The 120,032-nt window shown below is 42.0% G+C and overlaps 9 protein-coding genes across 15 annotated transcripts; 6 read left to right on the top strand and 3 right to left on the bottom strand.

The window, feature by feature from the left end:
* Window positions 1–549: 549 nt before the first annotated feature.
* LOC134007216 (inhibin beta B chain-like) lies at window positions 550–6,837 on the bottom strand. Its single transcript, XM_062446481.1, has 2 exons — window positions 5,653–6,837; window positions 550–2,851 (listed from the first exon to the last, which is right to left on the bottom strand). Exons 1-2 carry the CDS (start codon window positions 6,035–6,037, stop codon window positions 2,073–2,075), a joined length of 1,164 nt encoding a protein of 387 aa, XP_062302465.1. The 5' UTR covers window positions 6,038–6,837; the 3' UTR covers window positions 550–2,072.
* Window positions 6,838–8,077: 1,240 nt separating this feature from the next.
* LOC134007217 (ras-related protein ralB-B-like) lies at window positions 8,078–11,148 on the top strand. The gene is made up of 5 exons (XM_062446482.1): window positions 8,078–8,234; window positions 8,928–9,068; window positions 9,287–9,495; window positions 9,721–9,895; window positions 10,091–11,148. Exons 2-5 carry the CDS (start codon window positions 8,955–8,957, stop codon window positions 10,196–10,198), a joined length of 606 nt encoding a protein of 201 aa, XP_062302466.1. The 5' UTR covers window positions 8,078–8,234; window positions 8,928–8,954; the 3' UTR covers window positions 10,199–11,148.
* Window positions 11,149–12,389: 1,241 nt separating this feature from the next.
* LOC134007158 (tyrosine-protein phosphatase non-receptor type 4-like) lies at window positions 12,390–32,429 on the bottom strand. 2 transcript variants are annotated; one of them, XM_062446360.1, is made up of 27 exons: window positions 31,940–32,429; window positions 29,444–29,598; window positions 27,345–27,449; window positions 26,999–27,041; window positions 26,818–26,896; window positions 26,684–26,728; window positions 26,536–26,588; window positions 25,365–25,485; window positions 24,692–24,779; window positions 24,020–24,108; window positions 23,623–23,686; window positions 22,986–23,158; window positions 22,212–22,280; window positions 21,612–21,746; window positions 21,356–21,493; window positions 18,824–18,983; window positions 18,551–18,634; window positions 18,388–18,444; window positions 18,112–18,268; window positions 17,708–17,874; window positions 17,146–17,236; window positions 16,931–16,992; window positions 16,662–16,808; window positions 16,222–16,350; window positions 15,947–16,095; window positions 15,634–15,769; window positions 12,390–15,427 (listed from the first exon to the last, which is right to left on the bottom strand). In XM_062446360.1, the coding sequence occupies exons 2-27, from the start codon at window positions 29,579–29,581 to the stop codon at window positions 15,317–15,319; spliced, it is 2,790 nt and encodes a 929-aa protein (XP_062302344.1). In that variant the 5' UTR covers window positions 29,582–29,598; window positions 31,940–32,429; the 3' UTR covers window positions 12,390–15,316. The 2 variants fall into 2 exon arrangements, with proteins under 2 accessions (XP_062302344.1, XP_062302343.1); XM_062446359.1 differs by having other exon boundaries at window positions 27,345–27,452; window positions 31,940–32,428.
* LOC134007159 (ras-related protein M-Ras-like) lies at window positions 32,289–37,986 on the top strand. 4 transcript variants are annotated; one of them, XM_062446364.1, is made up of 7 exons: window positions 32,289–33,016; window positions 33,529–33,707; window positions 35,265–35,471; window positions 35,617–35,770; window positions 35,974–36,073; window positions 36,175–36,254; window positions 36,400–37,985. In XM_062446364.1, exons 3-7 carry the CDS (start codon window positions 35,279–35,281, stop codon window positions 36,497–36,499), a joined length of 627 nt encoding a protein of 208 aa, XP_062302348.1. In that variant the 5' UTR covers window positions 32,289–33,016; window positions 33,529–33,707; window positions 35,265–35,278; the 3' UTR covers window positions 36,500–37,985. The 4 variants fall into 4 exon arrangements, with proteins under 4 accessions (XP_062302348.1, XP_062302347.1, XP_062302349.1 ...); XM_062446363.1 differs by lacking the exon at window positions 33,529–33,707; XM_062446365.1 differs by lacking the exons at window positions 33,529–33,707; window positions 35,265–35,471 and having other exon boundaries at window positions 36,400–37,986.
* A 4,293-nt stretch (window positions 37,987–42,279) lies between these two features.
* anos1a (anosmin 1a) lies at window positions 42,280–53,060 on the top strand. Its single transcript, XM_062447510.1, has 14 exons — window positions 42,280–42,549; window positions 43,969–44,016; window positions 47,485–47,550; window positions 47,880–48,102; window positions 48,231–48,415; window positions 48,582–48,711; window positions 49,081–49,286; window positions 49,763–49,895; window positions 50,088–50,213; window positions 50,675–50,763; window positions 50,893–51,064; window positions 51,191–51,414; window positions 51,523–51,664; window positions 51,793–53,060. The coding sequence occupies exons 1-14, from the start codon at window positions 42,358–42,360 to the stop codon at window positions 51,846–51,848; spliced, it is 1,992 nt and encodes a 663-aa protein (XP_062303494.1). The 5' UTR covers window positions 42,280–42,357; the 3' UTR covers window positions 51,849–53,060.
* Window positions 53,061–61,512: 8,452 nt separating this feature from the next.
* Window positions 61,513–67,014, top strand: sts (steroid sulfatase (microsomal), isozyme S). Of its 2 annotated transcripts, none has more exons than XM_062447058.1 (10): window positions 61,513–61,611; window positions 62,033–62,197; window positions 62,386–62,507; window positions 62,975–63,097; window positions 63,215–63,629; window positions 64,233–64,369; window positions 65,222–65,359; window positions 65,712–65,871; window positions 66,216–66,337; window positions 66,463–67,014. In XM_062447058.1, exons 1-10 carry the CDS (start codon window positions 61,541–61,543, stop codon window positions 66,855–66,857), a joined length of 1,848 nt encoding a protein of 615 aa, XP_062303042.1. In that variant the 5' UTR covers window positions 61,513–61,540; the 3' UTR covers window positions 66,858–67,014. The 2 variants fall into 2 exon arrangements, with proteins under 2 accessions (XP_062303042.1, XP_062303043.1); XM_062447059.1 differs by having other exon boundaries at window positions 61,570–61,643.
* Window positions 67,015–67,088: 74 nt separating this feature from the next.
* Window positions 67,089–69,524, top strand: LOC134007546 (uncharacterized). The gene is made up of 4 exons (XM_062447061.1): window positions 67,089–68,500; window positions 68,629–68,970; window positions 69,119–69,243; window positions 69,391–69,524. Exons 1-4 carry the CDS (start codon window positions 68,320–68,322, stop codon window positions 69,508–69,510), a joined length of 768 nt encoding a protein of 255 aa, XP_062303045.1. The 5' UTR covers window positions 67,089–68,319; the 3' UTR covers window positions 69,511–69,524.
* Window positions 69,525–69,565: 41 nt separating this feature from the next.
* On the bottom strand, window positions 69,566–71,891 carry pnpla4 (patatin-like phospholipase domain containing 4). Its single transcript, XM_062447060.1, has 7 exons — window positions 71,818–71,891; window positions 71,361–71,548; window positions 71,019–71,113; window positions 70,649–70,784; window positions 70,283–70,348; window positions 69,992–70,144; window positions 69,566–69,882 (listed from the first exon to the last, which is right to left on the bottom strand). The coding sequence occupies exons 2-7, from the start codon at window positions 71,538–71,540 to the stop codon at window positions 69,739–69,741; spliced, it is 774 nt and encodes a 257-aa protein (XP_062303044.1). The 5' UTR covers window positions 71,541–71,548; window positions 71,818–71,891; the 3' UTR covers window positions 69,566–69,738.
* Window positions 71,892–91,395: 19,504 nt separating this feature from the next.
* Window positions 91,396–100,897, top strand: pudp (pseudouridine 5'-phosphatase). Of its 2 annotated transcripts, none has more exons than XM_062447422.1 (4): window positions 91,396–91,580; window positions 91,913–92,131; window positions 92,271–92,500; window positions 93,446–93,672. In XM_062447422.1, the coding sequence occupies exons 1-4, from the start codon at window positions 91,511–91,513 to the stop codon at window positions 93,566–93,568; spliced, it is 642 nt and encodes a 213-aa protein (XP_062303406.1). In that variant the 5' UTR covers window positions 91,396–91,510; the 3' UTR covers window positions 93,569–93,672. The 2 variants fall into 2 exon arrangements, with proteins under 2 accessions (XP_062303406.1, XP_062303405.1); XM_062447421.1 differs by lacking the exon at window positions 93,446–93,672 and adding an exon at window positions 99,859–100,897 and having other exon boundaries at window positions 91,404–91,580.
* The last annotated feature ends 19,135 nt before the right edge of the window (window positions 100,898–120,032 follow it).

The raw sequence follows: 120,032 nt of genomic DNA, 5'->3' as shown, positions 1-120,032 counted from the left end.
CCTTGGCAGACACTAATGGATACATTTGAGGCAATTATACCAGTGATGAATGTTGGAGACATCTCCTGTATTTTGATGGCTAAGAGTTGTGTATCGTTATGTTCCTGGGCTGTGCTGTTCAGTCCTGCCTTGCCTGTGTGATGCGGGAGTTATTTTTTTCACACTCACGTTGACACTGAGTGATGTGGTCTTAAACAACACCACAGTTTCTAAACAAACAAGGCCTATAGAGAAACCTAATCTGATGTTATCTGCTAATGCTGCGCAGGCTGTAGATAATTGCTTCTGTTTCCCAATCACTGAGAGTGTGACCTGGGACATGCCACTTGACCCCTTAAGGCCTGCCCGGATTCACTCTGCCCTAATTAGCGCTGCTTAAGAGTCTGTGTGTCTGAATAATCACCTGTTTACCAGCTGAAGGAGAGCTGGAGAGCCTGTCGAATTATTGAGGTTCATTGGATTTTTTTTTTAATGTAGAATGTACTTTTCTAACTCATGAGTAGTACCTTTCCCAAAACAAAAACCAGGAGGGAAATTAGGTAATGGAGAATAAGAAATTTATTTCTCAACAGTTACAAAGAACAAAATATTTTAAAAGCATATTCATATCTTACATCAGCTGTACATAGAGTCATGTATTTGATTCTAAATGATTCTGGAACAAGAACTAGAAAACCTAGGTGTATTATAAGTTGATGAAAAAATATGAAATATTCCATTTGTCTATAGGTACAAAATAGAAAAGAGATTGATCTGAATATGGAATCCATAATATTGTACCCTGATACAGTGTTTAGGCCTCTTATATGGTCACAAGTAATTTACAAAATAATATGATGGCATTGCCATCTTACAATAGCTCAAAATCTTGGCCTCTTTGGTTCCTTGATTAGGTATAATACATTTGAACAGCACTCAATTTGCATCTATAAAAATAACTTTTCAATGGCAGTTTGTTTTTACTAATCACGCAACTTTTCAGTGCAAAAATGGTAACAATCTTTCGCTTTGAAGAATAAGCAGAAGATTACATTTCAAGTATTGGTAATAGTTTATAACTAGAACTAAAGTTCAGTTTGTCTGGTGTGGGTCAATACTATACATTGCATAGCTCATGCGGCACTTATTTTTTTTAAAGGATTGTGAGCAAGGGTAGGTGCACCACTCTTTAAAGGCATTTCAATCTGCAAGTGCTATCAAATGTGCATTAGGAAGTGCTAAGCTGCACCATAACTAAACTGAGCAATATGGCAACTCTTTACTTTGCTGACTGAAATGAGAAGAATTAACATACTATAGTGTTTGACCTGTAGAAGATATCAGAAGTGAAGCAAAAGATAACTAGATGTAGGATGTGGTGACATGTACGCTCAGGTTAGGGAGACTGACTCATGTTTTGGTGGCAGCTTCAGCAGATGCTGATGGAAATTTGTCCGAATCATTTTCTGATACGGAGACTAATTTTTCAAATGAATTCACCTGCAATGAAGTTTTCTATATTTCTGGAGGCTTAATTCTGAAACGGTATTTTGTTTGCAATAATGGACAGTTGCGTTGTTGCAGTCACCAAGGTGTATTCCTGGTTGGAAGTGCTGATGTTGTGGTGTTGTACTGGAGGTGAGGCATCAGTGCTTTCACTAGGGGTTTGTAGAGATAGGTTCATGAAATGTTTGGAATATAAGCTCTCCATTAAAACTTCTTTATCCACTTTCCTCAGAGTGGAGAACTTTCCATTTCCAGAATAGAAAACAGCAACCTTGGAACCATTTTGTTCAAATCCCTTTGAAACAGAAACCAAAATGACTTTGCAAACATGTTTTTACAAAATGGGATTGAATTGATTGGCAGAAATAATAAAGGCTTTCTACCAGAGAAAATTAACAAACATAAATATATATACAGGTGTTTGTGCAGACAAATGTGAGAGTGTGTAGATATGTGTGAATGAGGTTGTGTGTGCATGTGCGTATGCTTATAATAGTCCATAAATATTACTTTGTTTCTATAATTATTTTGTAATATTGTTTTTTTTTCTGTTTACAAAGGTCACTAAGTCCACTTAGAATAGAGGCTCAAGCACAGCCGCACTCCTCCACAATCATATTGGGCACATCTCTCTTGACGATGTTATACTCATCATCAAAGTAGAGCATAGACATGGTGCTGAGCTTGGTGGGAATGCAGCAGGAGTTCATGGACCCTGGACTCATCCCCCTCATGCGGTACTGGTTGACCACCGCTGTGTGGAAGGAAGAGGCTGACCCTGGGACCCCCGCCATGTAGGCTGGGCAGTTCCCCTCGCAGTAGTTCCCAAAGTAGCCCGACGGGGCGATGATCCAGTCGTTCCAGCCGATGAGGCGGAAGTCAATGTAGAACTGCTGTCTGCAGCACAGGCTGCTGCTGCCGTCGCACTCCAGGCCGCGCTTGCGGATGCGGTGCTTGTTGTCGGCCTGCCTGGCGTGGACCACCATGAAGGGCCGGTGGGACTCGTCGTTCTGGTTGAGCAGGATGGGCAACACGGCCAGGTCCTCGCAGCCCTCGCAGCGCACGTCCAAGTTCTGCCGCCGGTCGCCCTTCTCAAACACCATCTGGATGGCTTCCGTCAGGGGGAAGGTGTGCCAGCCGCTGCGCTTCAGCTCCACCCTCTTCTCCACCAGGTTCCACTTGCTGCCCAGGCCAGGCTCCTGGTAGTAGACCTTGATCGTCACCTTCCGCCTGGTGGGGCCCCGGTCCAAGGGAGGGGGCAGGAGCTTGAAATAGAGCCACAGGTTAGCCTGGGTCACCTGCAGGTGCTGGTTCCCCTCATTGGAGATCAGGAAGAAGAGGCTGGACTTTGATGACACCAGCTCATCTGAAGAAAACACAGACAAAAGAAGACTAAGTTAGGACAGTAGGAGAACAGTTGAATATGGTTGAACAGATATCTTGAAAGACAGAATGAGAGGAAGAACCATGCAGATGAATAACCCTCTTGATAAATACCAAGGCTAGCCTGGGGTCTGCCACCACCCAGTGTGCGCACAGGGTTGGACTGATAACTGATGAACAGAACTGGGAACATTTCAACATACTGGTTTCAAATTGAGACCGACAGTTACCATGGTAAGGGAGGTCAAAGTCGGTTTGGCTGTCACCCCCAGCAAACGGATGAGGCAGTGACGTGAACTGCTGCTTCAGAATGGCTCCAAAAAGGATTGAGAGAAAACCGTGTAAACTGGGGGACAGCTTTTAGGAAGCCACCCGGCCTTCACTTTGTCCCATCACGACTCCCAAAGAGACAACTCTGGGTTCAAGCCCACTTGGCCTTGATTCAGGCTGGATATGAGAAGGGGACTTATAAGAGCCAAGCACAAAGCTTCAAAGGCTTTGCTGTGAATGCTGCTGAAAACTACAGCTTACTGAGCCTAACTGGTTACACAATGTGTGCCCTGTGATGTAAAGTAACAACGCATGCTACCGCCAGACATTGAGAGCGCTGCTGTGGCATCACAGGAAAAGAATGATGAAGCAAAAAATACATTTACATGACACAGGCCCTCCCAACCATCACCCCAGAAACCCTGCTCAGCGGTGTAGAATGTGGCTTTAGTTACAACGATCAAACTCTAGTCTAGTCAATGTATGATTTTCATAGTTGTTGTTTTTTTTTTTATATAGGAACACAAAACATAATTAACACATTTATAATGAGTTCAACTGTCCCTGAAACATAAATAATAGTGGTAAGTCAACGGGAAGTTAAAAGTAAAGGAGTAAAGGGATTACTACAGGCTGTGTTCCCAAAACCTGATACCTGTCACCTGAAATTGAACATGCTGGCTGGTGTTGCAGAAAAAGCAGGCTCACACTCGAAATCCAACTGAGTGATCTGAACTACGGTTGTCAGGTGACTGAGGGGAAAACAGGGACTCCCACATGTAGGCAACGTTCCTTTGCAGGCCCATCCTCTGAAGCAACAATAACAGGAGCGAGTCTTCACCTGCCGTGCCTCACCAAGCACCACAGACATTCAGGTAAGCTCTGTGTTAACACTCAACAGCTTAGATGTAAGTGGACCACACACTGCCACACCAACACTGTCAAGAAAACCCTCAAAATATACATGTGCTGAGACATTCATCTGTGATATTAATGTTTGGAGGTGGGGGGTGCACCCTGTCTGCTTTGAACCTCATTAGAACGTTATTTTGGTTTGGTAGGCAAGAGATCTGGCTTTGAGACAACTAGAGCCATCTAATAGAGTGAACACCCGGCACGCTGATCCACACCGTCCTCGTGTTGATCATGTGGGCACAAAATTGATGCATTTCCTTTCAAGTCTTAAACAAAAAGGTGAACTGGATGCTGACTGATAAAAGTCTTGATTTGCTTTTTGTGCATCTGCCTTCCTTTCATTCTGTCTCCTTTCATCAGGGCCACGGTGCCGTATCTGTCACCTACACAGCTGAGACGAGGTCCAAGAATGGAGCCAAGGATCTGTGAAGGACCCTAGTCCCCCTGCATTACATGTGGGAGCGCATAACACATCCTGAATTCTAATAGGAAGAAGGGACAGGGAGTTCCCCATTTCAATCTACATTCAGCATGCATGGCTCTGACACAAAGCATTGACCTTATGCTGAAGAAACTCATTCATGGAGACCCATGTGATGTTCTTTACATACTGCTTTCTCATGCCCATGGCCATGTACCCCCTTCCCCTCCCCTCCCCCTCTCCCCTCCCAAAAGAGCAGAGGGACTGAGATGCATACAGAGGTTGATAATGCAGACCAGTAATATTCAACGGGTAGTTAAGTTTGGAAGATTGTCTGTCTTTGCAAAGCAAAGTTGTCTCAAGCATTTTTTTGTTTTCACAAGCAAATTCAGTCGCTTTCTCTAAAGATGTTGTTCTGTAAAACACATGGGTTACAGAGAAGCTTTGGTGCTTGGAAAGGCAACAGTTGAACACACGTGGGCAAAGCAGGTGGCACCATTGATCATTTTCCGGCTCCTTTAGAGGAGCTCTGAGTAACTTGTTCTTTGAGCTTGTCCCAATGCCATGCCCAGCTGGCAGCCACTATACCATGGCTTAAACTGCCAACTGGCAGGGAGATGGTGAGGTGCAGGGACTGCTACACGACCCACACAGCATGTAGCTGGCCAACCAAGGTTTGGATTAATCTTGAATGTAAAATTTCAATTTAATCTAAAACCTTTGCTTACATTATTAGAAAGTGATGGTATAGTAATATTATTCACATTATTTTTGTTTCATGTTGATATACACACCCACATTAATTTTGAGAGATATATTTTCAGGTTCCTTGTTAAGTAGCCTCCATATAGCATTTTTATGTAATTTCAAAATGTGTGTTAAGAGCAGATTAAAAAGGTGCTTGACCCAGATCCATGGTCATTTGGTAATTTAACACCAAAACTCATGTTATTAACAATGTTGTATAATTCAAGAGAGTCCTCCCAAAAAGAGAATGGAGACTTTAAATCAATAATTTGTTCCTCGAAAAACGACGAGCTGTTCAACGTGATGAGTTACGACAATAACTTTAACTTTACTATAACTTTACTCAACAGATACATCGATTTACGCGCTTTGTACAGTGTTTAGTCATGGCTGTTTTTTTTCGTGCAGTAAATGTTACATCAATTACACACCTGTCTCTGCAAAACTGATGATCTCAGAGGTCTCTTCCACGACCTCATTGTTGGTGGCATGTCCGTCAAGGTTCGGGATTTCCACTCTCCCGTCCTCGCGCACTTTCCCGGAGTGAAGTTTCCGAAGCGCAGTCACCATCGCCGCCTTCGGGATGGGATGGGTGATGTTGGGTCTATCCTTCATCTGTAACCTGCTCAGGATATGCCTCTTCACTGCCTCCAGAAAGTCGATGTCCACCCTCCCCGACTCTTCTGGCTGGCCGATGCCACACGACGTGCAAGTATCCTGGGACACAGTGTGCGTCTCAGTTCCAGGAGCTACCGTGCAGTTTATGGAGAGCGCGCAAGCCACAAACAATGCCACTTTAACTATACAGCTACTCATTTTCTTTACCACTATAATTTTGAAGCACGGCGCGGAATAATTATTTAAACTATCAAGGTAAGCTATATAGAGTCCTTTCAAAGTTGTTAACTTCGGTCCAGAATATTTTAACAATCGATATAAAAAAGACAGTTGTAATATCCAGTCAATTTGTAAATGTCACAGTTGCTTGCTTGTCCTCCATGCGTGTGATAATATATTTCAATTATAAAGGAATTAAATATTATAATTCCTTTCGCAGCAACTCGTATGAAGAATTCCGTTCATCTCGTCTTTGGTCATTCTCAATATCTGTCACTCCGATGACTTCAGAGGCGCATAAGGAGTCAATTCCGTTTTGCTTGTCTGAGTGCCAGAGTGACTGGCTGCACCAGTCTACACTTCAGGCTTTGAAGTATGCCTAACTCAGCTCAATCATTACGCTGTAAGATATACTCAAATGCTTTTTAGTTCAATACCTGGCACATCATGCCATGGTTTCATTGAACTGCAGTCTATATTTAACAACATTTAGAAGCAAAATGTTGAGGTCAAACTAAACGAATAGGAAAGCACCCATGGCTGATGAACAAAAGTCAGGATATTCCATATAAGGGAAAAAGCAGGATGTTTGATCGAATATTTAATATCGGAATTCGCAGCCTCCAGGTTGTCATTTAGTTCTATTTTGCCTTTATTTAGCCTGCGTCCTTTAGAGTTTGATATTGGCTCCTCTCAACGACTCAAGCGATCTTATTTCCAGTGTCAAAATGCCCCGTGCTTCAGCGCAAAGAGGTGTGATCATCAGACGGACCTGTACCATGTCATCTCGACTTGGAGCCCCTACACTGAGCCCCTACTAAACTTTTTATACAAGAAGTTGAAACCACGTGGGACGTCCCACCAACTAGACCTCTCGTATGCTTCGTATGAAGGAGATTATAGGCTACTTAGAAGTAAAGAATACCATCTCCCATCTGGGAAAATGAATAGGATGAAGAGCAAATAGGCAAAGTCTAAGACTACGTGTGGAAAAATATAGAAAGAGTCCTCAAGTCTACATTTTCTATGCATTTCAAGATGGCACGACATTTAGCATATCAAAATGTTTTTCGTTGAAAATTAGTCTTTGATTATTTTGAGGCAAAACATTACAATGATATAACGTTTTTCAAGCTAAAACCTTGCTGTAAATCAAGATGCCCTGGAGAACGTATAGGCTTTTCTGTCCATTCCAGCGTTGATTATTACCAAACAAACTTTATAAAGGCTATATATTGTCTACTTTAACAAAATAACTGGTTGGGTTTAGTATTTGCAGGCTTTCCAGCATCGATGACAGCATGCTATATTAAAACTGAAGTGTACTTAAAACAGCATTCACGGATAATGGAATGGAAAGTTATGAAATACTGCCACCCTTCTTCTAAACTTTGCAACTGCAAAGTTTTGACATTTATTTATTATTCCGTCGAATATGTACCCTAGTCTTTGCCTAGCTATTTGGTTCCGTACAGGCTAGCCCCCACAAAGTTAAATTTCTTTAAAGTCTCGGTCAAGTTTCATTTAACGAATTCAACTGCAGTCCATTTGATGAACTGCTTACTACGCAATAATGGCAAGAGAGGACATTTTTGTGCCTTGACAAAATTCCCAAATGGTAATGCAACCATTTTCATGCCACCCACCGAGCAAGCTTCCAACCTATTAAAGGATATTCAAAACTAAATATGCAATTTACATAAACCTATAGCCAATATAATTGAGTCAAATGACCTATGTGGGTAGAGCGAGAGTAACCTATGGAATTTTATTAATTAATATAATTTCATTAGACATTTTGTTAGTTCAGCGTGTTTAATAAGAAAATGATTTAGTGAAAGACGGTAATAGAACATTGAAAATAAAATTGAAAACAAATGAGAAGAATAACAAACATTCTCTATAATTTAAAATGTATGGTAGCGAGAAATTAATAGATAAAGGCTGCAAATGGGATCGATACGACCAATAAAAATCAATAGCCTACATCATATCCTGTTTTGTATCCGTTTTTTTCTCGACGTCCCATCCGGCCAAGCTGGGCTTTAGGACTTCGGAAAGCTCTATTCTTCGGTAGAAGGGTGGGTGAAGCAGTGAAAGTTAAAACCTCACTTGTTGAAACTTCAGCGTTTTATTTTATGTCAGATTTATCAACAGAAGGCAAACTCGTTACGAGGTGAGCTAATAGCTAGCATGAAGTGTTCCTGTACACAACGTTATCGCTAGTTTGTCGTGGGATATTTTGATCGTTACAATCTTTTTTATCTCCGTTAAACATACCGCTCATGAGTTCTTGATTGACAGTACAAAAGCCAACTACACTGTAGTTGTAGAGTTGTAATTTGCATAGACCCAATCAAAAGCCGATCTGCACGTTGACGTACAGAGGCGGGTCCAGAAAAAAGCAGGAAGAAAGTAAATTTTCTATAAAATCAATAAATCAATATTAGGTTTTAGCTTTGAGATTGTGGGATTTTGTAGCCTAGATGGCAAGCTAACCCCCAAGTTTACGTCACGATATAGATAGAGTTAAAAGAAAATATCGTTTCTTTAGTTTGAAACTTTGCCTGGCTTTCAGTGTTCCTCTTTTTGGGATCTCAGCATACAGCTTGAAATATTTTGACTCGTCCAAATCTAATGTGGCCTATATATTGTATAACTGCTACTGTATGACACCTTCGTGTTGTTACAACGGCCTCCCTGTAAGGCCGTCAGAATACGTCATTTATTTTGTACAGTACATTTGCTTACAGTGCAAGCTTACTGTGTCTTCAACACTGTGTTATTATACCCACATCGTTTTGTCCTCGGAGGGTAGCTAAAAGTACGCTAGCCTTTAACGTGTGGTTTTGCGCTGTGCGTTCTGCAGTCCTCTGGGTTGGTGTTGACTGAAGTGATGGCAGCCAACAAGAGTAAAAACCAGAGCTCCTTGGTTCTGCACAAGGTCATCATGGTTGGCAGTGGGGGAGTGGGCAAGTCTGCCCTCACGCTACAGTTCATGTATGATGAGGTGAGACGCAAACAAACCAACTGCTGAAGTTGAGTGTCAATATGTGCTAAGCCTCGTCTAAGTAGAAATGCAGCCTTTTTTTTTTTTACCCCGCTAGTTCTAATAACTTTGGACTATCAGGCTGTTTGAAGTTCTACTGTAATGCTATTGTGGTACATTATAGCATGTACCCGTGACATTCTGACTGTTGAGTGATTGTTTCCTCCTCCTACTACTAGTTTGTGGAGGACTATGAGCCCACCAAAGCAGACAGCTACAGGAAGAAGGTGGTTCTGGACGGGGAAGAGGTCCAGATTGATATTCTGGACACTGCGGGCCAGGAGGATTATGCTGCTATCAGAGATAACTACTTCCGCAGTGGAGAGGGCTTCCTGTTGGTCTTCTCCATCACAGAGCACGAGTCCTTCACTGCCACTTCCGAATTCAGGTCAGTGATTCAATTTCCATTCATGCAGGTTCTTACTCCACCATAGTCCTCTTCTCACCCCCTCACACACACCTCACACAAAGATGTTGCAATTTTAAATACTGTTGGAATGTCTAATGTTATACCTGACTGTTTTTTGTTACTGTTTATATGGTAAACAAATGGTTTATTTGAGTGGGATCCGCAATCTGGGGAGTGATTGTGTGTGTGTGTGTGCGTGTCCAGGGAGCAGATCCTCCGTGTGAAAGAGGAAGGCATGATTCCTCTAGTGGTGGTGGGGAACAAGTCGGACCTGGAGGATCGCAGGAAGGTGACCGTAGATGAGGCGACCACCAAGGCGCAGGAGTGGGGGGTCCCTTACGTGGAGACTTCTGCCAAGACGCGTGCCAACGTTGACAAGGTATGCTACACGGTCATTCGGGACCAGTTTAGGTTACAATCCACTAGTAGCCCCTAGTGTTCTTAATCATACAAGAATTCTAATGTTGATTACATGTCCTGATTAAGTATGTAGTGCAGCTGTAGCATTATTGATGAGGCTTCTACTGTAGTGGCCTAATGTGATTTTAAATTCAGCTCCTGTCTTCTGTTACAGGTTTTCTTTGATCTCATGCGTGAGGTACGGAAAAAGAAGATGTCAGAGAACAAGGACAAGAACGGACCGAGCGGCAGAAACAAGAAGCGAAAATGTGTCATCCTCTGATCTGATCTGATCCAGGCGTCACTGCCTCCATGCCAAACACCAGCCTGGGCTAAACGGACTGAGCCAAACCTACCGATACCGCGTACTGATTTTCCTTGCCTTCTCGTTAGCACCGATCTGTACAGAATCATACAGGCCTCTTATTCAGTGCCAACGTGTGACGGCACCACCAACTTCTTGTATGATGTGTTGTTTATGTCATTGGAGGGAACTGAGCCTGTTCCTTTTTTCTTTTTGTTTTATGGGTATTGTTCCTTCAGTACAGTATGTACAGTACACTAGCATTGATATGGATCCACGGGCTTCATCATCCACCTGTACACAGCTGTCCCTCACTATACCCTAGTCCTGTAGTTGTATGTGTCTACCGAGGATGCCATTTTCATAAAGCTCCCCCAGGAAGAGTGAAGGGATTTGGTTGGCAGAAACTAGCTCTGAATATGCATGGACTCTGACTAGCTGCCCTTGGTGGGCCTCATACATGGACTTTCTTGATTCAAACTCCACTGTACTGGGCAGCAGCGCCAACTTCTACCTGCTCAACCTTTCTTATAACATCACAAAGACAATCACTAAATACAGTAAACTGTGCGTTTTGGAAGTAAGACATTCAGTGTGTGTCCATTATCAGAAAGAAGTGTAATTACTTTGCTTTTGGGGTGGGCCCTTTATATTTGTAATCCTTTAGATTGTCTTCCACTACACATTTTTACTGCATTTTAAACAATCAAAGTGTGTACTATATTGTACGTGTAAGTGTGTACACATGATTCATAATCCTGGAAATGTAAGGAATCTATATTTATGTTCCTCTGTGATTTGCAATCCAGACCCTCTTTGTGTGAACCACCCTATCAGTGCACTTTCTCCACCACCAAAATATAAGATTCTCTGCTGCTTTCCTTATCACAAAACATGTATACGTTTGGTAATAAAGAACACAAACTTGCTGTGTGTGTACTGCTCTTCAAATTGATAATCCTATGGGCCTGACCGGTATATTATGATGATTTAAAGATGTAATATTTAATTTGAAAGTTCTTGTCAAAATATAGGCTAATCTATTCCATGTATCCCTGTAATCCATACCACAAGGTATGTGAGTAGCAGTGAAGGATATGACTAACTGTTTACCATCGCTTTTGCATTTCAAAGCTGGGGAACGCCCAAAGTTTAGAACAAAGTGTTGCAACCCCTGGTAATCTCGCATTAGAAGCAGATGGTTGTGCTGTTAGGACATGACATTGTACTGTACACACAACTTCTAACCTTCAATTATGTCCCCAACTGGAGGGACAGTCTCGTGCCTGATGATTACCCTATCCTCCTTAATCGTCTTTGGAACCTTCTGAGATGTCATCTGACGGGAGCTGCAGTTAGCCAAGGTGTTATTTGCTATTTATGGGAGGCGGGACGATCTGTCGGGGTTATGGCCTTGTCAGACGGGCTCCATGTTTGTGGCCTCTGCCTGGTTTGGCACCCGGCCTTTGATGTGGGAGTGAAGCAACACCAAAAGACTTTATGAGAGTCATAAATGGCCATTCCAGCCGTGTTCACCTTGACTTTGAATGGATGAGGCCTTCTCTGTCCCCAACAGTCTGTTAACACAAACGTGTCAAGCACTGAGGCAGGTTATCCAGCACAAAGATGGATGGTCTCACCAAGTGCAAACCTCTTACACATTTCATTACCTCACTACTTCTCGTCATGGCCTGGGGGGCCTTCAGCCTTCACAGAATTGCTTGGAGAGCCCTCTACTGGAACATATGAGGATGTTCAAAACATAGAAAGGTTGACAGACGTACAGACACTTAACACATCTAGGAATGGCATGTTCTACAATTCAACACTAGATGGAAGCAGAGATTTTTTTTTGTGGTATGTTTTTTTGTGTGGAGTCACCTTCTCGTCCAGGTGAGCAACACTGCCCTTTGAAGAACATGCATTAGTTCTGTTTTTAGTTGGAATTGCAGCACTAAATTGTATCAAGACTTACTGTACCGACCATCCAATACCAGCCCTTTTTCCTGGTCACCAACTGGCTACATACATCACCTTATTGGCCACGCCACTGTCAATAAACGTCCAACGAATAATTAATTGTGTCTGGACATAATTCGGGCACAGAATGTTTCTTCTTTACAATGTTAATAATAGAGGTGCTAGGGCTGTGTACAGTACCACATAGAAAGGGAAAAGACTTGTCAATTGTTACAGCAGAAATTAGACTTTATTAACAGAACATTGGCACTTTACTTAATATTTCTCCTATTTACAACATAAAACACGAGAGCACAGATAAAACGAGCCCATTGATTTAGTAACCAGGTGAATCTGTGACATTAACCTGCATTTACAAGTAGTATGAAAAATATTTTCCATCAAAAGCCAAAATTGTACATCCCATATAAGTTTTCCTAAAATCCTAAAATATCGATACATTCAATTTCTGTACAGCTTCACACCAATGACCATCTCCTGCCTTTTATCTTAAAAACAATTTTTACCACTAGTCACACATGAAGCTTATTTACATCACAGTTGTGCAGAATGTCTGATACTGTACCAAGAGGTGAGGAGGTGCAACTGCACTGTGCAATAAAAAACAAACAAACAAACAAACAAAAAAAGCCAGTCAGTGCCTCCATCAAATGTTTTTGATGACATGGATGAACACCCGGACAGTGGATTTCCCCTACATGTAGCATCAGCAGCTTCTGTAAACAGACTGATCTTGAGTAAATATCCATCCATACGCTCATCAAACGTATTCATAAAATGTAAACATTGTCAATATAATTGTATGAGGTCATTTCAGAGGTCTCTGCAAATAAGTTTGGACAAATACCAAGCTTGATGTCTAATGTTGAAAGCACAAGCAAATCTACGGTCACAAATTATATTTCATTGGCAAAAATGGCCCAGCTTTCATAATCAAACACATTTGTAAAATGCTCTGTATTCGTACAGGGCTTTAAGCTGCACGTCCCAACTTTTGTGGGTGTTTTGGAACTGAACAAGAGGACTATTTAATTGCATAAAACCACTGCAATGCTTCCAAAAATGTCAAACTCCATTCTTTTTAAATTATCAATGCTATTCACACTTTAGGGACTGAATGTCTGTAAAATTGAATCTTGAACATTTTGGTTCTTATAAAAAATAAGTCTTAATTTCACATATTTCTTTACTTTTCAATTGATAATTTTGCCCGTTAGTTGTTTGCCAAGTGCTGTCCATTTCAAAGAAGCAAGGTTGCATATTGTATAAAAATATTGAAAGCAAACATAGCTTACAGTTCGCCAACACTTGGCTAATTCTGAAGACATGTTGTTGCTGAACATTCACAAGGATGAACATACAGTATGAATCCTGAAAGCCCAATCCTCATCTGTATATCTACAGTTTGTTTTTCAGACAGATCTGAAACATGTTAGGCCTATACAATATTTTACAAGTGTGACTAAAAAAAGATGTGGCGCTGTCCAGTCAGAAATCAGCATGGTCAAACAAAAACGAACAGAAAGTTCCTTTCCATTTTAAACATGAACTTTCAAATCGTACAAAAGCAACTTTCGAGTCAATGTTTGCAAGACTTTCGAGCTGTAATATCTATCATAACTGGTGGGTTGATATGATATGAATAGATTCAATGCCTAATCCAGCCATATGCAACATGGTCAATCTAGAGATTTAGGTTTAATGGATCCTGGAGGTTTCTAATACCATAATGCAAGCATATTTAGGCATTTACTTACGTATCTACACCACTATGGAGTCATAATACACTGACCTTCATAACCAGTATTTGTCTCATATGAAAATCCAACCCTGCAAATTGATGCAAGGCATGGCATTAGAATAACTTTTCAATTTAATTTCAAACAATGATCTGTAATGTTTTCTTCCTATAGTCTTTCACTGTAATCTTTCACAGATCAAAATAAACAACCTCTAAACTAAATTATGACAACTTCTTCAGTACCAACAATATGCTGCTCTGTCAAATGCAAAATATTGTAGAATGCCTGCCGTCGACCTATGAATTCAGAAAGGGTTCATTTTCCTTATGACATCCAACTGTGATTCAGAGTAAAGGAGAAGTTGGTTTCATCTTCATTTCAATAGCACAAGACAAAATATATTAGAAGTCTTGGCTTAATTTCCCCCCCCCAAAAAAAGAGTGCAACTTTATTTATACTCTAAAAACGATACCTCTTGTGGTATAATACCTCTAGTCAAGGACTGTAGAACATCTTAGTGAGCCCAGTGTACCAGCGAACTCAGCAATCTGAACCATAGTTCAATAGCTGCCTAAAGAGCAACAATAACAACAACAGCTACAGCAGCTGCAGGGCCTACGAAGGGAGCTCCCCCTGATATGAAAGAGCTTCGAGTCCTGAACACCTTTGCACCACTGCACTTTATGTCCACTGATCAGCAGGAGCTGCATGTACCGTATGTATGACACTAAGGACCAATCCCACGGTGGGATTCATGCCTATAGCCGGGGTGACTCCGGGAGAGGGTGGATCAGAGTGGAACCATGGTGTACACCTCCTTCATGTCTCGTCTGTACATGTCAGAGTACACATCGAAGCCAATCTGAAGCACACGTCTCAACGCTCCTTAAAAATAGGCAACACAGAGAATCAGATATCATCTGTATTCTTAAAAAGAAATTCCCCAAATCTCTTTTTTTCCAAGAGAAAAAGGCTGTGGAGTTTATGAACAGAGAAGAAGCAACATCTCATCCTATAACTCTGACTCGGGGTGATGCATCAGCAGAATGGAAGTCCGTCGCCTCCACGTTCTCCTGAAGGCTCACCTGTGTTAGGGCACCACAGGGATGTCCAGACCTCCACCCTGGGCGCACCACATCCTTCCAAATTCTCTCTGATCGTGGACAACGACGTCTCTCGCTTTCGCTTGTCAACCTCCGAGTCATGTTTGTCAACATAAAGTGCAACAGCGCTTGGTTCCTCTTCCAGTTTGAACCCTACAGTAAGATCTCCTGCCTGTGCTGGAGGCTCCAGCCTGACGGTCAGGGAGACAGTCTGACTGGGGTCTGTGTCTCTGTGACCCTCCCTGCTGGCCCCAGGCTGCCTCCAGCTCTGCTCAGACTGCAGGGGTCTCGGGGGGGGTTACAGGGCTTGTGGGTGTCAGCGGTTTCACCAGCTCCTCCTCGTACACCTTCAGGATGGCCTCGCAAACGAAGCGATACTGGCTCTGGAAGACGGCGAAACACAAACTGTTAGGTTTCATTCCCTAAAACCCCAGGCAGAATATTTAATGCAAAATGTATTTAAACGCTAACGACATTCAGCTGTGTTGTGGGACCGTTTCCTGTATTCCAGCCTTTCCTGACAATTAGGCATCATCATCTCGTATCATTTGCATGCAATGTGGGGTCAGACAGAAGGCAACTGACTCACTGGGGTCTGGATCATCATTGCCCTCTGGTCTCTCATTGTCCTCACGATATCCAGGGGATACACTGGCTGGTTGCCCTCAATCAAACACATGGCAGTTTCCATGGTGATGAGAACCCCAGTCCGACCAATCCCGGCGCTGCGAGGCACGGAGGAGATGAGAGAGAGAGCGATGAGAGGAGAAGAGCTATGATTACGTTAAGAATTATTTTAAATGGAGTTCAGGGACAGCAGCGTTTTAAAATGCAGGTTCTATCCACCAATAGGAACAAAACATAAATAAATCTGAGGTCCGTGTTCTCTCGACAGAGCTTACCTGCAGTGGACCACCACTGGCTCCTCCCCCCCTGCTCTCCGTCTGCGCACCAGGCTCACCAATTCCAGGAAGTTAGTGGAGTCATCCGGCACACCATGGTCTGGCCAGGCCATGTACTGGATCTGGGTTAGCTGCCTGCTCTCCTGGCTCTGAAAAAACACACACACACACACACACACACAAATGCAAACACACAGACACATTGGCAGGTAAATTGTCAGACAGGACCACACATGGACATATACAATCCACACAAAAAGGTCTCTTTCTCTCACCTCCAGGTGAGTGAGGGTCATCTCTCTGACCAGGAAGGCTGCATCCCCCTCTTCAGACTCACAGGCCACCTGGAATCTCCCATAGGTGGTGCTGTTGTCCGGATTGGGCCAGTACTGGTGACACTTCACCTAGGAACACAGGACAAGATGGCCGTTCAGCAGAGTTGGAGCAGGATGACTGAGCTGACAGCCAGCTTTAGGATTCAGGGAGGTGTATCTACATGACAAGAGATCTCACATTTGTTTTATTGCTCGCAGAAATCAAAATAATGGGAATCAACACAGACTACACCACAGAGTTTGTCGTGTGAATGGCCGATACCACAACATGCTGTAGTTGTTAGTTGTTAGCTGGTCTCGACCCCAGATACACCCAAAATACCACAGTACATTAGCCAAAACGGTCCGGTGGAGAGGAAGCACACAGTGCTTGCTCGTACCCGTCCTCGCTCCACCTGGGTGGTGAGCATGACCACTATGGTGGAGCCCTGCTCCCAGGTCATCTGCCAGAAGTCTAGGCACGTCCCTGGCAAGGGCCCCTGGCATGCGATGTATCGGTTGGTTTGACCACTTCCCACGATCTCCATCTGATTGAGGGTTGAGAAGATCACACAGAAAGGGGGGGGTTGAGCCTACATGTGGACGTATTGTTTGATTCAGTGATTTCACTCATTCGATGGAGAGAAAGAACGAGGCAGGGTGTCTTTACGTTGATGTAGTTTGCGTTGATGTAGTCATTCTCGCCCTTCAGAATGACCCGTGTTGCATCGTCTGAGGTGAGAGAGACAGAGAGAGAGAGAGAGAAAGAGAGAGAAAAGGGAAAGAAAGAAAGAAAGAAAGAGAGGGAGGGAGTGGGAATGAGGTCAATGCATCATGACATAGAGAAGTTATCTGAGAGGAGGAGAGGTCTCTTCTAATACTCACATGGAGAAATGTCTCTATATCGATTTTTGGAAATGTTCTGAGATAATTTGGCATGGGACATCATTAGTCCAGGTCTTTTCCGGTGCAGTTGCTGTGAAATAACATTAACAATGGTTATTGTTTGTTGATTTGAGATAAGTATGATTCAGCTGAGTGATGATTTACAGAGTTGCTCAAATCCTCTCAATGATTACACAACATTGACACAAACAGGAAACGATTTAGCTCATATTTTACAATAACAGGAAGCAATATACTTTGAAAGCTTTACAATATTTTCCTGTCGCAGGTATTTTCCCCTCAGTTGAAACACTGGTCTGCCACTTGTGATTGGATTGTGAAATGCTGAACTTGTAAGAACCGTTGGACAATTACATTCTCTAGAATTCTTCATGAGAGTGTTCTTTAAAGCCTATGGGTAGAGTTCATACAGAGTTTTACATTTCTCCTCTGAGAAAATGTAACATTTCTCCTCTGAGATTGGTTAGGGTTAGATGTCAGCAATGAACAGATAAGAGTAGAAACAACATAAACAACAAGAGTGCTGTCTGTGCAGACTAACATCAAACTGTGACAGGACAGCCCCGGTGTTCAGGCCCTGCTTCAGCTGCAGCATGGAGTCCCTCCAGGCGTCGTGGTCCCACTGGGCAGGGTACTGGGGCGCCCTCTCTGCCAGGTACTGGAACTGCGGCTCCGCATCCAGATTCTCATCCACCACGTCGTAAATGGCTGAACAGGACAGGAGAGGAGGAAGAGGCGGAGGAATGAGGAGGAAGAAAGACTTTCAAGCATGCAAATAAAAAGAACGGAAAACATAGGCAAAGGCACACGCCGAAGCAATGACAAGCAAGTGAAACCAGGTCTCAAGTAGAGAAGCATCTGAGCAGGATGTTGACGGGCTACAGGGCTCTGACGGGCTCTCTCTCGCTTTTTCTCTCTCCTTCCTGTTCACTCTTTCTCTCTCACCGTTGGGCCGGACCAGCAGAACCAGCTCCCCGGAGCGCTCCTCGCAGCTGGCCTTGATGATCAGCACCACCTCATCGTGGGACAGGCTGGAGATGTCTCGGCCGTTGATCAGCACCACCTGGTCCCCCTCGTTGAGGCGGGGAACACACAGGTCCGCCTGAGGGGGGGGGGGGGGGGGGGGGGGGGGGGGGGGGACAACACAGCGTGAGCCGGGAGAGAAGGTGAAGGAGGATGCATGCAATTATTTGTCTCGATCAAAAGCTGTTGTCGGCGTACCGCTGTTCCTGGGGCTACTCGCGACACGATGACGGGCATCTTCTGGTCTAGTCCACCCTGAGGAGGAAGGGAGGGACAGAGGGGTTAGGAGGAGGAAGAGGTTGGTATCCCGCGTCTGTGGACTACTTTCACGGTATGTCATGATCGTCTGTCAAGCACATACCTTCACATTGAACCCAAATCGACCGTGTTCGTCAGGGCACATCTTAATCAACACTAGATTGTCATGGGGAACCTCTCCATTCAACTGAAGGGGTGAACAGAAGAATAAACCGTTTAGGATGCAAATCGTTCGCGTGAGAGGGATCGTATATTTTTCTTCAAATCAAAGTCCCAGTCCATTTCCTGAGGCGAAATTACAAACATCCAAAACCACGAGGCGTGCCGAGTCTGAACATCAGTCCGTGTGCTGTGGAGAGGCACTGATCTGGCTCACCACTGTCCTGTTTGCTGCCCCGGGGACGTTGTACAGCTCGTTGATGTGGTTGTCCAGCTCCAGCTGGGAGGCCGACTGGCTGGTCTGGCTGCACAGGGTCCTCCTGCTCTGCTTGGGGGGCAGGGCCGGGGGCTGGCCATCTATTGTGGTATCAGGTGACCTGGACACACGCACGCACCCAGACATGCACATGTATGCATCCACACACACACACACACACACACATACGACCAACAGACAAACAAACAGGGCACACATCAGCTCCCAAACCGTCAGCAGAAGCTCTCTGTGAACATGAATCTCAACGTGGAAACCAGGCGCTCAACGGGTGGACTCCTTTTCCACGTCCATAACCGCACGTCGGGGCCTCGCCCACCGTGCCTGCACACAGGGCTGCTTCACCACCGTGCCTGCACACAGGGCTGCTTCACCACTCGTTCAGGGGGGAATTTGGCATCAAAACACACGACTCGGTCTGACGACCTGAAAACGGCGGTGTGCGGGAGCAGAGACCTTGGAGAGGCGGTGTGCTGGCAGCACACATTATGCTCAGCCTGATGGGGTCATGCCCCCTCCCCAGTCACGGCACATACATGTTGTTTGGCCTCCCGTCGGCCTGAAAGCGCGGCGCAGCACCAGCCCTGTTTGAGGTCAACTGCCGGAGACAGCGCCCCCCCGCCCCCAACCCCCAACTCTGACTCTCTCTGGGGGGAGGGGGAGGGCGGAGGAGGAGGAGAGGAGGAGGAGGAGGAGGTGGAAAAAGAGGAGGAGGGCTAGGGGAGGAGTGAGGAGAGATTGAAGACGGGGTGGAGGTGGGGGTGGATTTACAGGGTCAGAGGAAGGATTGTGAGCGACAACATGATGAGAGAGAGAGAGAGAGAGAGAGAGAGAGAGAGAGAGAGAGAGAGAGAGAGAGAGAGAGAGAGAGAGAGAGAGAGAGAGAGAGAGAGAGAGAGAGATGGATGGATAGATAGATAGAGAGTGAAAGACAGAAAGAAGGAAACGAGATAGTGAGAGAAAGAGAGAAATCATGTGACCTAGAAAACGCCAGGAATCCATCTGGGACTCCAGTGACAGGAGGAGAGCCCCCCTGCCTACTGTCAGGATGCAACGATGTACCTCATGAACCATGACAAACAACACAACACTCCCATGCAAGGAAAACACACACTACCACCCCCCACCCCCACGCACAACACACAGTTGGCGTGGTGCTCGCTGCCTGTTTGGTTGGTCTGGCTGACGCAGAGATTTCACCAAAGCTGACAGCATTGAGTGCAGCCAAGAGAGTTGAGCTCCTTTTCAAGAGTTGTCCCAGTCCTGACTGACAGCCTTTCTGTGTCTCAGCATCCCTTTGAGATCGCAACCTCCACGGGCCAACCGAGCCAGGGACAGCTGTTAGGAAAATGCTGTCATACACACACTCGGGTAAACTGTGCCCACACACACACACACACACACACACACACACACACACACACACACACACACAAACCAACACACCCACGCTGACACACACACACACATACAAACACACTCAGCTGTTCTGTCCCATTGTGTCACAGGATTGATAGAACCAGATGGAGTTTTAAGGCCATGGAAAAAAGACATTGCGTTTGTACCAACAATAAGAAGAAAAAACTAAACAAGATTCTCTAACACAACAGCAACAAAGCCATTTACTGTACATCTATCTGTTGTCATAAAAGGGCAGGCAAAGGACAGTAAGAAACTCTGAGGGGTTGAGAAAAAGCCATAATGTCTTGCTGGTGTAGGACAACATTTGAATGGTAGATAGCCCACTATGGAATATTAGCATAACAAGCATTAACCAATGTGCCTCAAGCTTAAACTGTGACTTCTCCGCTCTGCCAAAATCAAATCTCATTACGGATGCCTAAATGACAGCCATGAACGCAGTCTATTTTCTGGTCTCCAGGCACGGCTTGGTGCTAACGCCCCGGGCTATTTACATAAATACAAACAACAATAAAAACAAAATGGTTCAGAAGAATAGAGAAGATATTGGGGTGGGAAAAGAGAGGCAGAGGAAATTCAGCCCAATAGACTCTTGATGAAAGAGGAAGCGGGACCTCCTATTGGTTGGGAAATAGGATGGCTTTGTGCTGTCGAACATAGATGCATCACATAACCTCTTGTTGTCCTACAGGATCAAAAGGGACTTCACAGCACATATGTCTGCCATGGTTATCTGGCACAGTGGCAGAACAACTTAACATCATGTGCTCAGCCCAGGGGGGAAAGGTGTTTGAGCATTCATTTCGCTCATGCTAGTTTGAGTTTCTGTTTACAGTGCAGTAATAATAAGTATTTTCAATACTAGCATTATTTCATTTGTGCTGAGAAAACGCATGTGCCTCCATAGAACCATGGACCAGCTAATATAGACTAGTCAAATGGATGGATCTTGCTAAATGTCTCGTGAATATACTGTAGGGATGCATGTGTATGTGAGTGTGGGTACAGTATTGATGTAGACTGTATACAGTGCATACAGGAGAGCATGCTTACAGGGTAGAGTCCAAACTGATGCTATTGGCCTGGGTTGAGGAGGCTGACTTGTGATTGGCGAACACCTGGCGGGGCGAGGTGTTGATCACGTGATCCAGCAGGTGTCCTACCGAGGACGGGCGAGGGCGGGACTCCGTACTGGGAGGGGACAGGAAACACATTACTGTGCTTCGGGCCCAAAAATCGAGACGGATCCAAATTCATTCATTTGTTCGTGTGTGTGCGTGTTAATGTGTGTGTGTGTGGTTCTACTCACTGGTTGGGTGTGCCAGGAGGGGAGCGTGTGGGCAGACTCTGCGTCTCCATGCGGTCCTCCTGCAGCGAGGTCCTGCTGTCGGACTCCCAGTCCATCCCGCTCATGAGCTTCCGTATCAGGGGCTTGCTGGGAGACCTGGGTGGTCGAGAGGACGACACGGGATAGGTCTTTAGCATGTCTAAACGCTGAGGTGGGTATCGAATAAATCGGAGACAAAGCCTACACTGCAGAGACCCTGCTCTCTGTGCTACCCCCGCTCTCTGCGCTATAACACCTGACCCGGTTTCTAGGCTGTGGTTTCGGCAGTGTCACTTCCTGTGCTCTACGAGGCCAAACCTCACTGAAGTGGTTGAGGATCCCTCTCGTGCAATAGCCTGTGTGTGGCTGCTTTACATAGTTGTCATACCACCAGTCAACTACCACATCGAAGATAATGACTGAAATGGTGAAAGTAAACGTCCTTTCTTATCTCCGTAACTTAATTGAATTGTGGTTCTACCGTGTGTTACGATGACTCGGTCAGCTAAGGTTTCTCTGTAAGATATTCTCATGTACGGGGGTTACAGAGAGCAGACAGGGGTTTTCAGAGCTGGGTCTTACCTGACAAACACTCTGTCCTTCACCGCCTTCTCCTTCCCGTACTGGACAGACTGGACCTCCGTCCTCCCACTGGGGAAACACAAACACATCATCCAGTACCACCTCCATCTTCCCCTCTCCGGGCTGTTGTGTGTGGAGCGAGGAGGACATGGGGAAATGTGGCAATCAGAGACAGGCACCAGAGAAGGAACCAGCCACATCAGACTCTTCTAAGAAATAATATCCCGGTGAGAGGAAACGGTTTTTCTCGATGGCTATTGTGCAACGTTCTATGGCCCCCAAAGATATTCCGTTCGACCGTTACGCAATCCTGCCCACACACTGGCTGTGATACAGCAGCTCTGCAGGTCAAGTGCATCCCATGGGCTGTGTACAAATTGCAAATAGGCTTCTAGACACAGTACATACGGTGTGTTATGCTGACAGCAATTAGGGAGATAGGGGGTGTGAATGGCTGTTTGTAGCTGACGCACTCAGCACTGACATTGAGAGGATGAGATGAGTTCATGTTTGGGTCATGGGCTCTCTTGTGAGGTTTAGACGGATGCATTTCAGTTATTTGAGAAGCGATGTTTGGGGTATACAAAACAGACGCCATCAATTCAACATAACTCAACATAATTTCTCAAATTATAATTATAACATGGAAATAATACATGAATACAGTATGTTTATGATTATGTTATGTTTACGATTATGTTCATGTTCCAACTGGACCCCTCAAATTTCCACAATAAAGAAACCTTGTGGTGCTAAAAGTCGCCTGTCACTTACCAGTAGCGGAACTTGGAGCCCAGTGTAAAGTAGTGAGTGAGGAAGTTCTTCTGTAGGGGCAGGGGTCTCTCCAGGCGGAAGAAAGTGTGGTGCTCCACACAGGCCTTCCACAGGTTCTTACAAGCCCGGTAGCTGGCCATGTTGAAGCACAGCAGAGCCTCAGGACTTTCAGGCTGGGGGAGAGAGAGAGAGAGAGAGAGAGAGAGAGAGAGAGAGAGAGAGAGAGAGAGAGAGAGAGAGAGAGAGAGAGAGAGAGGGAGGGGGGGTGTCAATGTTAAACTCTGCATACGCAGGACAGTGTGGGTCCTGGATTATCTCACTTGATTACCTCACATTTGACACGCGATGCTGCCTTATGGGACGCCATTGTGTCAGCCATAATAATCCCTTACCTTAAATGCCCTTTGGACTGGCTGAGTGAGTAGAGAAGTGAACTAAATTAAGGGGATAGAGCCCATGTCTGATAAAAGGAGCACATGTTTGACCAAAACGATGGTGTTTATTTTGCAGGGTGTCATTCCCCTCCATCATCATTACACCCATCCTCATCTTCATCCTAATCCTCATCACCATTGCAAAAAAAAAAAATTCACACACGCACAGAGAAGATGGAAGTCAATATCGTCCAAATACTTACTAAATCTTTCCGGAGTTGAATAAAAAATCGTCTACATTTGAATGAAATTTTCACTATATTCACCCTGAAAGACATAAAAAGAATAGCATGTTCAAAGACATGTAAATCTTTTGGTTGTAAATGACAATTCTTTTTTTGCCTGACCTATTTCACTCTTTCCTTTAAGCATGACTCAAAGACAGCCTAAATATAAAGTAGACAGTCCCAATCTGCCATAATTAGTCTATTACTCATTTTTTTTTTATGTCTCATTTTATAGATGGACTCATACAGTACCACATGCGTAACAAGGCTGATTTTCTTTTCTTTTTTAAACAATCTTACCCCACAAAAGGTTTATTTTAAAGTAAATAGAGGTTTGATACAACTGTGTACGTGAAACTGTGTTATTACTTACCATGGAAAAGTGTGGATTCGTAGCCTGTTCTTATGTATGACAATGCCTAGAGACATCACTCCCATGAATATCTCTGTGTTACTTGGATCCTACAGCAGAGGAAGAAAACACTGACAACAGAGCCTACTAGAATGGAGGAGGTTCTACTGTTGTAGGTAACGGGCCCTGATTAGACTAGCAGTGAATAGGAATATCCCTTTGAGGTATGAGATGCTACACTGAGGAAGCTGAGTTGGTTTTTATTAATCTCACACCTTTGGAACTAAATGAAATATACAGTGTATGGTTTTGCTTGGGTAGCAATCCAAAGGACTTCCTGATCTTCCAGAAAAGTCTTACATTTGATGTTTAAAAGTGTGGACCTCATTGGCAGTCAGTGTTTATTTGCTGTGTACACATCACATGCTATCTACACAAATATTGACTTCCTCTCTTGTTTATTTGGACAGCGCACAATTTCTATTGGACCAATGGTACCAGGTGGCCAAACTGAAGTCCACATAGGTTAAATGATGTGGTAAACATTGGCCACATTCATCTAATGCAACACCAGAAGTAATGATATAATCATGATAGTAATTCTGTTCAGTGTGAGAACTTCATGTTGATTTCGCGACTATGTTCTGGTCCACAGTGTCCCACTAGAAGTAAAGTGGTAGCTTTGATACTTACTCTGGCATAGTGCAGTTCTACTCCATAGAACTCCAGTGTATGTGCAGTGTTTAGATAGTTGAACTCCGACTGGGCAGGAGACAGTCCTCTGAAAGGATAAGGAAAGAGAGGGAGAGAGAGAGAGAGAGGCATATATATAGAGTAAGACAGATTGACAGAGAGTGAGAGAGAGCGAGAGAGAGAGAGAGAGAGAGAGAGAGAGAGAGAGAGAGAGAGAGAGAGAGAGAGAGAGAGAGAGAGAGAGAGAGAGAGAGAGAGAGAGAGAGAGAGAGAGAGAGAGAGAGAGAGAGAAGAGAAAAAGAGAAAAAGAGAAAGAGAGAGGTCTAAGTTGGCAGACTCTGGCTCCATCCATCCAGCCCATTGAGCAGAGAGAGGCCAGAGAGAGCCTAACAATGAGCTGGCTTGTTCTGACATGGGCCAGTTGGAGCAGCTTCAGCCAGAGCCTCAGCTGCCCTCCACTGACTGAGTGGCAGAGAGAGACAGTGTGTGTGTGCGTGTGTGTGTGTGTGTGCTTTGCTACTTAGAGATGAATGAACTGAATCATTGATTGGTTCGATTTTTTTTCCGTATCAAATTTACACCGAGCATTTCAGGGTTTCGAAAATAAACAGGAATAGCTTTTGACTCACACATCCTTCACCATGAGAATTCATTATTCCCAAAGCCTGCTTACGTGTGTTGCTGATGACATTTGGCGACCTCTTTCTCAAAGTCCTGTGGCGCGTTGGGGATGAAACAGTATTCTGAGAGGTAACCAGGCAAGTGTTCAGCGGGGTTGTAGTCTCCCAGCTCCGCTGCAACACAAAGCGGACAGTGTGTATGTGTGTGTGTGTGTGTGTGTGTGTGAGCACAGTGTGCAAATTGAGGAAAAGCACACCACCCATTCACTCATTTTCTGGTTAAACATCGCCTTTGTGCATCAAGAAAGAAGGGGGTCTTCTGCAGTTTAAATGATCCAAACATTTGCCTTTTGTTGAAAAGGAACTGAGGAAGATGGGTCCTACTCATCGATTCAACACTGTGGAGAATGTTTCCCACAGCGAAAGATAATAAACTCTGAGGTTGAAGATGGACTCCAAGGGTTCAAGACAGATTCAGCAATAAGAGAAGTGAATGGAATGGAATTAGCTTCTGAATGGAAATGCTTTAGCACCTTTTTTCTAAATAAAATTAAAAGACTGGAATGAAAAGGGGACAAGGCCATTCAGGGGCTGCAGTATTTATTTAAAATGAGGCAGTTGTTGCTGTTACAGCTCCCTTGATGCTTCTGCTCATTTTTGCTCTACACAATTTTCAACGCCACACTAGTAACAGGAGCAACGAGCCTATGTGAAAACAGTAGGAGGTGTTTATAGGGCAACATATTCTCTTCATAATCGTGACAGGTTGGAAAATGCGAGATGATCTACGTGGCAACAGTTATTCATGCAGTTCGGTACCATGACCACTTCCTGCGTGACCTATTTACCTCCTACACAGCATGTTGACAGCGTTGTGAGGGCGCAGCCTTCCTATTAGGTAAACAACCAATGAGCTGGGCTTTTGCTACCACCCTGCTTGTATGGTTATTGTATTCTCTCTCCCCCTTTCCAAGCGTATTGGGGTCAATCTGTAAACAAAGACTCTGTGCCAGACTAATGAAAGGGGTAAATACAGTACGGGGCTAAGGCAGTCGATGCTTCAGAAGGTACTAATCCTTTGGCACAGATTCACTAACATGCAATCATGGAAAACCTGGTATTTTCCAGTGCAGGAAAGCCTGCTAGACTGATCATGCCCTTGACTTAGTTGACACTGAGTGCAATAGCCTAATAGTGTTGGTCATTTAGAAGAATTAGACTTACATTGAACAGCATAGGATGCCAAGAGAGCTGCAGTGTTGTAGGGACAGGGCAGTCTGAGACAAGACAGAGAGGGATACAGTCACACTCCTGCTCAAACAAAGCTGAGGACTATTACGGTGAAGCGTTTCTTTCTAAACCTTCCACTCACCTTCCACTCAGGATGTCCTGCTTAATCTGAAGAAAGTACTGATACCTGAGGAAAGCCAAAAAGAGAGTAGGGTCACTAACAAGACCCTCACAAACTGAAATGAAGTTGCTTAGATCAACCCTTTGAGCGCTCACCTTGTGTACTCTTCCTGAAGTTTGTTTGGGTCGGTTACAAAGAATTTGACTCTGAAGTTCAAACAGTTCTGAGATCCCTCTAACAGAAAAGAATAGTAAACAATTGTATCCCATACAATACGTTACCACTTAAGTAACATCACAATTAAGTGTTTTCTGAAACTGAAGGTTAACAACATACTTTTCAACTGCTTCCGGATGGGTTTTAATGGATCAAGCCACCTCTGTAAAATGAGAAGAAATATTATGAGAAATAACCATATATTTAAAAATAAATAACAGCAAGAAACCCCCTCCCCCAACTTGTCTACAAACACCATAATAACAAACTAACAACACAACATCATTATTGCTCTGCAAACTTGCGAACCCTTACAAAAAAACATATCTAACAACCTACTAAATCCACTAATCTGCTTCAACTCTTTGTTTGCAGATCATAACTGGTCATTGCATCTACCTCTTTGTGTTGACAGGACATGAGCCCTGCTAGCTGTAAGGCTACAGGATGCTGGCTGAACTCTCACCTGACTGTCAGCCGGATCATCAGCCAGCTGCAGGCCAAAGTAATCTCTCTCAGTCAGCTCCAGGTGTTTGAACACTACATCCAGCAGGATCTGTCCTTGATCGAGCTTCTGAAGGGAGGAGAGATCAAGGGAGGCACATTATCCTTATGTCCTGGGAATGTTTAAGAATTACCGCCAAACTGTGCACCACGAAAACCACCTAAAGGATGAAGGTGAATGGTCAGAGCTCCAATGTTCTACAAAACAACAAACTACTGTCCAACTGTGAGTACTTCTGTAAGTCTCTGTACAACAACTTCCTACTTCCGGACTGTCAAAAGTGGGTTTCTGAATGGATGCCTTTTAGAGCAAGCAGCAAGTCGCAGCTTTCTGCAAGTGTCAGGGCAATGTGCAAACACTGGGTCTCTGGACCAGAGACAATGTATTATTCACAAGCTTCTGGGGGAATGAACACCTAGCCAAGGCCTGGAGAGACTACAGACTACAGTGACTATACTGTGTACTACTGTACATACTGAAAGGACCAATCCTCCTCTGCATTCTGTATTTGATTGGCCAACATGGTTGGACCTATGTCTGAGAGGGGCCTTGTGGACCGTACCTCTCAGCTCAGGCTCCTTAGTCATGCAGCCAATGACAACTCAGTGATGCAGCTGACTCAACCAGGTCAAGATAAAAGTGGAAACGGACTTGACTGAATCAGTCCCTAGCCAATTTGATAAAGTTAGCACATAACTGATGGTTAGTGAACAACATTGATTTGTTTGATTTTAAAGGCCCCTCGCTCTGACATCACCCTGCTCTGGAAAGGTCCTCCTCAGCGCCTATGTGTCACTGCCACAGGGTCGTCCATTATGCAGAGAACATGAAAAACAACTGAAGGCGTCGTGTCTGTATGAATAAGTAAACACCACCCAGTCTGTGTAGGACCAACTCCAGCAATGCTCTCGTCAACTTTTCCTTTGTCTTGTTCGTCTTTTTATAAAGAGAGTGGGCAGTCCACTGAGGCCAATGATGTAGGGTTTCACAATACTGCAATTAGTTATTGGCTCGCTGTTTTACAGTATCCAACCCGTGATCTTAAGAGGACTGAAAGACTGCACCTCCTCCAACAGAACTTCTGTCAGAAATGCATGTAAGCTGACCCGATTTTCAGCATCATGACGGATATTGAGAAGACATTCAGCCTGAAAAGATGTGTGTTTAGCCCATAATGCAGGGAGCAGCATTATAATGGTTGTTTCCCAGGGGATAGAACTGGACTCAGAGCCGACCAAGCGTATTGAACACTTATGCACAAATACAAAACTGCGTCAATACCATTTAACACTCCCTATAGATGTAAAGCAATCAATATAAATATCTGATCTGTAATTGTGACCTTACCATTGACCAACAAACATGTACCTAGTCTCACTGCCATTGTCCTGCCTTTACATGTGAAAAGACTTCTAATGGAGGTTCTTTGGTCTTTGGTAACAGATCTCCAAAACGAAGGGATTAGGGGATGAGCAGATTTAGCCCAGAAAAGGGGTAGTCGGGCCCAGTGTAGAGGTTTGGGGCCAGTTAGAGGTGCAGGGTGTGTTTGGTGTCTGCAGCGTGTGGAGTAATTAGGACAGTTCACAGAGGGGAACACACTAATGCCTGGGCCTGCTGCCCCCTCCCCCATCCCAACCGCAGATATTCCCCACCTGCCCACCCAAGCCCCTGGTCCAGCCATGAAATCCTCAACTGTACAATTCCCCGACACATCCCACTGACCAGGGTGGAGCAGGCAGCTGCTCCTGTGGACTGCAGGACCGCATGTGTGTTTCCCACAAATGTTGTCATGCAGTTTGCTGCTACTTCCACACAACAACACACACGTTTTAGCGTTACATCTGTATAACAATGTTTTCTTGTCACGTTTGACAGCATCTATGTCCTGTCAAAATGGAATTGAGCCTTCCTTTTGTTCCAAATAGGAGGCTCTTACATATTACAGCACATCCGTTCACAAGGCTACGCATTACTGGGAAATTAGCATCATCGATTGAATGCTATGATTGTAGCACCGATTGAATGCTATCGTAAAGAGATGCAGACTTCTTCATACTTACATCAACTTTGAAGGCTTGAACTGTGTTATCCAGCAGGAGTACACTGCAGACCACCTCTGTGTGCTGCCTGTCTTGTACCAGCTCCGACGCTCGGACATTGTAGTTTCTGCCAGCGGGCAACCGGAAGCGTGCGGTCATTACTGTCCACACAATGTCTGCAACAGAGAGACAGAGAGCCAAGGAAGAGAACATGAGAACATTAACCAACACAACACAGTGAGTATTAGTAACATAAGCCTATTGCATAGTTATGTCAAAATGGATTCGATAAATAACTAAACTCCACAATTACATGTCAAGTAAAATCCTAATTTACCTACAAGATATACAGTATCAGGGAATGCTTTTCACTTTTGACCTTTTTAATGCATGACATCATCCATACGAGAGAAGGGTCTGGAAATCAAACATCCCACACCAGCTGAGCTTTTGTGCGTGACAATGGCTTTCTGTGAATGTCACAGAAATGCACAATGCCACACTGAAGGGCTGTCATAATGGCCACCTCTCTAGAACTCCCACATGCTTTACATACTGTCATGGGTCTCTGTTGCTCACAGGCTACAAAGACACAAGCTATTCATCATCTCCTACTGTACATGTTAAGCACTGCTACTTTAATCAATACTAGGCTGGATGATTTCTAGTCATGTGGGACTGTTTACCAGCGGACAGCTCTTTCACTTTCCCCTGAGAGCTGAGGTCAATTTGAACTGATCATGATAAAAAGTGGACCATCTTTTTCAAAGATTGGAGGATATGCAAAAGCAAAGTAGTATGGTAAAAGGACAGTGTTCAATACTTTGGATCAAACAGCCCACATTGCATGTCTATAACTCCACAACTGGCCTTCTGTAGAATCACTCAACCAATGCTCCTGAAAAACATTCCCCTGTAGGGAACCACTTCTGATTGACCAGAGGCCTAGCCCCATGGGAGGGAGCTTAAAACAGATCAGTCAAGTAACATCAATTGCTCCAACAAGCAGAACGGATAAACAAACAAAGCTTTTTCTTTTCTTTTTTTGCTTTTGGGTAACGATACAGTGTTATTATCCTCACTATCATTGGTGGTCAACACGATGAGCAACAAGCCTAATCCTATAGTTCGAAATGGTTTGGGTCAGATCATGTTCTTCAATCAGCTATAATAGTTAAAACAGAGTTTAAACTGATGCTGCTGTTATAACATATAACCACACCTGCATTGTCTGAATGTGCCTACTGTACTCATATAATGATGATACAATAAAACTGTTTACCTTAGATGACACAGCAATCACTGTAGATAAGGGAGATATAATGATGTACTTACATTCATCTCAAAATGAAACCCAATGTTCTATTAGGACAATCTAGCAATTTATTTTGTCTAACCTAGGTTGCTGATACAGTATCTTTCCACTCGAACACTGGAAGAACATTGAGCGACATAAACGTCACTCAGCTTCTTGCGAACATTTTCTGTACCACAACAAACACACACACACACACACACTCATACCGAACTCCCTATCATTGCCACATGCCACCAAATTGATCAAATAAAGTGAACAATCAAAGACTGTTAATCATAACAGCACTTGCTTGATACTTTCATTCATCATGTGTTCCGTGTCAGATAAGGGTTAGGTATCAAGGTGATTTCATTCATGGTTTCACCACTGACTATCTCACAACCTCCAGCCATGGAGGAGGGGACTTGATCAGCTACGGCGATTCACAGCATTGTAGAGTTTGTTACTTAGGTTAGCCCACCACTTTTCCACCATCTACAGCAGGGATTGGCAGATAAAGCTGCATCACACAACCTCTTTACAGCTCTCATTCACGAGTGGGAAAAGTCTTGAGTACGGATTGGACTAACTGAGCCCAGTCGCTAAGAATGAAAAGGGGAGCTTAGTGAAGACAATCCTCCTCTTCATTCATTCCCAACCCTGCAGTTCCTATAAGAGAGATGGTAAAGATTATGTGATGGCAAATGGCTGCTCCACTTCCTCTTAGGAAGGAGGCAAAGTGGAATGCTATGAAATCAGTGGTGGTAGAGTTGGTGGTGGTAGGGGTAAGGGATGAGGTGATATGATAGGTTTGTTTAAGAAGGTGCTGACTACCAGTGTCAGGATATACAGGGGCTGGGGTATGTTCAAAAAACCTAGTCCAGCATAGTGGTTTTGTGTGGTTGGAAGACAATGTTCATCTTCTAATACTAAAGGGCCCACTTTGTTTTGTTTTACAGTTTGCTATATGACAACAAAACAACTGGTGAGAGCATCATCCCTTTCTTTTCAGGTGTTTAACAGTATCATCATTCAAATATTAATAAAAACAGATATATCAGACATGATGTAGGGTGTTGTAAGGCCTATGAATATAACTATTAATTGTATCCTGACTTAACTTGCTGGCCTCTGAGCTGTTAAAAACCAGGTTTACAGGGTTTCTTAAAATCCTATGGCCTAGGAAGAATATTAGCTGTAGTTCTGCTTCGAACGCTTACCTTCATAAACAGCTCCGAGTCCAGGTTTTGAAGGATGAATTGAATGAAGGAATCCAAATCAGCAGAAGAGGTGGTGCAGATCTATTCGCCGCTGCAGACCCACATACACCTCGTTATGGTGCTGGCCAGCATAGCTTGCCAGACGGCTTCTTTAACAGTCGATAGGCTACACTTGCTACGCGGCCCCACTGGTCTCTAGCAACAGCGATGGATGCGTTGGGTCCGTTGCAAACGTCATGAAGACATCCTTAAATGTTAGCAAGAGCAGGTAGGCTACCGTACAGAACCAGTAGGCTACGTTGAAGGAGCCTGTCTTGATCCCAACGCCTTCAGAGACAATCAGTGGCGACTTTGATCATTGTGACTTCACTGACTTTGCAGCAGAAGCGGAAAGACCGCAACGAAACAATGTTGCAAGCCAGTCCTGCTTATCTGCCGATATTCATGGCGCAAACTCTGCATTAGGCTAGAGCGGGGGTGGTGTCAAACTAGTTAGGAGGCGTGTCATTTTTCTCTGAAGATTTTTTATTTTTCATAAATATGTTTCCTCAAATGAAGAAGAATACGGATTTGTTTAGGCCAGAAGCACATTAACGCTACTGGAGGAAGAACGCTGTCAAATATTCAATATGACAGAATTTCAGGAGGACTGGATTTTTCCATTTTGTTGTGTGTGTATACAGCCATCTACTGGACAAAATCAACTACTGCGTCAACGTAATCAGATCAGTTTTGCAAGGCTGTGGTCAGTTTAAGAAACACATTTTCCGTTTGATAAGATACATTCCCGTGTGGCAAGAGCCATATGCAACTAGGTAATTCATACAATAAGCCTATTTGATACCCTACATCGGCAAAGCTATACACACATTATTAGCTTCTTAAATATTCGGTGGGTGGAGACATTGGGAAAATATCTGAGAAGATGGTTTACGCTCCTGAAAGGGGAGTACAATCGCTCTGGGATAGCAGCGTCTTCTAGCCTACAAGAGAACACATGAAGTCATGTCAGTATTGAATGGAATACTGTTCACTAACTGACATGTACACGTAACTTTTTAAGGAAGTTACATCTTGGTAAGTTTTTTAAAGGTACGCTTGTCTTTTGCATGGGACAGAATTGGTGCAAATAGAGTTGGGATTATTGTATGAGGAACGAAGTCGATATGAGAGTATTCAAATTACATGATTAGGCTATTACATTGCCTATAGAGAATTCGACAGATACGCCTATCGTTGATGAAGGTAGAAGTAAGAATCTATGAAATACAAACATTAACGTAATGTTTTGCATGAGTCCGTGATAAAGACTAGATAAAAACGGTACAGTGCAAAATAACTTAATTTTACATTTATTGGGGGTCATGGGCTTTTTGTATGTGAAGTGATTGTACGTTGTCTTCTCACCTTAGTATGCCTATACAAGTAAACCTATATTTGACAAAATATGGGATTATGAAACCCAATAATAATCAATGAATCCTATTAGAATTGAGAAAAGTAGATCTAATTCTGAAGATCAGTTTTTTTTCATGTGGCCCTGTTGCAACTAACTTGGAAGACCTATGTTTAAATGCTATTGCCTACAGGGAGGGCCTTTTCCACAGCTGTTGCCCGGATCCCCTCTTCTCCCTTTCCCCTTTTCGGGTCCAGGCCAATGACCGAGGCACAAGTTAGACTAGCAGAGGAAACACTCAACTTCCCACCATTGTTGATGGCAGGACATCCGTGTGACCCTATCAGCACCATTGTACAACCGGTTTTCAATGTAAATTCAGGGTTTTGTCATTTACAGTGTTACCATAAGCTACGTATCCAGTTGCAATTATATGTTGCCTATTTCATATACTTCAGTCTGGGAGTCAGGTGGCTGAGCGGTGAGGGAATAGGGCTAGTAATCCGAAGGTTGCCAGCTCGATTCCCGGTCATGCCAACTGATGTTGTGTCCTTGGGCAAGGCACTTCACCCTACTTGCCTCGGGGGAATGTCCCTGTACTTACTGTAAGTCGCTCTGGATAAGAGCGTCTGCTAAATGACTAAATGTAAATGTAAATACTTTGTGCTCATAATTTGAACAGTAGCCTACAACACAGAATCAAATGAATGGTTACTCTGCATTGACTGACGATGGAAACCAATATACATTACTTAATTTTGGTGACTGGCACCATATTTCCCGTTTGGAATTGTAAATATTTGTTACATTCTGACCTAACACTTTAGGGGCCATCAACAAAGTAAGAGAAGAATTCAGCCAAATAACAGCATGATCTCAAATGAGCGCAATACAACATGTGTTGATTGAATTGTTTGACAAAGGGGCACAGTTTAAAAACGTAGAATGAAATGTGCTACTTCAACTGCTTCCATATTGGAAACTGGCCAAATAAACAGTTTTTAATTCATAATATCTGTAATGTACAAATATGGTAACCTTTTTTTTGACACAGGTGCTTGACTAAAAAATAGTATGAAAGAGATCTACTCACAATTGTGCTGTATTGTTTGTTAAAGGCTGCATGTACATAGATAAATGATACAGTGCAGCAAAAGCACAAGTTGGCTTTTCTAAAACAATGTAGAAACATGAGAACCCTAGTGTAAAGAACAAAATGATAGATTCCAATAGCAGAGAATAGGATAACCTGTCCCTATGACTTTAGCACATCAGTAGTACAAAACAGTAGACATAGGGTGAGCTGTTTATTGTACTCCTACGGTGTTGTTCTGCAGAGGAGATACAGTATGATTTTGTTGACGAGGAGCGAGAATGTCTTGCCATTGATATCAGACTTTCTCCAATGCAACGGGGGAATGAGGGCCGTGTCTTGCTCTCCCTGTGAAAATGTTTGAGACTATCAGCTTAGTGTGTTTGACCGTTTCAGACCTTTTCAAAAATCTGAACATGGAGAAACAATAGCTTAATTACATTTACTGAACTCAAGAAGTCTTATTAAGCACATCAATAATAGTGAACGCATTTGTTTTTAATTGATTTTCTACTGGAAATGTGTACATCACTTTGTGTTCTTAAAAGAAGGACATAATAGACTGCACATTTGTACATGTTGACAGTAGGCTGTGTAATTATGCCATTTAGTTGTCTGGATAAGACATATAAACCTGTTTGTCTGTAAACGATTTTCCTAAACATTTAGTGTAGTTTGATGTGATCTCGTTTTTTTTTTCATGCTTTGCAAGTAGTAGGCCTATTAAACATTCAATTGCAAATATGAATGCCTAAGGAGGTGCCTAAGAATTACACTCCATGTCCTAATCCAAGTTGTACCAGGCTCACTGAAATCATCTTCTCGCTCTGCTCCAGGTATAACTGTCACTATGGCAACCAGTGCTGTTCCCAGTGACAATCTACCCACTTATAAGCTGGTTGTGGTGGGGGATGGGGGCGTAGGGAAGAGTGCTCTCACCATCCAGTTTTTTCAGAAGATCTTTGTCCCTGATTATGACCCTACCATCGAGGATTCTTATCTGAAACACACTGAGATTGATAGCCAGTGGGCTATCTTAGATGGTAAGCACACGCAAGTACATGCAAATTACTAAATAAATGACTATATGTTAATGTAAGTCAAATCATAAAGCTTCTGAAACATTTTAAAGTGTATCTTCAAAGTGTGTAAGTGTCAATGCGTGAGTCTATGTCTTTGTCTCTATAGTTCTGGACACTGCTGGCCAGGAGGAGTTTAGCGCCATGAGGGAACAATACATGAGGACAGGCGATGGCTTCCTCATAGTGTTCTCTGTTACAGACAAGGCCAGCTTTGAGCATGTGGATCGCTTCCACCAGCTCATCCTCAGGGTGAAAGACAGGTGAGGCTCCTGTCTGTCCCAACAGGGCCAGACCAGTGTACTAGGACACACTATCAGTTATAGTGCACCTCTCTGACAGGAAAGGTCCATTTGAATTAAAACCTCATACATGTTATAATTCAAATGTTTTGGACCTGAAGTGCTACTGAATGACCCTGACTTGGACGAAACTATACAGACTCTCACTTGTTCTTGTTTTGCAGGGAATCTTTCCCTATCGTTCTAGTGGCAAATAAAGTGGACTTGTTGCACTTACGGAAAATCTCCAGTGACCAGGGGAAGGAAATGGCTTCTAAACATGATGTGAGTGTAAAAGAATCCCTGTAAAGTTTTTATTGCTCCTACAATTCTTCTCATAATTCAGACTAGATTCTTCATAAAAATTTGATATTCCACCCTGACAGATAGCTTACATTGAAACAAGTGCCAAGGACCCTCCCATGAACATTGACAAGGCTTTTCACGAGCTTGTCAGAGTCATCAGGTAAGTTGAAACCACTTTGAATTGAAACTGGCCAATAAATGGTTGGTAAAAATAGAAATCCTCTGATTAGGAATATTTCAAATAACTTCCCTTTTTAACTCTGCACCTGTTACCTGCCACCTCCCGTCCTAACCTCTCCCCCAAGGCAGGAGATCCCAGACAGGACCCAGAAGAAGAAGAAGAAAACCAAGTGGCGCTCCGAGAGATCCACCGGACCTCACAGACACCACTGTGTCATCCTATGATTGCTCCGGGGCTCTCTGAGAAAGAGGGATGAGGTGAGAGTGTCGAGTGTTTACACTCTTCCAACTGCCAAGGTGCTCCCTGGCACAGGGGCCAGTGACTCAGACCCAGCAGGCGTGCCTTCAGGCAGCATGGGAATGGCCCTATATGGAGAAGGAGAGGCTCCATAGGAAGGAGATCAACCTGACCACCTGGACAGTACTCTACATCGAGGGAATTGGTCTTGCACTCATACTCCTCAACACAAACTGGTCACGAGCACACAAAGGCTATCTATATAGAAAAGGCCTGTGAATGTACTGTAATGTGGCCAATGTGTGATTTGTGTTTTATCGAGTAATTAAATGAAGATGCAAGCAATGGACGTCTGTAAGGGTAGTCCTTTCCGTATCCCACAGCTACTGCATTGTACGGAGCAGGGAGAGAGGGAGAGGATGTGTCTGTTTGTGTTGGGATCAGCAGGCCTGCCAGAGCAGCAGGGTGAAGGGGAAGTGAGGAAAGAGAAAAGCTGGCTGTCCCAATGTCTCCCAGCTGGCACAATGCAGCAGAGTCTGGGAGGCAGTCAAAGCTTTCACAGGGAGGGTTTCAAACAAACTAGTTGAAATGTAGTCACATAATGAAAAGCACTTTACTGTACAGTATGTCATAAGTACCTCGCTTTCCCATGGTGGTTGCCTAAATAGTAAAGATCAATGCACTGTATTAGTTTGACTTCTAACTGCATTGTTTGACTGCAGTTATTGGACTGCAGAGATTAACTCTTAGTAAACAATGTTGCCAAGATTGTTTGAACAGCAGTGTGTTTTATGTATGTGCCCTGTCATGCATTTATTTTTTGCGACAGAACTTTGCTTTGCCAATGTTATGTACTTCAGTAATTTATTGTTTTGTGTCAGCAATATATAAGGGGTTTGTTGTAGCTCTGAACACTGAAAAATGTAGTTTCAAATGTGTTACAATCAATAATACAAGTTACGGAACATGTAATTATGGACTATTTTCTTTCGTTTCTGGCTTTAAAGTTATATTATTTAGGTTCAACTAAAATTTCTGCGAATAACAACATATGTTAACTATTACATTTCTGGTGCTTTCATTTTAAAATGGTGCAATTAAAATAGCTGACATAAGTACCATATAGAAAGTACATTACTACCTAAATTACTAAATACGTAACAGTTTTTTAATGTAACTTATGCTCAATTAGGCTATTTGGCCTTGCAGTGCCTACCAGTGGTTTTATATGGAACTGTGAACATGAACACAAATCTATTTGAAATAGGTCTGTCAAACAGGCACTGTGCTAGTTTAAGTAAAGAACAAACAGCTCAAACCATATGTCAGATGACAAATTGTCATTTAGAATTTACATGCATTATTTTTCACAAAATAATGAATATGATGGTTTTCCATCATTAATTCAAATGACCAAATGTTTTATACTGACCAGATTAGAGACAGATTTATTTTAAAGATGATCTATACCCTATCTGTGGATTGTCTGAGCCACAGCCATTGATGTAACAATAAATAAAGTGCTAACAAACTGAATACATGTAACATCATATGCAAGTGACTAGACCACTTTACAAATCATAATTCAGTGTTCAATAAGATTGGGTCATCGTTGGGTTTAGATTCTGAGATTAAAACATGAAAGTTGAGTAAACACATAACGTCAGTGCCTGACCTCAGATCCAGTTGCAACATATTTCCGATAAATTGTAGTATTTGATTGTGACTTACCTACTCATTTTACCCATTATAAATTAACGTATTGTGTACACTGTTCTTGGCAATATTTGGTTTCTTTTGCATCTTGCTCAATCTATTGTGCAATACCGGAATTCCCCCGCAACTCGGACATGAACACAAACCTGAACATTCCATGACTCATTTTCTGATAACGTGTCAACAGTCACATGAAACATTATATATAGTTGAAAGACTGAGACTACAGAAAACATTTCACTCATCCAAGAAGAACACAGTCAGGTGAGATCCTGTCTATATCTTATCTAAAACTGGATAACCACTAACTTCATGGTACAAAGTTTTATTTATTTGTGAAAGAACAAAGACGTCTTCACAAATAAATACAATCAGGATATTGTGATTTTTAAAATTATGTTGTTTGCATGCCTTATGAGATCAGAACAAATATTATACATACTATGATTTAAATGACAGATCACATCAACAAATAATTCCATGACTTTGATCAGTGTGGTAAATAGTAAATTACTAATCAAAAGAAAATCCTCAGAGGCATTCAGCATTAGCAGCACCAAGACATTGAATTCATGAGCTGAACAAATACATACATGTGTTCATGAGCTATTTGGGTGTTGTCAAAAGATTTTGTGACTGGCCATTGTGAAACTAATAATACATGGTATCTTCTGTGTGGCAAGTCTTTCATGGCTTTCTCTATTTCTGGAATGACAGTCCTGAATAGCAAGTGAGATGAAAGCTGTATATTCGGCTCTCCTTCTCCTCCTCCTGGCAGTTAGCTATGGTAAGTCTACTCTAGAAGAGTTTCACTTTCCCCTGCTATTTCAGTTTGTTTATGATTAATATGATCTTCTGGAGGCTGCAAGTGACAAGGCTGGTTTCTTGTTTCTCCAGGAGACAGCTTGAAGTGCAATCGATGTGTCCCAGGTTCTCCAGGCTCACGCTGCACGAACACCATAGAGACCTGCCCATCTGGCTTTGACGTGTGTGGCTCGGTTATTTTCAAGCCTCCACTCCGTAAGTACAGTTATCTAACTCTGTCAACATAGTGTATAGTCCCAGCAGGCCCGTTTTAATTACTATTTGAAATAGTTCCAAATATTTCAGCATACAAAATGTATCTCATCAGTTGCAATAAAATAACAGACAAGACTCAGTTCACAGACACTTTGGTTGCATGCAAATACATTACAAGGAATGTAATTAACCAAGATGACAGTGATGTATTTGATTAATTTTGTTTTTATATCATAATAGTTTTGTAACTGTATTATCCATGAACAGCAGAATTGTCCTTGATATACAGTAGTAACCAGTCACAAATGATTAACTGGTAAACCAGTACTATTTAAAGTATAAAATGTCTCTGGGTTGTATTGTGTTTAAAACCTTTTGTGTTTCTTCTTCCTCCTCAGCTATCTCATATTTCAAGAGATGCATGAAGAAATCAAATTGTACAATTCTGGGACTTAATTCCAGCATCGATGTCAGATGCTGCCCTTTTGATCGCTGCAACTGATAAATCTCTATGAAAAACTGATATTTGATCAATTTTTTTTAATCGATGACCGAGGAACGTTTCAGATTATCTGACTGCATTACATGTATGAATTACACCTATTGTAATTTTCCAAGTTCATAGAATTTTAGCCTATTTGTGTGTTAATGCTTACTACACCCCAAAATTGTCATATATAAATTCAAATATGAGAAATGCACCTCATTCTTGTCTGATCTTTCTCACCTTCTTCCTGTTTGAGTTGGATTGATAGTGGTTTCACCAAATAAATCAAAGAAGCAGTTGGCTGGAGCAGGATTACTGTAACATATGTGGCTGGAAAGTAGAGGGCCCTCTGTGTCATACCTGTCATTATGCCACATCACATACAGTATGTAACAGACTAATATTTGCTGTCCTTGAAAACTATGATGACACCTTCTGTCCACTAGATGTCAATAGAGCTCTTACAAATGTAACGTGTCACACTGTTTTGCCAGACAGTATAAAGACTGCCCTGATCAGGCCTTGTGTCTCACATATTCATGCTTGATTAGGATTAATTTTATATAGTGTGTTTAAGATTGGCACTGTGATTATCACTATTATCTAAATAACTTCACATTAATACATTAATATTTCACCCTGCTTATGAAGATAAACTGTTTTCCTATGGAGATGTCAGCCTCCTACAATCAATAGGACACTGTATTGAAGCCCACAAGCCATTACTCATAGAACAAGCACCATGTCAATAATTATGTCACTACAGTATCAATATATTGAGTGATAACTACTCACATACATCACAATAAGCCTTTAGTATAATGTTACCTGTAACCTTTCCTAGACAAGACAGAAAGCAGAATTGTCTATTGTTTACGGAATACTCTACTGTTAACACATTGTTTCTGTGTGAGTGTAAAGGCACCACACTAGAGATCCCCCCACCAGAGTAATGAGAGCTGAAGTAGCTAACAAACCTGTGTCACGCCCAAGGAGGTCATAATGCACACTCCTATAATCACAGGGGATCCCCAACTTTATGAGCTGAGATCTCTATTAAAGGAGGCTTCCCCATGTAAGGGCGCTGGGAGGGATGTGGAAATATCATTCAGCAGTCAGCAGGAGACCCCAGGACCCCACACCAACACCATGCTCCCTCCACCACCTGCTAGGATTCCCCACCCCAGGTCTGCGCACACACACGCACATTAAACACTATATAATAACTGGCATACACACAGGACCGTAATGAGGTCATAAATTTTTTTCCCCCTAAGTTATTTTTTTTATATTTGTAAGAAAAACATACTGTGAGCAACTTTCAAAACTGGAGAGAAGTCAGAGAAAATGAAGTGATGCATTTCTCACAGTCATCTGAGGTTGACCACCAGGGGAGCCATGCCTATCGTTATTCTACAGCTTTATCTGAAAAAGCAACTCAAAATCAATTAGAGAGTTGCTACATGGCATTCTAACAGCAGGCAAAGCTCCCAAAGATAGTTATTTGAGAACCAAGCAACACTAGGGTCTAGAGACACTTGGTTTGTTGATTTTCTCAGTGAAGAAGGTAAATGCAGCTGACCCGACACTGGCTCTAAATCTAGTGTTAAAATCCCTCACCTGTAAACGCTCATTACTTTGCAGACAGAACAGCTGCTGTGATTCCATGAAGCATTCTGCCCCATAAATCCTAAGAGGGCAGAGGAATGGGTACCTCATTAACACCCTAGGAAACTCCCATACAAAGCAGGGGCCATTACAGCATACTTGTGAGAAAGAGGATTTCTTCAGTATTTCCTACACGTCACGCTTCCTCCTGTCCTTGGGCAAGGTAAATGAGTGCCAAAATGTGGAGAGATACCTTGCAAGATATGGTAGTGTTTAGTTTTATGGTTTACTCCGTAAAATAGTTGTTTTGCAGCTACCGTTGAAAATTATGGGGTTCCCTGGAATAAAGGACTTCCTCCCTGCTAGAAAGGTTTCTGTTGGACACAAACGCGTCTCTGTAATATAGATGAACTAGATAACTAGATTAATATGACACACATATTAACGTATGAAATACCTACATTAGATTAGTTCATTTGAATACAATGATTTGAACTTGTTCTTATTTGTATGCATGCTTCTCTTGTCTTACTTCATTAAACAAGATCTGTGTATAAAACAGGCCTACACTTTAGTGTCAACCTACACCACCTTTGAGTCATTTGAATCTATAGAATTGCATTTGTTGCGTTAATGTAACCTTCATAATGGTGCCTAGACTCAGCAATAATTATGGAGTAAAAGTGGGGCATTACAGCTCATAGATTCACACTCCTAACAACACGAAACTCAAACGGCATTTGGGGAATGAGTTGGGTGGTCTGGCTGAAACAGATACCACCAACAGCAGTTGGGAGTCCAAACTGTAGCCCTAATGGACAACCAGGTAAACCTGCAAACAAAATACCTGAATAGACTCGGCGTTTCTCTTAACTCCCATTGGAAGTTCGGCCTGGGATGGTGGCTCCTCCCTTAGTGATGGTTGAAGTTTCATCCGAGTCCCTGACCGCATCCACTAAATGTCCGATATCCCTACCTGCTTACACCGACGCAAGACAACAGTGCTTCAAAATCATGTTGCTTAAAGGTATAGATGCTTTTACGAGACTTTGTTTGTGGACTATTTTCTTCTTGAGCCTGGGGAATGTTTATGCTAAGAAGCAGGACGACTCTTCGTCTATGAATAGTATTTTCCGCGCGAGGTGCGCGTCACGGTGCCTCAGTTTACACAGCACGAGCATCACGACGTTCTCCAAACACTTTCAGGTAAGTTCAAAAAGCGCGTGCACTTTCCTGTAAATTTGACTGAAATCGACCCAACTATAGGATAATAGTATCACAACGTATGCGTTCATCACTATTTATGTGTGACAGTCTAAAGGCTCAAGTATATCCCAATTAAATTTGCTTTAAATGTGCTTTAAATCATGTGTTTATGAATTTGCTTTAAATAATTCCATACTCATTTGATAAATTCCTTAACGTGGATTACATTTCATCCATCCCTTATCCATAACAGACAGCTATGGCGAAAATCTCAAACCTTCAAGCAGATTGATGTTGACATGATGATGCCTCCTGTGTTTGTATGTGCGTTTGCACGTGTATGTCCCTCATTAAAAGTTCTTTCCATACTTGTTTTCCATTTGGGGTATGCTGGCCTGACTAAAAACACTCTTGTTATCCTGATTACATCCATACCGATCCCCTCAGTCAGATATGTGCCCTACTGCAAAAGAAATGTCCTGGTCCATCTTTGTATTAGGCCACACAGAGCTGACAAAGACATGCATGATCACATTGAGGCCCACCATTACATATGGGAGATGCACCCATACAAAACATATGTACTTTTTACAGGCCTATTTACAGTACAAAGTTGCTTCCACTATAATAAGTAGCCCTAGATTCTTTGTAATGCAAAACAAGAATGTACTGTATTTTCCCAGTAGCCTATTATGAAACACAGTGTGCATTGTATATCCATAGAGAATCAGGGAAAAGTGACACTTGTAAAAGACATTATCGTAGGAATGGAAACCACAAATTCATTTATGACCTATTGCAGAGGTCAAGACATGACGGGTATTATGACTACCCTGGAAGGATGTGGCGGGGTCATTGCTAAATGGACGAGTCAATCCCTCCCTCTCCATCTGTGAGGGACATAGATCAGATATGTCCTTATCTGCAGTGGATACTATGTCAGACTGCATAACAATGACTGACTGTTACCACTTGACAGAGTGGGAATGCTCATTTTCAGCAGTAGGGGCCAATAAACTGAATCTTTTGTCAGACATAATTAAGATGATAGTATCTTCGGGTTTCCTCAGATTCCAGCCAGCAAGTTCAGTGCTTAGAACTCTCACTGATTCCATATTGATAAGCTCCTGTCTGAGGGTTTTGAAAGAGAATGTGTTTCATAGAATGTTCAACTATGATATGCTGGTGGTCAATACCAGTAGAGTATAATTCCGGAGAAGAGGTTCTGGCCTCCTACAGTCATGCTCTATTTTCTATCCTGTCTCTTCAGATTATATTACAATCTTGTATCAGTGGTACTACAGAATACAATTTAATTTGATTTCATTAGTATTTGACAGTTTAACCCTGACTCATCACACCCTTTCCCTCCTCTCACTCTCCCTCTCTCCTCTCACATCCTCTCCTTGCTCTCTACAGGTCAACGGGTCCCTCAGCTGGTGTCAAAGCCATAAACAATGTGCTAAGGTAACACACATGATTTAAACATCATACCATACAAAACCATTGCTTGAATGAAGTCATATCTATTGTGAAATAATCTGAGGAAATAGTCTATTTTCAGAAAGGAACCCTCGGGGTAAGTCACCATGATAGAAAATAGTACCATAAATCACTATACAAGCATTTGCCATTGCTGCTATTACCTAGTTCTCTGAAGAGCATAATACCATACATCACCGAACAAGGTACAGTAATGTACTGTACCTCTATACATCACATTTAGGCCCATTGGGTGCACATTCATTCATCATGTCAACCACTACAGGCACAAACAAGTGCTTTGCAGGCTGGGTTGCGCCATTTCTCCACAACGTATATTATGTGGATATATACAGTATTATGTGTCATGTGTGGAGATTCAGCATAGATGGATAGAGATGCATAGAGGTTCAGCATTTCACCCCTGCCATCCCCAGAATATAATAATATATATAATATAGTCAAATTGACCGTTTGACTAATGAGGTATTTTTATTTGTGTTAATGAAGACATTAACTTGCTGTAGCAGGCCTTCAGTTCGATAACCACGTCTTCTCTACAAGACTGTGAAATGTTGCCGACATGTTGCCGATAAGGTTATTCCCATAAACTGCATTATCAAAGCTCCCTCTTGCAGATACAGATGTATGTCTGCATTAAGATCATCACAGAGTGAATGATTTAGTCCATTAATTGTACCTAATTAATGTTATGAGACAAAATGCTGTCAGTTTTAATGGCATCTCGATTGGTTATTATTTTTGCTGTAAAAGCTTGTTTGGTGGTGGCTGTCCGTATGACAGCACCATAGATTCAAAGGTCCAAAAGTCAGGTCCTGACCTCTGTTTGAGAAAATAATTTTTCTACATCTCTCCTCATCTCCAAGGTCAAATCTCCCTCTGTCGTCTCTGGGCCATGCTAGTGTATTGGCTCACATTGTTTTGTTCACAATCAATGTTCAGTTAAGTGTAATGATTCAGTCATTAAGAACGAGCCCTCTCAATTAAAATCCTGTTGAAAATAGAAAGTAATTATATGGCACCTAATTGCTTAATTTGAAGCCATAAAAGACTGTTGAGAAAACATGTATTCTTACTAAGTCTATTTCTATTCCTGCAATACCTGTAATACTACTTCAACAGGGATTTGATAGGCTTCCAAGATTTGACTCATATCTGTCCTGTTCCTAAAATATCTCTACAAATACAAACAAATATCACTCCCTTTCATGTGTTGCAGCATTTGATCAAAGGAGTTCTCGTTGAAGAAATCATTGCATGTCAAGTGAACTGGCTCAATTTGTTGCGTTGCAATATGCATGTAATATGTTTTGATGGTAACACAACCCGCATACTGTATGTATGTGTGTGTGAGTAAACTATGTTTACCAAAGACTCTCCTAATTGACAGCATGTGTAACAGAAGTAGTGGAAAAAGCAATGTTGTAAAAAAACTTTAACTGTTTTACATGGTAGTTATGTCTTGTCAGCTAGTCCTTCACTCAGCCCATGGTCAATTACCCTGATGTCATGCTGTCTGCAGAGTCCTGTGATAATGACTGAATGCTAATCCTGCTGTCACTATCTCCTCCAGGCAGACAGTCAATTAGAGCTACTGTGGATGATTAGCACACTCTGACTCTAAGTCCAGTCACTTCTTCATTTGGGAGCTTAGCGTGCTATGGGAGTATCATACTAACTCCTCATTTATGTGCTACGGACTGTCGTAATTGCTATGTCATGACACTGGCCTCTCAGCTCCCTAAGTAAGAATGCTTATATGAACCATTAGCGCATACCACGTCACTGTCTTAGTCGGTCCAACAATGTTTGGCATCCATTAGTCACCTCACACTCCCTGGCCTAGAATCCATTTTTGGTGCTACATTTCTTCGCCTCAAACATAACCGTACTGCATGACACAATTGAGTATTCTCAACAGAAAACTGTAGATTGGTTTTGACATGAGAATGGTTTCTGGAAGCCACTCAAAGCTGGTGCAATTTGGAGAAATTGGAAGCAACGACATAGACAGTGGATTTTTCCTCTAGGGCGTAATCTAGGCAGAGAATCAAACATTGTTGTGGGTTAGTGCCGGCACCAAAAAGAGCAACGTTATGCTCGATCAGCAAGAAAGTTGCTCGGCCCATTATTGCTGGACATTTACAGAGAGCTGTTTTTCCTTTTCACGGCAGAATGGGCACATGCACACTGCAGAGTGAGCATAGTTGTCCAATTTGGAGCAGGTCAACATTTTCGAGCTAAGTGAACAGTTAAATCAGGATTGACCTCCAGCCTCGCATCCAATTTATGCACCAAGGACAAAAAGAATCTGCCTTCGCATTCCTCCACTCACTGTCAGTCAGAGTCCCAGAAGTCAGCTTTATTTGCGTCGGTAAAAGCAAATGCTCGGTTGGAGATTGAAATGGGGCGGAAAACTAACTGACGCTGGGGCACAATAGTGGTGGGGGTGAGGGGGGGGGGGGGTGGCATACCGTCAGTATGAATTAGAGGAGCCATCTCCTCATAGAGACCAGTGTGGCTAGATAAGAGGTGGCAGGACTGGCACACTCACAGCAGACATGGCCACGAGAATGCCAGACTCTGGGATGCTATACACTCTGAGATCTGTCGGTGCGCACTGTACGAGCTACTATTCAGGGACGTCTCTCAAGGAGCCTGGGAGTGATGTATGAGCATTACTGATGTGGAAGCTAGACCTTGTCGGAGTGCTGCAGGAGTGATGATTGGAATGGAACAGTTATTTCAATGTCAGGATACCCCTCCAGCCCCCCTCAGTCTTTGCCATGGGGCATTGGGGCTCAGCAGGGTTTCTGCATTTCCTGCTCCATAAAGTGAGCACCTCAGCTGCATTTAAACGCCTCCTTCTCTCTCATTATTCATAGTTTCCAACCATCGCTAATAACAACACCCATCTCTCCCTTTTCTCACCTTAACACATACACACTCACATTCACACTTATACACACTCCTCGACTGTAATAAAAGTCAAACGTGTTTCTTACTTTCACTCTCAAACATCCTTAAAACGTCACTGTGTCCCTCTTGCCTCTATAATACTAAAAGACATGTCTGAGGGGTACATGTTCACAGGGTGTGTACTGTATTGTGGGGGATACGACTCAATGGCAACACAGTAACATTTAGATGGTCTCTGTACAGTCTGCCCTTGTGCAAAGTTTTCCACCTCCACCATGGCTACCACTGTGTTTCATTACAGCATGAAATTGGAAATAGGAGTATTCCCCTTGGCCGTCCTGCTTACTCATGCAGGGAGACACTCTCAGAGGGAGAGGACAACAGTTCTGACCGACAACCTGCTACACCAAACTCACTTCTAAACACACTTCAAGATGTTGTTTTATTTCATTTTCAACAGTATTAAAGTTAAGACAATTCAAACGGTGTCAAGAGTTTCTTTTTTGCTTACAGTGTCTGGAGCCCTGCAAGGATTCCTGGGAGATAAAGAGGAGAAGTCAGTGTTGGGACCTTTGTGAGGTATAACGCTCTTACTTATTGTCTTATAATGTGTAGCATTCTCTTGTGAATGACCTATCAACAAGCTTTACAGTGCCATACTTGTCATATGTACATAATAACACATTAAACATGTTGGTGTTTAACGAAAGCATTATACCATCCAGGCAAAATAAAGTGATAATGTTAAAAATATTTTCCCACAGTCCTCTTCAGTCCACTATTATTCCCAGAAAGCAAAGTAATCAGACACTGATCTTTTCTATCAGTTTTCTCTTTTAATAAGTCATCTGGCTTTAGTAGTAAAGCACATGTGCTTGGTCTCCCTGCCCCCCTCCGCACCCTTTCAGCGCTCCTTCCAGAAGAAACACGGGGAGTGCCTCACGAGCTGTGAGTTTCTGCAGTCGGTTGTGGTGGTGAAACAGGGGGAGTGCCCCCCTCCGGAGAAAGCTAGCGGCTTCGCGGCGGCTTGCGTGGAGTCATGCGAGGAGGACGGAGAATGCTCCACCCTAAAGAAGTGCTGCTCCAATGGATGTGGGCACACCTGCCAGCCCCCCAAGAACCTCTACAAAGGTAGAACGAGAGAGGCCACAGGCAGACGGTGTCAAAGGACGGAACACTCAAACGCTGGGGAACTTTTACGCAATGTCAGGCCCCTCCAAATGTAAAGTGTGTTTTGCTCACTCTAACCCCCCGACCAGGTGCTCCTCTGAAGCCCAGGAAGGAGTTGATCTTCCAGGAGCTTCCTTCAGGCCCACTGGAGGTGCGCTGGTCCTCTAGGTTCAATGTATCTGCCGACCCCGTCGTCTATGTCCTCCAGAGGAGGTGGAACTACGGTATCCAGCCGAGCGAGGACGCGGCTACCCCCTGGGAGACAGCAGCACAGGTGACACTTTTGTCTTCATTTTTTTACCAGTAGGCTAGCTTAGTGGCTGGGAAATCCTATTGCTTTGACGCCATACAATAGGATGATATTGTTGAATTTTGCTTGTTCAGTTATTGTTGTCTTTTTCTCTGCATCCCCACAACTCCCTCCATTCTTGTCTTCCCAGACCACGCAGGAGAAAGCCTGGCTGGCCGACACGCGTGCTGGCAGGTGGTACCAGTTCAGAGTTGCCGCAGTGAACATCCATGGCACAAGAGGATTCACCACTCCCAGTCGCCACATCCACTCCAGAAAAGGTAATTGTCTGTGTGTTTGAGTGCGTGTGCGTGCGTGTGTTTGAGAGAGCGAGCGAGAGAGAGAGAGAGAGAGAGAGAGAGAGAGAGAGAGAGAGAGAGAGAGAGAGAGAGAGAGAGAGAGAGAGAGAGAGAGAGAGAGAGAAAGAGCATGAAAGAAAGAGACAGAGAGATGGGCTAAAACACCCTGAGGCAATATGCACTGACTGTAATGAAGTTGAATCCAGACTAATTACTTTGGCTGCTAGCCATCGACAGTTCCACAGTTACCCTACATGGCTTTAATGGACATTTGCTTGTCATTTTATTGGTTCCTCCAGTCCTGGGACTGACAGTGACTCACAATTGATAACACAGTGATATCCTTCACAGACCCCTCCAAACCCCCTGCCCCATCTGACTTGAGGGTGACCAACATGACTTTTGGCACTGGCCGGGTTGTGTTCGTCAGGGTGCAGTGGGCTGTGTCCCCAGACCTGGATGTCCCCGTTCACCACATCAAGGTGGCCTGGAGCTGGACTGCCACCGAGGATGCCACCACGTCATCCAAGACGAAGAGGAGGAAGACTGTGAGAGGGGTGAGTCCCTGTCTCTCCTTGTTTTGTTCAGACACGCTGGCACATCACAGCTTCCCCTGGGGAAGGACTAATGTGGAGGTCTGTTCCTAAGCCAATCCTGTCTGTCCTCGAGCCACAATTAAGAATGAGTAGATAAACAACAAGAGTGTGGTTCTGATGGCATGAAACTGTTGAATTGGATGCTTCCAACTGAAACCACATTGTTGTCCCCTATGGCAAATTCATTGCAAATTATGGATCTGGAATAGCCAAAGTCAGCTCTCTTTCAGCTCTCTTTCACAAAAGGAAATTATAATAGCATGCAAATAGTTACTTTACCTTTTATCTCTTTCGCAGTAATTATTGGCCCTTTCAGACAAGTTTCAACTGTGAATGTAGAAAGAAGAGGAATTCTATGAGAAACCCATCCATATATTGTTCTCAATATACACATATTACATCAATGTGTTGAGTGTCTGTGTGTGTATTGTGTACAGTGGCAGGACTATGTGGACCTGGACAGTCTGCGGGCCAACAGGAGCTACAGTGTGGAGGTCCAGGCTGTGTCCTACTGGGGACAGACCCCCCTGAAGAGCCCCAAGGCCAGCCTCCGTTTCTCCACACAGCTCAGTATGTCTCACACACACCCAGCTAAAAACCTGTCTTCACTTATGTACTCAAATAAGATGTACACAGATCAATCCAGTCCAGACAAGACCGGCTTAAGCCTTTAGGATTCCAATTTCAAGGTTGCAGGTTGGACATTCAAATCACAATGTTGGATTTGATGAGACTTATGTTGGTCCTTTTTGAAAAACTCAGAGGAGGAACGGCGAGCCAGCTCCAGCACTACGCCAGTGGGACCCCCATCAGACGTGCTTGATGTGGGCACGCCCTTCTACCAGGGCGGGCAGCTGCAGGTGCGAGTGTACTGGCAGAGCAGCCCAGGTAAGCTGCGACACAAGCCAGGCTCTGCGAGGGGAACCCCAGACATAACCCTGCCCCGATATTAATCCACAACAGTCCCAGAGGAAATCCTCCAGCCTCACGCAGAACACCGCCTGTCTCTGTGGTCGTGTAAACAGAGAGATTATAATTCCTTTTTAACAGCCGTTGACACAAAGGGTGCCTTGTTCAAAGCTGGTAAGGTACAGCAGATGCCTGAGACTGTGATGTGTACGAACAGGATTTCAGAGAGTCAGCCTCCTTGCCATCTTGTCATATTTGCCATCCAACCAATGATTAAGATAGTAAACACATTGTAGTATTACACATGCATGAGGAAATCAGATTTAATGCTTCCTTTTTACGTCCTCCTGTATTCAATTGACCTTATTTTGCACCCTGTGCTGTTCTGTACATGCATTTCCCATGGTCCTTTAGAAAAGTGACGTGTTTTTCTCCTTCAGACCCCTCTGTAGTGCGCTACCGTGTCCAGTGGGTCCCAGAATACTGCAGACACAACCAGACCACGCCTATGGAGAAGGTCATCACCCAGGTAACCCAAGTCCACCCGAAACAAAAAAAACAAACCCGGTGAAAGAGCATGAGGCAATGCAGCTTGCCCGTGTGTCTAAGCTGGAGGCTGACCTCCACTTGATTTTCTTTATTGTCTCTGTTGGACCAGGAGAACTTCATCAGCCTTCCAGGTCTGCTCTTCTCCTGTAAGTACAAGGTCCTCCTCCAGCCTCTGGGCACCAAGGGTCGGCCCCAAGTCGAGAGCACCAGCTTCTTCACTCCCTCCTGTGCCACCATCCAAGCCAAGAGACCAAAAACCATCGCCTGTCCTGGGGCAATGGGTGAGCTGTGGCAGCCTAAATCTTAACACCCAAAACATCTTGGCCCTTCATATACCTAGGAGTCCTTTATTCTGTGGATTCACCCACTTACTCTCTATCTTCCCTCCTTCTCATGATCTGCTCCAGTGGTGGTGACCCCTCCAAAGCTGTCCACCAAGGTGGAGAACCTGACGGCGTCCTTCATGGCTCACAAAGGAAACGTCACAGTGGTGTTCGCCTGGGAGCTGGCCCCGCCTCCTGCTTCCCCACAGCTGACCGGCTTTCAGGTCACATGGGCCGAGGTCTCCCCTTCCAGCCGCCACAACAACCTGCCCAACAGCCTGATCTCCCAGTCCCAGATCCTGCCCCCGGTAAGCCCTCCAAGACAAGACAATGCAGCTCATTCTCGAAATGAAACAGAACATATTGCTCGTAGTTCTTGTCGCATTCTTCACGTCTTTTTCTCCCCTCCTCCCCAGGAGCGTAGTTTCCTGGTGGTGTCTGGCCTGAGGCTGGCCACCCTCTACAGACTGGAGGTCCAGGTGATCGGGACAGGAGGGGAGGGTCCCGCCGTCACCCGCACCTTCCACACCCCGATCTCCATGCCTGCTGTGCAGCACCGTAAGAAAACACACATGTATACACACACACAGACACTCATACAATGACTCGGTCTCTCCCAGCCCCTCACGGTCATGTTGCCACCGTTTACTCATCAGTAGATTGAAGTCACTTTCTGTGTCTTTCAGGACCCAGACTTAGGAAACATCACCAGCAGCACCAGCCTATGATAGAGAGGCACTGAATGGCCTACCTGTTACACAACAAAGATCCAGGAGATATTTAACTACCAGTGGTGTTGCCACTGAAAGGTTTCTCCCTCACAAACTGATCTGTAAAAAAAAACGACATGTACTGCCTCTGAAAGAGATACCGTGAATGGCTCAAATTTAATGCCCAAATCACCTCAGATACAAGCCAAATAACTCCCCATAACACCCACAGTTGTTAAATTATAGTGCCATTCTGAGAGAGTAAATAATCTTGTCAAACATGAGGGTCCTTCTTCTAGGAGAAAACACCCAAGGCCCGCTTTGATTGAAGAAGGAAAGCATTCTGGTTTTACACAGCTCCAGTCCATTACTGATGACGATGACCATATTATACCCCATAGTGTGTCTGTTGTGGAACAAGCCCTGTACTCGCATGAGGACATGTTAATTAGTATGTTTTATGGTAAACAATAGCTTATATTACATGATGTTTACTCAGTCAGTCTGGTGATCCGGCATGAAAGAACCCAATGTTCCTGGCATGATGCCTTTTGTATTACTTTCCTCTTGTCACTCAACAGAACTATGATGACCATGTTACTCTATATGTTGTCAAAGATCTGAATATTATATACTGCCAACCATCTGCTTTGTAAATACTGTACATAATAGTGCTTGTCGGTATTTATTTATGTCTGTAGTGGTGTATTCATATGTAAGGATAAGCATTGTACAGTAGACTGTTATTGTGTATCTTTCACTGGATGTGAGTTTCTTTCTAATTTGCCCTTTTGTAAACTGTGAGAGACCCTGTAAAACAATACGTTTTTTATTAAAGTTCATTCCAAAGGGTATAGAACTAAATTGTGTAGGCTGTTGTGCATCCCTAAACACACATCTTATTCTGGTTTTGGATTTTCTAATTAGAGAGCTTTTCTTCATTACCTTGACTGTATGGACATCTAAAAGCTAACTCTGAAACCACTGTTCACCACCATGCAGTGGTTAGTGTGGAAACAGTAGGCCCAAGCTTCATAGGCTCTGGTATGTACAACACAGAGAACACAGGCATTGCTCCACACAAATGGTCTCATACACAGACTGAAGCAGGTCTTTGTGTTTAAGTTTGTCTGGCTATGGGTGTTTGCTGTCCATGCATGGAAATATAGCACTTCTTAATTGAGTATGTGTTTATATATGTGTGTTTTGTTTGTGTGTGTGTGTGTGTGTGTGTGTGCGTGCGTGTCTGTGTGTGTGTGTGTGTGTGTGTGTGTGTGTGTGTGTGTGTGTTAGAAAAAGAGAGAGATAGAGTGAGAGGGAAAGAGAGTGGTCGGTTGGGTGGGCATACATGTTGTTCATGTCACTCTGCAATGTTAATCTTTCATTTTGTATAACATGAAAACAATATATATTTACATGACCTCTCCAGTGGGTCTAATGGATGAAATCACTGTATGCTAACACTCACTTACCCAGAGCTGCACATCACTAATTCATAACACGTACATCTAACAAGATGCTTTGTTATTGTTTAGCCAAATCAATAATTGTACAGCATGTCCTATAAAATGGCTTGGAAATGATTACACTTATGTAATGATGTCCATCAGATTTGTTCAGCAAGATGGAATATAATATAGAGCACTTGAATGAAGGTAAAATAGATGAATGCCCTGGGGTACACTGCACTCAAAGTCCATTTGGATAAAGAATTGTCCTGCTGGGAGCATAAGCCCTCTATCTTTGCCAAGGATTTATGGGTGTTCAAAGGCCCTGGTTCCTCTACTGGTATAGGCACATTTATGACCCTCCCTAGAGAGAGAACGAGTAGGAAAGGAGGGAGGGAGAGAGAGAGAGAGAGTCAGAAACCTGCATCGTATATGAGATGTACTGTATAATTGAACAGACTTCAACACAGAACAGTTACTAAATCAACTGCCTCTTACCTTGTTCCCTTGAATTTGGGTGATCATTGTGACATGCCAACTAAATCTACAGGACAATCTATTTAACAAATAGATTGATTGACTTCCATGTTATTTCTCAAATTCATTTTTTCAGGAGGATTTCCAAGCACAGAATATCCCATGTGATATTCCAAACAATTGTTCAATATCTCTCTTGTAATTTGTTTCTGCGCCGTTTTCCAAAACACATAAAGTCTTGTGTGGTTTAGAGGAACTTCATTCAAACGTAAAAGAAAAAAGTACTTCTGGCATGTTTTGAAATGCCCCGTGTGTAATGTATGTCCTAAATTAATCAAAATGTACCGACAGCACACAAAGCCCAGGCCAGTATGTCGCCGAGAGAGGAATGCTTTATGTCACAATGTTTTCTAGACTGGGATTCATGTGATGATTAAAAAATTCTTCAAAGTGTGTTTACCATGTGTTGCGGACACGCAGGCCTGAAGTGTTAGAATACACCTCCCACACAATCCAAATCATTTTTTAAATATAGACAATTGATTTTTATGTATAGAAGATGTGTTTCAAGAATGTGTCATTCACTCGTATAAAGGAAAAGTATCCATTACATAATACGTAAATAGCTAAAAGTAAGTAACTAAAATACGAATCCAAACAGACATTGACAGATTTGTGAAAGGGATGAATTTGAAGCTGTAGCAATGCTTTCTGAGTACCCCACTTGATTGTAATAAACATTGTAACAATTTACAAGGGCATGCCAGACAAAATTATCTAATAACAAATGCTCCACTGCTAATGAATAAAAAGTCCTTGAAATGGAAATTATATTTACAGTGTAATCTAATAGGATTGTGCTCCCGACGAGTAGTTCTTTCTCTCTTTCGCTCCCCCCGTCTTACTCTCTCCCACTCTATTTTTTCCTCTCCCCTCCTTTCCTCTGTTTCATGCTACTTCTATCTTTTCCTCTACCCTTCTCGCTGTCTTTCTCCATCTTTCGCTCTCTCTCACACTCTTTCTGCCTGTTGCACTGTGGACATGAACCATTACAATTAAGAGCAAAATAACCAACAACTGAGCTGGAATTGTTTTGGTCTGCTGAATGGAAGTGTTTCTTCTTCAGAGCCCCAACCCTAAAGAGGGCAGGACAAACCAGTCCCGGACAGTTGGCCGATACAACCTCACTGTACCCGCTGTTATCAAAGGGATGCAGTTTAGTAGAGGAGAAATTCTAGGTTCGATTTATGAAACGTTTTATGGCTCATTGTTTTCAGACTCAACAAGAGGCCACAGAGTGATTTATCGCTCATGCTGTATGTAATACACAAGCCCATACTTTTATGGTACTAAAGTGTACAGTATCCAACGTAACACTGAGAAGGAGACTTAAACAGTGCTATATATCTCACTTTTATAAGCTTACCATGGAACGTGGGTTTTTGCAGATGTTACTATATACTTCCCAAATGAACAGACTCAAATAAAGCAGCATTGCATAAACTGTCAGCATATTGCAGTTACAATAATCCTTACAAATGTGGGAAAACTAAATGCTTGTAAAAGAACAAATCATTATAGACAGATGCAGTTCCCTTCTTTAGGTGTATGCTGAGACTGGGGTCTGTAAATCTGATTGTGCAGTGAGTAAACGAGTTCACTCCATCTTTGATTGGATGTAGACAGCTGAACTCCATACGTCACCTTCAAGCACTGTCTCCCATTGTTTTGGAGAAGCCATGTCAAAGGTGATCAACTCACTCCACTATAGTACGGTGTTCCACTCTGACGTTTTCCAACAATGGTACTGTGGAAACTGAAGAAAGAAAGATAATTACCTCAGTGAGAGTTGGAGAAAGAGAAAGAAGAAGAGAGAGAGTGAAGAAAGAAAAAAAGAAAGAAAGGAAGAAAGGAAGAAAGAAAGAAGAAAAGTGAAACCGAGAATGAGAGAGGGGGAGAGAGAAGACAGAAAAAGAGAGATGAAACCAGAGCATGAGAGAGATGGCTACTGTGATAGTGCTGATAAAGCACACACTGACACTTAATCAAAACCAGAGGCTCTGGCAAGGGTCACAGGAGATGAATACTCTGGGTGATAAACAAAAAATGGACGTCTTCCTAACCCTCCTGGAGTCTCTATGCAGCTCCCATCAATACATAATGGAAACTTTGAACCTTTCTCACACTGAAATGATCAGATACCAGGTTTCACCCTTCGGCATGTTCACATGGGGAGATATCTATAGTGGAGTGGAGAACCAAGTCCATTCCTTGTCATGTCACACTATGAACAAGGTGCCAAATCCATCAATCAGAAAATATGGAAGTCAAATTTCCAACAGCTATGATTATTTTGCTTTTTCAAAATGAAAGAAGCCACGCATTTATGTATTTTCTCCTAACTGTTTCATAAGCCAGCCTGGTGTGTCCTTGATTAGTGATAATGAAAGGCCACCACATTAAATCTCACAGCTGGAAACAACCTTGGATAGATTGATCCATGTCCCTATCACTTAGCAACAAGCCAGCCATGCTGGACATCAATGTTCAAGCCAATTCATCAGAAATGGTTATTGACTCATGTGCTCTGTGGTACAAAGATGGTTTAGAACCCTTTGCGCTCCCACAGACTGCAGAGTGCCAATCACTCAACTTTGGGTGAGATGAGCAGTACGCAAGATTTTGTTATTCTCAAGGCTCATTCAGTATACCATTAACTAAATTTCATAGTAGTGGTTGCGGTACTATACAGTACATGTATATGTTTGGTGTTTCTAAAGAATAAGTGTGTCATCCCTAGATTGCTCTGCCTTCTAAGATATTGGACCAAACAAGCATTCCATTTTGTGCCACATTTTCAAACCCTTTCATCGGCGAACATGAAGTACTGAAGTATTGTAGCAGATGGATGAAAAATATCACTGAATGTGTGAAACTGATACCAAAAGTCTACGCATGCACACAACCACGCATAAATGTAGACACACAAAAGTATGCACACACACATGCTCCCAGACACAGGATCGCGTGCTAAAATCCCCGAAAGAGTAGTGAAGTCTTTGGAAAAAGCATTTGGCGGTTTTTGAATTATTTTGAATTAATGCTTCATGACGGATATTCTGCACATGATCCTTTGGGGATCCATAACTTGGATCTCTTGAAGACTGAGGAAGAGGCCTTGTAGCAGATACTCCCAAAGCAAATGGTGCTTCTAACACTGATGAACTCAGCTGAGGAGTGGGTGCCGGAACAGATGGATACTGACACAGTTTTAATGGAGAAGGTGTTGCATGGTATTTGGCTGATTCTCAGGGCCAGTAATCGAAAGTGAGCCGCACAAATGGTGGAGATAAAGTCCTTTACACATACAGGCACTGAATTAGTGTTCTTCCTGTTATGTGCTATGAACTAGGATTCTAGAATGATCTTCCTCCATATCATTGAATCATCATAATTCCTCATGTAAACATAAATGTAATTGGACAGAATCTGGGAAATGAAAATATATATACAAAAATGCAAACAACAGCAATCCTTGTTCACACGCAAAAACGAGCATTCAGCTGAGAGACATCACATGCAGCTCTTTTGAATGATAATACAGTCCAAACTGCCTTGTTAAGAGATAATGGATGCATCATCTGGTGGCAGGGTCACCTGGCTGTTTCTTCTTTCATTCTAATGATGTTGTTACACATATCAGGATCACAGGAATGGTGTCATAAATTGCTTATTATGCCCACCATCCAACACGGTTATACACTATGTTCCAACATTAGACTTCCTTGCCTCAAAACCACACTGCAGGCACAGAAATTCTGCTTGTAGTCTCTGGGCCAAATGTCACTGTTCCCTTCGTTGTGAGCGAGTGATGGATAGCTTTGCAGGCCCATTCATTTTCTGATCTCATTATTACTCTTGGTAGTGTGGTCCTAATGACAATTAATCATGAGGTATTGATATTTATGTCAGCCATCACTAGCAATACATCAGCCCCAAATGTGTTGTGTGTACGTCGATATAAAGGGTGTGCTGTCGTTGCTCACAGCTCAGTTAAGAACTAATGGATCCTATGAGTCATAATTATTGGCATAACCCAAATATTGTTTCATAATATTCATTGGTTTGTTTTCTTTCAGATAAAATACCCAGGAAATCTTAAAATATCCAATAAAAAAGGAAAAAAAGCAAAGCCATTGTATGCTAAAGTGTCTTATTTTACAGATAATTTTGAATCTTCATTCTTGACTTTATTCACAAAAGGGTCTATTTCGATTTTGTTTTTTAACCAAACACATGTCAAAAGCAACGTGTACCTACAATCCTTTTATCCACTGCATAGGTCACAGTGAGTGAGCAAATGAGCAATAGTAAATTTGATGCATTCAAATCTACTTTTGGTAGCCTACTGTACTTGTACTTTTTATGGTATATCTAAAGCAAACTGCACAGAGGGCAGACATGTTGACAGCTTAATGTATTCATGCTCTCCCAAGTGTCACTCACTTAGGAGCCTGGTTCTGAGAGACATGCCTTGGGCTTATCACAACCGAGAGACAACAGACATGTTTACAAATAATAAAACATTTAAATTTGATACAGTATGTACCTTTCTGGAACGGCAAATACATGTGTAAAACCCTTTACACTATAACTTAATAGACATCGCATAAACATCAACTCAATAATGTCACACCAAAAAACAATTATATGTTTTTCTAGCATGTAGTAGTTTACATAACATCCACAACAATGCTTCTATTGAGGCTGCAAATGTGCTTGGCATTCCTCAAACCATCCATTCACACCTTCCCCTTTTCTCCAGACTAAATGATGAAGTTTTCTTCCTAGTCCTCCGCCACAGGGTGTTGATGTGCTCTGATCGCCCGGACTGTTCTCTTCTTTTCTCTCCCCCACCCCGCTGCTCACCTCCCTGGGGAAGTGGGCCAACATCTCCCCCTCGCCTGGTTGCATGTTGCTGAATATGAATACTCAAACTGAAAGTATGTCCCCTTGGAGCGTTAAGCATCCATTTGCACCTCCGTACACATAAGCAAGACAGCCAGCGGGCAAATCACACACTGAGCTGAAAGCTGCTCTCATTTCACCTACTGTCTTTGGCGTGCTTTGCATTAGGGTACGGGATAATGTGAAGGTTGCATGAAATGACTCCAAATTTGTATTCTCTAAAAAACAATCATTGGTTTCAGGCATTTCAGTCCAGTTATTTTATTTTTTTACTCCAATTGTTTGAGATTAAAGGACTGCAAGTAAGGCCTATCTGGACTGTCGTAGGGTGACTATGAATCTAAATGAAAACAACTTGTTTTCAAGTGGAAGTAATGCACAGGAATAAGCTCTCATGGAAGGTGCTTACTTCTAGCTGGTAATAGATGTATGCCACACAGCAGTCCCATATTGATTCTCAAGCACGTGTGGAAGCACGTCCTCCCTGCTGCCCAGCTTTGCCCTCATTCTGTTGACAATCACACATGCAGCTCATCCTGACAGCTTGAGGCTGCGTGTGTCTTTCATGGTGTCGACCTAAAGCCTGGTGGTGAGTGATGAGGTTTTGTTGTACTATACTGAAAACCACCAAATAGCCTCTGGCATTGCCTGGACAACACACACAGAAAAACATCACTCAAAAAATCTAACATGCCAGACACATTTGTTTTTTGTGTATATACACACACACACACAATTGGGAATGTAGGTTTCATAATGCCTTTTCTTATTAAGGGTGTCTGATTAGTCTTATAGCTAACAGCTCTCATGGCTTTGAAGTAATCAAAAGCATTTGCCATCTGTTGTTTTAACATTTTGAGAGGGCAGCAGACATTCTGCATGAGACAAAAGCCTTTCTCTGATTCAAACATCAAGAGAATTAGACCGTTTGCCTCAATACCTTTGACTCAGCCTGATGTGTTACAGTAAACCACTTCAATAGTTTGTTTCTGACTTTTGCCTTGATTCATCATGTACATAAAGCAGGATTCTTTTTCTTACTTTTTATTTCAAAAGACAAAAAAACATGGTACTTGACTGGATACAAAGCCTCCATAAACTATCTTCTCAAACTACCTCCAGAATTCTACCAAGCAGTCCCCCAGGTGTGCGGTCAGTGACCGTTGAGAGATAAGATCTGTTTGGGGAGGTCAGTGAGTATACACAGAGAGGGAGGGGGGCAAGACGGGTAGACAGAGAGAGGTAAGACAGACAAACAGACAGACAGGCAGGTCTTTAACCTGATACTGAGCTGTCTATTGGCGTGCTGGGTGGCCATACATGGGGCCGATGGGCCCTAGGGACAGATTCAGGGCCCTTGGGGGCCAGGCCTATTTCGACAGTTCATCTGCTGTCAGAAGGGGCCAGTCATTGTCATGAAACCTGGCCTCAGCAGATAGCTGGACCTCACAAGGTGGTGAGTGAGTTAGCTAGATATATTTGCTGGGGGAAGGGTGATGTCTGCGAATGGCAGAATTATAGTAATTTGTACCCCAAAAATTTAAAATGACATTGACTTAAATTGGTATAAACACTTATTGTTTGAAAAATGTAATACATTTTCATAAACACTCACACTACTGCATGTTGAATTTAGATTTAGTCATGTATAATCAAACTCATAAAATGGTATGAACATTGGCTAATAGAAAAATAACAATCAAAAACATATGGTACGATGTCTAAGATATTCTCTTGTCTATTTAAATAGCCTAATGATCTATTGACTATTTTTATGTCGCTTTGGTTAAAGCGTCTTCTAAATGAACACATGTAAATGTATATGTTATGACCAAATAACTATGATCTCATGAATTTGCTAAGCAACACTGCTCCCTGCTGGCAACGGTTCTATCATGTAGATAGAACATCCAGATAATCTGTGGTTAAAGACCAAGGAAGTTATAATGTGTTTACGTGTAAATCGAGAGAGACAGAGAAAAAGAGAGATAGAGATAGAGAGTTTAGGATTACATTCCACGTAGCAAGGTCTGAAGCAGCATTTGTGATGTGAGTGCTTTGGAATGCATCTGATAACCAGTAGTGCTCTCCATTTCTTTATGTGAGCACAAACAACCCCAGTAGCCAAGATTGCAACCATCTCAGTGTGCTTGCTGAGAAGAACAAGTCTTTGTGATAACGCACGCTGTCAATGAATCTCTTCTTTTGAAGGGGCCTTGGAAGAACTGGCTTTAATGCTTTGATACAACTGCCGAGTGGTGTTTTAATGCTGCTTGCGCTGCAGGGGCGAGACACCCAATCGGATGTGACTTGAAAGCTAATGCTGCTTATGGTATGAGTCATGCCAGACTGATTTAATCTACTGAAACAGACTGAATGTATATAGTATGTACATAGAGGAATGATCTGTGGGGCAGACATAGACACATTACTACACATGTGCACATACACTGATCCTGTGCTACACTGCAGGTTTCATTTTATACAAAGAAAAAGAAAAGAAAAATGCTTACTCAATCTCAGAGGACAGCTAGGAACTGAATTTGTCTATTGGTTTACTCATTCCAAACTCTACTTTTGGATGGACTCTTACGTCTCTCCTACTACGCTGCAGTGTAAGATTCAATCAATAGATGCCAGTATTTCTCCATCAGTATGGTTACAAGCGTCGTCAGAAATCGTCAATACATTCTGTATTAAGAAGAAAAGGTCAGCTATTCAACTCAACGCCCACTAAGCCCACTAAAAGACAAACTGGAGCAAAACCAACCCCAACCCTAACTGAAAGTTGGAAACTAATTGTATCCAATGAAAATTCGTGATCTAATCACATGACAAAAACACTACTTCCTGAACATACCGACAATCTGAAATTGAATGAAGTTCCAATTTTAGCTGTCAAGTTGAGTACATTCGTTTTACGGGATATTACTGGTAAATCTGAAAGTAAAATGCGTCATTTGGAGTTGGCTTAGTCGGTAATCATAATCTATACAAGGACATGTGCCATTGCGCTCTAATTATATTGGTAGCATGCATGTTTAGGCTTCAAAATATTACGTGAGGGTACATTATAAATAAACAAACCCCTTGAGTCAACTCCTAATTTTCTTTCTAGACCATTTTTTAGCTGTGATGAAAACGTGTAAACCAGGAAAGCTCTGTGGAGAATGTTTTCCCCATTAGACTTTGTACCCTGACTCTTTATTTCCTTTTCATAATAACTATAGTCCAGAAGACTGGCTACAACATGTAGGCTTATCCTTTAAAGACAGTGCTACCTGAACAGAGTATAATTACGTTATTGCTGCATGTCTTCCCAGGGTTCCCCTGAAAATGAAGACTACATGGATCCCCTGCTGCCTGAGTATATTGTTCTTCAAGGCAGGCAGTGCTTCACCTTTGGAAAAAAGACCCAATTTTGTTTTGATGATGGTTGATGATCTGGGTATTGGAGACTTGGGGTGCTATGGCAACACTACCCTGAGGTAAAGCTTGTTAGTGCATAACTAGTCTGAGTATGCAGGCTTGTTGCTTAGGTCAGAGGCAGTACTCATATAACCAGACAGATTCATATTTCATTGTACTGTTGCTGTGTTCACTGAAGTGTAATAGCCCCCCTACTGATGATTGGCTGTGATGAAACAACCGTGGTGGTAATTACTGTTGTGTGCAGGACCCCCAACATTGACAAGCTGGCTCAGGAGGGAGTGAAGTTGACACAGCACATTGCCGCAGCACCTTTGTGTACACCCAGCAGGGCGGCCTTCCTCACAGGGCGATACCCAATAAGATCAGGTGAGACCACCAGGGGAATCAAGGTCACCAACCCTTTTAAATAATGTATTATAAACACTTTCATTATGAGTTGCACTGTATGTAATCCACCTATCAAAGGCTACACAGACAGTTGTAATTAATCATGAAAAATCTTTGACTAGTTATTTAGCATCATGACCACACAGTCGTCATGCAGTAGATCATGATGAGTAATTATGAGTGCGTATGTCATGTATTATAATGCATTCATTTCAGTTACTGAAGCATAAATCTGAACCACATCCTGTGAGCCTGTTAACAGGCTCACAGGATGTGGGAACAGATTCACCAACTTATTAACCACCCTGTGGTGTGATACATGTTTTGTCAACTGACATCCTTTCCAGTGATTCATCTACATTAAAGAATCAGCTATAGGCTGCAAGGACTCGCCTTTAGCAAAATGTGTCATTTCTAATCAAATGCCTTGCTTTCATTTTGAACAGGCATGGTGGGTCAAGGCAGGCTAGGAGTATATGTGATCTCCGCAGCATCTGGGGGCCTTCCTAATCAAGAGGTCACGTTTGCCAAGATTGCCAAACAGCAAGGTTATAAGACCGCACTGATAGGTGAGACAAAATCTTCCTCTTTCACTGTCCTAACCCTCCATCTGACCTTAGTAGCTGAGTCACTACTAGTCATTTATTGGTAATATTGCTACCCTAACACCTGTCTCTCCACTGTAGGAAAGTGGCACCTGGGGCTTAACTGTGAGTGGAGCAATGATCACTGTCACCACCCCAGCGTTCACGGATTTGACCACTTCTACGGCATCACCATGACCAACCTGCGTGACTGCCAGACGGGCCACGGCACAGTGTTCGTAAACGTCCTCGCACACATCCCCTACAGGGCCCTGGGGGTGGGGGTGGCCACCGTGGCCTTGCTGCACGTCAGGGGCGTGGTCCCCATCAGGAGGAGGCTGGCCCTGTGCCTGGCAGCTCTTGTGGGCGTGGCTGCGGCATCCTTTACTATGTTTGTCCTCACGTTTCCCAACTTGAACTGTTTCCTCATGAGGAACCAAGACATTGTTGAACAGCCTTATGTCTCTGAGAACCTGACCCAAAGAATGACACGCGAGGCTGTGGAGTTTCTTGAAAGGTGTTTATTTTTTCTCTTAAATCTTATCTTGTTTCAGATCTATCTTAATTGGTTTGGTGATAAGATTGAGGCCAAACCACTTTCCCTGTGTGTGTGTGTGTTCATGACCTTTCACATTACTTTATGAGGTTGTTGCATAGTTGTATATGTGACACGTGACCTAAAATATCAAAGTACAAGCTTCCTGTACCACATTTTCCCTGCAATATGATTTACAGTAGCTGTTATTGTAACCATAAAAATAACCAGTTGATGATTACAGTACAAGAATATGAAAATACATGGAAGTTTATTACCTAAGCCAAAAAATGTAATGCGCAAATGTTTTAACATAAGGGGCCCTATTTTAACAATCTGAAACGCATGTATCAAACGCGAAACGCAAGTAACTTTGTGAGCGGGACTCCGGCGCTGTTGCTATTATACCGGCGGTATAAAAGACTGTTGCGCCCGACGCAAATCTAAAATGGGTTTGTCTGAAGTGGACAAAGTCAATTGCGCTGGGTGCAAGATAGGGCCCAAGATGTACTATACCATTTGCTTGTACATGTAACAAAAATATAATGCACTGCACTAACAGAAGTGTTGATTCCATTTTTCTAGAAACTCAGAGAGACCCTTCCTGCTCTTCCTTTCCTTCATTCAAGTGCACACTGCTCTGTTTGCCTCGCCTCGCTTTCAAGGGACCAGCCAGCACGGTCTCTATGGTGACGCTGTCCATGAGGTTGACTGGAGTGTCGGTAGGTACAGCCTGCCTTCCTCTCTGGGTCTATTTTCGCACTTGTAGATTGAGTCACATATTCTTTGAGTTATAACATGACACTGTTCAGTCCCAGACTATCACCATTAGGTCCCTCCAGCATAGTGTTTTGGACAAAATCGTTTGATCCCACAGAGCAAGTGTCTTGTTTGACTTAGGTATGGTTAAATTGTATCCAGACAAGAGGATACTCAAGTCCACAGAAAAGAGAATAATAGTCTGTTTTTGTATTTCACATGATGCAGTAGTATTTTCCAAACTACCATGTAGCTTTAGAACCACATTTTAAATATACGCATGCCTTTTCCTAAAATGTAAAGGACTATAACAGCAGGGTAAGGGTGAGGATTGGAAATTTTCTATATGGTCGTAAAATTACACAAATTACTACTGTGACAACACTTTTGTCACATATAGAAACAAGGTTTTGGTTCTTTGGATGTGTTCTTGTTTCCTGCCAAGAAATGAAGATTTATGCTGTGTGAAGGTAAGCCTTAGGGAGTCTCTATCATTCCCTGAGTACCAATGAGGACTTTAAATACATATTTGCTTGACTGTTCATAATGTTGCCCCTCAATGCATTTATAATGAATTGTGAGTATTATTATTCTAAATGCCACTCGCACACTATCCTGCCTATAAAGGATTTGTGAATCACTTTGGGTGCCATGGACTTGTTTGTTTCTGAGAAGCCTATTGTATACAGGGGCTGTCTTGTGGTATCATTCAGATTGCTAGCATAGAAACAATTTACATGTTTAATTTGCATAATGGTGCTCTGTTGTACCTCATAAGTAAATCCTCTAGAGCTTATTTGTTTGTCTGTTCCCAGGTCAGATCATGCAGACCCTGAACAGGTTGAGTGTGAGTGAAAACACACTGCTCTACCTGACCTCAGACCAGGGGGCCCACCTGGAAGAGATCTCTGTCAGGGGGGAAGTGCACCGGGGCTGGAATGGCATCTACAAAGGTACTGAATATGAAATGATAAATAACCAATTAAAAGGTGGTGCATATTTTCCATTGCATGCATTGGGAACAAATCTAACTACATTGGTAATGTATTTAGACGTAATGAGCGTGCAGTATGCTCCGTTCAAGCAGCCGGGTTGTCTTAAGTGGCAGCCTCCTCACATATGCAGAATTTGTTGTGAATTTGATAGGTGACAATGTCTGTCTTTCTCTCTGACTGCCTGCCTGCCTGCCTGCCTGCCTGCCTGCCTGCCTGCCTGTCTGTCTGTCTGTCTGTCTGTCTGTCTGTCTACCTGACTGTCTGTTTGCTGGTCTGCTTGCTTAACCATCTGTCTGTTTTGTGTAAGCAGCAGGGAAATCCACCAATTGGGAAGGAGGTATTAGAGTCCCAGGTGTGCTGCGTTGGAGCGGTACGTTACCCGCCGGGAAGCTGATCGACGAGCCGACCAGCAACATGGATATTTTTCCCACTGTGGTGAAGCTAGCTGGAGCGAGCACACCAGGGGATAGGTGAGCCCACAGCACGTAGCGCCATAGCAGCCGCACATGTCAGTCAAAAAATAACAGTCGATTAGAATCTAGGTCACCGTGGAAAAATACACTTGCTCTCTGTGGTTTTTCTATCACACCTGAGACAGTAATATTCACAATAGCTGTCACCTAAATCTATGCTGGTGAAGTTCTGAATCTTTTTTATAGTTTTTTAAGAGGTAACAGGATAATATGGCTTCTTTGATCAAATGTTTAGTGTCTTTGGACTCCATTGACATCAGCAAATCATTTCTAGTTCTTTCCAAGTCTTCTTTTTCTCCAAGATAATTTTTCTTTGAGTTATGTGTCTTCTTTTTTCTCAGAATAATAGATGGTCACGACCTCCTGCCCTTGCTGCAGGGGAGAGTCAAGAGGTCAAGACATGAGTTTCTCTTCCATTACTGTAATGCCTACCTGAATGCTGTGAGGTGGTGCCCTCCTGACAGTAAGCCTTGTCCCATGTCTAAATACAGCAATTTGACAAAGTCTACCCTTTGTATGAAGAAAAAACGACTCATACTTAACCTAGTGATGTCTATGGGAGACTGAAATTATGTTCTTTTTGTTCAGGCCATTCAGTCTGGAAGGCTTTCTTCTTCACTCCTAACTTCTATCCCGAAAACGGGACCGGCTGCTTCCACACACACGCCTGCTTCTGCACTCCAGAGTATGTGACATACCACGACCCCCCCTTGCTCTTTGACCTGTCCAGGGACCCTTCAGAGACCACGCCCCTGACGGCAGACTCTGAGCCCGCCTTCCATGCCGTGCTGGAGGAGATCCGGGTGGCGGTGGAGCGCCACACGGGCTCCGTGGTGCCTGTCCTCTCCCAGATGACCCCAGGGAAGCTGGTGTGGAAGCCCTGGCTGCAGCCCTGCTGCTCTTCCCTGGCCCAGCTCTGCAGATGTGAGAGGGACAGTCAGCGCAGCATATCGACCCCTCCACAGGAGCAGCCCACCAGTTAACACTTCTACTGGTCCGTGGGTTGGGGGGGGCGGAAAAGGCATTTCATGTTGCACTTCTCCTATTAGACCTTGTGGAAGAACTATCTTGCCAGGGTTTCACTGGTGCAGTACAATTACATTTACATTTAGTCATTTAGCAGACGCTCTTATCTAGAGCGACTTACAGTAAGTACAGGGACATTCCCCCGAGGCAAGTAGGGTGAAGTGCCTTGCCCAAGGACACAACGTCAATTGACACGGCAGGGAATTGAACTAGCAACCTTCAGATTACTAGCCCAACTCCCTCACCACTCAGCCATCTGACTCCCAGTAGTTGCAGCCAAATTTACTCTTCATTGGTTCTTTTCAGCCTGCCAGTAAACCGTCATCCTATCATAACCACTATTACTAACCATATTACAGTAGTAATGAGGTATGATTGATATCCGCAGATCATGTACAAATCAAATTTGCAACAGCAAGGTGCGCCACAGCCGGGCTGTAATCGTGGTGGCTGATCAGTATTGGACTTGCAGCTGGGTTGGCGCTGATAGAAGCCAGCTGTTTATCTCGTCTCTGACCCGGCTTTGGCTGCTGGTCCATCACAAACAGCCGGACACCAGAGGAACGCGGCCCGCAGCATTATAAACCTACATGTGTGCCCCCGAGATATCCAGCCGGCAAACACAGGGCCGTGTCCCTCAGTTTGAGGTTTTGCAACTCTTACTTATGGAGAGCCGTGCAGTATACCTCTAAGGCCTGTTCATAGGACCATCTGTCTTCAGTCTGCTAGAAAAAGAACTGCTGCTTAGGATACTTTGCATTTTCATACTGAAGTTACCAAAATGTGAAAGCACCCTCCTCACAGATTTACACTTGTGCACTCTACAGAGGGTGAGTGAGTGCTGCTATATATATTTGTACAATGTTAATTCACCTCCAAAAACATAGAGAAATCCAGCGATGTACACTTTATCAATCAATGTATCAGTGTGTATTTGTAAAACAAAAACTGTGTTAAATTGTGTGCAGATGTGTTTTTCTATAGTGTTAGTCAGCTGGAGGATAATTACCAGAACAAATGATAAGGGGTGTTAGGATGTTTTCAAATAGACCCTCTGATGTTTAGAGTGATTTAGACTGAATGTTCCTCGGAGAGGAACCGAAACAATGAAATACCTTGAGATGGGAAATCTCTGCCCCCAGGTGTAAAGTATACAATAGAAGTGGGCTCAATTGAGCCTCATTATTAGAAACTGTGGATAAGCTTCATATCAGGAGGCTACAACATGAGTAATACCAATTGGAAGATTATGGTACTGTAAAGGTTCTGGTTATTTTTTAAGTAGTGGGTTAGAAGAACGCAGACTATTACTTCCATTTAATAGTATGTCTGCAAGAACCATTTCACTATGCCTGCAGAAAGGGATGACCTTTGGACTGGTTTGGTTTCTGTCTACATGAGTTCCTGTAGAAACGATGTATGTCAGAGGGCAGACATCCTCACACAGGAAATATACGTTTGTGTATAAATTGTCAGACAATAAATCTAGTCTTTCACTGGTATCGGTCCTCACACTTCAGAAGTGAGATCTACATCTTAAGTATGCCTTCTCTCATGTCATCAGTTAGGTGTGTAGTTGCGCTTCTCTCCATCATTATTGGTGAGTTTATTTACTATTAAAGATACAGATGCCATGGAATTAAGTCAAGGATGCTTAAGTATGTCTTTGATGCTGTGGAGGGCTTTCAGGGGGTTGAAACAGGACCTTTGTGTCTTGGTTGTTTTCAGGCTCAATTGGATCCCAGATTTTCGTAAAGCAGTATCCTCAGAAGATCCGGACTGTCCCTGGGGGAAATGTAGCTCTTGTGTGCGAGTTCAACCACCAGAAAAATGATCCAAATACAGTGCACGTCTCATGGCACCGGAGGAAGTCAAATGGTTCCTCGGGTACAGAGAAACTTGTGCAGAGTTCAAACATCCATTTCTATGGTAACACTTCAAAGGGGTTCTCCATCCTTGTCCTGGAGGACATCCAGTTCCATGACGGCGTTATGTACTTGTGTGAAGTGCTAGTGATTTTCCCACCGCCAGAACTAGCCCGGGGAAATGGAACTCTGTTGGAAATTGATGGTAAGAGAGGTTTACAGAAGACTGATATCCATCATGTCTGCTTACTTCATATGAAGTATTAGGAACCATTAATGGAAAAGGCTCTCCATGTGTGAGAATTTGGTATTTTCAAATTGTCTTTTCATGTTGTTTTGTGTGTGTGTGTCAGGTCACCAGAACTACACAGAACAACCGGTGGCTACACAACACTCAATCAACTGGTGGAACATCTGTGTTGCTGCTGCTTTATCGGGTAGCTGTAGTATAGCTCTAATGGCTTCTATAACTATTCTAGTAAGAACAGCATCTTACCAACACTTATAGTCTCTCATAATATGCTCCACAGCTCTAAAATGTTGTAAAATTATTACAATTCAAGTCACAGTAAGAGGGTGCAGCAAACAATTTGTATCACAATGTAATTAGTGTCTCCACCCACAGGTTGGAAAATGCAAAACCAGCAAAAAGAGGTTTAATGTTGCCTCAGGTGATGCTGCCCCTCAGGAATATGAAGATATGAACACGTTGAGAGGGAAAATGGTCTCACTGTCCCACCTTTGAACACGGCACATGATGAATAGGAAGAAATGTGAAAAACCTTTACAAAAAACTGGTACATGCTAAAACAATGTATTTAATTTACATTCCTTTCAGTTCAAAACTGTAAAATCCACTCAATGTAGGTAAAATAATAAAAATTATAACAAAGATAAATAATTTCAGTGTTTGTGACCCTGATTATTGTGTCCATTTAATTCATGATGTTGATAAATGATTGACGAAATGTACTCAAACAAGATCCTGGTGCATCCAGTCTTCTTTCTTTAAAAACCTCACAGCGTCTTCATATCCTTCCTGACAGAGCTCTTTCATGCGACTTGCCGAAGGCGGAAACAATGCCTGGTTCAACCGTAACATGTTCTCCTTGGAAAACTAGGAGGGGACGCACCAACACAAGAAAAAAAGGGGGAAAAAATAACACTATTCCTGCAAGTGTACAAAACCCAACATAAAAGAACCAAGCATGATTTGTGTTACCCACCATTATGTCCATGTTGGCAAGTTTGAGGCGAAGGTTAGTGCGTCCTCTGTGGTGAGGACAAACATCTTGAGGTCCAGCAAAGGGGCACACTGTTATGGTACGACCCTCAGGCAAAATAGGAAGGCTGTCTGTGAACCCTCCATCTATCCATTTCTGTTAATAACAAAAACAAAATGTTCACAAGTAGTTCACAGACAGCCACAGTGTAACTACATGTAGCCTGGGGGTTTTGGGTTGTGTTAAGTTGATCTTAGCGCTCTTGTAAAGTCTTTTGATTACAAAAAAAGCTACCTGTCCTTGGAATTCCACTGGGCTAAATCCTGCATACACTGGAACAAAACTGCTTGCTAGGAGTGCCTTTAACAGTAGGAGAGAATGACATAAGCAATATGACATAATCAAATCCTTTCAGCCAAACTATATCGATTGGGCCATTTGAACATAAAAGACCAACTTGTTTATGGAGCCACTGCTAACATCCTGTGTTCTCTACTTGGACCAACAATATCGCAAATATCAGCCAAACTGACAGTACTGTAGGTAAAAGTCAAACAATGCTGCCGTTATCATAAAACTTGACAACAATTTTTGATCTGAAAAGCTGAAGTTCATGATAAGCTAGGTTAAATGTCCCTTGATGTGTGGGCAGCAGTATACCTTTATGAGCTCTTCCCTGGAGGAAAAGCTGGATATGATCCTGTTCTTGCCACTTCTGGAGTGTGTTATGGAGACATGAAGGCGATTACCTGCCAGGCTGTGGGCATCACTGGGTAAAATGTCCTCTATACCTTCCCTGGAGAGGCACAGCAGCAGATGCTCATGTGTAAAGTTGTATAAATTATTAGCATTGAGTATTTTTTGGTAATATCCTAATTATTATAGTGTTGTAAGTAGCTATGCAAATGTACAGTAACATGCTAATTCTAAAATGGATCATTTAAACAGATGTTTCCTATTTGATCTAGGAATACATGAAAAGAGCATTGTAAACAATTTTGAGTGTCATGATAAAAGTGTACTCCTGTACCTAAGGGTGAGCATGAAGTCATATCCTGGTGTCATGGCTCCAAGCTTCTTGGTCCTGACATCACTGGCAAATCTATATGTAAAAGCTTTGCAATTCTGGTAGGTGACAAAGTCAAAGACATCATTACTATACTGACCTCAATCCAATAATGATTGAACCTTGCCTTGACAGACTTTCCTTGTGTCTTTATTTTAATCCACTAAACAGACTGTATGAGATAGGGGATGTTTAAAGAGGGATAGCCTCATGGATCACTATGTGAGAGAGAGATAGAGAAAGAGAGAGACTGGACATCTGACTGAGCCACCTGTAGGTGACCATTGTGACCTTTTTTTACCTTACCTCCAGTTTGTCTGGAGCAGTGACAAGCACTGCAGCCACGAGGGCTCCAGCAGATGCCCCTGCACATGCCCTAAGAGAGCCCAGCAACTTGTCTCCATGCCGCAGTATGGCTCTAACAGCGCCTAACTGGTAGATTCCCAGGAATCCACATGCCGCAAATGACAAATTCAGCACTGCCATACTGCACTCTGCATAAAATTGGAAAATACCACTAAAACAATGGGGAAATAGAAATCCAACGGGTTATGTGATACATACCACGATAACTCGTTGATAAGGCTACACATTGTTTAACATATTTTTAATAGTAGACAACGTGGCTGCCTTCGTGAGCTCAAATAGCTGGGCTGCCTAACTCGACGATATTAGATTTTACAGTTAAATAATCTGGATAGATTGCACATAGGTTTGTCTGGCACAACACAATTGTGATGATTTCGCAGTGAAGCTTCCATACCTCATGACTATGACTGCATTTTTGCTTCACGAGTCTGAACAGCATGTTGAAAGTTCGACTAAACTTCCGTTTTCTTCAAAATGGATTCAAAATGGTTTCAAAATAAAAGTCTTACACTCAGACGTTTAACAATATCGCCTGGTAAACACATTCTATTTTCGGTATGCTTAATTACCAAATAATAATAATAATACGCAATTATTCTGCCCTATTAGCTGTCCAACATGAGTAAACTAACTAGCTGCCAGCTAACATTAATTCCAACCCCACTAGCTTAGTTTTTCAAAACTGCATAGGCTACGGCCAGACAGACGTGTCAGACAGTGTTAAAAAAAGATACCGGGCACATTAATGATGTGGAAGTGAACCAGTGTCTGTGATTTCTGCAGATAAGAATTCTGAATATAGGTCCGACGAATAGTCCACTGTTGCTTGGTGAGACCATGATTACAGGAAACACTTTGAGTCGCTGTTATTCCCAATTACCGGTAACTGCATTTATTTTTGATTTGTCTTCTTATGAATGCTTGAGATGTGTTTCGCCACCTAATATGTGTACTGCACTATTTCAAACCAGTTAGCCTAATCATTCTAATAGCGACCCCTCCCCCCCCCCTCCCCCCCACCACCAAGTTCCCTCCCAAGGGTCAAGGTAACCTTATCAAGTATCAAGTGAGTCAAATAATGAACTGGTACACAAACTTCAAGTATCAAACTGGCTCGGTTTCTTCCCTTAAACATTGCCCCTTGAGTGCAATTCTTCCTCTGCAACAACTTCAGTCAGCATTTATTTCCCAAGGACCCAGAACAATGGGAATTCTCAAGTCTGGCACAATATACTCGGTGTCAGCACAAGTGTCCTGCTTTTTCAGTCTTGCTTATGGTTATGTATAATGTGCATTAGGCAGGTTAAGCTCTCTGGAGAAGACACAGCTCCTCACCTACAGTATTGGAGGTTGGGTGATATGAACTGTTGTAAATATTGTAAATAATGGATCATTTTTCTGGGGTGATGTAAAGATTTTTCATTATTATCTGTAGTGAGGCAGTAAACACCTTTTTTGTTGTCATCCTTGAAACACAGGAGAAAATAATATCTGACTTGTTCCAGAACCTGCCTCCATACTCTGGACAGTATATTTATACTATTTCAGAGTACATTTATGAAATTCAAGGGTAAAATATTTATTTGTGGCTGAACTAACAGGGTTTCAACTTTCAGGTGCTGGAGATTTCTGTAGATTTGTAGGACAGCAAAGGAAAAGGAGTGGTAAGATATGTTACAACAAAGAGGAACAAAATAATTCCTTTGTGGATCATTTGAATGTGTTCTTATTGGGAGTATTAATTTAAAAAATAATATACATGAATAATGATGAATCAAGGAAGCAACTCAGCATTACTTGACTAGTCTAGTACAAAGTTTTGAAGAATTAGCAAAATTAGCAAATGTTCTTCCTTTTGTTTCTCATCAAAAATAATTTGGATTGTGGCCATTGATGGTGAAGGATGAGAGAAGTCCAATTTTAGATACCAAGCCTATTATCAGGATTTAATTATGATTCAGACAAGAGACACTGTACTAAAAAAAAAGATTTTGGGGGAGTGGCACCCTCTTTGCCCTGTGTTGAGCCTGAAAATGAGAGGTAATTACTGCTCTCGGGGTTTACAGATAAACTCTGAAGCTTTTTACGGCAGGATTTTGAGGTTGGAGGAAGATTCACCATCCGCACAAGTGTAACTGCCATGGCAAAGACAAATCAAGGTCGTGCTGATAAAATAAATCTCTTAAAAGATCAAATGGTTCCTGTTGATTGAAAGGGAATGTGATTCATGGGCAGGATATGGAACGAGAAATCAAAGGCTAATATGGAAAGCAGTGTGGAGGACAGGATGGAAGGACAACAGGCAGATGAACGTGACGAGGCAGGTGAAAAGGTGTCACATCTATGACAGGCCATTATATGCACTGTGGCTGAAGGTGTGAATATTCCAGGGATCTTTCTATAGATATGTATATGAAAGTATGTGCAGTGTAGGCTATAGATTTCCGATTGAGTGTGCATTATCATATAGTACAGTCAAAGAAATACTTTAAATATAATAGATTGTAGAACTGAATCATACATTACCAGATTACTGTACATACGTACTTCTACTACTAGCAAGATCTGAAACAGTGTCAGACATATTTTGCGTTGTCGTGTTGCAAAACAGGAAAACAGTGAAGGTAGCCTTACATGTACCAGCTTTAAACGCCTTACAGCACAGGTAAAGGAAACCCATCACAACAGAAAAGCTTTAGTGACCACAGCAATATGCAGTGGGCCTCACAAGTCTTCAGCAATTTCTATAATCTTACTGTGTCCTCAAGATAAAATAAGGACAAACTATTTAAGGAAGGAAAAATTGGATATCCCTCTGAAGGCAGGCCGAAAACCCAGTAACTGTGATGCTCTGAACGGATGCTCGAGCCAGGAAAAGTGCTCCATATCACATTTAGGCCTAGACCAAGTCGAAACTCAATCACTCTCCGAAATGGGAGAAGTTTCCAAGAAAGGAAAGGGGTAGAAGTTTGTCCCTCTCTGTGATTGGGTAGCTTCAAATCCAACTAACAAGACTTACAGTGTCAGTCTTCGAGCTGATATAACAGCAATGTCCTCCCACACCTTGATTCAAAGCTAAGGGAAACAATGTTTCTTTTAAAACCTTAAGTCTGCTCTTTACAGCTTATTTACAAAGCAAGCTTTAAAAACTGACCTGGGGTTAAGTCACTCTGGCCAGTAATTGATTTTTCCTTTTGATTTGCTGTAATCCTGTTGTCAAAGAGCATTATACTTCATATGGTAATCATGTGCAATTTGTTCACATTGTGACCCTGAATTCTGAAAAAGACTGCATGGACTGCTGAATGCACTGCAATAAACCTTTCAGTGGAGCCATCTTTTGATCAAGAGAAAACTTTCAAGATATGAACTGACTCACGGAAAAAGTGTCACATTAAACATATTGTTTTTACAAAATATTCATCAAAAAGAAATGTTCATTAATCATGCATTTTCTCAACCCTCAAATCTTGTTGCAAGACTCGGTCATCACTGTGGTTTTTGGCCTTATCAAATATTAATCTTTTGTTCCAAAAATAAAACTATCTATTTCTGAATGCAGAAGATGAAATAAAATGGCTTTAATCATCCCTTGTCCTCTGACAAACACTGTACCTGACAACCTGGTTTTACTAAAACAGCATCAGCTACATTCTAAATGCTTAGAACATATCTCTTAGAACCTTGATGAACCTTAGACTGGGTCTGTATCTTGCTTGCTGAAACCAATGCACATGGTAGTTTAGCAGGGAACACCCTAAGGAGTTAGATTTACTATAATGTGCTTAGCTCATTTACCATTTTAAATGAGCGTCTCACTGTTTAATGTAATACTTGAGATTATGTTGTCAATTACACAGCTGTCTCATTGTGTCTCATGATGTTGTTCTATTCATACCTTATGTTCAGACACATTCATTTGAGCCTTTTCCTACTCGAGGCCTCAGTAGTACACTCTAGCTTGTCAATACATTGTTGTTATTGTTGTTTTTGTTGTGGGTTCTTCTCCAACTTAAATAGATTTAAGTTGTCTTAATTGGATGATATGACATTGGAGTTTTTGCTTCACAGGATGTATTGTATTGGATGGTTTATTGTGTTGGATTGGATCTAACACAATGTTCAGACTTCTTACACACACCTGCGTTGCAATGTTTCTTTTCTCATAGAATTGTATATGAAGGTGGAGACAAACAATGTTGTCTGAAGTGACATTTGAGAAAAACGAAGCAGAAAAAGTCTACCTCTGAGTGATTCATTTTAGTAGTACTCACACTGACCTGATGCACAGTATGTGTATTGTGATGGATGGAATCTTTCCACTAACACTAGCAAAAGACAAAAGAGCCCCTAGTAGGCCATTATTCTAGAGTTTTTCACTGTGTCTAATAAACATGTTTGTTTTTCTGGGGTGTGATCGGTACTGGGAGGGACCAAGGCAGCCATTAACTCTGGCGATGAGATGTTTTGTTGAAGGTTGCAGGCACGCAGGTTCTCTCTTGACGATGCCATTGATTGTGGTAAAGGAAAAAATTGTAGAGCTCTTTATGGATTCAGATACTATAATTGGTGCTTAGATGGGTTACCACAACATTTCAAAAGCACAGCCGCTCAGCAGGCTGATATGTCATGAAAGGAATCGGAATTCTACATGGACGGGAAACATATTTTAAGCAGAGTTATGATCTTCAATCAAGCTTTGGGTTCATGTTATACTTCTCCAGTGCTTTTATGCTACTGCTAGTAACTGGATTATTGGGTATCTATTGTGTTTTCTTGGCGATCACCTACTCTACTGTCTTTACATCCATCTCCACTACATTTTCTCCACCTTAAATCTACTGTTCTATAATTCAGAAGGACTTTGTACAACAGTTCAGAACTTCTATATTATTTTATTATATGTAAGAAAGGGTTCTTGGAAGATGGGCATCTATTCTTAATGAACTGGTGTCAGATGTTTTCATTGACAATGAATTACAGTACCGGTATGTGCTTGCATATAGTCTCTCCAGAGACATAACACAGTAGAGATGTTAATGTCCTTACAGTACTGCATAGCAAAACAGTTTGTCAGTATCTAGTACATTTCACTGAGAGAAGAATGGATACCATGGAGAACATTAAGTAACATAATTATTATTCTACAATATTATACCAAAATGTGGGTGAATTGTGGCCACAAAGATGACTTGTCTACTGGACTTGTAAGATTGGCTCATTATGTGTTTGTACATTTATGTAACACAAATCTTAATGTTGCCAAGGCAGCCGGGCTTGTGTGCCAGCGGACCACAGCAGTGATGGCTCTGACCATGAGATTAACACTACAATATTAGCAGGCTCATTGAGACCGTTTTGGCTGAGGGCATTTATTATTCACAGATTCGTGCCAGTGAGACGTCCGTAGCTCTTAGTGGCTGGTATGGCAGTACTTCCTTGTTGACAAGTCAAGGTCATACAGTATTTAAGGAACATGTTGATCTAGGTTTTATATGAGACGAGGCAAGGAGATTTTGCAATGTCGACAGAGACGAGGGACAGAACTGGACAAGGTTATGTACTTCATGGCAGTGTCCTCAATATCCTATTTTCTGCATAGCACCAACAGCGTGACAACCGGTCCTGTTTAGTTGAAGTCAAGGAACATTAAGCTGTTCAGGAATTACATGTTGCATTTTTTTTAAAGATCTTGAGGATTGGAAAAAGAATACAGCACAAGTTTATGAAGTAATGTACCCCCACTGGTAGAAAACTGTGGTGTGTGATTGTGTGTGGGTTCATTTTGAGACATCCCCCTTTTGATAGCAAAAAAGCTACTGCCAAAGGCGGTGGAGGCAGTACCTATCTCTACCATGTGGAGGAGCAGTAGTTCTGTTGCATTCAGGATTCTTTGGTATTGGTGCATTTTTAAACATGCAGTTCCTCTGCTATATATAACCCAAAGAACCTTGGATTGCTCTGAAATTGATGTACTTTCTACCTTCGTCTGGCGTAATACAATCACTTACGTGAAAGACGCTTCAGATATCTGTCTGTGCTGTTAGGGTGATCTCGCTATGAATGTAAAATGTCCCATAATCACAGGCAGCGATCCATCTTGCCATGACTATGGAACATCATGCTGTTAATTTGTTAAGAAATGGGCAAAGCTAGTTCAGAGGAGCGGTAGGTAACCAGTGTTGCTCCATCCAACAGCTCGTGTTGAGAACTCTTTCATTATTCAGCTAGGCAACATGTTTAAAAGGATAAAGGTCAAAGCCAATGGTCCAATAATTGACTTGATATCATTTGGAAGCACTCACAGAGAGAGGCATTTATTATTCATGACACAACAAATAAAAACAACTTTTTGAAGGCCAAACCACAAGAGTCTCTTCCACGGTGTTTGTTTCCAGTGTGCTGGCTGTTCTGGTTTATGTACCACAATTGAGGTGCAAAGGACACACTGCCCGTTTGGTCCTCCATCCTTTGCTAAACTGTGAATTCCATCAGCTTCCAGTACCTTTTGCAGTTCCGCTGTGTGAGGGGAGAATGTACTGCATTTCTCCTGCAATCTGTTCTGGAGCACACTCACCAATTTCAGTGCTTATTTGGTGTGCACTCTGCTGTGAAACAAGCTTTCACACCTTCCCAAGCGATGCCCTCCTCCATCTCAAACTTCCCCCAGGAATATGTGAAGGTGAGAGAGTCCCTTTCCTAGAACCTCCCGAGAGGGCTTGCAAAGAAAACAGTTTGAATACATTTGGAACAGATATGTTAAGTAATTTCTGCCACTTTCACAGCTGTGTGTTTTACTCCTTAGAAGCCTCCTAGAGGCAACCAAGTTTGTCGACAAAAAGCTCACATTGAAGACAGGATACAACTCAGATAATAAAACAACGCTAAATGCTTTGACTTAATCTATGTATACGAGTACGAAATGTGTGGTGACTGTAAGGTCTGTTTCTTGAAGTAATGAGGCCCATTAATGGCCTCCCAGATAAAAGCCAACACAACAGAGTGTTTAAGATTCCCATCTCATTGAGGAGGACATGGAGAAGCATTGAGCCAGATCTGTGATCAGATAAAGCTCAGGCTCTGATCTGGTTCTGAGAGCTGCTCTCTAATCTATGGTCCCAGCCCCTAAAGGCCTTACTTACCCTGCCTGGAAACCCACAATCGGACTGACCACAAACCTGCACACTAAAAACAGCAGGCAACATTCTCATTCGCCTCGCCTACAGCAATCCTGATTCATCCGCTGTTTTAAAGACCTACAAATGTACTGTAGAACACTACAAACTCCCGTTGTTCCTTACAGTCTCAGTCATTGAGTGACCTCAGGGCAACAAGAAGACAGACAAACTTGGTACTCGACCTGCATTTGATTATTATTTAACCTCTGTAATGGTGAGGTCAAAACTGTGGGCCTGATATGTCCAGGCTGTCTCTTCAAGCACATCATTAGGGATTTATTTAGTTTGAGCTACCAGGTGGGCAGATGTACAGTATATTTAGAATTCTGACTCTGGTCCCTTTAATTGTTATACCTAATAGTCTCATTAGTGGGAAATGCTCTCCCCCACCCACACCCTATCTGTGTGCACACATACTGTACTCTAGACACACTATTGAGTTGGAAAGGGTGACACAGGCATGCAAATTATGTATCTAAGAACGACAATGGGATATTTAAAGCATTATTGATGTTTGGGGACCACTGCAAAGCTTTGATTTCAGGGCTGTCAAAAAATGCTGTGGGGGATATTTTTTGTTCCTCATTGAGCGAGATAGAAGTCTTGAAAAACAATGATCGAACTGCTAATTTATGCAAATCAGTAAGCGCTTCACCTTAATTACCACAAGTTCACAAGGTCAGCAAACTCCACCATCTTTTCCAACTATTCTGCTCCTCTATCAACAACACGATTTGTGGGTGGCTCCTTTTTATTTTCAGTTTTTTTTACAATCATTTGTGAGAAACGATTGATTTTGAAAAATTTGGGAGAAGTTCTCGGACAGTGAAGCTCTTACTGTTTGTGGAATTCCTCGACTGGGTCTCGATCCACATACGTCAGACTTGGTGCCCTTCTTGTGGAACGTCTCACCAAGTCCAATGGGTATAGTCAAGCTGCTCGTCAGAGTCACTTACACCCAAGCTAACTTTTCATTGGCACGGATGTACTGCACTTAAACTGAGGAGTGAGTTTACCAATTCACATCGGCTACACAAGGAAATACATTCTGCTGACAAAACGATGTTGTTAGTGAAACATGAGTCAGATATTCACATTTAGTTTCATGTTGAGTTCTTCTCAAATAGACACTTGTTTGCGTTGTGTTTTTGATTTTACCACTGTCCTTCTGCATGGGAACCCAAACCTCTACGTCCAGACTGGAGTCCCAGAGATGCTAGATGACCAGGTTTTGTAATCTCACATTGCTACTCCTCACATGACTGTGGTTCCACACAACATTTGCTACACAGACTCCAACACTTCATGTGCTGCAAATTATGTAGATGTCCTATTTGCTTCTCAAAGGTACAGTAAATGAATGAATTGTATGCGCTGATGTTGTCCCCTAAGTGACACTGCATTGAGGCCCTTTCCCTTAACTCTTGCTTGCACCACTCAATGCATGCAGCACTCTCCAGCCAGCTTTCATTCACTTTACCACTCTTAAGACAGGAGACTCACTAACATCTCTTTTCACTGAGAGACAGAGATGTGCCAAGGAACATCCTTTGCTGAGAAACATGTTGTGTAAAGACGACTGTGCCTGTCTTAAAGCTTGGCAGACTGATTCGCCTTGGTGCTGTAAATACAAGGTGAAATAGTGCAGACAAAGCAAGTCTGACAGGGGACTTCATCCTGACGTTGTTCTCTTTGTAAACACAAAGAGATCCAGACCATATCGATCCATTTCAACAACACAAGGCTTGGATTCAAAAGAGTTCACTTCTGCCAAATGTGGTCAACTCATAAAACTAATTATAATCTGTGAATGAGTTTTTAAAAGGCACTCTGATTTGAAGATATGGGAGCTTCTCCAACACGGTCTTAATTACATGTAGACCTTGGTGGTGTGTGATGAGAATTAAGGCTATCACATTCTTCTGATGTTCACCACTTACAGTATAGGCTGTGGAGATAGCGGGTGAGTGAACCACATAAGATGCAGACATGAAACAGCATACTAAGGCCACTGTTATCTCTCTCCCCTTTTCCACGTCACTTCTCTCTTCCTTTTTCTATAGAACCCACCTGTTTTATGTGTCTTTTAAATTGATGTCATATTGCTATCAATCAAGTATGTTCAGTTCAGCACCCATTTAATAATACATTCATTGACATGTCATTATTCTGTTATTAATCACTTTGAAAACATCATATATATTATGTTAACAATATACATATATGTATATATATATAGTTGATGTTTATGAAGTGATTTATATTAATGTTTATATGATTAATAACAGAATAATGACATGTCAATTAATATATATATATGCATAAATGCTTTCTGTATAGAAAAAGATACAGTATATTTAAGTTTAAAGGCATGGTTGTCGACAGTCTACTTTAAACTATCACCATGGTTTTTGGCTAAAGGTCTAGATATAAAACATAATCTCAGCAGTTGTCAATGCATCATGATTACTTTACGATCCACCCTGAATAGAACATGTGCAGCTTTCATGTATAGTCTACAAGGCCTCCTTTTAAAAACATTCACAGTGTTTACAATACGTTAGGTGAAGAGGGGGCATCTTTCTCTCACATACCTACACACCATACACACCTATTTATCTCTCTCTGTTTTTTTCTCTTTCACATGGTTTCACTCAGAAAAGAGGATGGCTCGAATCGATAAAATCGTTTCTCCCTAGAGTCCACAGTTACTGACTTGGCTTTCTCCGTCCTGTCCAGACATTCAATCTCAGTGGCACTCCACTAAAAGAACTCTCCTGCTCTCCCTGCTTTAGAAGTGTTGAGTGTCAGGACCCTTTATTACAGGGACAGGCCCGATCTCTAAGCAGACCGGCCCTCCCCTTCATCCAACCTCTAAGTGACATATCAATGTGTAGGGTTGGGCTGCCTTTGGCAAAAAGAGGTAATTTTGCACCTTGCAATCGACTTGAACTTTAAACTGGCCCACTTACACTCTAGGCTCTTGTTTCATTTGAGGGACCAGGTCTTTCTAAATGCTTCCCCCTTTCCCCAAGCAACTCTTCACATTAGGCCCTTGCTGTGGATGAAATAGCTTGCCTAGTCGATCTCACCACTCCAAATTAAATCTGAGGTTTTCTCCGGACTTTCGTTTCATTGATCTTCTGCTGGAGTCCAGTTCGATGAATTTCACTTCATCGTCATATTGATTGTTGGTTCTTTGGGGTTGTTTGTGACTTGTTGTAAGTGTCACTGTATAATTTAGATTTATAGAATTTTGGGGCATGTTTTTTTTAAACAACAAAATCTCTGTGAAGTTGTAGACGGTATTCAAAAACCTTTCTTAATCATAGTAATTATAGTGCTGGTAGTTCTTTCTCATCTTAAGGGCATTGCTTCAGGCACACTGCAATGCTGTAAAACATTCACATAAGCACATTCATATCATCATTCGGCTCCCCTATGGTGGCAAAGTGAATTATACATTTTATAAGGAGATCACAGAAAAAGCATATCATGGAACATGCAATATTAGACTGTAATGAATTTTCCCGACCATTTTATATTAAAACTTAATGGAGGAGTTGAAGATTGAATATAACTATCTTCGCCTTGCCTGCCGTTACTTTATGTCAGAGGGGATGTAAGAATGATGACTCCATACTTCCAACAGTAGATACACTTCACAACTTCGATTTGAGCTGTGCCAATTGTTTCAAGCCCTACTGCCCAATCATGCTCGACACACTATGCATGAGGGTGTCTCCCAAACACAATTGTTGATAGTTAGAAATCTGAGACTAACATCTAATGTGGGACATGTCTAAATAATGTACTGTATGTTACTAATACAATAACACCACATAACTCTCAGGGACATATTCCTGGACACAAGGACAAGAATATGTTAGTGTTTCCTGTTACGTAATGTCTTCATGTTATGCGATTCATGTCTTGATTCTAACAGAATCTCCATTAATGTGTATCACTTCATTCCTCTATAGATATGCTGTCTGATAATCATTCTTCAAGGTTTTTAACTCCCATCCGCCATGCCACATGGTCTAATGACCTTGATTATCAGTTCCAGTGATAGATAAACAACTCCCAGTTGTAATCTGCCTTTTTGCAACAATCTCAGTTTTCTCACGGTATAGTAAATATTGTTCAAAAGTAGATTTATTAAACAATTCATACAATTCATTCAATTCAAAACAATCTTTGAAAATAATTTAAATATACATTCAGGCCTTTGGTCATGTTCATTTCCCACACATATTTTATCCTTTATAAAATGTTATGTTTTATGGGTTTTATTTTACAGTAGTATTAGTTTTAGACTGCAGAAAAGAATGCCAAGAAACACCCAAAACCTGCCACAAGCTTTGGGAAGTTATAACTGGATCTTTAAGTCACTAAATAACAATAAAGTAGTGTGCCATCTACAATGTGTGAAACCACTCTTGCTCCCCTAACAGTACCTCTGCATCAAAAAAACAAGAACATTTAGTGGCCATATTCTGGGCCCTGAGCCACGCGTCAACTGATCTGGGGTGGGAGGTGTGTGGGGGGAGGGAGGTTGTGGTAAGCAATCAGATTTAGTTTGAGAGGTTCATATTTACAGCTGAGATGACAGGCAGCTCAGGAATGTGTAAAGCACACCTGCTGGGGCCAGCGTGGTCGTTCCCTGTGAGTTCACACGCAAAGCTTGACTGGTTGCAAACACACTGACTGGTGGAAGTCCTGCTTTTCTGGCATCTCGCTCCATCTCTGTCCCAGGGATCAGCCTTGATGTTTTGGCTTCTCGCAGAGCAATAAAAATCTGCCACAGCTTCCTCAACACGATGCACCATATTTCATTCACCACTCTTCAGCTACCCAAATGCATATTTCATGAGCCCTCTGAATTAAAAGGCAATGATTGGATATTTGATGACAGATAATCTGAGCCAAGAACATAGTGCCCCTAAATGATGTAATACACAAGTACCCCTTCACTCCAGAGTATCACTCCAGACTGCAGAATCCGTAGAAACAGAATAAATGAGATGTTGAAACATGAACCTCAAACAGAGTGGGCTACATCTTAAAAAAAATCACGTCTCTTTTTCTTTGTTTCAAGGTCATTCATGGCAGTTGAAACATATGTAATGTAACATAGTGCTCAGTGGTCATGGCATCTCTGACAACTGTACGTGTGAGACACTCAGTGCTTTAATACCGCCCTCCCTGCCATCCCCCATTCCTCTCTAAATACTCCTCCCAGCGAGGCGAGTGAAGTCTATCATCTTTCATGACCCTGAACAATATCTTCATGTAACATGTAACTTTTAAATTGTAATTATAGCTTATATGTTCACATTGCCCCATCTGAATGTTACATCTAGATGTTACAAATAAAGTAAATCTGTTACTGTATATTGTTACTGTTATAGTTTCCGTTGCTGTATACTGTTACTGTTATTGTTTCTGTTACTAGTTGGAGGCAACGGGGGACGGGTTGTTTTCATCCTTATTCTATAAGTATAACTTATTTTAGAGTTCTTTCTCCTGGAACAGATTTCATGTTCCAACCGAGACCAGGGGCTGTCGCTGTCTTGGTGTGTGGGGCTGCATCAAATACCCCTTTTTGCTCTGTTGCTGCACTAGTCCACACCTGACCGGTGGGGATCTCATTCTATTATGACAGTAACTGTTAGCTGCATTCTCTAATCCCTGGTCTCCTCTCTCTGCCCCCCCCCACACCCATCCCTTGTGGTGTGGGGGGTTTGAGCTGTCAGCACCTGCCTGGTCGTCGGTCGGCCAACGCTGGGACCTGGTCGCGAGAATCCCGGTCCTGTCCTACATCTATAAAGTTGAACAATGGATTTTGGTGTTTCAAAACCCATTGACACTGTATGACTATGTTTAGCCTGTGTTCTGCTCCTATCTCCCACCAACCGTCTCTGGAGGAAGGGATACATCTCTGAATTGCTCCTCCCAAGGTTTCTTCCATTTTTTCTCCTATTGGGAGTTTTTCTGGGAGTTTTTCCTTGTCTTCCTTGAGGGTTTAGGTTGGTTGAGGGGCAGTTCTATGGGCGTATGTGAAGCCCTCTGTGACATGCTTGCGTGTAAAAAGGGCTATACAAATAAATTTGATTTGATTTGATCTTCAGCCCCTTGGAGTTTAAAAGTAATATTACATGCAAACAACCCAACTGCAAAAGCAGTGAAGTACCCCAAGCAGAGACTAAATCTGACCGTTAGAGCCATCTCATTTCTCCCTTCTTTGAAATGTTGTCATTGATCTCTTCCAGTTTAAATGGTGATGCCACGAATCTATCCCTCCAGGATAGCTTGGAGAATGTGAAGTCCAGGTGCCATCTGAAAGACACAAAGTCCAACAGTAGGCTTACTTCATACAAAAAGAGAATGAAATAAAACTTGTACGTTGCTTGTATGGTAAAATTGAACAATTAATATTAAATTAAATATAATATAATTGAATATGTGGTAGGCTTAGAGAAAGATTTTGTCTGTAAGTGTAAAGACATGATGCCGCAGGGGACTGGGGACATTTTAATGTTATCTTTTAGTTTGCTTTACACCCCTTTCAGAAGAACAGACAGGTTTATACACAAGGAATTTTACTGCTACACAAGTGTTAAGTCTGCCAATCCATATGGTGTGTGCAGGAGAGAGTTAATTGAAAAAGGTTAATAATTCAATATTAGTCATTTCCTACATATTTTTGCTGCTGTATTAAATATGGTACATTGAAGTATCTCAGATGATAGCGTGGGTGGAAGATGCAGGAGAAGATTTCTTTGACATAAATTACGTTTTTTTTTCTTTTTCGTAATCATGCGTGGATAAGTAGTAGCAAAATTATTTCGGCGTCAGTCGTTTAGTAAAACCATCGCGTAAATCTTTGGAGCCCAGCTCAGATGCAGGGGATGCAGCTTGACTCTCAACATTATTTCTGAATTTACTGGAGCCATTAAGTCGTTCCTTTGAACTTGCTGTATTCATTAATAAGTGTGACCTTCAGAGTAAAACGCTCTTGTGAATCTTCTTTGGGACTCTTACCCCAAACGCCTCTTCTCATTAATTGGCCTCTACATTATTTAACAAAAGAGTGACCAGTGAACCGGGTGTTAATGAGAAGAAGACACAGATGCACCATGTCCTTACTCAACTTCACTGTACTCCCCCTGCAGAACTTTCTAGACCGGAGGTGGCCCATTCAAAACTCATCAGCCAATGTGGTTACACAACATGGTGCACTCTCATCATGGTAGCTTCTTTCTGTTTCTCTTTTACACACACTTAAAGACACACACACACACACAGCTATATTTTTGTCTTGAAGAAAATGGCCTTGTGTGAGTCTTTGTGCAGAGAACTGGAGTGTTGATACTAATTAGATAAGTTGATTATTAGGCTTTTCAAAGGGCTTTAATGGTGCCACAGCAGTACTCTCTGCCCACCTTTATCTGTCAAGAGGGAGACAGCATGAGGATATCTTTGGGGAGGGTGCTTAAAGGGATTCATATTTTCTAACTGAAATCATTGCAGTCTGTCTGTCATACATTTCAGCACCTTGGAGAGTGACCCACTTCTTAAATTGGGATTTCTTAAGCCTTGTCCCTGCGTAAATGTGAGTTCTACCTGGTGATTGATGATGACTTGATAGTTTGTTGTTGTCCCCTTGTATATTTAATCCAATTTTTCATATGGAGCTTCCACCACTCAACATTCCCCTTGAGTTTATGTTATGACCATATTAATCACTCATGCTCTGCATCCTCCCTTTAATCACACACGCAGACGCATACACATTCAAGGTGGCAAACACACACACTCACACACACACACACCACAATGCCTTTGAAATGCTATTAATAAAGCCCTGTCTTCACCCACTGGAAGCTCTAGTCATTTATGATCAGCCATTCTGCAAAAATTCACTCTTGGCAACAGGAATCCCATGCAGCTGGTAAGATGCTTGACAAGGGGTGGGCGGGTGTTTGACAGTGACAATCAATGAGAAGAGGCATGTCGCAACTATTGTTTGTGGTGACGACTTCACTCTGTTCAATACCATGTTTGTGTGTTGTGTCTCTGTGTTCCTTCAATGAGAGCATACAAGAGAGGATTAGAGGAAGCTCCATTCCACGTAGGTCTGTTTGTGAGTGATGTCATTATGCTCTTTTTTACAATGAATATGATATGATATTATCCAGCCCACTTGATCTATTACTTACTTTCCCTTTTATTTAATACATATCTGTCCAATTTCCCACCACGTTTTCTGTTTTAAATGTACTTAATTCAATCTGGTGATTAAAACACTGTAACGGCCAGACTGACTGTAAAATAATTTAATAATTTGGTCCCACTGTTGTATTTTCTATTCATTTGCCTCCACTTAATCAATGAAATAGTGCACTTGTGACAAGACAATTAATCTATCTGATAAAAGATGCAATAACGAAGATCTGACTCTCTAATTTCAAATCACTGGAGTGTAAATATGTGATCTCGTGTGAGAGATGGATACAGTTGGCTATGTGGACTTAATGAGGCAGATGGGCATCAGATTGGTTGAGGTTTGTTAATTACTGTTGGACAACAAAGAAAGTCAAATACACTTGAGTTATTCATATCATCAGACTTATAGACTGTCTATGTCATCTGTCATCACCATGATTCAGAAACTGGTCCTGAACATTTCGTTTTGAGTATGAAAGCTTCACAGCACGTACACCTGTAGAATGAGTGACACATTTGATGCCTCCCACAAAACATAATGGAGAGCCTTGCCTTGAGGCTTTTTACTCAGGCTCAATTAGACACACACCGTTTTTTCCAGAGTCCTGACAGTGGGTTCATTTGACACATGTAATTACATTGTGTCAGAAGCCCTCGGGCTGTGAGGTTGATTCCTCAAAAAAACATGGACAAATGCATACACACAATGCCATACTGTATACACATGTGGTATTACACAGGATATTTCATATATGGTGTAAAGGAAAAAGAGCCTAATGTTTTGACTAAGGCAGATAGCCAGGGTAGATACAAGGACACCAGTGTGCCCCCCACAGATATGAATATTTTATCAGAGTGCTCATGGGTCATCCGTGACAGGCACGTAAATCAAGTGGCATATCAAGCAGGATGTATCTGTGGTGCAGTAGACTGAAGCACTGTTTATTCAGGGCTACAGTCGCCAGGCACCCGTTCTTTCTTTTCTCTCTTCTTCTCTCTTTCTGTCTTTCATGCACATATACACATGCAAACAACTACAGTATAGTAAGCTACTCTTGAGGATTGAAACTTATTAGTAGTCACCCTTCATTCAACATTAAGTTCACCACATCATCAATTTGATTGTAATTTCCGCATCAAAATGGACTTGGTTGCTTAGTATTAATGTAGATGGCTCACCCATTTATTATCATTTAAAATTCATTCTTAATACATAATCTACCATTCCTTTCAGCTTTTAGATATATCATATTGTATATACTTAAATTTAAAGGCTGATAGATTGCTGTGCAAAAAATGGGTGTGCTCTTGTTACTTTATTCAGATGTTAATGGGAAGACAGTGTAAATAATAATCATCATGCTATGAACCTTCGAGGTAGCTAAGAAAACACAGTGTTGACGACTCAGTATGTCAGGTGATGGTCCGCTGGTCTGCTAGTGCAGATTGGGTACCATGATGTGAGGAAAGAAAGGAGATCCCCTAGATGTGTCAAAGTTATTTACTGTCCCACCTGGGGAATTTAGGTTTGCAGCAGAGCACAGAAACAAGAAAGCACACACCAGTACACTAAAATCTATAAAAAGATGGATTTTGTAATGACAATCACCTTATGTGCAAGTTAAGCTGTTGATGGGTCTTACTTTGTGTTTATTAAAAAATTCTATTTTGGGGGGGATGGGGGGGGATGATTGATACATTTGTGAGTCAATGTACTGTATTTTTCAAAGCACAACAAGTCTGTTTAGTGTTCACATTTTTGTTGTCAGAAGTGCAGAACAAAACAGTTACTGGGTTAATCTAATGAAATATCTGCTAAGAGGAATGGTTTTGTTGCAGTGTTGAACAATCCCCTCTGATGTTTGAGCCTTGATAAACCTAGTGGGTTTTCACTAATACTGGTTACAAAATCATACCTTTGTGTTTCTTCAAAGGTGCATAGATCCTGATTCACATTCATGCAGGGGCTGAGCTCTAATTGGACCAGGGAAGACAACAGAGACCAATTACCAATTCTTCTGTGGTGAGTTTGAAACCTGTCAAACCTTTCGTCTTTAGAGTTGTTGATAACACACAAACAGTATGCTGAGCTTACTCCTTTGTGTTTAATTTGAATCAATCATCTATCAAGAAATTGAAAACGGAATTAAAAAACATTGTTCGGATTTACCATGGGTGAGATGGTTGTTTGAACAACCCCATGATTTGAAGGATTACCAATGAAAGGATAATGATTCTTCTTCTTGATGATATTGCATAGCCTTTCTGGCATATGTGCTGTATAGGCAGAGGCATCTGAATTCAGCCTACATAAGATTAGAAATATAGCAAGACTATTCCCTGATACAGTACTAAGTAAGATCACAAAACAAACCTGATATCCCTTCCTCAGTCCTCTAGGCATATCATGAATTTACCCTGTAATTGAAAGTAAAGAGATTGAATTTACCCTGTAATTGAAAGTAAAGAGATGTCAAACAAGGCCTTAATCACTATTATCAGTAACATAGACTAGTTAAATGAGAGGATTGTTTGATTTCAAGTGAAGTGCGTGTAACGTCTATGGTTGATTCAACCATGGGAGAAAAGGCTAAATAAGCTACGCATGCTGGGCCATCATTTGCATCCTGACTTCCTTATTTTTTACAGAAAAAGTAGCTTTATCTGTACAGCAAATACTTTATACGGTTGACTTACGGCCATTGTGTTGTCTTCATGCTATTTAACATAGACTTTTTTTACATACAGTATGTATTGTTGGATTTACATTTAATGTGTAGTCTTTTCACATACAGTACATCATAATGTATATCGTTCACCCATCTGTAAAAAAGATTAAGTACTCATTTTACTAAAATGTACTACTACTACAAATGGTATATTTTGTTCTTTTAACTGTTTCTCTATACATGTTCAATTGAGAACAACAAGTATTTCAAACAAATAAAACGCACCATATTTTTCAAAGATTAAATATTTCATTTTTCTCAACACAAAATATTTTCACTTACTTTACAGCAGGCCTTCACTGAGCACTTCCTCAGCATGGACATGTGATGCAAGAGTTCCTCTGGTTAGCTTTCCCTGGAGCAAACTATATTGATCTTTGCTGCTGAATTTGCATTTCATTTCACTATTCCTCATTTAAAATGGTGATTGCCAACATCTCTCTGAGGCCAAAGAATGATGGGGAAAATGCTGCTAAGGTTGATACCAATCAGCCACTCAAAATTAATGAGCTTATCAGCATAATGTAAATAGTTCAGATGTTAATTGCTTTAGACCTTCCCTGTATATGAAGGACTCGTATCCTATTTGACGGGAGAAATACAATTAACTGGAGGTGACTCCAAGTTTCATCCTGTGTTCCATTAGGGAAACAAATGTACTGTAGCATTGCAACACAGACATAAAAACATTTAAGCCATGTAAGCCTTGGCATGTTCAGTAGAAATGTTTACTGAACTCCTGATATTTATATATTCATATTTTATTCTAAATAAAGTGTCTTGTCAAAAATAGCTTTTAATAACATTCAATAACATGATAGGCCATACCATAGATAAGTAGACAATGCTATACTTTTTATATTGAAAAATTATTGAATTGATGATTGTGAGATGTTATTTGATCCAACCCTATTTATTATAGGTTTAGATGATTTATTATAGGTTTAGATAGGCCATTAGGGTTTGACAAGAAAAACAGGACCAAATAATTTCAATGTACCTGTACCTTGTTATGAATGGCAATTAACTTGAACCCTATCCTTCCACTCACATTTAAAACTTCATGTGAAAGAGAACATTCAGGCTGAGCAATCCCCCAAAAAGGTACATGCAACACAATTGGATAGAGACAAAGTCTGCAGGACTGAGACAAAGCCGCAGTTTCACCCTCACCCAATTAGAGACCTGAAATCCATAGCCTCATTAGACCGGCCAGGTTGGAGGAGTCCCTCATTCCCTTGACATCTATTTTACACTAACAAGACACATTTGGTTAACGTTGAGTTTCCAATTATTTTGTTCACTGTGGCAGTATAAAACTGGTCCACAAGATTTTCTAATTCAATCTTCAACCCATTCCTGGATGTGATTCCCCCTTGAGAATTATGCTCAAAAAAGAGCACATAACATACAGGTCTAGTCAGTCAACCCATGCATCAGCAACCTTTAATCAGCAACCTTGTCTGTTGGTCAGAAAACAAAATATTTTTTATATCGATAAAAGAAAATTACAATTATACACCAGGCTATATTCATGTGGTTACTCACAACAATGAACGCTCAAAAATAAATAAAACAGACGTCACTTATAACATTGGGATGATTGTAGAACTTCATTTCCCATAAGCCATTGAGAGTTCGGACGACTATAAAGCTTTACATACTGTCCATATTTCAGAAACTATTTTGCAGGTGAACGTAACACTTATATATTTCTAGTTATAGTTAAAACCTCCACAAATTAAAATCAAATGACTAATGATGTTTAATTGAAACATGCTTTAAGAAGATATCGAACACTTCCGCAGTAAAAATTACTTCCATCTTTTGGTTGTCCATTGAACTTTGAATATGCAGTCACACACAGCTCAGTTCAAAACATTGCTAGCTTGTAGGACTTGCTACGTGTGCAACTAGCTAAACAACTCAATAATAGAGAAAAGCAGACATGTCAGCATCAAAACAGACCTTTAAACCCGCGAGTCACGTTCTATTCGACATGGACGGACTATTACTAGGTCCAGTAACATTTTATACAATACATTAAGAGACAAGTATACAAACAAGGTAGCGAGAGACGCGCTAGCAGCAACAGTACTGATTCATTAGCTAGCTAGTAGTGTCTTCTTTATTTGTTGTTGTTGTGATGTGCTGTTTGTCAGTGACACTTGCATCTTCCACAGCAACAGCTAGTCGCAGTAGCTACACTACACCTAACTTGTGTGACATATCATGGCGTATATATGACAAAACATTTGTAACGAATTAGCTTAGTAGGTATGAAGGCATACTATAATAAGAAACTACGGTTGCATATCATATGTGATTCATATTGTCTTTTGATCTACAGATACAGAGAGGCTATATACGGTGTCATTCCAAGAGATATGCGACCGCTATGGAAAGAAATATACATGGGAAGTGAAATCCACTGTGATGGGCAAAGGGGCTTTGGATGGTGCAACGATGATACGTGACACCATGGAACTACCCATGACACCGGAGGAACTTCTCAATGAAAGTAGACAGATACAGGAGAATATATTTCCCTCAGCTAAATTGATGCCAGGTATTGTTCGTGGAACTAGTTTGGAGTTACTTTGATTAACATATGTCTGCTCATGTAAAATAAGTTAATTATCTGTTAATTGGCCAAACAACTTAACATTCAGAACCCCTTTCTCACTTTCATTGTCTCTGCTTCTTAGGAGTGGAGAAACTCATCCATCACCTTCACAAACATGACGTTCCCATAGCAGTTGCGACCAGCTCGGCTGGGATGACATTTGAGATGAAGACAACCCATCACAAAGACTTCTTTGGCCTATTTAGTCACATTGTACTTGGAGATGACCCAGATGTAAAAAGGACCAAACCTGAGCCAGACTCATTCTTAGTGTGTGCCATGAGATTCAGCGCTCCTGCTCCTGCTGAAAAGGTAAAGGCCAGTTACCAGTAGAGATTAACAGTAGTTTGTCACAGATTATCAGTGAACATGCAGTACATACACACCATTTAGTCTTCTATGTTATCATTTGTAAGCTGCAGCCAATGCCAATACTAACCCAGTCAGGTATGAGCTCACTGTAGCTCATTTCATAATGTCATCTATCCCCCCCCACCCAATAATAATAAAAAAAACATATGGAAGTATGTATATGGCGACTGTGAATGGAGGACCGTGTTTGGCTGGTTTCAACTAGAGCACATTATGATTGCCAGGAGCTAAGGTGCATTGAAACCTGTTGAATTGCATTCACTCAGATCTTGAAAGTGGTGGGCGATAAGTCTGTGACCAACTGATTAGGCTCTCAATCAATTCCCTTAGGATGCCAATGTTCAGCTAATTTAGAAAGCTGTGCAGTAATAGAACTGTGTTGTCAGTGTGAGCCGCAAGAATCCAAACTAACTCAACATCTGTGAAGAATCTCATTATCATGTTTAATTGCTTACAATCTCTATTTTAGCTATCCCAGAGATGAAATATGTGTGGAATATGGTTGGAACAGATTTTATTTTTAACAGGGCCTTTAACAGGGCCTTCAAATGGGAAATGTTTCATGCTGGATACAGGGGGTAGGTGTGTAGGTCATGATAAGGATTTAAAAGACAGCCTTTTAGAACAAACGGTTTTGATTTTCTAGCCTTTCTAGGGCCTGTAGCTCGAGAGTCTCTTTGGAATTGAAAGGTGTTTGGTTTATCTATTGCTGCAAATGGTTATGTAGTTGATGGTTTTACTGTTTTTTAATCTGTGAGGCGACTACAGTAAGGACTTACATTTTTCTTGATGCAATATGAACCTGAGGCTGAGAAGGGGATTGAAAGAGTGTTCAGTGGAATAACGAATGACGATGCGTCCTTCCTTACCTTTGCTCAGTGACAGTTAAGCCCAATGAGAGAGACAGCGAGCGAGAGACAGAGTGAGAGAGAGAGAGAGAGAGAGAGAGAGAGAGAGAGAGAGAGAGAGAGAGAGAGAGAGAGAGAGAGAGAGCGAGCGAGCGAGTGAGTGAAGGAGTAACCTACAGCAACCAACTGTAATAGACAGCCAGATCCAGGTTTGTAAATAGACAGGAGACAGAAAAGCAAAACAAGACAGATAAATTAAGAAAATCAACACATGCTGGGTTTCTATCTTTCCATCCCTACAGTACTGTACAACAGCACTTGCTGTAACACATCCATAATAGATTCTCTAGCATAATTAATGGTGATGAAGCATATGCCAATGAGGATAGGATAAGCAGGTGAGGTAATGTGTTCTTTTTTTAGCCTTTCAATGAGCAGTTTATCTGAGTCCAGAAGGAATAGGCCATTTGTTCCACTCATTTAGGCAATGTAAGTGGGAGTTGATGAAGAAAGTGTTTTGTCCGTCTCTTCATAAACGGAGTGACTAAATTCAGTTGAGTTCTGGATTTTAATAAGTATTATCAATCTGCAGATTGGGAGAGAAAACCAGACCTCTGACAATAAATGACCACACAACACCAGGCTTAGGTCTCAATCATGTCTCTCTCCGCTCTGAAAGCCGGAGGACCATCTTTTATAGGGCACAAGAATGTAAACATAGATTGTGACAGTCAGGCAGGAATGACGTTACAACAGTCTCAGAGATAAAGATTCACTGCTCCCAACACATGACAACTCTCACACTAGAGAGTTCATAGTTGGAGCTCTCCTTGTAGTCATGACAAGGACCGTTTAGCCAGTACTTTCTCCTGACCCCGAACATCTATTAACCTGACACATAGACACAATATACTGTTATTAATAGCAAGCTTACATGATAAACGTACTAACTAGTATCCAATGACTAGTTCTATTGATTAGTGATTAGTGTAAGCACACAGGAAATCCCAATTTCTTCCACAGAGTACAGTAGCAACGACTCTTTATGATCAGTGTGCTCATAGTCAGTTATACTTTTAAATTAAACAGCTCATATTTACTGCACATTTTCTGTATTAGGCATGCAGAGTAGTATTGATCAGTGTCCCTGTGAGAATTTGTATTTAGGTATTGATTGATTGGTCAGTAATTAGTTTGGAGCTCAGTGGGTTGCCATTCAGTGTTGGTGCAAAAAGTCATTGTAATGAGGCACTCTAGTGCATGCAAGTTATAGTATATTGACAGACTTGGAAAAAAAACTCAGAGGGGGATGATGCACAATGAGATTTTTTTTTGCAGGCTTCTGTCTCTATGGCGACCAAAGAAAAGGAAATGGTCCAACCCTTTTACGAGGAGTGGAGCCATTTTTCAGGTTCAGCTTTCAGACATTTTCCGTCAAGTGATGAGATTTTTGCTTAAGGTGTGCCCAACAACCCAGCAAAGATTAATGAAACATGAAAAAGCTCCAGTTCATGTTCACATAGAGAGGGTTGAAAAAAAGTAATTCTAAGTCATTAATCACAAATGACATTACACCAAAGAAAGGTTTATAGCCCAGATATTCAAATAAGGCACGATTAAGACATGAAATATGCTATGGGCCTATTAGCCTTCTAATTATACTTTAGATATGCAAAGACAAGAATATGGTTTTAGCTAAATAGTACCAAAGCCTATTGTTAGGTTCTGAATACAGTTTGTATGGTATTGTATTCAGGCATCGTCATTGCGTCAGTCTTTTTCCTTGACAAAACAGAACATGCCATAAATACTGTATTTAGGACTTAGCAGAGAAAGTGGTCAAATAATGCTACCCTCATGTCAAGAGGGTAGAAGAGAGAAAGCATTTCATTAAGGTTGGATATCCCCTCTTGGCTCAAAGCTTGGATCTTCAGATAACAATGTTGCAAACACAGGCTGATTCAGGGACAGCTGTCGACTCCACCTCCCTTTTGTATTGGTATTTGGGCTGTCAGAAACCACTGGGGCCTGTACTGTGCAGATGCAGGAATCGGATCATAAATGGTAACTGACTACTTATAGATATTTTAACACAAATTTGCATACAACATAGCCTTGAGCAGTTCGTTTTTTTGTTAGTCACTTTTAAAATAAAAAAACAACATCTTTGATTGTTAGCTCACTACTGTAATGATGTTTTCTTATCTAAATCGTTAATACCAGTAGTAATACCAGTAGAGGAAGAACATGGTAGACCTATTTACTGTCACACAGTCTCACCTGCTTTAGCCAGACAGGAGTGTGAAAGTCTGGGGGCACTGAGATTAATAATGCTTTGCTCTGGTCCTTACAGCACTGCCTAACAGTAACATTATAAGGTGATGAATCACATCCTCCTGGCCATTATTGCTAAAATATGTTAAATACCTTGTTTTGACTCAAAGGCCACTTGGTACTTAGTTGCTATGTATTTACATAGTAATTACTAGATAATGAACAAGCTGGAAATGTCACTGTTATTCTTCAATATTTTTTTATGTAGTGCTCAGTGTGGGCAGAAATGTTCAGTGTCCCTCCTCAATAGAGATAATCTTAGTGCCTGACACCTCCAAACCCATTCCTTGTCTTTTGAGATGCAGAGAGGCTTTGAGAGGAAAGACTGGACTATATTTCGATACCAGCTCTATGATTTCACATTTCAGCTTTGAAGTAAAACCTTGAAAAATAAATAAACATTGTCGTGCACTGAGGGTCAGCTTTAAAGCCCAACTTTTAATACCACAAGTGTTTTACTCAGCAGTGTTTTATATCCTCTGCATCCTGCATGGAAATGCCCTCAACTCGAATTAGTTTCTCAAGCTGAGTTTTCAGATAGAAGGGTGTGCCTTCATCAACTCAGACTTTTTGTGAGGGTTTAAGCCTGCCGGTTTTTTTAAGAGTGAAAGCAGAGAGAAGGAGGTTGGAGGCTGCATGTGGGAGGTTATGAGAATCTTGAAAGTATTGATTTCTTATTATTTTGGTTTGGGGGCAGGAGGGGGAGTGTGATGACACACAGGCAAGGGCCTAAGATTTGCAGACACCTTCTCACGAGTGATCATTTTTATGAAGTGCTTTAGGTGGTTACACAGTTTTCTTCATAAAAATGGTGATGTCTAAACAATGTATTAATTTTCTCTTGTTTTTTTGTTTTTTTTACCTCAGTCAGTCCATCTTTGTCTGCTTAATAGAAACTACAGATTACACTGGTAACATTTCTGCCATGTAACCTCCAAGACATGATGTCATCACCTGTTTCCCATTCCCCTCCCTGCCAGACATGTGTAATCAGTCACAGATGTTATATACATTTTGCCTGCTAAAACCAATGATACATGTTACACAGCTACAGCTTGGCCTGCCCTGGGCTTGGTGGTGATTGTTCAGAATATGCAGTATCAATCACTGCCTTTTAATCACTCACAAACACTATATTGGGTTGGAATGAAATGCACAAGCACACAGAGAACCATGTCACAAACAGTAAAAGCATGCAATCCCTGTGTTTTATGTCGATAAGTTATTTATCTGTGGTAATGCATAATCATGCCTGTCATTAATACAGTGTAGTATATCCTTAGTGTATACATACAGCAGGTCTAGTTGCAGGTCACGCCTGCAGCCCCATGGTTCTGGCCCCATCTGTCATACTCCGCATAATAGTAGGCATATCAAGCAGAGGCCCTGTTCTCAGTTTATCTTGGGGAACATGGCACCAGGTAAAAGGTCCCTATTAAATAAGACATCAGCTGTGCTGATTACATAGCCTACAACACGAACAAGTGAAGACGGTGCAAAGCCCCTGTGTTATGTTGTTGAACAGCTGCACTGTGACATGCCCTTCCACAGCCGTGTGAGTGATGTTCGACAGACAGACACTCATGGTTGACATCACTGCTTTGGCCCATGTCAAATGTTGACAAAAGGTGACAAGTGAAGTAATATCCCAGAGCGGGAGGGGAGGGGAGAGACGGGAGGGTGAGGATCAGTCTCCTCAAAACAGGATTCGAGCAAAAAAGGTTTTGTCACCGCTTGAGTTGGCATCTTAATACTATTTAAGACCTTTCATTCTGCTCGTCACGTCTCAACTTTTCCGGATATGAAAATGTAACCGTGATGCACAGAATTGACAAAGTAAAGCTACGAGCAATAGAGTCAGAAACATCTCTTAAGCTTTTGCACCAGACTGTGTCTGTGTACACCACCCAGGGTCCTGTTCCACTTCCTGTTGTATGGTTTGAAGTAATGACCTGGTCACAGAAGCACCTCTTGCAGCGTATGACTAGTCAATGCATCTAGTTGGCCACTTATGGCCTATTTGTTCAGCTGTAGCAGGCTGTACATTGTAAGTCAATAAGGTTTGCTCTTACATTTAGTCATTTTGGTGCGAATGCGTTCATTTCTTTTAACAGACGCTTTTTATCCAAAGCGACATACGGGGGCAGATTCTAACCTGCGATGTTAAGCAAGCCTTTGATGTCGTCCACACTGCAATGTTATGCTCTACTTGTCTTGCCAGTTCTCCTCAGAAAACGAAACAACAATAATGTGTTCATTTAGTAGACGCTGGACAGAGGTTGAGTCAAACCTTCAACCTCTTGATCTGCAGTTCAATGCTCTAACCACTGAGCTACACCCACCCCCTATCCCTTCAGTTAAGGGAGTGTGTGTGTGTGTGTTAGAGATAGAGACGTGCTAAGATGGCTATTCACAGTAGTAGAATATGGGAGGTCCCCCTGCTCTCTCCCTCTGCAGCAATGACTTGGGTACACAGTGAATACAGATTCAATTGGCCCTGATTAATCTTGCATGTGTTTGGGTGTATGCCTCAGGACAGGCTGTAAATCTTCCATGGGGCTGTTTGAGCACGGCAACCAGAGGGTTTTCTCCACCCTTTTGTGCTCTGGGCAGGCGCTCGGTTGTGCTGGCCCAGGTTCAGTTCTACTGACCAGGGCCGGGGAAGTAGCGCCAGTGAGAGGAGTGCAGTGACTGCAGGTTTCCCTTCGTTTTTTTCTTCTGCTTTTGCATTTGAAGCCAAAATCTGTGGGTCTTTAACTTCCTTGAACAATCCTAGCCCTTCCCTTGTCAGATTCTCCTCCAATGTTACAGGACACACATACCATGGGTGATGTTTGATGATACACAAGCCTATACTCATGTCTACCAGGTTAGAAAGTCGGTAGGTAAGCTTGGCGTTGGATGGTTGTTTTGAGTTTGGGTCCGTTTTTTCTTTCCAAGGGGGCAGCTCAAGCTGACCTTTGCTGGGACCAATGGCCACTCATCCCTCTCGCTCTCTGCTTTTCTGGCCCGTTGGCATTCCCTATCGCCACGGTAGCTACCAGCCCAACGCCAGCCACTTATGCGTTTGTGTTCTCCTTGTAGTCGGCTACAATGCAAGCGTTGGAAGCTGATTAAAGGGGTCGTTCGCCAGGCTCATTGAGTAATTAGGAGTTTTAATTGCTCCCAATCAAGGGAATTAGCTGGGCCCCTCTGTTGGCTGCTGTTTTTCCGTTGTTATTGTCTGCACTCCCAGTTCCCAGGCTTAGTGACATCACAGAAGTCAATTTAGCTCATTCATCAGTCCTCCTCTCGAGTGGGCTAGGTCTCCTTTGTTTCACCTGGGCTTAAGAGTTGAGGCTGAACCGAAAGCTTTCACAAGGCCCTCCAGTGTGCACTGTCTGAGGAATTTTCAGAAGCTGGGCCTCCTTTCCGCTATTTTCTATTGACCAATGAATGACATTATCAATCTAGTGCACTCTTCTGACCGGTAGGCACCCTGAAAGCCTTTACAATTACCTTAGTTAAAAATATTGCGGACCATGTCTTGTCAGTCACGGCACTCAGCCAAAGTTTTTTTTCCAAACCTTGTATGGTCGTATTGAAAGCCACGCAGGAAGCTTGCAGCGTCATACTTGAAATGTCAGGATGTTTTAGACTGATTAATACCAAATGAATGAAAGGGAAGTTGTTCTATGTCTGTTCTGAACTGTCCTTCGTCTGGTCTGCCCCTTTTGTGCTACACATGGTTTTGTACAGAGCAGACACGCTGCCTCTGGCCTGCACTGCCACAATGTCTGCCCGGATGGTCACCTCAAGTCCAGTAGAGCTCATATTTTCTCAATACACAACCGTTCCGTGCTGAATTTCTACAGTAAAGAAAGTTTTTATTGTGTTTATATTGTTCAGGGGTCTAGCCTACTTAAAGTAAAGTGACTTGAGATTTTGTTACAAAACAGTACTGAGGGAACCAGATATGGGCTGTCCGTGTCATCCTGCATGCCCTCACAGTCAATGTCACTGATCCTCTTTGGCAGTGTGCAGGAATGGTCTTGACAAATAGTAGCACCGTCACTTACTCGTATTCAACATTGTTTTGAGGTGGGGTCTGATCTGCATGTTACCTTGTCTTGACAGTGCCTGGTGTTTGAGGATTCTCCAAACGGGGTGAAGGCGGGGCTGGCCGCTGGGATGCAGGTGGTGATGATTCCAGATGACAACCTGGACCGTGTCCTCACCCAGGAGGCCACGCTGGTCCTGCGGAGCATGGAAGACTTCAGACCCGAACTGTTCGGCCTGCCAGCCTACGACTGACTCCCAGCCCTCAAACCTCTCTGTCTCTAGATCGACACGTGCCAGTGTCACCGTTGAAATGAAGAACTAGCATGACAGTGAAAATTGATTTTGCAGTGACAGAAATCTGATCAAGTCTCTGATTGTGAATACTGACTTGTTTTTGTCCAATCCATGAGACTAAGAGTCACAGGATCTCAATGTTTTGTTAGGAGTCTTCTGTTCCATGTGTTCCCCGAGCGCCTCTTTACAAATCAGCTAGCTAGATACATCTTATTCCTCGTGTCCTTGGACAAATATCCTACAAACCGCGGTTTAAGCTGTCAGAATAATTCCCCCCACACCTCTGTCGTACCTTTGGCCCGTTTCCTTTGAACAAGCCTATTGAAATGCCAAAGACGCTTTTTTTTGCCGCGTGGTGTGTAATCCAATAAAGAGAGTGTGAGCAGTCTTCACTCTTTCATCTCCACTCATGTTTGCCTCTGCTAGGATTCACATGTTCCTTCTTCCTGAGAGCGGCGGAACACAGGCCTGCTGCAGCCCTGGACCCTGCCTCCCTCAGGCTGCTCAAATAGGATTTCCCTCCCATCTACTTCCCTCCCCAATGTGCTTTCCTGGTCTTTCATCCTCAAGGAGAGGGTAATCTCTCAGGCATTTCCTCTCATTCTCATCACGCAGTCCTTTTTACATGTCGTTTACCCTCCCCTGCCCCGAATAGTGTGTGTCTGTGGCGTTGTTAATGCGCAAGTGTTGCAGTCAGGAATGTCTCCCTAATCGTCGGGTCGAGGAGTGATTATAAACATTGACTGATGTGTGCTGCCAAATTGTAGTACAACAATAAATGCATAAATGCAGTGTGTACCATGTGTGATGGTAGTTCGTTGTGGTGGTTGTTGCTAATGAATATTCAAGAGATCCAGAAAAGGGCCGAGAGTGGCCTTCGGCAGCCCAGAGGCGATGCCCCACAGCTGGCTTGAAAATCATCAAAGGTCTGGGAGGGGGACCCATGCACTAGCGCAGTGGAAATAAGACTGTCAGGCATCATCATATCACAGTATGTGTGTGTGGGTCCATGCACCGTACCTTACCTGTATTCTCTGCCCACCTGAATGCCTGAGGCAAGGCCCGAACACATCCAGGAAAATTAAATTCTTTCCGTTTCTGCCAAACACTCTTCTTTCATCCCTGCAAACCTTTTCAAGTCCAATTCAGCTGCAGCACAAGAGGGGGGAGAGAGAGAGGGCGAGATAGCAGGCTGACATGTTTCCCAGGCCCCGTCCCCACTCATGCTTAGGACTGATAGGGGAGGGAGGCTCTGGGCCACATTCATCTTCAATGTCAGGTTTTATATCCGGATTTTATCAGCGCTTAGACGACCGTCCCTCAACAGGGGAAGTAGAAAAACAAGTGGTGAAGGAGACATTGTATGGATGACCTCATTTTCAACATTAAAGCTTTTTTCATCCTCTTACGGGCTGCCAAACCAGCCTCTAGCTAACGTGGAGAGGGCTCAATGAGAAAGTTGATCAGATAACGCTCACAGTCCTTTTACCATTTTCACTGTCATTCAGGCCCGTCAGAGACTGGAGTGTATCAAAAGATACAGGGTTTGCTGTCGTGCTCTTGAAAATTTAGGAAAACAGCCATAAATCTTTGCTTAGAGATTCAGACTGTCATCCCAAAGGTAAGAATGAGTTAGAGAAAGAGGTTGATGGAGAGTAACCAAAGCCAGGGATAAGGTAATAACATTCAAACTTGGATGTTATTATTATGGTATGCCTGTGCAGCAAATCACAAGGAACTAGTGGCAAGGGCCAACACGTTTCAATGTGGTATTGATGAATAAACCTTTCAATAACTGCAACGTGACTTTAATCACGGCACGTGCCACATCTGAAAGAAAATGACAATGCATGCAGCGATAAGCAGTCTTAAAAGAATCCTCTCTCTTCATTCTAGGACCGACTTAACCAAACAAATAAATGCACTGTGTGCAAGGTGGGTACCCAGAATGACTCGAAGCTGATCTTGTGTTGTTTCTTTTAGGCAAAAATTGTATCCAAATGTCTGCCTATCTCTAGAGCCCAGGCTGGTTTTGAGTTGCCAAGAGCGTTACAACACAAAGAAAGACAAGATCTGATTGAAGAACTCACTGCGGAAGTCATTTCATATTCCACAGCCAAGTGTACAGCCCTAACTTGAACCAAAGGATCTTTGGTGGAGATGGAGATATGAGAGACCTCTGACCGGAATGAGCTTTGCTCCATACAATAGGATATGGATTTGGTGCTTTGCAATTGCTATAAGACTGAATGATCCCTCAGAGATGCAAATACACTTCATGTTTTATTCAGTTTTGTATGATGGGAGAATAAATTATATTACAGGTGCGTGTGCTGTCTTATAAACTACAATGGTATTTTAATTTTAAGTAGGCAGGACACTAGGCAAGGCCTTATTTTAAGTAGAACTATGAAAGACGAATCTGTTCGCAATAATGCTAAATGGAATTAGAAATGGAAGGCTGTTTCTGTTAGTGGGCTGGAGTAAACCATGGAACACCGAATACTAATTGAAAATACAGTAATTCTTTTTTTCCCTCATCTAACCATCAAACTTAATAAATAATAACATATTGCATGCCTTGAAGTTAAACAGTGCACTGGTCTACTGACCAATTCATATCGGGAAATGATTTATTATTTACTTTCAATCTAGACAGGTATAACTGCTGCTTGTCCTTATGTTAAGCATATTTGTGTTGATGTAAAACACAGTTTACATTGTATACAAGTATCAACTGGTGTGTGACAAAACCAAACATTGACCCCCCCAGAAAATATGATAAGACCTCTGTTATATAGGTGTAGGAGGGCAATCATTTTAGACATAAGAGAAGGACAGTTCGTATTTCATCACAATCAAGTAGCTTATATTTTCTACAGAAGTGGCTCTGGTGCACAACGTTCTGTACTTATAAATGGTCTAGATTGCACCTCTTGCTTATGAGGAGGTAGTTTAGTCCATGAGAAGTGTACTAAGTCTTTCCCAGCGAGGGGATCGATGTCAAGGTAGCTGACAAAGCGCTAACGTCTTCTCCTCTGCATGGGCCTTCTCACACATCACTCGTCAGCACTTAAAGGAACGCATGTGACCTGGGCTTGCAACATTTACAGTGAAATCCAGTTAATGGAGGCTTGAAGGAGCAAATCTCACTCACACACAGCAACCTTAGATCAATGTGTTGGAGGTAGGATGATCGCACACACATAAAACATGGTATCCAACCCCCAGTTCCCCTCAAGAGGCTATCTAAGAAGTACCACATTAAGGGCAATGAAACCAAATGAAATAAAAATGCATTTAGTGAGCAAATATATTTAAGGACGACAAGTGCTGCTGTAAAAAGTCCTCTGGGTTCCATAATCGGGTCTCTGGCCTCTCAGTGCATGAAATGTCAGTACTGGCAACTGCCCTTGATGTATTGTTGTGTGTGTGTATTTGTGTACATGTGTGAATGCAAGCTGCTTTGTGTGACTTCCGTGCATGCATACTCACAAACAAAAACACAGGTAGACAGAGACAGACACATGGCACACAACTACAAAAATAGGCTTATGACTGGCACAGAATTCGAAGACATGACATGTTCAGAATCGAAGACTTAAGAGGGATGGGTCTTGCCCTGATCTCAGCTCTTTTTGCTCCTGTACAATATTCGCCGTTTGCATTGTAAGAGGCTTAAAGAAGGTTTATTTGCCAGACTTGACTAAGTAGCTCAAACAACCGTTAACAACCCCTACCCAGCAGGGGTAAGGGGGTTAGGGGGGGGGGGTCTGGTGGACAGAGAAGCATGACCCATTCTCTTTTCCCCTTCCGAATTGATGGATGGCCCTTCACCCTGCTGATTGGCTGGGAAGTGTCCCCCGGGACCCCAGCACGATCGCATCCCTGTGATCAGATAGCACTGTAAACCCACCCAGGGGGTCAGCCAGGTCGATGGTAGTGTTGCTGTCTCAGGCTGTCACCTGTGGAGATGTCAATAGCACACAAGCCGCTGGAACACAACATTAAACAACTTAGCGGTCTGTCCTCCTGGCCCCATGGCGCCAAGACACGAGTAATGTTTGCTTGGTGATGGATTTAGTGAGTGAAACTCCCACATGGCATGTGCAGTGATGCCAATAGCTATTTGTAGTAGTTTCGGCATCTGTTACTTCTATGTTGGTCTAGAACCATTTACCCCTTTTTATTTATTGATTAAATGTGTATATTGTATTTCCTAACCCAAGCGATCCAATATTTTTTGCATATACAAACAATGTCATACAAAGGAGACCTAGTACAGGTACTAGATGTTTTCTTCAGACTGTCAGTTGTGTTCCGGTCGCTGTTCTAGTGCTGAAATAAAAGTGTTGAGAGAGTCGCTGTCCAAGTGCTGAATTCTCTTGGGAATCCTGGAACAGTAGGTTTGCAACTCCAAGACAGCTTCTTCAAGGAATTACTTAGATCTACTGCACACATACTGCAGTTCAAACCAGCAATGGTTCTGTCCTCCACCTTGGCTGAGACACTCAACTCGGTTGAAAAATGCTACTTAAAACTTTGATACCGGCAAGAAGAAAATCCATATTCTCATCCTTCTTTATATGTATTTGGTGGCTCAATATATCAGTGATTCCAGGGTGCATTCCAGCAGTAAACCGAACACTACCATTTTAGGAAATCAATAACAGTATTAGGAGCAAGAAAGGCAAACAAATCCATCTGTGACCATTTGATAAACACGGATCATGAATGTGTTTGGTTGGAATATGAAGAGCTTCTGGCCCCAGAGAGCAAACAAAGGAATATCTGGTGTCACTAAAACACAATGCAGTGCGTCACTCCAGAAGGCCTCTGTGTGAGGTAGTGTAGTCTGACAGAAGCAAGACACTTGCACACACTGGCTTTAAGTGTTGATTGAGCTATTTTTATTATTTGTTTGTTGTTGGTCTTGTGTTTAGAAGGGAATCCGAAGAATTGTATTGCCAGGCTCAAAGTGAATTGATTGGAAAGTGTAAAAGAATATGTTACGGTACAAAGGCCCTTATTCAATGTTTGTTAAAGAAAATTGACAACAATTTGTTTTTACTTACTTCAGCAATAAGAGGGCTGGACAATGCAATGAAAAACACAATACTGAAGTATATGGTACAGTTGATAACATACAAGTCGATGGCTTTTTGTCTTAAATAAAAGGATTTGGTGGTAAATACAAAGTGTTATTCAAAAAAGTTTAGGAACTATAATTAATTTTTGATTCATGTGTAACCCTGTTACCTTCTCAAGTGGAAATCCTGGGATTGACATGGCTCCCGAGCACATTCAACTATGTTCAGTGAATCTACTACCACGGCCAAATGGTGTGGTACAACACGAGGTCAGACACTAAAATATTAATGAAATGACCTGGTTGTGGCCACTCCTGTGTACATCTCACATGCATGGGATTCTCCTAGTCTGTCTTTTCCAGTGTAGATAATGTTCAAGTAAAATTTCTGCTTCAATTAGGCCTTTTTCCTGGAGCAGACTAGCCTGCTCTGAAGCTTGAATTAATTTTGTTTGGAAGATATCCCGGAAGGTTACATCAATTTGGTATAACTATTCAAGGAAACACTGAATCATTGAGGCTCAGTTGTCCTTACATTTCCTCGCGTGGTGCATGCTGACTAAATGGAATTATCGCAGGGATAAATTAGCTCTGTCCCTGTTGGCGAGGCCCAAAAGGATGACATTTTTCCAGGCACTTTTGTTCCAGCCGCAGGGGAGTCTTCAGTCCCCGGATTGCCTCCCACCCTGTCAGACACAGGCCTCTCTGGGAGCTGGACGGGGAGGGAGAGCTTATGGCTTCCCCTGTCTCCCTGCACTCAGCAGGAACAGAGATCACATGAGAGGGCGCTTACAGAATGGTTTTTAATGAGCCATCAGAAGAATTAAGGCTGATAAAAAAGCCCAATATCCCCTAATTTCCCCTCATTAATTAGATGGAAATTGTGCTCATCAAAGGCATCCTGGGAGCCTCCTCTCAGTGGGAAACATGGAGGAGGGAAGTTAGTTCCAGGGTGCTCTGTACTATCTAGCCTCCAGACTTCTCTGCCAGAGAATGCAGCCTCCCCCAGTAAGCATTACTAGAGGCAAGCATTAAAAGCTAGGGGATATTTCACTGGTATCAAAAAAACATTTTGTGTGTACTAACAGTGAATCTATGTTTTAATTAACATTTACATTTTTAGTCATTTAGCAGACGCTCTTATCCAGAGCGACTTACAGTAAGTACAGGGACATTCCCCCCGAGGCAAGTAGGGTGAAGTGCCTTGCCCAAGGACACAACGTCATTTGACACGGCCGGGAATCGAACTGGCAACCTTCAGATTACTAGCCCGACTCCCTCACCGCTCAGCCACCTGACTCCCTTAATCTTTTTAATCAACCTCTAAATTGTCCTTGATATGAACTATTCGTTGTACACTATAAAACTAAGCAGACACATGAACTTAGTAGCCTTCACTGGTACAACACACGTACAATATCACTTGCATGTGTGGAATAACAATAATAATGGTTTCTCTGTATTGTAAGTCTGGAAGCTTCAGACATAGACCTATTGATTCCCCCTTTCCTGGATGTTGACTGTTAATGTCCACGTATGCAGACCAATCAGCAATATTTCAGGAAAACGTAATTAAAATGGAGGTAGCAGCAACTTTTGATATGCCTTTCTGGCTCACCAGAAGCGAGGCCATGCCACTCCCCTGCCGGCCCGTTATTCACCCACCTCTGCCTGCTGAATTTTGATAAGAGCCACTGTCAACTGGAATTAATGTAACATCGTCCTGAGGAGAGGGTTCGATTAAGAAGCCGGACCAAGTCAGAAACAGAGGGCTGAACCAGGGTACAAAGTTGCAATCTCACCTTACACATGAAAAAAGGTGAACAAAAGAATGCTATCTCAAAACACACCCTCTCGGGAATCTATTTATTTATGTTATCTGTTTGCCTGCATTCAACCTGTCTTTTTGGTGTCCGTATAGGTACCTTTTTTCGTTTGATCTTTTCTCTCACTCCCGCGCACTCTGTTGTTGTAAATGTTTCATGTAATGTAATGTTTCTTCACACTTTCTTCTTGCTTCAGTGCTGTGAAGGTAGGTGTGAAAGGATCCCTGAAGTGCTGTAGAAATGTGCAAGACCAAAGAAATGCAGGGGACCTGTAATGCATGTGCATGAATTAGGTCTTTCATTTGTCAGGCAGATAAAGCACAAGGAAAGGAGAATAATGCGACATGAACTCCTCTGACTGGTGAAAGATGTTAGTAGCCATCCCTCATGAATTCTAAATTGCCTTAAATTAATGAATGTCTAAATTGCACCACAAATAGACATTCTTTTCAGGACAAGGATTCCACATTTAGCTGGGCGTTGGCATCAATCAAGAGGCTACGCAACTGTTTGTCAGTATTTTCAACAATGGAAAGTTTTTTGACTGCAAGCAGTGATATTGAGATAATTTACTGTAATGCAAATGGAAGGTAGGCTACAATGAGAAGACCCTGGCCGAGGGAAGACCCATTCCTAAATGATCTCAGCAGTGATATAGCTACTCTTAGAGTTGTTCTTCTCCACATCGGCCCCACGGACCTCCCAGAGGCTTTAGATTACCCAAAGTCACACAAACACAATACTTAAACTCCCTTCTAAAGAACTTTATGACAAGCAAATGGTTTGTAATAGTTTGTGCCTACCTGTGCTATGTACCTTAATTGACTTCTAATGATACCCTTGAGGAGTTTTAAATTATTGAGACAGATTGCAGACGTAGAGAGTTTTCAACCAAGCCTCTTTCAGGGCATGCAGTTCACTAAGAAAGTAAACAAAAATGGCTTAATATTGTGTGTGACAAATCACTGAATGGGAAAATATTAAAATTGCCATTTGAAAAGGGGACAATTAAATGCAGCATGTGATTATTCAGTGTAAATAACAATGTTATCAGTAATCAAAGATGGAGTGGATTACAATTAAATGCTATTACTGTAAAAGAGAGGAAAGGAGCTGTAAGAGTTGGAAAGAGCAATCTTTTGCTATTTGCTCTTTAAATAAAAATACTTGCTATGTGTTTTTTTATTGAAACTTGCTGATTATGCTTCCTTTAATATATGTATCATTAAACCTTCAAAGTAGTCAGAAATTGTATTTAAAATGCACATTATACATGTTATAATGTTTACTTTGTCTTTCACAAGCATATTCTTTTTGAGGTACAACCAACACACAGAACATTGAATGTGCGAAATGCATGGGGGTTCTGTATATTTGGAACTTGATTCAGCATTACGCTACTATCGTGTACAGAAGAATGTTGTGCCACATTTTTTACTTATGTCATATTTCACTTAGTACCGATACGATGGAGGCAATATACGGGCTAAGAAAAATATGTGACGTTTAAGTGGTGGCCTTTGTGAACTTAAAGGTGATCATCAGCCACGAGAGATTCTAAAGTGAACTTTTCCACAGGAAGCAGACAGGTCAAATGAGGAGAGGAGGCGAAGAAGAGGGAAGAAAAGATTGGGCTTCGTTTTAAAGAGCTCTTTAAGAGCGGAGGTCCTGTCTTTGTGTCCACTGAAAGAGCGAATGTGAATTTCCGGCCCTTGAGTGAGAGGAGTCTGCGGAATAAACTATTCATAAAACATCAGATAATAATACACTTTTTTTTTCTCTTGATGTGCCATTCACTCCTGATGGTTGTGAACATGAGGAAACACGCTCCAAAGGAGTATGCATTGATTGTTAATAACATTTATTGTACATACTGGGTACAATATTTTAGACTGGTATCAAAACACCTTTTTCCATCGTTTTTTTCACCAGCGATCTGAAGATTTGACAAGGTTTTTTACTCTCCTTAAAACACATTATGCTACAACTTGTTTCGCCTCAGCTCCTGTACTGCACATTTGGAAGATGTTACTGGTTATGGTTTGAGTGCATCTTCCTCATACACCTACTATCCCTCTCTCAGCTGCGGATATATTTAATTGAAAACCTGATTAAATTTTAAAACCTCCATTTGAGACAATGTAAGATTGGCTTTTTTGAAAGCAACTAGCAGTGGGACTTTGAAGTTGACAAAGCAGAGCCTGAATCGCCAGAGGTCATTGGGTGATCTTTAACACTGTCAGTGCATATCTGTTAAAGGACTGACACAACCTGCCATAGAGCTCAACTAAAGTCCTCACTATCTCGTTGTTTAGCAGATGGACATAGATCATTGTTTCCAAATCCATTGGTTCTGTGTTTTATTAGAGACTTGACCAACTCCTGTCAAATATGCCACTAAAAGTCTAAAAAAGCAAAACACACAGACACCTATGATGCAGCATTGTCACAATCCCTACTTCTATGCGCTTTCAGGTTGTGGTATTCTATGCTGTATTGGATTGGATTTAACAATGCGGCTTAATAGAATATGGAATGATCCAACATGGTGTGTTTTCAATAGAATCCTAATGAAACAAACTCAATCTAATGTGAGTTTAGAGTAATGCAAAGTAAAAATGTACAAATTGGTATGTTATTGTGCTACTTATCTCATCTCTGTCCCTTCAGCACTAGCACAACTAGGCCTCGATGTGGGAACATAGAATGAGTTTGGGTGGAATGTTCCGGAACAGTCCTTTAGTTACATCCTCCCTCCCAAAGCCACATCCTTGCTGGCCACACATTGCATGAGTTTACTTTTGTTCATTTAGAAAATGCATTTGCATTCAGCAAATGGCAAAATAAGATACATGCACATGTCTGAAAGAATAATGGAAGTAGCAATGTGATATTTCTTTGTCCTATTAACACAGTTTAAAAATATATTCTATAATTTTCCATTTGGAATGCAGGTGCTTATTAGGACTCCATCAGCTAACTCGATGACAGTTTGCACTGAACTTGATTGGTATCATTGCAGAGTGCTGGCAGGACGTACACTACTCCGAGCACCAACATGGCCTTACCTAGAGTTCAGATGCACTCTTAGCGTCATCAATTATTCAGCCACCTTTCAGCCAAGGAAGCGGCACAGAGAACAACGGGCCAGGCTGCAACAAGCGAGGCTCTCCATCTTAGAAAGTAAAAGCGCTATGAAATTAAACAGACACAAATTTACACACTTACATACACACACTTACAGACAATCTTACTAAGGTATAGGTAGTTAGAAAACTACCTCTATGTAGCCCTCTGTGACATGCTTGCGTGTAAAAAGGGCTATACAAATAAATTTGATTTGATTATGTATGAATGACAGTGTGAATACATAACAATTAAATAAACGATTTTCTCTGAATGTCTGTCCGTTTGAAGGTCAGTGGCCATTGAGGGAACACTCCGGCGATGACCTATATATGCCCTTGTCTATCCTAGCCCACAGATCATCCACACGGTGAGTCACCCTACTTTTTCAACAAACAAAAGTTATGAAAACAGATACAAGGGCATGCTCTTGAGTCCTTTCAGAGCATATCCTCAGTTTGGTGTAGCCCATGCATAGTTTTTTCAATGTTTAAAACATGATGTTAATGTTTGTTTAACATTAGAGAGACACTCAAGGTTCCAAATATTGTTCAATTTTATATAAGACTGCCTTTGTCTGATGGACCAAACACACTAAGAGAGACAATGGAGGATGAAGGCACCTCACCAGAGAGCAAGGAGAAAACATTCAACTAAAGATCATTTCTGTATTACTTACAAGAGACCCCACTGCATGCTTTAGGAGTCAGATTCAGTTTAATCGGCACCTCTTGAGGCAACATGACTACCCATAAGAAGGAAATGCTTTCACAACATCAATTAAACAGACAAGATTTAAGTAGGGGTGCAAAAGATCTTCACCTACGACTAGAACAATACTGGCTACAAAGCAGTAACCATAGAAACTCTATTGTTTACCATGGCACCATGTATCTAATGCAAAGTCCTCTTTAACCCTGTAGAGTGCTGTACCTCACTATAGTAGCTGGATAGTAGTTAGACAGAGTGCAGTTGGTGACTGAGCCCCATGGAGTGGTCCTCTGCCATAAGTGATTTTGAGTTAGACATTCCTGTCCTGAAAGAGCACCATAAGGGAAGAGGCTTTTTACAGTCTTAGTTCTGAAACAGGACAGAAACGCAACACAATTGAGTTCAAACTGATGTTCAACTAAGAAGAATAGCTCGTATTTTCTTCATGGAACGTGTGTGATGTCTATGCTATTTCAACACTGTGAGGCATTGGCACATGGTGACCTGTCAGGCAAAATGACTGTAATGCTTAACGAGGAAGGGGTTGACAGGCTTCCCTTCGCCCTGTAACTCTATTGTAGTCTGCTTTACTCCTAAAGTTGCCTCTGTCCATTGTGTTGGATCCAGCCTGTGGCTCCATAACTTTGACACACATACATACACACACACACACATACACACACACAACCCACCACAGGCCACTTCCCCCTCACACGCTATGACTGAGTTCTATTTTCCCAACGCCATCTTTATGACCATCCACATGTTAAATGAATTTTAGGGTTGCGCTTATCCTGCAGTAATCGTGCAGTACTAATTGCCCTGCAGCTGAATCCTGTCAGACTTGGGCATCTAGAAGGAGGATGAGGAGTACGGGGTCAAACTGTGACAGAACAGAAGCAATTCTGCAGAAACCAACTGCAGTACTGGCAGCCAACTCTGACATGTCACCCCATTCACTCTGTCTCAAATCATGAGAAGGCTTGGAATCATGTGGAGCACTGTTCTTATCTACAATATGTTCATGATGACCTCGTGCACAAAAGGAATGGTTTGTGTTGGGAGTGGGTTGTCTGTCAGCAGTGGGTAAATTTGCGAGGAGCCAGCGTCTGTCCTTCACGTTGCACAAATTGAATCTTGCCATAAAGTATATTTCTACACTCGGTCCCTTGTGCATCATTATGGCTATTGTAACACCTGTGACCCAGTAACCCATTTTGTCAAGGACCCCAAGTTATATTTCCAGAACCACCTAGTGTTCGGCTGGAGGATGTGAATCTATACACAGTAACACCAATATTCCACCTTGCCTGGTTTATTCAACAACTAACAGTGTTGATTCATCGTAACATGCCGATGGTGCCTTAACTTCACGTTTGTGGGATGGACATACCAAGAAGCACACTGAATTGAAAGCTGTTCTTCTTGGCTTCTTTTAGGCTCATTTGAAACCCCTGTTCCCATGGGGGGCTGTGTTTACCAGGGATGAACCCTAACCCAGGCTGCTGCTGGAGGGTGCCTGTCTGGAGACCTTCTTTGGTGGGTCTCTCCCTCTGATCTTCCACTGAGGCAAGACAGAGTAATGCCTTTGAAGGACTGGCTCCAAAGTGATCATATAGTGATTTATGAAAGCACCCCCGTCTGTCTGCTCAGGCCCAGTTAAACAGATGATATTAGCCCGAGGCTGGTTCAATACCTAATTTAACCTCCAACCCTGATGTCTTATGTGATAAATCAATCAAAACTTGCATGCTCCCTTGATTTACACAAACACAGAGAGTTCTGAATACTCTGTGTTGTATTGTTCTGGTGAATTTACACGAACTGTCTTCCTTATTATTAATATGCAGGAATATAGGTCGTTTTGTGTTTATGGAGAGTCTCTTTGTGAGACAATGTCTGATGGAAAGGAAAGATCCGATTCGCCACTCAAGTGTGTCATTAACATAAGTAACAGAGCGTGCCTGCCAGCTTATTTTGAGTCACTTTGTTAATTGACATTAAAGGAGAGGTTGCCTACAACACTTGCTTTGCCCTCAGGATTGCTTGTCTACATCAATGCATCACGTCCCTTGGGGTGAAAGAAGTTGTGCCTATCCTAGTTTACGTGTCACCTCAACAAGATCTCATTGAAGTGATAGCTTCTCTAAACAGCTAGACTACTGTCTGGCGACAATGTTGGACAATGCAAGGTCGCCTTCCTTGCATGACACAATGAAGACATGCATTTGCCACTCAAAATTATCTATTGATAACAAACCTTCTGCACCTTTTTCATATCGTAATATACGTCTTTACTTAGTCTTTCATGGTGTTACTGTTGTTTTCTGTTCCGACTGTTACACAAAATCAAACCTGGCAACCACATCTCCACAGTGTAATTAAACGCACACGGAAGCTGTTGCTACAACGATGAGGCACTGTAGACCCTGACTAAACGTGGGGTGTAATCTCAGAGACATTGATACACACATCGATTACAGGGCGCAGATAGCTTTTTGACGAAGAGCCCTTGGAACCCTGGTGGACTGCACTCTCCTCCCTCCCCATACTGTGTCGTAGAGGAAGTTATAACCCCTTCAGCGAGCCAGAGCTCTCTCTCTCTCTCTCCTGGAGACACTGCATAGGAGACACATGGGTTTGAGCGTGAGGGATGGAGTTAGCAACACATTACAGATGGATTGCAGGTGGTGGGCGTATCGATCTGAACCAAAACTCATCAAGTCATTCCAAGAAAATGTCCCATGGATTCAACAGCCTGAACATTGCACTGTGATTCGTGGTCTCACCGATGTGCTTTTTGCTGTGCATCATAAGAAGAGATAAGGCTAGCCATCCCACGTCTCGGACACCTCTAGATATCACCACGGCAGACATCCCAAGTCTCCCGGAAGGTCCGAGAGTCTCCCGCATTTCAATAGCGGCTCCCTGATGCCCGCAAATGCTTTAAAGTCTCCCGGAAATCGGGGGTTTTGTATTTCGAGCGAGCAAGACTGTCCAACGGTCATTTCTGGTAGAGATAAGTGCATATCGCGCGTCCTGATTGCGTCGGGGGGGGGGGGGGGGGGAGACCACCTCCCGGAAATGAGTCTCTGCAGGTTGGGATTTCTGCCACGGTAACTATGTAGTCCGTGCATTAATACTAAAAGCTTCATTCAGTTGACAACGTGAAGAAATCAGGTAAACTCGCGATTAATGTGACTGCATGTGACGAGGAATGCACAACGAAACAGCCCATTAAAGGTATTTATCACATCCTCAGTTGTAGCAACAACGTCCTGCAGCAACGACCCCTTTACAACGTTCTGTGTGTGTGTCCATCAGTGTTGCCTTCCCTCTGGTTTTATAAAAGGTTTCCTGTGTCAGTAGATTGTCTGCGTCTGTGCATCCGTCCACACACTAGCCTCTGGGGCTCAGCCTTGTTTTATGCATGTCGTCTCTGGGTGCTGGCGCCGTAAACGCTTTCACGACAGGAGAAGTGGGCCAGGACTGCATGCCAGTCGCACAGGGAGCGAAAGGCTGTTGCATGTTAGGGCTCTTTCAGTCTGTCTAGTATGACTCAGATGGCGGGTTAAGGGGCCTGTGGCTGTCTGGATCACGGAACGTCTCATTCTACAATGTGACCCGTCATTGTCAAACCACAATAATAGCTAGAACTGGGAGGATGCACTTGGGAATTTTTTGGGGGAAAATTGCAACTTTGGAAGATTTTAATTTCTCTTTCTGCACGCAAGTGGTAATACTAGATTTAGCACACAATCCGCCGGTGTATTTATGAATACATTATTTAAAGAATGTTTCCCCTTTGAATTTTTACATGTAGTCGTTTTTGTTTTAAAGTGGTTATTGAGTAAGAAATAGTGTAATGTGGGTTTTACAGAATCACCAAGGAAGAGCTATGTCAATGTGGCCTTGATGTGTCTATTGAGGTGCATGGCACATGGTTTGTATTGTGTGTCCCTTCAAACCCACTTTTGAGTTGTTCTTAGTTTATGTCAGTCTTCTTTCATTTAAGATAGGCAAATACTTTCTTTTTGTCAGTTGACCAACAAGATATCTTTGGACCGCTATGGTGGTTTCAAATATGTTTGTGTGTTTTATTGATCAATCTAGGTATATCCTGAATTGACTGTAAGTACCTTCATACATTATATCAGTTATACAGTATTAATAAAAACGTACTTTCTTGAGTTCTGAATGTGTATGTATTGATGTGTTGAGGCTATTTTAATAAATCTGAGAATCACTGGAGGTTCAGTCATGTCTTTGATCACTGGAACGGTTATAATGGGAAATTCCCACAATTGTTAAAATTATAACAACCGAGCCTCTTGGATTCATTGGCATTGAACATGGTCTAAATTATAAATACAGTCTGAGACATTTCCAGCATAGCTTATCCAAAAAGAGATGTGACATGCAATAAACTTATTTCAGTCCACAGTATGGTTTGTTTGTGCTCATTGGTGTTTACAAAAAATGAAAGGAGTAAATAAATAATTGGCTGTTAGCTAACTAATGCAGCACTGTAACATTTGGAAATCCCATGATACCAACCAAAAATAGGCTTCAACAAATCAGCTTGCAGATAGCTCTAGGCAAACAGATAAATACACAAACTTGCATTGTATTTTATGAAAGCACTAATCCTAACAACATCATTTGCATGCATTACCAGTGTACACTGTCTGTCTCCCTGGTCTGTCAGGGAACACTATATAGTTATTGATCTTTTGATCTGTATATACAATAGGACACTCTATTTTTGTGAAATGTCACCATGCTAGGTTCTGATAATTTTTGTATTTCTTTAAAAAATTCTAACAAAACATGGCAGACATTTATATCAGCAAGTAACCTTTTTAGTAAATGGAAAAAGAAAGTTTATTGAATGGTTTGTCACTGAAAGCTTTAATGCTTCTAAGAACTAGCTTGACTGAGATAAATTGTTTTAGGTAAACTGAATGGGATGCAGTTATGTGGCTAATGACAGCTGTGGTATTCAGGGGATTATTTTGAGGTCAACTGAGCAGATATAGGGAAAGCCTTTCTGGAATATATGTGCACGATGAAAAGAGTCAATGAATATCTTATATGGCTGCTCCTATTGACATTCTATAGGTGTGAAAGAGGCCCATGTGTTCTACAGTAAAACTAAGACAAGCAAAGACACCTTATGGATCAGGCTTCAACCAAGAACTGGCTGGGGGCCCCAACAAACTGACGGAAGAGCGACATACAGTACAGTGGCAACTGAACAAGTGAGGTAAAAGACAAAAGTACAATTGGAGCGTTACAATATCTTTGAAGCTCAGCACGCTTCAATGCTGGGAGACATTTCAGTAGGATTGATAATAACCAAGGGATTTCCCATTATGCGACAAAAGAGAAAACAGTTATTTTGCTCTGCTACTTGAGCTGTACAAATGCATGGTCAACAGTCTCAACAACGTTTTTTTGTTGAGAAACGAAAGCCTTTTTCACAGTCCATGATTGATGAAGGGCCTCATTGTCAAATGAACTGGGCTAAATACTGCATAATCACCCACAGAATAGAGGAATTTCCCCCACTGAGTTACATGTATAGATCAGGGATCAACATAATCTGGCCGCGAGCCATTCGAGAAAGGCTGGGAACTTTATTAAATCATCCGGGCACCACATTACTGCTGCCTCCAAGATGTTGTTTGAGGGGTTTGACAGGTGCTTGAAAGGCGTGTCCATGTACTGTAAGGGTTCAGCATAAGGCGTAAGTACAATCTTGTAAATCATGTGAGATGAACAGCAGATGAAACAAGACAAAAAAGAAGCTTTCGCTGCTTACTTTTGAGATGAAAAGATTACGTCTGAACTTTCTGAGTGCTTGTTATCATTTACAATAGACTCCCTTGATAGATGCATCGTCACATGAATGAAATGAAATGAAAACATGACGCTTCCTCTGCCATTAGCTGCTGCCTGTCACCTGCCATTATGGTTTGGATGTGTTGCCATGGTCTGGTGGACAGTATCAATCCAAGCTCATGTGGCTCCCTCATGACCAGACTGGTCTGGGAGCAGCCCTGTTCATGTTCCTCTCTTAAGGATAACAGGAGGATCAATGAAGGACGAAGGATGTGGCTGGGAGAGCAAATCCCAAATGTCCCTGGCTCCACTTCAGTTCTGAGTCAGCCTGCATTGCATCTGGTAAGGTACAACTAGAAAACACCTGTCATTGGAAAAAGAAAATTGTTTTCTTTCAGATATGTATTGTATCACATATTGTAGGTTGTTTCACTGTCTGGGCGGAGGGGGTGGAGGGGGGTTGGGGGGTGAAGGTTGATCAACTGCTAATGTTACCATAGCTTCAGCCACTCATTGCTCCATAGTTTTATCATTTGCATAACATAATCGGAGAGAAAACTGTTGAGTAATTTCTTCTTTTAAAATATTCCATGTTAATTTATCTGGGTAGAACAAGTTAATAAGGGATTATTTATTCATGCATGCATAAATATTTAACAGATTCATTAATATTCATAGCAGCTTTGAATTGATATTTATCAAGCCAAGTATGTACCCAAAGATTGTAAACAATTCCCATTTCGGTATCCCTGAGACTAGTTTGTGGTGTTCACTGTTTATCCAATAACACATTTTTATATAGACATATCATAGACATAACTGCCACAACTTTTAGAAACATTCGGAACAAATACATTTGCTTTAACTTGTACAGAAGACAGAGATTAGATGATTAGAAAACAGCAGAAGGATTAATACCTAGTTGTCTTGCTGCATACTGTAGCTTTTAAAAGTAAATCTGATTAGAGACTGGCACAACTGTATCAACTGTCCCTGGGGAGATCAAAGCTGGGGCTTTACAAACAAGCTTTCACACTCATAGCAGTTAGAGTAACAGAATGATATCCTTTTAGAATGTTGCCTGCATTCTCATTGCAAATATTTACCTGCATGAGTATGCTCATGTTATGACAAGGCTTCTAAATAGCCACCTAATTACTATCAACATTTAACATCCACACTATATATGTGCCTAAAACCAGTTGAGGTGAACTTTATTTAGCAATGTGTATTTAAATTAGATTTAGATAGATTAATTAGATTTAGATTGGTTATTTAGATTGTGTATTTAGTATGTAGACATTCTGTACATAGGTGTTTCAAATAAGAATACTTTGTGCTCTCCACAAATCTTTACAGGGAATAAAATGTTCCTTTTAAAGATAATGAGAGCATGATTGAAACCGTGGTAAGTGTTGTAAACCGTGGTAAGGGCTGTACACAAATGTTTATTTAGAGTGTGAGCCCCAGTATGAATGGCAATTTCCCATATATATGGCAGAGCAATTTTTCTCTTGGCTGTTTTACCGCTCTCTACTGAAGCGTTAAAACAGTGTCACAACTATGTCCATTCTTTCTACATTACATTGTACCTGAGATTTTGTCATCATCGTAGCTGTGTAAAATGTGGTGTGTCAGTGACGTATTGTAATGTGCCTCTAATCTCTCTACCACTTCTATCCTTTATTACAAGTCAGTGAGACTGACTGAGAATGTGTCCCAGTATGTGGGAAATTAATTTATACTGTAGATTCAATCAATGTGCAAAATTATTTCCATGGTTTTGTGAGGAAGAGGGTATGCAGGGTATTCCTTGTTTATCGTTTAGGTCATGTATCCATTGTGTAGTGAAGTAAATCATACACAGTGAGTTAATCTGAATGACAGATTGTTTACTGTTGTGTGCATGGACATTTTAGATTTAAGTGTTAAAATAGTATCTGTCATTGGGACACTTTAACTGTCTTTACTATTTGAGTTTTTAACTACAGAGCTCTCAATTTCCTCAAATTCTCATTAATGTTCATGGTAGAAGATTGATTTTACGCTCCAAGCCCTCCCATTGTTGAGTCAGCTTGCATCTCTTAAAACGTGATCATTTTCAAAAGCATTTCCTTTTATTGACACACACTCTATTCACTTAATAAAGGATGCTTCAATCTCTCAACAGGAATTAGAAATCAAGCAAGTATTTTTAGCAACAAAAAAGCCATTCTCTACTGAAAAGTAAGCTATTAAAGCTTTGATAGTAGATGAATAACCCAGTACAATCTACGCTAAATATAAATTATTTCTACAATGAGACAATTGATAACTCTATCACTTCAGGGTCTAACATAATGCAAAGGATAGATATTTTAATCAATTTCAAACCTGTTATCTTTTCAGTTTCTTAGTGTAAAGTTCATTCAACAGTACCACAGCGTACCTCTGTGTTGGCTTATTGCCATTCACTATAGAATATGTCTCTACTCATAAACCTGCGGGTGACAACATTTATTTGAGCTGAGGTTGGAATACAAGTATTTTATGGTAATTCCTTATGTGACTCTCAGCGTGTGTCTCTGTTATGCAAACATATGCTCCAATCCTGATAGCACTTGAATGGCATTTAAAGTAATGTTTGTTGCCTCTTTTATACGTCTTATGCCTGTACGTTTCTAACATAATTGGTCACAGCTATGGTTCAGTTTGGATATAACTGGGCAGACATTTGAGATTTGGCAAACAATTCATGTTAACGTGTTAATGCAAAATGAATGTTTCTTCATCTAAATGTGTGTATCTATGCAGCCAGACTGCCCTTTCAAAGGGGATGGTGAACCTCAGAGATGAGATGAATACTTGTGACTGTACTTTGTTCACTGTATAAACAGTCACTGTATTAAAGCTAAAGATTTAAGAGAGTGAGCTGCCTACCTTTATCCTCAGTTTGTACAGATCAGCAGGATGACTATTATACTGTACTATTGCAATTGACAAATAAGACTTAACTCGTGTAAACTCATATAACTGAGAGAAACGAGGATCACTGTTTCTCTGTCTCAAGATCTGAATGAAATACAGATGAGATATTTCTCATACCCCCCAAAACAGAATAAAAATTGAATCAAATATAAACAAACCACAACCCCTAAACCCGACAAAAAACGATATATCTAAATCCTTGTTCTGTAGGCCATCTGTGATGGATAGTGGGCAACTACAATTCATTTTGACCCTGACAATCATCTACATGCGTCTTATCATAAAGTGGAATATTCTCTAAACATTGTATTACAGGTGTCAGAAAGCAGGTGTGAAAAGTGTTCCTCACGCTCCTGTCCCATCCAATTCCATGCGAAAACTGGCACACACTG

Source organism: Osmerus eperlanus, chromosome 21 (assembly GCF_963692335.1).
Source record: "Osmerus eperlanus chromosome 21, fOsmEpe2.1, whole genome shotgun sequence".
NCBI lineage: Eukaryota > Metazoa > Chordata > Actinopteri > Osmeriformes > Osmeridae > Osmerus > Osmerus eperlanus.
The sequence above is the reverse complement of the archived record's forward strand: the minus strand, read 5'-3'. Positions and strand labels throughout refer to the sequence as shown.

Coding starts and splice junctions, on each gene's coding strand:
- LOC134007216 (XM_062446481.1), bottom strand. CDS start 6,037: ATGAGTAGCTGTATAGTTAAAGTGGCATTGTTTGTGGCTTGCGCGCTC. Junction 2,852..5,652: donor CATCAGTTTTGCAGAGACAG/GTGTGTAATTGA, acceptor TGTTTTCTTCAG/ATGAGCTGGTGTCATCAAAG.
- LOC134007217 (XM_062446482.1), top strand. CDS start 8,955: ATGGCAGCCAACAAGAGTAAAAACCAGAGCTCCTTGGTTCTGCACAAG. Junction 9,069..9,286: donor TACAGTTCATGTATGATGAG/GTGAGACGCAAA, acceptor TCCTACTACTAG/TTTGTGGAGGACTATGAGCC. Junction 9,496..9,720: donor ACTGCCACTTCCGAATTCAG/GTCAGTGATTCA, acceptor GTGCGTGTCCAG/GGAGCAGATCCTCCGTGTGA.
- LOC134007158 (XM_062446359.1), bottom strand. CDS start 29,581: ATGACCGCACGCTTCCGGTTGCCCGCTGGCAGAAACTACAATGTCCGA. Junction 24,780..25,364: donor AAATGTCATCAGCAACACAC/GTAAGCAGGCTT, acceptor TTATCCTTTCAG/AGGACTGTCTCCTGCCCAGT. Junction 16,993..17,145: donor ATATAGAGACATTTCTCCAT/GTGAGTATTAGA, acceptor CTCTCACCTCAG/ACGATGCAACACGGGTCATT.
- LOC134007159 (XM_062446363.1), top strand. CDS start 35,279: ATGGCAACCAGTGCTGTTCCCAGTGACAATCTACCCACTTATAAGCTG. Junction 35,472..35,616: donor CCAGTGGGCTATCTTAGATG/GTAAGCACACGC, acceptor TTGTCTCTATAG/TTCTGGACACTGCTGGCCAG. Junction 36,255..36,399: donor GAGCTTGTCAGAGTCATCAG/GTAAGTTGAAAC, acceptor CTCTCCCCCAAG/GCAGGAGATCCCAGACAGGA.
- anos1a (XM_062447510.1), top strand. CDS start 42,358: ATGTTGCTTAAAGGTATAGATGCTTTTACGAGACTTTGTTTGTGGACT. Junction 44,017..47,484: donor GCCATAAACAATGTGCTAAG/GTAACACACATG, acceptor TTTTGCTTACAG/TGTCTGGAGCCCTGCAAGGA. Junction 50,764..50,892: donor TGGAGAAGGTCATCACCCAG/GTAACCCAAGTC, acceptor CTGTTGGACCAG/GAGAACTTCATCAGCCTTCC.
- sts (XM_062447058.1), top strand. CDS start 61,541: ATGACAAAAACACTACTTCCTGAACATACCGACAATCTGAAATTGAAT. Junction 64,370..65,221: donor TGAGGTTGACTGGAGTGTCG/GTAGGTACAGCC, acceptor GTCTGTTCCCAG/GTCAGATCATGCAGACCCTG. Junction 66,338..66,462: donor GAGGTGGTGCCCTCCTGACA/GTAAGCCTTGTC, acceptor CTTTTTGTTCAG/GCCATTCAGTCTGGAAGGCT.
- LOC134007546 (XM_062447061.1), top strand. CDS start 68,320: ATGTCAGAGGGCAGACATCCTCACACAGGAAATATACGTTTGTGTATA. Junction 68,971..69,118: donor AACTCTGTTGGAAATTGATG/GTAAGAGAGGTT, acceptor TGTGTGTGTCAG/GTCACCAGAACTACACAGAA. Junction 69,244..69,390: donor TGGCTTCTATAACTATTCTA/GTAAGAACAGCA, acceptor CTCCACCCACAG/GTTGGAAAATGCAAAACCAG.
- pnpla4 (XM_062447060.1), bottom strand. CDS start 71,540: ATGGCAGTGCTGAATTTGTCATTTGCGGCATGTGGATTCCTGGGAATC. Junction 70,785..71,018: donor GACTTCATGCTCACCCTTAG/GTACAGGAGTAC, acceptor GTGCCTCTCCAG/GGAAGGTATAGAGGACATTT. Junction 70,145..70,282: donor CAGTGGAATTCCAAGGACAG/GTAGCTTTTTTT, acceptor TGTTATTAACAG/AAATGGATAGATGGAGGGTT.
- pudp (XM_062447421.1), top strand. CDS start 91,511: ATGTCAGCATCAAAACAGACCTTTAAACCCGCGAGTCACGTTCTATTC. Junction 91,581..91,912: donor CATGGACGGACTATTACTAG/GTCCAGTAACAT, acceptor TTTGATCTACAG/ATACAGAGAGGCTATATACG. Junction 92,132..92,270: donor CTCAGCTAAATTGATGCCAG/GTATTGTTCGTG, acceptor TCTGCTTCTTAG/GAGTGGAGAAACTCATCCAT.